This window comes from Sorex fumeus, unplaced genomic scaffold (assembly GCF_029834395.1).
Source record: "Sorex fumeus unplaced genomic scaffold, SorFum_2.1 ptg000003l, whole genome shotgun sequence".
NCBI lineage: Eukaryota > Metazoa > Chordata > Mammalia > Eulipotyphla > Soricidae > Sorex > Sorex fumeus.
Window position 1 is genome coordinate 49,635,680 of NW_026606060.1, and position 144,179 is coordinate 49,779,858.

Here is a 144,179-nt window from a genome sequence, read left to right on the forward strand (position 1 = left end):
AGGATTTTGATTGGAGTTTTGTAGTTATTTGCTCCTTTTTTCATACTGAAATATATTTTTCATTTTTTGACTTTTGACACTGGAAAACATAAATTTTCCTTTTAATAAGCTTGACCATGTCTATACTAAACAAGACCAGGAATATGTCAGGAACATTTCCCCCAAGAGACGAAGGCGGGTTTTGGTGGTATGTGTTTTTGAGATCTTCTGGAGACACTGAAGAGGGAGTGGGGGAGGAGAACAACTTGTTGTTAGACACTTATTGGCTTTAACATTATACTCAAACATTCCATAAGCCTAGATTCCTAGATTTGTGACTGTTCTGCATTACTCTGTAAATTTGCCAGTGCTCTCTCTAAGAAAGAAGGCATTGTGCTCTAAAAAAAGACAACTGTGATGGGCTAACCCTGTTTTGTTAAAAAAAAATAGGAGTTCAGCCTTAAGCACTAGAATAGTGTTCTTTGAAAGGTAGAAATGGACTGGGAAGATATAAACAGGGTTGGATAAGGGACATGGCATTGCCCAGGGTAGAGAAAAAGATCAGGACCTGTGTGCAATGTGAGTCGATAATGCCAACGCTCTTTATTGAAATGGTGATGATGGGGAGGAAGGTTGACAATAGCCTGAATCATCACCCCACAGGACAGAAGAGAGGGCAGGAAAAGTGAGAGGCTAGAGGTAGGGAGATGGGCTGAAACAGGAATAGGGAGTGGACGAGAGGATATAGCATCATGTGCGGGCAGCAGGCAGAGGCCCTCAGGACCAATTGCCAGAGCCAATCCCAGGTTGTTTAGTGCAGAGACAGGAAAAAGGACATCCTCTCCAAGGACCTAGGTTATGGCTGGAGGGAGAAGATAGATAACAGGAAAGAACTGTGTTTTACTGGGGACCCACCAAGCAAGGCCTGCTCTTGGGTTCCTCCTCTTTCCCCCCAACTCTAACCCTTCTCATGGGACAATAGGTTAATCTGAGACTGGGAGGTGGAAGTGGAACAAGCTCTCTAGAAGGAGACAACTCGTATCTCCTAGCCAGGAGCTATCTAGAAAAGACTGGCATGCTGATCAGGCCAGTAGGGGCATGTCATACCAGGAAGTTTGTCTTGTACTTTCAAAGATTTCTGTTAACAAATAAGGGCGGCACGGAGTAGGAGGCATGGAAGTTAAGCTGAGCTTACCAGCAGCAGAACCCTCAATTTCAACTCTAGAAGCTGAGGCCCAGATATTGCCTCCCTGTGGTAATGTTTTGACCCAAAGATGTTGATGTCTGAAGAAGATGACTTTGGAAGTAGAGTCTAATGAGTGTGGTCAGGAGAAGGGGCGAGAGAGGTTGTTGGTGCTGGACAAATAAATGCACATCCTACCTTTGTCCTTCCTCTAAACCTCAGGCCAGGTGAGTAATGGGGAATTCTGGTGGATCAATTCATCATACTAAGTAGTTAGCTTTAGCATGCTGGTGTGAAAATATTATTTTCTGAAGCATTATTTGTTTAGGCTAGGCCAGGGGGCTACCCATGGTCCAGAGCAGATATAGAAAGAGTTGCAAAGACAACCACTGCTAGATAAGGCTACATAATTCCTTGCCAATTCGATGTCATGTCATTGAAGAGTGCATGCAACCTTTATTGCGGGGAAATACATTATGTACATATATAATACAAATATAGGTTTCCTTGTCATCTTAGTTTACATAACTTTGGTCAATGGGATATACTGGTGGGAAACTGGAGGGCAGGAGAAAAGGAAGAACAAGGGCATTTTTTCCCCAAATTGTATCACACTGAGATACACAGTTGCAAAGTTGTTCATGATTAGGTTCCAGTCATAGAATGTTCTAACACCCATCCCTTCACCAGTGTACATTCCCCAGTATCAATGTCCTCTGTTTCCCTCCTGATGCCCCACCTGTCTCTATGGAAGGCACTTTTCTTTTTCTTCTTCTCTCTCTCTTTTTTTCTCTCACTCTCTCTCTGATTTTGGGCACTACGGTTTGAAATTCAGAGGTGATAATGTATATCTGTAGGATAGCATTGGGTTTGTCCTTTCTGCCTTGCCGCAGGGAATTTAGTTTACCTTAAAGCAATGTCCTTTCTGTATGGACACAGGAGAACAGATAATATTATGCTTTGTAACTTGGGGGTTGATTGAGTCCAATAATATTTACTCTTGGGCATCTGCTTTCTCGACTCAGTTGCTCTTAGTTCCTAGCACTCCTAAATCAGGGTCCCGACGAGGGACTGAATGGACCCAGGGCATGCTGTGAGCTTCCCTGGCATTGAAATAGGTCAGGCCAAAGTACCACAATACTCAACTATAAGTTGAGAGCCTGGTCATAGACAAATGTTGTCATGATCCAAAAGTAATGACGAGACTAGGACCCTTCTGGGTTTAGGAAGACTAACCTCCACTACCCAGCCACCACCATGCTTCAGGCCGCTTTCAGGACTGTGGCTGTGCAACATATCATAAGACACTTAATACCCATATTACATTATTATCGCACCATATTTGATGGGGTTCAAATATGGTTTGAATCATGGGAACACCTGCAAAGGTGATTAGAGGCCATCCTAAAAGCCTCTATCCCTCTCAGAGAGCCCAGCAAGCTACTGACAATATCCCACCCACATGGCAGAGCCTGGCAAGCTATCTGTGGTGTATTTGATATGCCAAAAACAGTAAATACAATGGGTCTCATTCCCCTGACCCTGAAAGAGCTCCCAATATGGCAGCATTAAGAAGAATGAGCAAGGAGAGGCTGATAAAATCTCAGGGCTGAACTAGGCTGACAAAATGAAGAAGGATTAAAATGACTGTCTGGACTTTCAACTCATGTATGCTGGCATCGGATGCAACCATTGAGGACCTGATGGTGCAAGAGTAGAAGATCAAGTACAACATCATTGGTCTGACCGAAATGAGAAGGCATCGATCACAACATGCCATTTTCGACACTGGAGAACAACTATTCCTCAGAACAGGTAACAAAAGAAGTGTCGGTGGTGTCAGTGTCTTTGTCAACACAAACTTGACCATGAGCATTGATTCATTCGAATGCCTAACAACTGGAATTGGACAATTACACTAGAATAGATGTGGCTCACTGCCAACAGTTTCTATCTTCATCGTCTATGCACCAACATTCAATTACGGTGAAGAAGAAATTGAGAAGTTTTACATGGAGCTGGAGAAGTTCTATAAAGAAAACCACACCTTCTACAAGATCATTGTTGGTGATTTTAATGCCAAGATAGGATCAAAAAGATCGCCCAAAGAACTCCACATTGGGACCCAGGGCCTAGAATGGAATGAACAGGGTGAGAGACTGTCTGAGTTCATCATGTCGACCAAGACCATCCATGGTAACTCACAGTTCCAGAAGGCCGAATCTAAATGTTGCATGTGGGAGTCTCCTGTGGACAGTTCCACAACGAAATTGACCACATCATATTCAATCGACAGTTTTGCCTGATTGATGTTCCTGTTGTCCCCAAAATTCCATTTGGGATCAGACCACTGTCTCCTTCACGCAAAATTCTACTTCACAGAACAGGGAGAAAGGGCTGCAAAATTTAAGAAGAGAACTCCCAGAATGACCACCAACTGGGAGCTCTTTGGCACTATTGTGGCAACATGGGAAGATGCCCTCATTGACAACATTGATGAAGAATATGATCGACTAGTTCAGCACCTCCATGATTGTGCGAGGAACCCCGAGAGAGAGAAAGCCACAAATAGATGTTTGTCTTCAGAAGTTCTCAAGTTCATTCACCAATGTGGCTTGGTGCAAGTCTCAGGAAACCACAAGCTAATGTCTGAGTTCGCAAAGCAGTGCATAGAAGTGATAAAGGAATTCCTCAAAGAGAGAAGAGCAGCAATGCTGGCTGATATGGCAGAAGCTGGGAAAAGCATTCACAAAGCCTGTCTGTCCTTCACCAACTACTTTCAACACTCAGTTCTTGTACAAAGTGATCATTTCTAACTATCATTGTCAGACTGATCAACCAGGGTATCTTTTGTCTGTTTTTCTTTCAGATAAACCTCCTAGTACCTGTGGCTTTGGGTAGTGGAATTAAAAAAAAAATTTTTTTTTATTAGTGAAACACCATGAGCTACAGTTGTAGACTTACAAATTTTTATGCTTGGGTTTCTGTTGTACAATGATCGAGTACCCATGCCTCCACCAGTGCCAATTTTCCACCACCACTGATCCCAGTACCCCTCCCACCCCCCTTATCCCCCCGTCCCACCCTGCCTCTGTGGCATGACACTCCCTTTTGTTCTCTCTCTCCTTTTGGTTGCTGTGGCCTGCAAAAGAGACATCAAGTGGCAACATGTTCTGTCTAGAGTCTAGTCTCAGCATGCTTCTCCCATCCTGGGGGGATCCTTCCAATACCCCTCCCCCATTTGGTACTCCCTTCTACATCTGGGCTGCCTTTACCCCTAGAGTGTGAAGCTGGCCTCCAAGCCATGGAGTAAACCTCCTGATATTTATCTCAGCTATTCTTGGGTGTTAGTCTCCTATTTTGTTACTTTATGTTCCCTAGATAAATGCAATCTTTCTATGTCTATCCCTCTTTTTCTGACTCATTTCACTTAGCATGATACTTTCCATGTAGTACCACTTGTATGTAAATTTCATGACTTCATCCTTTCTGACAGCTACATAGTATTCCACTGTGTAGATGTACGAAAGCTTCTTTAACCAGTCATTAAAGAAACCAGTCATGTTCTAGGGCACTCAGGTTTTTTCCAGATTCTAGCTATTTTAAACAGTGCTGCAATGAACAGACAATTACAGATGCCGCTTCGACTGTACTTTTTTGCCCCTCCTCCCAGAAGTGGAATTGCTGGGTCAAATGGGAGCTCAATTTCTAGTTTTTTGAGAATAGTCCATACTGTTTTCCAAAAGGGCTGAACCAGTTGGCATTCCCACCAGCAGTGAAGGAGGGTCCCTTTCTCGCCACATCCGCGACAGTACTGGTTGCTTTTGTTCTTTTGGATGTGGGCCAGTCTCTGTGATGTGAAATGATATCTCATTGTTGTTTTGATCTGCATCTCCTTGATGATTAATGATGTAGAGCATTTTCTCATGTGTCTTTTAGCCATTCGGATTTCATCTTTGAAGAACTTTCTGTTCATTTCGTTGCCCCATTTTCTGATAGAGTTGAATGTTTTCTTCTTGTGGAGTGCAACCAGTACTTTGTATAGCCTTGATATCAACCCCTTGTCAGATGTGTATTTGGCGAATTTCCTTTCCCATTCTGTGGACTGTCTTTGTATTTTGGTCACTGTTTCTTTTGAGGTACAGAAGCTTCTTAGCTTAAGATAGTCCCATTTGTCTATCTCTGTTTTCACTTGCTTAGCCATTTAACCTCTACTGGTCTTATTTGCTGCCCTATTTTATTCTAAAAAGTACTAAACTGTTTTACCCAGGAGACTATTCAGACATTGGGGCTTTTCTTAGGAGGACTATTTTCCATTCTTCAATACTTGGAGGAGAAATGATTCTGTTAGAGTTAAAAAGAGACAACTTCTTTGCAATTCCAGGCTCACTTGACTATGTTAAAAATCCTGATTATTGAATGTTTCTGAAACACATTATGATACACAATGAAGTGAGAAAGGACTAGGAATGATATCTGGGGAAACCTCCTAGTACTTCCTTGCCCCGTAAAGTTAAGAACATTTACAAGATAAATAATCATCTACAAGGAGGAATCACTGAAAGCTCGTGTCCTTCAGGAATGATTTAGGTTACTGCTTGGTTGGAAGACTGATCATTTGAAGACGAAGGAAAGGTAAAATAAGATGAGTACTTGAGGATAGAAACAACAAATATTCACTCACCGGAGGTCATGGTTTGAAAGTAGACTGGAAAAGAACAGTAAAGCTCTATTGATTTAACTAAAGATCATAAAGAAAACTCTCCAGAGGTTCTCTTTTGCAATCAGAAGAAAAGCCAAACTTTTTTTCTGGTTAAAAAAAAAAAACAAAGATTTAAACTGATGATTCTTAATTCTCACCTCATTTCTTTTTACTCACTGTTGCATGCCATGTTAAACCCTTTAATACATTCTAGCCTCAAAGATATTTTCTAGCTGTTCTCAACCTGAAATGCTTTTCCTCAGATAGTTACAGCCTAATCACTTGTAACATTTGTTTCTCTGTCCAAATATCAGTGGTATTTTCCTTGCTTGCCCAATATCAAGAGTATTAGTATAATCAATACCACATTATTCTCCCTAGTTTTTTGTTTTCTACCCGACACCTGTGATGCTCAGGGGTTACTCTTTTTTTTTTTCATAATCCCCCTCTTGTTCAGTTATTTTTAAGGTTTTTTTGGTGGGGTCACACCCAGTGGTTCTCAGGACTTACTCCTGGCTCAGCACTCAGGTATTATTCCTGGCAGGGCCCGAGGACCATATGGATTGCTGGAGATTGATCAGAAGTTGGCCGCCTGCAAAGCAAGTGTCAAGGGTTGCGCTTGGCTCTGCCACTCAAGGATCATTCCTGGTGAAGCTCAGGAGGCCATATGGGATACTGGGAATCAAACCAAGGTTAACTGTGTGCAATACAAGTGACTTTGCCATTGTTCTATCTCTCTGGCCCTCATTCTCCCTCTTTTTACCACCAGAGAACTAATAACTATTGTATGTTATACATAAGACACATATATGTTCATTGCTGTCCCTCTTCAATGGAATATAATTTAGATAGAATAGAGACTTTTGTTGGTCCATTTTTATATCTGTAGAGTCTAGAAGAATACAAGTGCTCAAAAATTGCTGACTTATATTAAAGGCATATTAAAAATGGGATTATTCCTTTGTTATTCCTCAAATATTAAATTTAACTATCTCAGCAGACAAACTGAACTTCTCCAACTACTGAAAACAAATCTTGTTCTCTTATAAACTGCTAAATCTTATACCTGGTTCATGACAAAAAATTTACACTGTAAGATCTCTGAGTTTAATTATATGCTACATATGTGTCTGACTACAGTTATATTTTTCTACTTTGGGTGCTATTAGCAAAATTAATTTGTGAATGAGTTTTAATTTGCAAGCAGTTATAAAATTTTTTATGAAGCTCAGAAAATAATAGAACCCAACTCAAATGGTTTTCCAAGTTAAAATAATCTGTGATCATTTATTTTTTAAATTTTATTGAATCACTGTGAGATAGTTACGAGCTTTCATGTTTGGGTTACAATCACACAATGATCAAACACCCATCCCTCCACCAGTGCATGTTCCCCACCACCAATATCCCCATTATACTCTCCCTTTCACACCCTCCCCCTGCCTCCATGGCAGACAAAACTCCCCATACTCACTCTCTACTTTTGGGCATTATGGTTTGCAATTCAGACACTGAGAGGTTATCATGTTTGGTCCTTTATCTACTTTCAGCACACATCTCCCATCCTGACCGGTTCCTCAAGCCATCATTTTCTTAGTGATGTGATCATTTTTGGTGAGTAAAAGTTAGCTTATTTTTGCTGAGTTCATTTTGTTTTAATTTTTTTTCATTCAGAAACTTTATGTATGATATATTTATTCAAATGAGTCTATTAATCAAAATAAGACAACATTGTCTAACCTGGGCCTGGCAGTTTAATATCAGAGCCTTGATGTGATGCTGCTCAAATCCTATGTGGCAGGGGACCACAGGCCATCCTGGCAGTGTTTAAAGGCCCATGAAGTTCCAGTGGACCAAACAAGGGCCCCAAAGCTGTGCCCCTGACCTTGGTGCTATTCTCTGATAGACTTTTTCTAATAGTATACACATTTCTATGGATAATATATATAATTATTGAAAAAAGTTTCTTTTAATAATTCCTCAGTGATTAGAATTTCTAGGTGTCTATTGCTGCCAAATGTTGGTAGCCTCAGAAAGTTGATAATTTGGAACCTCAGTTTTGCTAAGTTAAATCAAGCAATGGAATAATTTATTAGTCATTCATTAAATCACTTGATCACTTGGTCATTTGACTTCCCGTTAATCATCAATTTGCTCGAGTGGTCGCCAGTAATGTCTCCATTTGTCCCTGTCGCGTGCTAGTGTAGCCCAATGGCGTCTGTTCGCTCTGGGAACATGAAGAGCCTCAAACCGATCATTCATGATCTTGATGAAGAAGTCTGACCATCTGGTAGGTGGGCGGCCACGCGGTCTTTTGACATCCTGTGGAATCCAGTCAGTAACAGCTCTAGTCCAGCGGTTGTCTTTAAATCTCATTACGTGACCAGCCCATCTGATTTTTGACACCTTGGCAAACGAGACAGCGTCCCTGATTCTTGATTGTTGACGGATGTCGGAACTCCGGATTCTTTCTCTCATTTGAGTGAAACGTGATATTCCAAGCATAACTCTTTCAGTTCCTTTTTGGGAGACCCGAATAGCATTCTCATCCTGTTTGTGTAGGGCCCAGGTCTCTGAGGCGTATGTTAATGCAGGAAGAAATTGGAATCAAAGAGATGTGCCCAGAGCCGGAGGTTCTTCGTCCTCTTAGCTATTTCTTTGACACATTCATTAAATATCTTGATTATTTCCAAACAAGATAAAATAAAACAATAATTTATGAGCACAGATTTGCCTGGGTTTTGACTTCTTATTACCAGTAAACTTAAGATAGGAGTGTCTATGGAAAACAGGTTTGGGCTGAAGAGATAGTACAAAGGTTAAGACACTTGTCTAGTATATAGCTGTGGCGAAGACCCAGTGCCCGATCCCAGTACTACATATAGTTCCCCAAAGCACAGAGCCACGTATGGCCTCCAAACAAAAATCCACATTTTGTGTCACGAGATATTTATTAAAAGGAAATACATACATTTAAAAGTTATGAAAACTACATGTAGTCTGTCACTTCACAAAATGTGAGTATAATAGATAATACATAATACTTAATTTTTATAGGATATTAGAATTTTAGGTGTCAAGAATTATAACAAATAATCTTGATCACTTGATCACTTGACATCCTGTTACTCATCAATTTGCTCGAGCCAGTGCCAGTAATGTCGCCATTCGTCCCTGTCAAGTGCTTGTGTAGCCCAGTGGTGTCTGCTTGCTCCAGGAACACGAAGAGTCTCAAACCGATTGTTCATTGTCTTGACGAAGAAGTCTGACCATCTTGTAGGTGGGTGGCCATGCAATCTTTTGACATCCCGTGGAATCCAGTCGATAATTGCTCTAGTCCCGAGGTGTCTCCGAATCGCATTATGTGTCCAGCCCATCTGATTTTCGATGCCTTAGCAAACAAAACAGCATCCCTGATTCTTGATCGTTGACAGAGGTTGGAACTAGAGATTCTTTCTCTCGCTTGAGTGAAGTGTGATACTTCAAACATAGCTCTTTCGATTCCTCTTTCAGAGACCCAAATAGCATTCTCATGGTATTTTCGTAGGGCCCAGGTCTCTGAGGCATATGTTAACGCATGAAGAACAGTGGAATCGAAGAAATGTTCCCGGAGCTGGAGGTTCTTGGTCCTCTTAACTATTTCTTTAATGCTCTTAAAGGCATTCCATGCCGCTCTCTTCCTCCTGCCTAACTCAGGTGACAGGTTGTTTGTCATGTTGACTTCTTGACCTAGGTATACATAACTGTTGCATTTGGAGATGTTCATTCCATTGAGAGTGAATGGAAAGTCAGGAACGAGACCGTTTCTCATTGTCTTTGTGAGATTCAGCTGTAGTCCGACCTTTCCACACTCATGGTCGAAGTCAGCCAGCATTTGTGCCACTTGGCTAATGTTTGGTGTTATTAGAACGATGTCATCAGCAAAGCACAGGTGGTGTAGTTGCCGATCGTCTATCTTCACTCCAATTCCTTCCCATTCCAATCTTCGCATGACGTTCTTGTGGGTGACACTGAAGAGTTTTGGGGAAATGGTATCACCCTGTCGAACCCCTCTCTTGACATGTATCACTTCCTGTAGAATGGTGAGATCCTGGTAGTGAATTGGTAATACATCTCACAGAGGATCCTGATGTATTTTGTTTGAACACCCTGTTTGGCTAGGGCTTCAATGACCACTTCAGTCTCCACAGAATCAAAGACCTTCTTTAAATCAATGAAAATTAGATAGAGTGGTATCTTGAACTCCTGAAGTCGCAAAGCAGTGCAGAGAAGCAATAAAGGAAGACTTCAAAGAGAGAAGAGCAGCAGTACTTGCAGATGCGTCAGAAGCCGGGAAAAGTATTTGCAATGCCTGCCTGTCGTTTACCAACTACAAGACCAAGATGACTGCCCTCCTACGTCCTGAAGGATCTATCACATCTCCCAGAAGGGCAATGGAGAAGATTATCCCTGACTTCTACTCAGATATCTTTGATAGCAACATCCACCTGCCCACATACCAAATTCCAAAGGATGGATATGTCATTCCCAACTTACTCCCTTTTGAAATCTGACACGCCATTTCATCGGTAAAGAAGCGAAGAGCACCCGGCCCAGACAAGGTCAGACTTGAACACCTGAAGAACCTGCCGTCAGTACTCATCAATACACTGGCTCGGCTCTTCATACGTTACCTATCTGAATGCAAGACTTTGTACCAATGGAAAACTAGCAGGACCATTTTACTGTACAAGAAGGGAGACATCCATGACATTGGTAACTATTGCCCAATCTGCCTGTTGTCTGTTGTCTACAAGCTGTTCACTCAAGTCATCCTGAATAGGATTGGCAGAACATTAGATGAAGGTGAACCCTTTGAGCAAGCCAGGTTCTGAAAAGAATTCAGCACAATCGACCATATCCACACGATAACCAATAAATAATCTATGAAATGAAAACTTGTGGAAACCAAAAGAAAAACACACATGTATTTAAAGAAAGAGGATGTTTTTAGTAAGAGAGGTAGCTTTGGAATGGAAATCAATGTTGCTGAGATAAAAGAATATAATTTTTGTCTAAAGTGATCAGGTTATTTGAAGCCACAAGACAGTATGAATTAGAGAGAAGGAGAGGTATAGCGAAGAGTTAGGGATTTTTCTAAGAGGAATCAAGAAAAAAGCTTATGTGTGGTCAAGTTGGATAAGAGTAAAATGAATCTTATTATCAAAAGTACACTTGTGTAACTTTAGAATTTGTTTACCATTTTGTTATAAGAATGGATTTTTAAATGGTTATTCTCCTGCTGATAAAAATTGTCAAAGATTTTTATCTTTCCTTTTGACTAACATACCTAGAATGCAATGATCTTATATTAAAAAAATAACTTTCTATGCTTATGGTATTTTTGTTATCAGGACTTTGGTTACTTAAATAAAAGCAGTTTTACTTTTAACAGAGTGATAGCACAGCGGGTAGGGCGTCTGCCTTGCACGCAGCCAACATGGCCAACCTGAGTTCGATTCCTCCGCCCCTCTCGGAGAGCCCGGCAAGCTACCGAGAGTATCTCGTCTGCACGGCAGAGTCTGGCAAGCTCCCCGTGACGTATTCGATATGCCAGACACAGTAACAACAAAGTCTCCAATGGAGACGTTACTGGGCCCGCTTGAGCAAATCGATGATCAACGGGAGGGGCCAATACCTTTTGTTTACAGCTATGTAAGATTTTGTATTTCCTTCGAAATTTCTTGTCACTTTAGCTGAAAAAAAATTAATCATTGCTTCTAAAAGTTCCGTGATCCTATTATTTTCACATTTTGGAAAACTTCCCTAAAATCAAGATCTAAATTGTCATTTTTGACCTTATCTTGAGAGATACCAGGAATTCCTTGATATATATCTAGAAATTTGTTCTGTATCATGATAAAATGTTACATTAGATTTGTTTGGCATGTTGAGTTGCCTGGAAAGCATTGTGAAAATAAATAAACGATAGACACTCATCACCTATGTCCTGGTGTGATTTTTTTTGGGGGGGTCATACCCAGAAATGCACAGGGGTTACTTCTGGCTCTGTACTCAGAAATTACTCTTCACAGTGCTTGGGGGATCATATGGGATGCTGGGAATCGAACATGGGTGGGCCACATGCAAGGCAAGCACCCTACCTGCTGTACTATCGCTTCAGCCCCTGATGTGTTATTGTAATAATTCTAGTTCTCTTAGAATATTTTTCACAGAAATAACCAAACATCCTTGTCTATAATAAGTATCATATCTTTATCAGTGGACATTTAATGGTTTCTATTATTCATAAATAATTATTGAATAACCCTGATTTTTTTTTGCTAATATGTTTTATCTTTAGATGCTCTTGAGAAGGAAGTTGATAACATATATTCTAGAAAACAAGTCTCTGATAACTTTAGTAATATAAAACTAAACCTAATTGAAGACCTTTCCACAACTAATAGCAATTTGGTGAAGTATATCTTTATTTCTTTTTTTCTTTTTTTTGTATTTATTTCTTTTACTGAATCACCATGAGATATTTATAAGCTTTCATTTTGGGTTACAATCACACAATGATCAAACACCCATCTCTTTCACCAGAGCACATTCCCCACTATCAATATCTCCGGAAGTATATTTTCATTAAATTTGATAAAATATACCTTAGCTTAAAAAAAAAGTTTGCTTCCCCCCTCCCCCCGATTCTCTTAGAACCTGGAAAGTCTTAGGAGTATTCTTTTTAAAATATGCATTTATTGCCATAAATTCAGTAAGAATTAATTTTCTCAGGGGCCTGAGAGATAGCGCAGCAGGTAAGATGTGCCTTGCATGCAATGGTCCCAGCAACATTTTTCAGCCTCCCATATGGTTCCCTGAGCCCTGCCTAGAGAAGTGACCTCAAATGCAGAGCCAGGAGTTAGCCCTGAGCAGTGTAACCCCATTACATCAACATTAACATTGTTATGTTAACATCTAATTAGCCCCTCAAAAAGCAGGAATGTATTCTACCTACAACAGGACATTATTATCAAAATTTTATAATTTTGCAATGTTGGGTTTAAGAGGAAAAACTCACCCAAAGTGTTGGTATTGCAAGGCAAATCTGATGGCGTGTCTTTATTTTGGCTTCCTAACCCAAAGAAAGCCTCGAACACTTCTAAAAAAATCTTCAAAAAAACTTCACTGCTATCATAATCAGGTCTAGTTTTGTGCAAACAAATTAATTTTACTATGAAAACGGAATGAGGATAGTAAAAGAGAAAAATTATGTTTGCACCTTTGTAGGTATATTAGTTTCTGATCTAGTTGTCTTTGTGTTTCTGTTATATTTCTGGAAACTGGACTAGGTCCTGAAATATTCTAAGTCCTCAAACATCTGGCTATAAATCTCCAAACTAATGTTTCTAATTTTCTCCTCCTCTTTGACTTAGGCTCACAGAGAACAAAGATTGCCCTTAATCTTCCTGGAAAGAGATATATGGAAGCCAGATTTTAGAGACATGAACCTTGCTTCCTACAGTCTCCAGGAACTTCACACTAGTTGGAAATTTCAAATTAAATGGATTTGGAACTGTTTTCCCCTTTAAGCAAATGACATCTTTCAGGTGGGCAGCTCTCCCAGAACTCCTAAACAAACTTCTTACTTTGGTTCCCTTTATTTTTTCTCTTTCTTTTATTTACTCTGGCATTGACCAGAAAAGATGATGCTGTCACTTACATCTCCCAGGTCATTGTTCACGGAGGTAACTTTTCTGATGGCTAACTTTGTCCATCCAAATTCTAATTTGTCCATGATATTAGAGATTCCTGTCTTTACCTCGCATTTATACCAGTGAATAAGAAAGACCCTGTCAGTATTCATGCAAAACTGGGGATCTGTCTCCTTTGACTGATCCCTACTTCCTTGGTTAGGAGTAAATGTAAATGCATGCATAAGAAACTTAACTCCTAAAGATACTGAAGATGCTCTTGCTAAGAGCGTAACTGCCCAACACAGACCCTCAGCCTCTCCAGACAATGCTAATCTTGATAAATGAAAAGTCTTGATTATTCATTAGCAAAGCAAGAAGGAACAAGAGTCCAGCATCACCTGTTATAGCTGGATTCACACAGAGGGGGCTAACACTCTGCTAAAAATTTCACTGAACAAACCAGTTGGTCAAAAAAGTAACATTTTTTTGTTTGTTTTTTGTTTTAAAATCGGGTCTTCCTTGGAATTGCTTGCTTTCTGATTGGGTTGGGTCTTGGGAATCAGGGCTCTGAAATGCACTTCCAAACATTGAGAACTCTCTTGTTGAATAGAATTATAATAATTCTTCTATTGTATTGTTTCTTTCAAGAGCTGTAAATGCATGCTTGCAGCCACTAACCACTGGAGCACAGGATCCAGAACTGAAACAACAGTAAAGAAGCACAATGAGCAAACAACTTAAAGCCTCTGATTTTGGAAGAGAAGCCCTAAGAAAGTCAGAGCAGCTGAAATGAAGAATCTAGACCTAAAGATATTACAAAAAGAATGACAAACACTGAGAGCACTTTACAGTGTGAGCTCCGAGTGACACAAATGCCTTAAATTTGGATCTCATATTTCTGAATCGAGCTGAAAGCTTTATCAAAATGGAGAAATAATTATAAAAGAGAGTATCGGTTCCAGAATGTAGGTCCTTGGGCTAAGGCCACCAAGGCTTAATGCATAACCTGACTGTGGTTTCAACCTCTCCCTGGAATTAGTCTTAACTTGGTCATAGAGGAATTTTCTGGTCAGCATCAATGAAGTAATGTTTCCTATTTCCCAATGGCATATGAGATAACTGTCACAAGACCCTTTTCTATTCCCTTTGATAAATTACCTAAGTCTGAAAAATTCTCTCCTTCTTTAACTTGCCCTCGTTCTGTCTATAACAACCTTTTGTTTTGCAAAGATTTTTGGAGCTCTCTTCCACAAGCTAGATAGGGTTCTGCCAGATTCATGAACTGTTGAATAAAGCCAATACAATCTTTAAAATTAACTTGGCAGGGTTTTTATTATTTAATAGAATCCTCTTAAGCACTGTTCTCTGCGTCTTTTTCTTTTACTCTTTCTAATCTTCCTAATAAATTATGACTTTGCATATAATACCTTTCAATGAGTTCTGTGACTATTTCTAGTGAATGATCCAACCAGAAAGTGATTTCAGGAGTTCCTCAAATTTTCAGGTAGTGTCAGAAGTGAGGGCAATCTGAAATATTGCACCCTGAGAGACAATACAGTTTTGCTAAGTTATGGTATAGTAATCCACATTTCCTACCTTTCTCAGAACTCAAAATGAGATTGGGGCCAGCATTTTATTTGGAATTTGGGAGAACATGGCTGACTTTTTTTAAAAAATGATTTATATTTTCACCTACCCTGTACTGTCTTTATTTGTATAGCCTTTTCCTGCCTTGGCTCCTATCTCTATAATATCCTGTATGTTGGACACAACTTTGCATAGCTCCAGGCTCCATGACCATAGGATAGATTAAAAGAAGAGCACTAAAATATAACCAGAATTATTTAAAAGTGAGATTTCGTCTCCTGGGACCCTTGGTTGGACCCAGAACACTCTTCCTCAAATTGTCAACCTCTTTATTCCTAGCCTCTCCTTTCCCATCCATTCATTCAACTTCTTCAAGCCTGGACTCAGTGCCACCAGGACAAGTCATTATGTGCCTGAAAGTAATAACTTCTTCGTCCTAAGTATATTTTCTACCCATTCTCAACAGATTCTGAAGCTGCTTAACCAGGTGTTTCATAAACCTGATTCATTAAAAGGATACCTGGGACTTGTCCAATTTAGAGATTTTTTGACCTGTCCTACGGAGAATTTGATTGCACATCTGGATTTTGGTTCTGAAGTTGGTTTTATTTTAATTAAAATAACAAGTACATAAGTTGTTTTGACCACCAGATTCAGGTCCCAGGACTTCTACTTCTATCTTTTAGTTGTCATCCTCTGTAGTCTGTGTGTTTCTATTGTGTGATATCCTGTGCATTGGAAGGGTCATGACCTTTCCCTGATATTAGGTTCGGCAATTCACCTATCATGGTCCCTGTGGCCAATCCCGTCTCTGGCTCTAGGAACTTTCCTGAGTCCTAGCCCAGAGACTGCAGTCTCGTCACACTCTGGTGAATGAATCTGGAATATGATGATCAATTCCACCAGTTCATTTAATTCAGTCAACATTTACTGGTTTGAGTTATGTCCCAGGCACTTTGGTAGGTACTGGAAAGATATAAAAAGGAAAGTACTCTCAGTTTAAAGGGTGTGACAGAAATATAAATAGCCATAATACCGTGTGATGAACACTTTAGCAGGAGAATGTGCAAAGTGCTATGGAAACTCAGATGAGGTGAGTGACTAATTCCTTCTGAGAAGGGTCAGGAAGAGTCATAGAAAATCGTTTACATTTAGAAGGTGATTAAAAGTTCTATCCAAATTCAAGGGGAGAGTGCAAGAAAGCAAAGCTGACACACAGTGAGAAGAGTGGGAGTATTCTCTGTGTTCATGCTACTTGAGGTGGAAAGCCTGGTGGGCCACAAACGAAAATTTTTCCAGGTATGATTGTTCACAAAACTATTGAGAATTCAAATTTTAAGCCCCACTTTATACTTCATGATTTACAATCTCAGGTGTTGAGTCTAAGCAATTTTTATTCTTAGCAAGTGCTCTAGTTGATTCTTAAGCTAATCAAAACAGTGGTTCTCTATCTTAGTGATAAGAGTGGTATAGTCACGGGTGAGATGGGGTTTTACAAAATATTGGTGCCTGAGTCACACTTTCAGAGATTCTTATGTAATGAGGATTTGTGCTTTTAAATGTCCCCTAATGATTCTAATGTGAAGAACCACTGCCTCCAATTTGAGAACCATAGAGCTAGGGCTTCAGGTACTTGGAAAGTTGTATGAGGTATGAAAGAGAGGCATAGGACGTTCATGAAAAGTTTTCCATACCAAGTTGGAGAGTCAGCTTAGAGTCATTAGATGACAGAGTGGTTGGGGGTGTGGCTCCTAGAAGCTCATGTTTCTATTTATGTCTCACTAAACAGTGGTATTAGGAAACAAGACCCAATCTATTTTGCAAACCCTTTGTGTTGGGAGAAGGAATGCTCTCCTGGGAGCTTCTCAGCCTGAAGTAGCTAAGCTGTGTCCTCAAAATAACAGTACTTCTTGGTAACTGAGCATTGAATATTCTTGTTGCTTTCTTCAGAGTTGCAATGGGTATCTATCCTGGGTCTACTGCAAAGACACTTCTGCAATCCAAGTCACTTCTGAATCATGTTAAGCTTCAAAGAGGTTGATTTACAGGGAGATTGCTGGAATTTCACATTAGCAATCTCCATTAGGTTAAAATGTTAGAAGTATAAACTTCAACCAAGTACCTGCTATTTATGAATGAAAGGGAATGTGCTGTGTGGATTCTAATACTTTCAGAGAACAGAAGAGTTTTGAAATAGACCACAATGACATGGAAGAAGTGTTAGGAGATTAAGGAAAAGGTATAAGAAAATAGCCAGTAAGCACACCATACTTAAGTTCTGAGACCTTAGTTGCCAACTTATCAAGAGAGTTTATATACTGCATGAGTATAGATGAGAGGGAGAAGGCAAGGAGGTCTGTGTTCAAAGTCTACTGCAAGAGATATCTGAAGGCCAGTGAGGTCTTATAGTATCCTCAGTGTCTCTTCTATTTTTTCTATATTTCTTCCTCTTCTTTATCCTACAACCCTCATTACATCATACTTAGTGGTTTATCAAAGTCCCAGGAACTACCATAAGACTCTGCTAGGAACTGGAGAGATAGTACAGTGGGTAGGGTGTTTGCCTTATACATGGCTGATTGGGTTTGATCCCCGGCACCCCATATGTACCCTACATCCTGAGCACAGAGGCAGGAGTAAGCCTTGAGCACTACTGGGTGGGACCCACAAACAAAAGCAAACAAAATAAAAAGTCTGCTAGGCTCAAGTCTAATAAGCACATGAGTCACATTTTTTTGTTATGATTTAGAACTGATGGTCATGAGACTTCTTGAGTTTGACTCTTAGAACGGAGAAAAATGTGGGTTATTCCTTGATCCAATCCCATCCATTTGTAGAAAGAACGCACAGGGTCAGAGAAGAGAGGTGGCTGCACAAGAGAGTTTGCACGGCTAGTCTGTGATAGGATTAAGAAAGATCTGTGATTCAATTTTTAAAAAATGAATAAAAATAATTTAAAAAAATCTGTCTTCTAAATTTCTCTGAAATGATCTACTGGGTCTATGACACCACATTGTTGTCACAACAACAAATTTTTGTGATGAGCAGTAAAGTTCACAATCATCATGTTTGTTTAGTTCCTACAGCCACTTTGTAAGAATGCCTCAGTCATTAGTTCCTCATGTTTGCTAAGTTGGCTGGAGAAGAAAAGTACTTGTTTAAAAAAAATGCAACTTTTGGGAGCTAGAGAGGTAGTACAAAAGGTAAAGCCTGCATATAGCTCTTATGGTAAAAGTCCTCTTTCAAATCCCCAACACCACATATGGTCCCCTGAGCTTTGCCAGGGGTCACTCTAAAGCACTGTTGGGTATGGCCAGGAGGTTGAAATAAAATTTATTAAAAATTCATGGAAAAGGATGGTGAAATTTACAATACTGACAATTTTATGTGTATATAATTTAGGTCATCAAGTGGGAATTCCAGTAGTAGATTTGACTACTTTTTATGCCATGTTTTAGAGTCCCAGAAACATTAGCCTGGATTATGGAAAGACCTGCTTGGTTTGATGGTTGAGCTTAGTAAAGAAGATTATGTGGTTATATTTTGGGGTGCTTTGGCCTTTGTTTCACTTCCTCTTAATGTCTTCTGACTTTGTTGGTGTTCTCATACTAGGATGTGGGAAATGAGCTCATTGCTTCTCTCACAAAGTCATGCAATGGGGATTTGGCTATGGATTTATGGAACCTAGGAGCCCAGCATAAATTCTAAACTAGTGTCTGTCACCTAGCAGACACCCAAGATTATTTGTTGAAGCGAGTTAAGATGAAGTCTGTAACACTGCACTAATTACTATGAGGATAGCCTTGAACAAGCTGTTTCCAGTTTCCAAGCTTACTCTTTTCTCCTACAAAATACAGAGACAAGAACCAGACAGCCTCGATGTTCCTTTCCACTAAGAGATTATATATATGTTTTGGCATCTATTTTTCAAAAAATCCCAGAAATTTGGACCTGGAAGTGACTTTGAAGGTCAATTTGCCCAACCCACAGCTTGTTCAAGAAAAAGCCAGACTATTCGAAGAAGTAGATATTTGGCAACTTTGTGGTTTGTGTAATAGAGAAAGTCAGCCAAAAAGAATAATTCAGATTAGAAATCATTTGGGGGCCAGAATAATTTTATTTTGCTCAATAGCATTAAGTTAATGAGAAATTGGAACATCTCTATTTTCTTTGATTTTCATTCTTGCTGCCTCCTGATGTACAACTTATAAACAGTGCAATGAACAGATATCAAATATGCAGCATAATAAATTCTTGTATATGTACACATACATGTAGATTTCCAGGCAACTATCCCTCATCAAGATATAAAACATTTCAATAATTTGAGAAAGCTCCCTCATGCCTTCTTCTAAGAGGGGTATCTTCACCTAAGAACCAGAAATCTAATTTATCACCACAGACTTGCTTTACCCACTACCTGAGTTGTAAATAAATGGAATTACATAATATATAACCTGTTGTGTCTGATTCTTGGTCAAAATTATGCCTGAGGTCCAACTGTGTTGTTGCATTTATCTGTAGCTTTTAAAAAATTTATATGCCTGAATTGTATGACTATATCACATTTTAAAACTAGAATTTGCCAATGTAGAATATTAATTACAACTTAAGAGAAAAAGTCAGAAGCCTTGGATTCCGGTAATAATTTCACCACTAGACAGCTATGTGTTCTTCTCACTGGGCCTATTCTCTTTATTTGTGATTGAAGAGCTTATAATAATAACTAGAAATTTTTCTAACTCCAAGTTCAATACATAGTATTTGAATCACAGACTCTATAAGTAATTGGAAAGTGAGCACATCATTTGTCTGACAGAGAACTGATACCTAGAATGCAGCAGGGGATAGAGAGGCAGTGCAAGAGTTATGCCTTTTTCTTGTACGTGATTGCTTAAACCGTCTGACCCTGGATTGGTCCCTGGCACACATATGGTTCCCTGCCAAAGGTTATTCCATAGAGGAAAGCCAGAAATACCTCCCTAGCATTGCTCAATGTGCTGCCCCGCAACAATAAATGCATATATGATTATTATAAATCTGCCATTAAAAATGAAATACATTCCTGCATGAAATAGGCTGTGTCTCTTATTGTTGTGAGGAAAAAGAAATTATTAGACTGAGAAGTTGTGGGATGCCATGACATTGTTGGATGCTATGAATAAATTTAGACACAAACATTTGGCCACCTTTGTGCTGCAGAAACTTACTTGAAAATAAGATTGAGCTTTTATTTTTTGGACAAGGAAGATGCCACACATCTATGTACACAGTTTTACAATACATCAATGTACACAAAAGAATTCCATAAACTGTAAAGATCTGTGCAAATGAAAGATATTATTCCAGATACAATAGGATGCACCTGACCTCAACTCCCATTCATCCCTGTTGCAGGTGTAACAACCAACAAAGGTATTTTCCTTTGCCATGACCCTGGCAACCCAACATTCAAATAACAGCTGTGACTTTCATGGAAACTTTTGAGTGGCTACACAAGGTGTATGCTGAATGCGTAGCAACAGACAGACTTTCATTTTGGGCCGCCACTTTATTATTTCCTCAGACTTTGAAAAAGGAGAGTTTTAACAGACCTCTTGGAAGTGACCCTTGTTTTTGTCCCCACCTGTTCGCAGTTACTGTCACAGAATGCGTCATCCCTCCCACGCGCACAGTGAGAAAACAACTTGGCCATCCAGAGCAAAAAGTGTGTTTTGCTGTGTCAGGGATATAGGAGTCTGCATATGGTTCATTGTCTATTTTCCAGTGGGGCCCCCTCCCTCATTGGGAGGTACTGGATTTTCCTGGCCAGAGAGCCTGCCTGGGATCCTTATCATTTCAGCAAAATAAGTTAGCAAGAGAGGCCACTACAGAACAGCATTTTGCCAGAATGCTTGTGGTCTCTGCCTTGCCCTTTTAAAAGATTTTGCAACTCTTGTCTGGTCTTGTCTTAGCAGGGTGAGAAATTGTCCCATCAACGTAATCAATCCAGATTGGTCAACCAAAGGGAATTTGCTTGCTCACTCATATTTTCTGCCCAGATCTACTTGGACAAGGATACCTCCATAGCTCTACCCCTGACTGGGGCGAGCATTAGGCATTTTCTTTCTGCATTATGTATTGATGTGCTGTGGACTTTGACTTTAACCAGTATTATTTTCCTTATGATAATAGATTTAGTGGCTCTGTAATAACAAGCAAACACATGCATAGGGACACAGACAATTAATCCAAATACTGTACTTGTAGACTGAAAAGTGTCTCAGAGTTCAGAAAACTTAGATTTTAATTGTGAATTTGTCACAATGCCTGGACGATAAGCCTCAACTTCTCTATTAGCAAAATGGGATTAAACAAACCTTCATTGCTTTGGGGATTCTTGAGGGCAACAGGGAGAACGCACAGCCACCTAGTACCTCATAAACCGAGACAAAGAAAAACTAAGACCTCAAACTCCTTTCTTTCTAGTGCTAAGGAGACCTATGCCCAAGAATTGCATCTGCAGATTTGAGGAAGAGGCAAAACAAATGAAATGAAGGAGACAGAACGTCCATGTGAGTCGGTCAGTTTTGGTTGTTTCTTAAACTGAGTTAAGTATCTGTAGAAGTGAAGATTTATTGCTAAAAAGAAAAAAATTAAATACTGACTTCTCTTTATATTTTCAAAGTTCCTGCCTGTTGCACCCAAATCATCAGTATTGCTTTGAGTAGTAAAGTGAAAAAGGAAGAAGTGAATAAAATAGGTTCGTGGAGCCCAAAAAGAGGCTTATATCAGTGTCATAAGACTTTTAATTGTTCAGACAGAATCAGTTTTGCTGAGGGAGACAGAGCCTTTAGAATTCAAAAGGAAGCTATTTAAGGAAGTAGTCTGTCAGCTAGCACATAAAATCAGGTGACAACAGGTAGAGGGGAGAGCCAGGTTATCAGGTTCTACACTTTGGTAAATGGGTGATGGTCCCAAGATGGTCTGACTCTCTATCTCTAACAGGGCAGAGAGAGGTGATGAGCAGTGGATTGAGTTGAGTAGATCAAACTGATGGGACCAGATGGAAGGGCAAATCTGAGCCAGAGGTAATTCTGCCCTGCCACATGTTATATGGCCACCCACTACCAGAAGTAATATGGGAACACTTTTATCTGCTTTCTTGGTGAGGTCCTTCAGCAAAGAGCTCACTACTGGTTTGTCCCCTATGAACGGTCAACAGAAGTAAAACCCTATCACACCCTATCACTTGGGGAAGTTTTCTTCAGAACTCCAAATGAGTCACTCCTGTGACCATTTCTATTTGATATGGTCAAGAACACTACTAAATATCACAAGACACAGTTATGGTCCCCAGAAACTAGAGATTAGGGTGGTGAAGATGCCCTGAGTATTTTTCTTGGAGTATTCCAGTCACCTTCATTCTAAGATATAATTTTAATTTTATGAGGTGATAGGGAAAGTGGGTAAGAGTGTAAATTCTAGGGCCAGGCTGACTAAATGCTTTCTATCCTGTATCTATCTTCTAATTTGCTGAGAAAATTGAAGATTTATAAAAATCCTCATGCCATGCTTTCTTTCTGGAAGCGTGCGGCCACAAATGTGGCCGCACAACATCTTATTATCTCGTTGTTACATTGGACAACCTGGCAGGCTAACAAATGTATCCTGCCCACATTGCAGAGTCTGGCAAACTCCCCATGGGGTACCCAATATACCAAATCCCAGCAACAATGATGGGTCTCATTCTCCTACCCCTGAAAGAGCCTTGAATATAGCACTTTTAAAAATCTCAGGGCTAGGATGAAGGAGACGTTATTGGTGCCTGCTCGAGGCAATAGATGAACAACAGGATGATAATGATTGTGATCATGATGCTTTTTTCATCTGCCAGATGGCATAATGGTATCTACCCCAGAGGCTAGCCATCAATTAGGGATTTATTTGTGAAAGATTTAGATCAAAATCTCACACATAAGTTCAATAATTGTTATCACCATTCTTACTGTCTGTGTTTAGTCACACCAAAGCAAATTGGTGTGGGGTGTGTGTGTGGGGGAGGGGTGTCTATTCATGTTGATGTAGAAAAAACTGATAGACTCTGACAGGTATTCACAATAACCAAGAGGGATTTAAATTTTAACTTTCTCAAGTGTGTGGGATTATTAGTTTAATTTCACATGTACTCATTTGTATAATCACTCTAGAATAATTCTTTTTCACATCACTGAAACCTCAATTCGTCTATTTTAATAGTTCTTTTTCCTTGATCTGATTTGGGGACCTGGGCCAACTTCTTGAGTGTATTTTCTACTGCTGGCAATTCTGAGCCCTGAAGAAGGCCATAAAATGCATGGTATATGGGTTTAATAATATCAGGGGAAATTTTCAGTTAATCCCTTGGACTGTGGGCATATTCAGGATCCAAAGGCCAGACCAAAACGGCACGAAAAGAAACAGAGAACTGGTGATTATCTGATGAATTTGGGTCATGTGAAAAGCCAAACCAAATTACTTTAGCCAAGGAAAAAATTATTTTTTCTCTTCACATGAATTAGTAGTTTTGGTCAAATTTTGCTGGGGTCCCCCTTCCCCTCTTGCTTTAATCTACCAGGTATTTCCTAGAAACTATCATGTTGTGGGAAAAATACAAAGGCAATGGTTTTGAGGGAAAGGACAGTTATCCACTGATGCAGTATTATTTGGGGGGGATTTCTGGTCTTTTAAAAAATTTACTTTACATTTTTTTCTTTGATTTTTATTAAAAACACTGATTTACACTGTGATTTACAAAATTGTTCATTACACAGTTATTTCAAGCATTTAATGTTCCAACACCACCAGTGTGACCTTCCCTCCAGATTTCTGGTCTTATTTCCAATGTATGGAAAATTGAAGCAAGCTTAGATGGTACTTAGATGATACAGCTGTCATAAATCCAATAAGCTCTTAGAGTTTCTGATATTCAACAAAATCTTAAAGCTTCCATTAATTTGTGAAATAAATGTTTTGCAATGGATGCTTCTTTGTGTCTCTTTTAGTTATAAATTGTATTTTGTTACAAATATGTATTTCTAAGAAAATAAAGGGAAAACACTTTTAATTTTTCAGTTTGGGGTCATTTATTATATTTTTAGTAGAGGACTTCACTGTATTCCCCACCTAGGAAATCTTAATGGAAATTGTGTGCTTCAACCTACAGTCTATAAAATCTCATTAAATTGTGCAATGCAAATTTGCCACATTGTCACCTACCTGACCTTTTACTACCTTGCAACCCAGAGTGAAGTGACATTATCCCAACTCAGATGGAATGCCCACATATTTTACTGTGCTCTCACTAAGAAAACTCTCTAAGTCAAAATTTCAGCTAATCTAAGTCAGTTTTTAAGCAAAGTGCATAACCAGAAATTGGCACAAACACTTGTGTATCATCCTTTCCATATTCAAAAGCTGTCTGAGACTCATTTGATTAAGCATAAAAATAACTCTGCAAATGCCATTAGAAAGACTGATGAACATTCCATGTCTGGTCCCTTGCATTTGTATTCTAGGCTTGAATTATTAAGTCATTGCTAAATAGTTTCTCTTGTAAGAACCTGATCATGCTCTCTTGAGTCTGAAAGAATTATTTTCATATTGAAGTGAGAAGGTTTAATTTTTCTATTTCCATTCAAAGGAAACAGCTGGTAAGTTCAGGAAGGCCAGCACAGTTTATTTGGCTACCTAATCTCCACTTGCTTCTTTGGTTAATAGAGCATCTTTATTCCAAACAGGGCTGTGCCAAATATCCTCAATAAACTGAGTTGTGATTAGAAAAGGATAAATGACACTTTATTTCATATGCGGCTCCTTCCAAGCTTCCATACTCCTCTTTAAGCTTTCCTCTTACACAACTTTTCCTTGGCCTTGGGCATTTCTTCTCTCTGGCAGCTCTTCAACTTGGAAGGTGCAAAATGTTTGTCAAGTCTTATCAATTATACTGAAGGCATCCTATTCTCATCCCTAGCTTGGGCTCAATTGTTGTCCATTTATTTATCCACTCAATAAACACTAATTCTTGCAAATGAAAAGGTCCTATATGTTTTAGAGTCACACAGTTATTTCATAATTTACCTGGTTCAAAAATGGGAATCCTCTTTCACAGTTTCATATTTGTATCTCTGTTAGAAGATGATTTCCAAGTCAAAAAAGACCAAAACACATGTAACTTCTGGTAGAGTGGGCTCTAAATATGGACACATATTGACTACTGAAGTTTTATTTGAGAAGCTGATTAAAAATAAAGATTTTGTAGTATTCATTTCCAGTAGCCTTGAACCAGTTTGGATATAGCTCTTGGGATTCTTATGTGTGGCTATATTTGTCCTTCTCTACAAATTTATTAAGCTATTTGTTGCTAGTTGAGCCTTCTGTGTTATTGTTTTTGTTTGTTGAGTTTATTGGCTTCTATGTTACTTTCCCATCTAATTTGTTGTGCTCCTCCTGGAATCTTGGTACTGAGGAATTAGTACTGTGTCTGGAGACTTCAGGATCTATAGTGTGGGTCAGTGAGTTGACAAGGGGTCCTCTGTGGGAGGTGGTCACGGATTGTGGGGCTTCTGGAAATACAGAGAATGAGGGGAGGCTGCCCACCTTGACTCCAAGAAGACACCAGAGTTCTCAGTCTGGGAACCGGGATACCTGAAGTTACTCACAGTTTGGCATCTGCGCAGAACATGTAAGAAGAGGTGGGATTGAACCCCTCAGTAGCAGCAGCTGTGGAGGTAGGTGCAGCTGCTGGTGCTTCTTCAGGGTGGGTACATGGCCCACCTGTCTCCCGAGGATGCTCCAGAGTTTTTAGCCACAGTAAACCTTTATTAAGGGTTTATTATGTGTCAGAGACTTCTGTAAGCAGCTGGGAATTTTCGTGAGACCAACTGACGTCACTATCTGTGCAAGACAAATGAGAAGTGTGACGGGGCAAATTCCTTAAAACATCAGACACAATTTGCTGCTTAAAAGGTCAAAACAAATATTGTGGCTTCAGGCATGAGATCCCCATCTTCAACGTGGAGGTAATCACGATGTATGATTATAAATGATAGATAGGAATAGTTTCTGCCAACCCAAGTTGGATTCCCCCACCCCTCTTGGCAAGCTCCCGAGAGTATCTTGCCCAGACAGCAAAGCCTGGCAAGCTACCCATGATGTATACACAGTAACAATAAGTCTCACAATGGAGACATTACTGGGCCCGCTCGAGCAAATCAATGAGCAATGGGAGGGCAGTGCTACAGGAACAGTTTACACAGCGGAGTGTTGCTGTTCTACATAAACAGAATAAGAGAATGAGATGCCATCCTCTTCTGTTGCCTTTATGAGCAACGCAAGCTGATTGAATTGAGGAGCACAGCAACCATCTACAGGGCAGAGTGGGTCAACGGTTGCTCCATGGGCCTCACCGCAGGCTGGTGCTTTAAAAAAAATTTTTTTTTAAATTAGGGCAAGCCATGTTCCACAGCAGGGAACTTTTGGCAGAGCTCCCACTGTTTACCATAAATTTTGAATAAACAAGAGCTGTTCAGGGAATTCCATAAGGACTTAAAAATTTCTTTGGGAGGAAGAATATTGGAAATTACAAATATTTTAATAAATCTTATTATGGCATTTTGTGAACATCTTAAGATAACAAGTGATTGTCACTGCTAGTCTATTTCAAGGGATTCTGTTCTAGATATTCTCTGAAAAGTGTAGATCCTGTATTAATAGCTCCTACAGGTGTATGTTTAGCATACGAAGTAGAGGAATTTAGAGTGGTCTCAAACACAAGATTGATTGCTGTTTCTGTTGCTTGTATTAAAAGCTAGATTTTCTTAGGCCTTTCCAAAGGAATTCCCTTAGAGGGTGACCCATAGACTAGAAAGTGAATTTTGTCTTTTAGAACTAATGGATTGTTGTTTGTATCATCCTTATGAATCTTTGCTTCTGTATGTGCAGAACATGGGCCAAGAGGATGTGTTGCTTCTCCTTGCATGGATGATAGTGAGTGATGCCACAGGATGAGTCTTCACCTACTTGTTGTCGTTCATGAATTCACCTTACACGATAATTTTAGCTGACCTACATGTAGCCCTGTGTGGTATAGCAGAAGGATGCCAGGTTGTGATTCACTGAGCTTTCTGTGAATATGGAAAAATTTTGGAAATAATCAACACCATTTTAAAACTATATGAACAGTGGAAGAACTTTGATGAGAGAAAAGAGATGGCAACTATTCTAAGTAAGAAGCCAAAACCAAAACCTCCTCCAAATAGGAATTCCCTGAGCGATTCTCCACTAGTGGCAGAGTCTGAAGCTGCAAGATGATGATGGGCAAGATAAGGCAATAATCCCATTTCCACAGTTACTGGTATTCTTATTTTTAGTCATTTTAATTTTATTTTAAATATGTGGCATTTTCCAGAAAGTCACCACACTTATGACTTAGAATGGCTTGCTTTTTTTCACTTATGGTTTTATTATGCCTTTGAACAGTTTTTACTCTTTTTATTTAGTAAAATACTTCTTGATTTTCATGAATACTAGCCATAAGATTTTGTTTAAGATTTGATTTTATGGAAAATTTGCCCAGAATTTCTAATCTATGTTGAGTGATACCTGTAACAGCAATGAAATGTCATGCCCTTACTTAAATTTGTTGAATCTGTTTGGACATTGACTTTCAGAATGCTTGTGTTAGGGCACTAGGTTACATAAGAGTAAAAAAATAAAACAAAATAAAAATTTTGAAGTGTTTTAAATGGAATCACCATGAGATACATAGTTACAAAGTTGTTCATGCTTGATTTCAGTCATACAATGTTCCAACACCCATCTCTTCACCAGTGTAAATTTCCCACCACAAAAGTCCTGAGTTCCTTCCCTTCACCCCATTCCCCGTCATCTGACTCTATGGCAGGCACTTTTGTTTTTTCTCTCTCCTCTTCGTTCTCTCTCTTTCCTTTTTTAGCAATATAGTTTGCAATACAGGTATTGAAAGGCTATGTTTGTCTCTTTACATCCTTTCAGCATTCAATTCTTGTACAGAGTGATCATTTCCAAATATCATTGTCATAGTGGTCTCTTCTCTATTCTAACTCTTCCTTCTCCTCCCCCCACCACACACAGCACTTATGGCAAGCTTCCAACTGTGGACCAGTCTTGCTGGTTCCTGTTTCTACTGTCCGTGGATATTAGTATCATATTATTTTTTCATAACACACACATGAGTGCGATCATATTATGGAGATGTTTAGACATGACTATGCACTAAAAGAACTTTTATTCATCATTGGAAAATAGGTAGTGCTCCCTCAGTAAATCTACTATGTTCACTTCATTACTTTAAAAGGAATCTATCAGACTGTTCATGAGCTGGGGGAGAAGGCAGTTGGAATAGAGAAGGGATCACTAAGTCATTGATGGTTGGAGGGATTGCTCAGGATGGGAGATGTGTGCTGAAAGTAGATAAAGGATCAAACATGATGGCCTCTCAGTATCTGTACTGCAAACCATAATGCCCAAAAGTAGAGAGAGAGTAAGAAGGAAATTGTCTGCCACAGAGGGACCAGGAGGGGTGGGTTGGCAGGGGGTGGGGGAATACGGGGAACATTGGTGGTAGAAAATGTACACTGGAGGAGGGATTGGTGTTCAATTGTTGTATTACTGAAATTCAAACAGCTTTGTAACTGTATCTCACGGTGATTCAATCATAAATAAATAAATAAATAATAAAAGGGATCGGGTCTGGAATGATAGTACAATGGGGAGGGTGTTTGCCTTGCATGCAGCCAACCCAGGTTCAATTCCCAGCATCCCATATGGTCCCCTGAGCACCACTAGGAGTAATTTCTGAGTGCAGAGCCAGGAGTAACCACTGTGCATCACCGGGTGTGACCCCAAAAGCAAAATAAATAAAAATAAAAGGGATCTATCAAGATTGATATATTATGTCCTGCTGCATGCATCATTCTTTGATTCTGGCATTAGTGTATTTGGTTAGGCAGACTGCTAGAGTAGCAGTGTGTAGATCAGTCTGGAATGAGTTGGATGCAGAGATCTTACCAAATTGTTGTTTGAGAGATGTCAGGATAGTTGTATGAGAATAGAAGGGAGGAAGGAAAGAGAGACAAGGCTACAGAGGAAGTCATGGAAGACTTGGCAAAGGATGAGCTGTGAGGAAAGATAAAGATGTCTCACTTCCCAACTCTGGAAAGTTGGAACAGAGTCATGTCCAAAGTAGAAGAGCCAAACTGTAGAGCAGCCCTGGGAGGAGAAAGGGAACATTCAGTGTGAGTTCACCAGGTTTCAGTATTGGCAACTCTAGAAATTAGGTTTTAGATAGAACCATGCCTGATAGGTAGGAAATGCTCAGTGTCTGTTGAGTAGATTTTCTGGGTCAGCACTGTCCATTATAAATAGAATGAGGATCAATTTTTAAACCACTAACAGTTTAAAAACTATCTAGTAGTCATGCTAAAATGTAAACTGAAACATGGAATTAATTTTAATAATATGTTTTACTTAATACCAAAATATTATCTTTTCAGCATGTAGTCAATATTTAGTCAATATTTAAGTATTATATTCTATTTTTGTGTGCTAAATCTTCAAGATTCACTATTTTCTACCCATATCACATCCCACTTTGGACCAGATATATCAAAACTTCAGGGCCCCTGTACTGGTGGAGGTGAATATAGGAGACAGTGAATTACAATGACTATGCTTTATCTATCTATCTATTTATTTATTTATTTATTTATTTTAAAGACTATAGAAGAGAGATCAGTCTGACCTCTGCATGAAGTAGAGGAGCAGATGATAAGATGGACTTTATAAAGAGGTATTGTTAGAGGAGAGAAAAAGAAACCCAAAACTATTCATTTTGTATTTCTGCAGACAACCGGGCCCAGGAAAAATATGACTTAATAGCAGTGAATCTATTTATGTCTTTTCATATTGGTCTGCTATTTTCCATTTTCCAAGGATCTTGAGTATATATTTGTTTATTTTCCATCCCTTCTTTCAATAATGTGTGTATTTTGCGTTTTTATGACTATATTTCTCAAAAAAGTATTTTCCCCACATTAGGATCTGATAAATTCCTGGGAATAAAAGTCAAGTGCCTGTTTTCAGAGAATCTATAATATGATTGATAGGCAAATATTTCATGAAGGAAAAGTTAAGTAAATCACAAGTAGAGGATTATATGCTTAATGAATGGTTTTGCTATTGTGAGGTACAGGAGTCCAAAGGAGAGAAAGATCCATAGGGTTTGAAATTGCCCTGAATGACAGAATTAGAACATAGGATATATCTTAATTATGATGATGGAAAGGAAGAATTTATGAAGAGGTAGGGATGCATAGGAATAGTTTAAATATAACAGATATGGGGGAAATATAAGGTAACAAATTGGAGCAGTAGCCACTGAGTAGTCACTGAAGTTTCTGAGGTTTGCTAAAAGGAGTTTTGTAATCATCAAAATAAATGAATTGAAGAGAGAAAATCTGGTAGAGAGTTGATGCAATCGTTAAGGACGTAATGACAAATCCTTTGGGTATAGGCAGGAAGAGAGATATGAGAGAAATTTGGATAAAGGTCACAAGATATTTTGTTTGAGCTAAATATGCACTTGATGGTCAAACGTGTTGCTAAGAAAAGCTCCACAAGTTTTGAACTTGGTTGAACGAGTGATGGTGTCATAAACTGAAAATTTTTCGGGGTCTGAGAGAAGATAATGTGTTGCAGTCAAAGTGATGGAATATACGCAAAATGGAAATTTCCAGGAAGTCTTCAGATGACTAAGGGATTTGAAGAATGTAGTCACTTTGTGCTCCTTCTGCCTATATAGAAAGTGTTTACTTTACGTGTTTCCTGTGGTTCTGTTGATTACATTTTTGCATGTGGTTTGAAGATCCTTCGGCTTCAAACCTGTATTTGAGGCATGGTTAAATTAGAGTGCCAATGAGTCCAATACAATGAGTTTGATCCCCAGAAGGGCCAGTTATTTTAATGGAAAGGAAAATGGTATTTCATTATTCATAAATGTCACCCCTAATCCTATCTTTCTCTATACTATGCAGCACTGTTCTTTAGAGGAGAAAGTATAGGCAACTATCTACAATTTATTAAAACTACTAGAATAATGTTAAAGTGTCTTTTTCTTTGTCCACATACTTTCCTCTGATTCGGGGACTTTCAGAGACAATTTTGACTAGAGGCATATGGATTTCATATTTGTTTTTCTACATTCATTTTATTCTCAAGTAAAAGGTCTCACGAGAACCCAGGAATGTATGGTTCTTCAGTGGAATTGCCTTGCTGGAAGTGTCAAAGTAGTAACAGTCTGACTCAAAGAAGCAGCTTAATTAAATTGTACAAATAAAGCCTGGAGAACATGAATGTAGCGAAAGACTCACTAGGCCAATAGTTCAATGACAGATTTTTCCTCAGCTTATTACACTCCTTTAACTTACTCATATCATTACTGGAAAATATAAGTTTCCACAAGATTCTTACAAAGTGATTGTATAAAGATATGGCAGAGAATGTGCTGTGTTTAAAAAAGTAGCTGTATCCCATAGATCAGGCTTAGGACAAGACCGCAGAAGGTGTCTTCCACAAAAGGACACACTGCCAACATTGCTGGGATAGCATCTGTTTCTGTAGATACTGTACTTTCAGAAATCAATCCTAGAAATTCTCAAATTGCTTTTCCAGTTGACTGATATACCCTTGGATCCTGCAGGAGCAACCCCAAAGAGTATTTGGAATAACGTTGCACACATACTGAAAGATTCAAAATAAATCCTCATGGCTTAAGAAAGGACTTGGAAAATAGGTTCACTTTTCTTTCAGGGAATCGGTGTTTGCCACATCAGGGATATTTCTATTATTTAACATTATGGAAAAAATTGAAGTCTGAGGAGTAAGAGACCAGGCCATCAAATATCATTTAATAGATTTCTAAGAATAGCATGATGGTAGAGAAGAATATGGGTTGGAACAAACATGCTTAAAAGGAAAAGGCAGAATGACTAAAGTTCTATGTTGATGAGTGCGCTAAAAAGGTTGAAAACAATGATTTGTGTTTAGCTTGTGTGTCTGACAATGTGATGAGTTTCCCATAAAGCTTAATTTATTAAATTTAAGAAACGGTTCTTTATTATGAGATTATATTCATGACATGCCATTATAATAAATTCCCTTTTAATGTTATAATGATGCTGATGGATTTATATTTAATGTCCTAATTTTAGCATAAGAAAAATTTTGTTACCCTATGTAGTTTACCCACAGCTTCTTCTTTTATTTTTGGAAATGTCTTTCTGTTTAAGAAGCTTGGAAGTTTCGAATTATTGCATGATAATACGTGACCTTTAGATAATCATAGATAGTGGGCTATTCTTCTTCTTCTTCTTCTTCTTCTTCTTCTTCTTCTTCTTCTTCTTCTTCTTCTTCTTCTTCTTCTTCTTCTTCTTCTTCTCTTATTACTCCTGTTTTGCAAAAAAGGAAGCCCAGACTCAAAAGAATGTTAAGTTTGCCTCAAATACCCAGCTAGAAGGGTCAGAGCCACAAAACAAATTCACATCTGCTTAATTTCTAAGCTTTTGTTTATGTCCATGGTTATTTATATGTGTATTAGTTAATGGGGCAAAAATATTTCATGGATATTTTTAGATAATTAATTTTCTATTACAGCTTAGATCACATGGTCATAGTTATGTTAACACTTATGGTCTTGATGTACCAAGTTACTGGATCTTCGCTACCACCAAAGTGTCCAATGACCCTCCACCACTGTTCCTATGTTCCCTGCCACCTTCCTAGAAGTTTCACACAGAGGACACTGAACATGGGTAGGAAAGAGAAGAGGAGTAAAATAAAAGAGGTGATTGAACGTAGAGATGAAGAACCTCAGAAAGTCAACCCATCTTTAGAGCAGGTTGACACAGAGAACAGGTGGTATTCCTATCTGAGAAAAACCGTTTGGTCCAAATTAGATCTATTTGGGTAATGAGCTAAGAATGGAAGGCAGGAAGCATGGAGGGATGAACTGCAATATACCATATAAAGCACTGTAGCACTGTAGCACTGTCCTCCCGTTGTTCATCAATTTGCTCTAGTGGGCACCAGTGATTTCTCCATGGTGAGACTTGTTATTACTGTTTTTGGCATATTGAATATGCCATGGGGAGCTTGCCAGGCTTTGCCATGCGGGCAGGATACTCTCGGTAGCTTGCCGGGCTCTCCAAGAGGGACGAAGGAATCAAACCCTGGTGGGCCATGTGCAAGGCAAATGCCCTACCCGAGAGAAAGGGATGATGCTGTGACTGTTTTCCCCAACTTTTGTCAGTGCTACATCTTCTTCGCCAGACTTATGCAGAAATCAACGCGCATAGGTGCTTTGAAATGCTGACCCTGGTGAGAGAGTCAGTGAAGAGAAGCTAGGGAAATGACTATGAGAGCAAACAGGAGAACAAACAGGGTATTCTAACAGAAAAATGCATTACATTTTGACTTTTCTTTTTCCTTTTTTGGGTCACTCCCAGTGAAGCTCATGGGTAACTCCTGGTTGTGCACTCAGGAATTACTCCTGGTGGTGCTCAGGAGACCATATAGGATGCCAAATATCAAACCCAGGTCGGCCTGGTGCAAGGCAAACGCCATACCTGCTGCACTATTTCTCCAGACCCAACACTGTGACTTCCATTGCAGCAGTGTGATCTAGTGATAACAGGAGAGATTTTTTAATATTAGCATACCTGAAAACTTTATGGACTGGAGGGATAGCACAGCAGGTCGGGCATTTTCCTTTCATGCAGCTAACATGGCTGGCCCAAGTTCGATTCCTCTGCCCCTCTTGGTGAGCTCGGCAAGCAGTGACAGTAAAAATTTTATTTGGTTATAGGAGGAAGATCAGCATGTCCCCAATTCCAGAGAAAGGAAAAAGAAAAAGGAAATAAAAGAATTTTGGTCTAGGGGTTATTTGACCTTTGAACATTTTAGGTTCTATATGTGGTTGAAATAATAGCTCTGACTCAAAAATGACTGGGGACCAAAACATTTTAGGTATTAGACTGTGCTGGGCTCTTTTACTGCTTTACCATGCTTTCTAGGAGCAATCACTTTTTTTTAATCTGTGTTTCTGTCTCTCTTTTATTCTCTCTCTCTCTCTCTCTCTCTCTCTCTCTCTCTCTCTCTCTCTTTCTCTATTCCTTTCAAGATTTTGAGCTGGGAAAGAGAGTTCCATGTATGTGAAATGAAATGATGAATTCAGCAACAGAACTTGTATAGAGAAATTAGAAATTTGTCAGGGGCAGATGTTATGATTTTCTCCAGATTTCCATTTGGAAGGAGAGTCTCTCCACTGTACCCTCTGAAGGAGGCTGGAAACTAAGTCACTGAGCTAAATAAGAAAAGTAAGCTCAGAAAACTATAGGGCACTCACTCAATTTTGGACTTTCTTGGTAATAGTCATTAAAGAGGGAAGACTCCCAGCCACATTTTTTACCTTGCTTGAAGTCCAAGGTTAAATTTTACTTCTGATGTATTGCTGCAATTGTCTCAGATTCAATTTACATCTGTTTTTGTTTTTAGTGACTCTTCTATTCTTTCAAAATCATCACATCCCATCACAAGGAGAAGGAAAGGACATTCAGAAACCAGATGTTATATTAACCATAACCATTATCCTTTATTGGATCCCAAAGAGGTTTCATCTCTATCTGTGAGTAGGTGAGAACGATACCAACTTTCAGCTGAGCTTTCTACTTTTTGAAGTTTCACGGAGGACAAGGGCTCAGGATCTGCCAACCCCAGAGATTCTGTAACAGGGAACTTCACAGTCATTGTGGATAGTCAGTTGGTTGAACCTTATTAGGTCATTATTTTATAATAAACCCTTCAATGGACTGCTTTAAAATTCATAGATGATACTAACATAAGTAGTTTAAACTAAGGTCAAAATGATGCCTGAACTTTGATATCAAGGAAAATTAGGAGGGAAATAGTTTATAATAAAATAGCATGTGATATGAGAGAGAAATGCTCAGGCATTTCTACAACTCTATTTAAAAAATGAATGAAGCGGTCATATGTTTATATGTCTGAGGGGAACTGTGAATGTGATAGCTGTCAGACCATTGATGGAAGTACAAGCAGCAGAATTTTCATTACATTTTGTAATGTTTTCTCTAAGCCAGTAGAGAAGTTTCAAACAACAAAAAGTACAAGACTACAACCTTTCTCCTCATTTCCATAATTGCTATCCTCCCAAGTTCAACTTACATTAGTATCATACAAAGATATTTTAAGTTTATAAATGAAGTGGAAACATGTTCTAGGATTCTATAAATAGGTTTATCACTTACATTAAATGTCTGGAATCCTGCCCTTTGCCCTACATATATCTACAATATCATTATCCATCATCATAATCTAAATGTAACCTATGGATTAAAAAATGCTATCTATGGCCAGTGCTGTAGCCAGCAGGAACCCTGGTGTGGGCTGATTGATGCTGCTCTGAAGGGCTGGGAATATAGAAATGTGGATTGCGTGAAATGTAGGTCTGTGAACTTACATTTTTGTTTCTAGAAGCCCCAATGCAACCAGATCCCTTGAGATCACACTGGTTTTGACAATTTGTCAAGATGAAAACAGGTGGATTGTTGCCAAAGCTCTTGGTGAGATTTTTAATAATCAACTTCTAAAGTTACTTCGATGGAAGTGTTTTATTTCTGGGTTAGATCTACATTTCGATATGGGTGTCTACTGAACTTGCAGTCTAATGGGTGCTACATTCACAATAAGAACCACATCACACCAGCAAAGCAATATGAATGAAGAGAAGTATGAGTAGTGATAATAGGTATGAAGTATTTTGTGCTTTTTTTCTTAGGATCAGGGGTGCACAACAAGTGATACTCAGTGGTTACTCTTTTGAAAACAAGAGGCATGGTTGAAAATCCAGTCAGAGACCTTGGGAATTGGGGGAAAATGTTTGTTTATCTTACTTTATGATTTATCATTCTTATAAATAGATTTGTTTAAGGTATGATTTGCTTTAGTATGTCAAAGAAAATTTAAACAAAAGTATATTTGTCAATATGGAGAGAGTTTTTGGTGTGTCTGGATTGAGGCTAAATGGGGAATTAAAAAAAAAAACACAAGTTTTGACCTCCTCACACTCAGGTTCAAAGCTGCCTTTGCCAGTCTTTTGGTAATCCTTCAGTAGGTTAAATGTCTCTGAGCCCGTAGTCCTTCCTTTCTAAAATAAGATTCATGACACTGCTTGACTGATGGGGTTTTTACAAATACTGATGAGGCTATACAGGTAGGCCACTGCATTTGGATTTGGTGTAGTGACTGATCTTTGCAAATGCAAGTGTTTGGTAAATATGCCATTGTAATGGTGTAAACTTTGTACAATTACAAAGTTTTATCACCAATAAAGATCTGATAAGAAGGAACAATATTTATGTCTTTATGTAAAAGAGGTTGTGATATGAACTCAAAGATCTTGAAGGCAGAATTTCTTTTAGAGATAGAATTTTTCTTTTCTTTAAAAGAAAGGCACTTTGGGGACATATGCAGTACTGAAAGGTGAGCCCAAGTCCTTCCTACTTCCTGCCCTGGGCAAAGTTTTAAATGGAGCAAGACTGTTCGGCAAGGCAAGAGAATTTCCTAGCAAGTTCTTTCTAGGGGAAAGATGGAAGGAATAGATAGGAAAGAGTTCCTATCTCACTAAAAGACAAGGAGGCAGGGAAACCGCCAGAAGTTTCCTGGTGAGTTTTTTAAAGTCCTGTGGTTTGACAGCTGATTTCTGCCCAGGGCTTCTAGTGCCTTCCAACTCACCCTCCATTCATCTCACCCTCCACAAAACCCGCAATAGATAGCTAAGGAGGAATGGAGGGAGAAAAGTGTTGTCCATGTTGAAGAGAAGCTATAGGGGTAGAAGATCAAGGCCACAGAAGGAATTGTGTAAATCACCAACCACTGATGATGACCTGAGAAATGTTAGTTCTAGGGAAACCTCCTCCCCCCATCTCTTTCCCTAAAACCTACTCTTTGAGGAAGTGAGGTGAGGAGTGGTAGTGAGCAGCATGTGGACAAGTAGCATTTAGTGTTATTATGATTTCCTAAAAATTTATTATGACCCCCTCATTTAAAAATAAACAAACAATAACAATTGGATAGCTTTTCAAGAAGTTTAGGCAGTATTTTAAAACAAGGAAAAGAAATGCTTTTAAAAGCAAGTCAGAAATGACTGATCTTTTCACCTTATACTTCTAGGAAAACTTATGTGAATTAGACTTGCACAGTATACTTTTGGTAAATAATTGCAAACTAACTGAAATAAAAACTCCAGGCCATACTGAAATAAAAACTCCAGGCCAAGAGACCACTTTCTTTTAAAATCTCTTGATGTGGGAGGGCATTAAATGCCACTTGTATGTTATATGTCTTACCTGAGACAATCTTCCCCAAAGCTTCATATCCTGGATTATAACTTTCTGTTGGCTACAGTGAGTGAAGTGTTACTTAATTATGCTTTATTTTTAACTCATATGTGGTCCAATCCATACATCTCTTACAGATTTGTACAACTTCTTTGAAACATTTATTTTTCAATATAATCTGTAGGCTCTATAAGTTAGATCCACTTTGGTGTATGACTAGTTTTTTTTTCTGTGTAAATTTTCATGTATACTTCTTGGCAATGACCTTAAAGCTATATAGAATTCTTAAGAAATGACACATTACACCATTGTCCAAAAGAACAAATTAACCAAACATGATTATTTTTAATGTAATTACTAAAGAAAGATATATCATTTTATTATGACATTCTAGCCATACATTTTCAAAATATGCTTATTAAACAGTAAATGTAAGATAATGATTCAGTTAGTTACAGTTTTAGAAATTATTAGGAATAATATTCCTCTGCCATAAATGAATAATAGTTTCAAATACAATCAGAGTTAATTTAATAAAAAATTGGCTTTGGAACTAAGAGATAGTATATGACCAATCATTATTTTCTGGTTTCAGAATAGCAGGGAAAATTAATTCAGTGTCTGCAAGTTTATTGATCACCCTTGGCCTATGAACGTGATAAAAACAAATGAAGCAAAATCCATGATGTCATCCCAGTTCTCCGAGTTCATTTACTCTCTTAGCAAAAAGAGATCTGCCATGGCCTTTACGCCTTTATGTAAACTGAATAGAAGCTGCAGAATGAGAGTTTTTGATGTTTTGAATAGACATTTTAATGATACACAGACACAGATCAGAGATGTGATAGACGGAGGTTTCAGAGTCCCCCCTGCAGTGTGTTTAGCAGCAGGTACAAGATAAATATCCAGATCAAATCAGATTAAGGGATTAACAAAAGTGACTGCTATGGGTGGGGAAGTGAGTGCTTGCAAGGGATTTTAGCACTCAACTTTCATTTTTCCTACATGTACATCAGTGCTTTTTGGGTGAAAGAAAATGAATAATCTTTCCATTTTAGGGTATAGTAGGCCTGAGAGAGATTTTCAAAAGGAGAAGGATCTTGAAAGGTTGTTTTGAAAGTGACAGGTGATTCAGTGAACGTTCTCCATCAGGCTTCATTTAAACTTTGTGTTTCTGTCTAAATTAAACTTTTTCTTTGAAGACAGTATCAATGACATTAGATAATGGGGAAAAGGAGGGACCAGTTTAAGATCACTGTGGCATCACCAATGAACAGTGAACATGTGAGCTGTATATTTTTATCAGAGTGTGAGCTGTATGTTTTTAAAGAGGCCCCTTTTGATTTCAGTTTCAAATTGGTCAGCTCTATGTAAAAAATTTGAGGCATATAATACATGAATAAAGGCTGGAAGGAATAAAGACAGTTTCAAAAGTCCCCTATGCCACCATATTAACTAAGAGACTTTTTTTAAAAAAAGAATTCTTCCAGATAGGACTTGGCTATTTAAATGGATACCTTTATCCTGTACCATACGCACTTAAAGCTTCAGTCTTCACATCTCTTTTTATTTTTAAATATATATCACACACAAAAAAGATATTTATGTGTCTTTCTAATACCTAACAGGAAAGACTTTTAGAATATTAAAATAGCAAGAAGCAATAATGTACTACAGGATTAAACACTAGCATGGAAAACAAACAAACAAATCCCAAACAAAGAATCAACAAAATTTTCCTCTTCATTTTGTCCCCTCAGATTCTGACTTTTTTGATGACTGTAGGAGAGGGACAGAAAGAGTCACAAGTGTATTTTAAATCAAGGAAATTATTCCATAGTGAATAAATTTGATTTACTTTTTGAAAACACTGGTGGAAAAGCTCAGGTAATTTAGGTGGGAACAGAGCTGAGGAGGATGTGCTCTAATAAATTAGTACACTCTTTTAAGATGAAAACTAGCAAAAATGCTTTAAATAGTCAGATTATAGCATTAATAAGTCAAACATACATTTCTATCTAGCCTATAGTTTTAAAGAGTCTATGTGGGTTTAACTTATCATTCCTTATTCCAATATAAAAAAAAAACCAGTCAGGTTTGAACACTAAGATATTCATAAAGACTGTAAAAAGTAAAAAAAAACGCCCCCCCAATAAAAAATGAAACAGAAAAGTCTTCACAGATTGTTAGCCAACAATTTCTTTCAACAATTTCTCATAAATTCTTCTCTTTCCTTATCAATGGGTAACTGCGATCTCAGAGGGAAACACTTCCCAGCATTTCCCAGTGAGACTAGTGATTGCTTTTTTTTCTGGGAACAACTGTTCTTTGAGATGTTTACATGAAAGGAGAACATCTTCTATAAACTAGCAAATGCCAAAGAATTAGTCAATGAGGATGTGGCAGAAGCTGGTTTTGTCTGTTTGCAGGTGAAATTATCTATTGTTTCTTTTTTTTAATTTTCTCCACTTGCTAACTATCTGTCTTAGAGCAGAGAATACAAAAATCAACAAGAAACCTAATCATCTTTTTCTGTTCACTGTTTGCCTTTAAGGTCATTTTCTTTCTTTTTTTTTTCCATTTATACTCCATGCTCTTGATCAAGGTGCTCAATTGGATAATAGATTGCTAAATTTGACATGTTTTGGAGCCAACAAAATAACGGAGACTTCTAATTTTAAAAATTGTCTGTCTTTTACCCCGACACCCCCAAACTCACAATTTGGTGAATAGTGTTGCCACTTGTGAGTGACAAAATGTTGAAAGGTGGTGGTGGCTAGACTTAATGATATTTTATTAAGCCATATATTTATAGAATTGTTGTTTTTCATACTTTAAAAAAATATGTCTATGCTTTCTTTTTTTTCAATTTTCCTTTTTTTCTCTTTTTTTCTTTTTTTCTTTTTTTTTTAGTCAAGTACTTTCTTAAAGAAACAATAGCACCACATTGGCATAACTGGCCAAACAATAAATGGGAAAGCAAAATGTGCTACATCTTTCATTTTCAATATCCTCCCAAGTGCATAAACTAGGATCAGAAATCCTGGAGCCACCACAGTGCATGGGATAATTTCATCAATACAAACTTTGACATTCCAAAGAGGGAAGGATTCTCAAGGGAAGTCAGGTTTTTCTTCTGCTTCATTTTTTTTTTAAAATTAAGATATATCGAGGAAGTGATTTATTCTAAGACTTCATTGGACTGTTCGGATGAGTACTTCTGTGAGTGCAAGTGTGGAAGTAAGTGCACGTGTGTGTGTGTGTGTGTATGCGGAGGGCAGGCATTGTGACAGTTTTCTTTATCAATAGAAGAGTGGTTTATAATAGATGTTTTAACATTTTTATGGGAGTCTCCCTATACAAAACTGTTCAGATATAATTGTTACATAATTTGGGGGAGTGAGAACAGAAATCTAAAGTAGGGAGTCAATATCATTAATTTAATGGGGACTAAGACTAGAAATGGAAATCTCAACCTTACCAGCATTTTCAGCTTTTTCTATCAACATTTTTTAAAAAATGCAGCATTTAAAAAATCTAAAGCAATATAATTCCAAAGCAAAGCTTATAAAGTTGTTTAAGCTATAAAATTTTAGGTGCTCCAGCCCACCAATCCTGGATTATCCTGCTGTGGTAATGTTAGGAGCAAGCAAGTGACAGTTACAGTTTGCCACACATTAGCTTCTTTGAGCTTTTTAAAAATAAGATAGTGGCTTAGTATAATCAGTACGTTTTTCATTAGTTGACTTTTTATTCAGTCGGAGAGGATCACGTTTTAAGAAAAGTTAAGAAAGATAATTCAGCTTAACACATTTTAGCTTTCTTACTGGGACATTTTTGGCTGTGAATAGAATCACTAAATGAAAAAAATAAGTCAAAAACACCTTAGAATTACTTTCTCTAACTACAGAAACCCACAAGTATCCTTGATTGCCTGTGAAGTGTTGCTGGGAGTTTGTTATTTTAAAAGGCTGAGACAAGACATCACACAGTGAGGTCCAGCATATCCTTGGACTAAACCCCTCTCTCTGGAAAACAAGTGAAGGGCAAACATTACAAGGTTTCTCTTACTTCTGTTGGCAGTGGCCAGAACACTGTATAGGGAACTTGGCAGTAATAGGGTTAACATGCTTGCTGGCTGAGCAGGGGCCCCACTAAATGAGCTCTTCATTTTGCAGTATGCAGAGAGCCAGAAAGTTTCTTTCCTTTCCTTTTTCTGGCCTCTGAACCTTGAGGTGAGCCAGTGGGATGAAAACTAAAGATGTTGATTTTGTTTTCCATATACACTTTCCAAGAATGAAAGGGATAAAATGTGCATGAGGTAATCAACCCCAGGGGAGGTATTTTTTTTTAAAAAAACAGAAAAGTTCTAAGATTGATAAAAAAGATCTGAATGACAGATGATTCATTGTTCTAATGAGAAAATCTTGATCCATAGACACTTGGGTGGCCGCGATGGGCCAATCTTCATCATTGGATTTTGGATATCAATTTTTCTTTGAGTGAATAAAAAAATACCCACAGAAGGCCAAGGAGCCCCTCTTGTAAGGACACAGGAGGGGAAATTTCTAGTTGTGGAGGAAAATTTTGTCTTTCAACTAGCAACTGTAGTCAAGCATATTTTAACAACTACAATACTATGTGCATATATATGTATATATATATATATATATATAAGAGAAAATTTTATTAAAGAAACTGAATTTTTACTAGATATTTGTTTAACATTTAAAATATTGGGACTTTTTCCACTTGACCTAAGAGAAATGGTGACTGCATTTCAAAATGAATAGTGTATCACTTATAATTGAAAAAGGATTACTAATTTACAACTGCCAAGAAGAGTCTAAGCGAGTGATAGCGTCAGCAGTTAGTTAATCACCCTTTTGCTGGTAGAAATCTTTTTGCTTTTCTCTTTTTTCTTTTCCCATTTCTCTCTCTCTACTTTGTACTCCTAAATCCGAATGCAGAGTTCAAAATCAAATTGTGAATCAGTTTTCTAGTTTATTTTGAAAGTGTATTAAGTGAGGTGTGAGCTATTGTCATTTAACAACTGGTCACCTGTGTTGACAAAAAGGCCAAGTCAGGGACTTTCAGCTATGCAATTTCCCAGGAACCTGTCAGTGGATTATTTGTAGAATTCCTTGCATCCCAACAACTCAATTACTCTGACCTTGCACTCTCTAAGCAACCCAGGGTAAACATCTGGAACTTTATATTCTTCATCCTCACACCACCCTGGTGAGGTAGGAAGATGGCATATTGCCCCTATTTTGCAGAAGAGAAAACTGAGGCACAGAGAGGTGAAATAACTTGTCCAAGGTCACACAGAAGTGTGTCTGTGGCAGAATCAGCAGATTTGTTTCTCCAGGGAGAGAAAGAAACCAGAAGTATTAAAATTCCTGGCATTCTGCTTTTTCTACTCCTCTCTGGACTCGCCCATAAATTCATATCCATGATCTTTGTGCCTTACATTTTCCTAAGAAGGCATAATTGGAAAAATTGATCTTCTTTCCCCATTGAGCGGATTCTCAGTCCCCTTCCCCTCTGTGGCATCTTTGGCTCCAGGATTCCCCTTTGCTTTTGCTTTCTCCTTTTACCATTTTGGCCAGACTCTTTCGTATAACAAACTACAAAATAGCACCATTGTACTAAAAAACAGAGTTTTGCATACGGCTGATATATCCTGTATTATTGATATGCTAAATTTACATAGTGCTTTATATGGAAAAACATAAAGAGAAAGAAAACTTACTAATTATGTTGCATAAAAACATATTGGATGGAACAATGGAAAGTTTAAGACTTTTATATGCTTAAAACACATGCCTAAAAATGATTGGCCTCAAAGTTGCTACCACTTACATTTTTTTTTAAAGAGGTGGAAAAATAAAGCTTTGAGTTGAAAATAAATGCATCCAATTTATATTTGGTACAAATGTCACAGATAGAGTCTTGTGGGTCATAGACTGGTGTAATAATATTTGATTGCTTGTTGCTGCTATGGAGGAGGCCAAGTTAGGCAAATAAAAAGGCAATGAGAGGGAAGGGAGATACACAAACAAGATTATTAGACATTGTAAAACAAATAGGTTGTGGTTGTGTAGAAAGAAGTGCAAATAAAAAAATTAATAAACCACTTATACAAGGCTGCTGAATGAGTGGCTCCAATAGCCAAGATTCAGAGACAAATTTAGTGCAATTGGATCTATACAACACCCATGCTTTGTGGCTCTTGAGAGGCAGGGTCTAAAATATATATATGTGTGTGTATATATGTATATATGTATATATTTTAAGTATGTATATACATATATATTTCTCTATTGAACATTATTGATAAAGGATCAATAGCAATCTACCAACTCCAAGACCATTTTTGCAAGGTGCAAAGCTTTTAACAATCACTCCTAAAGACAATGTTGGAATGTTTACTTGCGTATTTCATTGGGGGAAATGCCCATCTTTTGCATTGTTATTATCAAACTTTTTTTTTTGGTAGGTCTTCTGGTGTTCAACAGACAATTGTGCAGAACAAAAGATCCTGCCGGTGTTATATCATTCTTCACTCTTCAGGACTTCCTACATTCTGTAATTCTTGTTTCCTGCACTTCCTCTACTTGCGTTCTTCAAATGTACTTCCTAAAAAGAAAGAAGAAGATGTAACATCAACTTGATGAAGTTTTCTTACCTACCCATTGATTGATAACATTGACTCCCACCTTCCATCTCTAAAGTCTTACTCGTCTTTCCTGAGAATGACATACATGTATGTATGTATGTATGGGTGTATGGGTCTTAAGTTTTCACTCTAGCTAATCCTCACTCAAGCTACTTTAGTGTAATCCCTGGTGACATGGCAACCACAACTACTGTAATAGCACACCAAAATGTGTTTCTATCCCTCTATTGCTATTACAGATTCGCTGATTGGAAAGAGATCATAATAAATTTAATCTCTGGTCTAAAGGATCTTTTCCTAATGAGAAAGAAAAATCACTTTCTAGAATCATATTGTTGTTTAATTGTAGCTTGTTCTGTTTTATTTTTTGTTAAAAAAGGATTTTCTCTTTTTTGCATTTTTGTCCATTTTTCCTTCGGCAAGTGAAATATATTTAAAAGTTGAAGATTAGAAAGTGTTCTAATTGATGTAGAATTTGCAAAATCACAAATATTGTGAGCTTGTCTCAAACCCCAACTCCCTAATTTCCTAGCTATGTAAATTTGTACAAATGAAATCTCAATTTTGGGGGGTCACACCCGGCGATGCTCAGGGGTTACTCCTACTTCTGAACTCAGGAATCACTCCTGGCAGTGCTCAGGGAACCATATGGGATGCTGGGAATCAAACCTGGGTCAGTCGCATGCTAGGCAAATGCCCTACTGCTGTGCCATCCCTCCAGCCCCCAGAAATCTCAATTTTTTTATCCTAAACTAGAATGATGATGGTTTCTACCTTGCAGGATTTAGGATTGAAGAATTAGCACAAAATTCCACTTTCTATAAATCTAGAACATGGGAAACACTATATAATTATTAGCTACCAACATATTATTACAGAATTACTCTCCCCCCCTTCTCTATCCTTCTATTTTTTCTTGCTTCTTTGCATTTCATATCTATTTGAAACCAGCTATTTCAGGAAAAAATTCTTAGAATCTTTGCTTTGGTTCTATTATTCACTCATTAACAAGAAATGATTAGTTTATAGTTTGCTGCAGGTTGACTTTAGGTTGGCTGAAGCGATAGCACAGTGGTAGGGCATTTGCCTTATGTGCAGCCAGCCCGGCTGCGCTGGGTTCGATTCTTCCACCCCTCTTGGAAAGCCCGGCAAACTACCGAGAGTACCGCAATCGCACGGCAAAGCCTGGCAAGCTACCTGTGACATTACTGGGCCCACTCAAGCAAATCAATGAACAAATCAATGAACAACAGGAGGACAGTGTGACAACAAGAAATGTGGTTACCCAAGGAATATTGAGTCTTTCTCAGAATGGAAGTTCTGTGATAGCAGGGTAGAAATGCTAAATAATTTCTTTCTTATTTTTTTTCTGCTGTGAGAGCCCTCTCCACTGACTGTACAAGAATAGTATAGCAGCTCCACAAATAATTATAGAATGAATGAAAAGGAAAAATGGATGAATGAGTATAAATATGGACCTCTGAAAAGAGGTGAAAAGTTCTATTTCCCTAATATTATTATATGCTCATTAAATATACACAGCAAAGCTTATTTAGACAAATTGAAAGTGAAATAAGTCAAGGAGGAAATGGCATTTACATTTATATACTTAAATTTGCTCGAGCGGGCCCAGTAACGTCTCCATTGGAGACTTTGTTGTTACTGTGTCTGGCATATCGAATACTCTCTGTAGCTTGCCGGGAGTGATAGCACAGCGGTAGGGCGTTTGCCTTACAAGCGGCCAACATGGCTGACCCGAGTTCGATTCCTCCGCCCCTCTCGGAGAGCCCGGCAAGCTACCGAGAGTATTCGATATGCCAGACACAGTAACAACAAAGTCTCCAATGGAGACGTTACTGGGCCCGCTCGAGCAAATCGACGATCAACGGGAGGGCCTTTACTTACTTTTACTTTACTTATACTTAAATTGCTTCTTCTCTTGTTTCTACCTCTAGCAGGACGCCTTCTACTGGGGACATAGTGGACAAATATTGGTATAAAACGAGCCTCAAAGAGCCGTAGTGCTTCTTATCCTCATATGTTTCCATCCAGATTCAAAATAAGAGTTCTCATTATGGTGACTGGAATCTCCAAAGTCTACCTCCTTGCTAAGGTAAATACCTCCTTGCCCACTCACTTAGAGCTTAGATATCTGTAAGGGATCTTAGGTAACCTCCAAACTTGAGACCTGAAGAGTAAACTGGGGTAGAAGCAGTTTCCAATTCCTAAAAATTGTAGATATTGGCAAGGCCCTTAGGGATTTGGGATTTTTTTTTTTTAACATATGCTTTTCAGCTCTACCTGGAACATTTAGGTTACCACCACATCCTTCATAAAATCTAGTCTGCACTTTGTAATCCTGCACAACCTGGGTAGAAAGAAACTGTTCATTAAAATAGCTGGCATAATTTCCACTCCAGAAAGCCGGAAATGTTAGGTAGATGATACCTAAAATTCCCCCAAAGAACCTACCTAAAATTCCCCAATGGTCATACATTTGCTAAGTCTACTTCTCTTTGTGCTGTACAAAGCATCTACTGTTGACCAACAAATAAACTTGCATTCCTTTGGTCATGTGGCCACACCCAGAGGTGCTGTGGATAGCAGGTGGTATTCCCAGTTCTGTGCCTGAGGTCTTTGAAGACAGTGCTTGGGGGCCATTTACTTTTGGGGATGAGTGTCTTGCATGCAAAGCAAATGCTCAGCCCCTTGAGCTATCTCTCCAGCCTTCTATTTGCATTCCTCATCATTTATCTTATTCTGCCTTGTTAAAGTAATTTTCCTAAAATGTGGAATGAGACCTTTGAAACTACAGGGGAAAACTGCTAACAACCCAAATTCCTTAAAACTTCCTGTTGAATTCTGGATGGGTCCTCATCTCAAATATCTATTTTGGAGGATATAACCTGTTTTCAAATAACTAACTAATGAACGAGTACAAAAACATATTGCAAATTTTAACTCTTTTGTTTGTTTGCTTAAGAGCTGAGAAAAAATAAAATTAAGAATCTACATAATTCCCAGAGGAAGGACACTCAGTTAAGAATGAAATGGCAACTTCTTTTCTTAAAAGCCAGATAAAAATCTCCTCTCTTAACAATTTTTAATCCCAAATTTCCAGAAGAAAAATTTCTGGTATATTCAATATTTTCTCCTTCAAATTAATGACCGCTTTACAAAAAGGGTTGAGTCAATTGAGTTGGGTCTTATCCTTTATCCTAACAGAGATTTCCTTTTCTCTTTTTTTTTTTTTTGGTGGGGAAGTATTGGGCCACACCTGGCAGTGCCACACCTGGCAGTGCTCAGGGTTTACTCCTGGTTCTGTGCTCAGGAGTCACTCCTGGTGGTGCCCAGGATGAAACCCAGGTCAGCAGAAACAAAATAGACAAACATGCTATACTATCTCTCTGGCTGGAGATTCTTTTTCTTTACTCTGAAAGAAAAGATTTAGAATATAAATTTGGGGCAGAGGCATCCTCTGGTCTTCCGCCTCACCCCCGGCCCCCGGGTCTGTGGTGGCAAAGTCATGGGCAGAGTCTAGCCCCTTCCTGCGGTTCCCATACACACACACACACACACACACACACACACACACACACACACACACACGCTGAAGGCGGAGGCCATTCAAACCCAGCTGCAATGTCAATGTTGTCTGGTTCCCATTTGGCTTCCTTCCCAGGCTTTCACATGAGACTTCTTTGTTGCAGACAATGACAGTGACAAAACAAAAGCACTCTGGGATTTCGTCTCAGTTGCATCTGTTGCTCTGCTCATAGTCTTAATTTAATTACTCTGGCTACCAGTGACAATGGGCGGCAAGTGAAGACATGTTAGAACCAGCCAGCGGGGCTGGCACTCACCTTCCATGCACTTCTTAAAGAGTTATGAAACTGCCCCACATTTAGCTAAGCAAAAAATTTTCACTTCAACAGCTTGTCCAAGACAAACAAGCCAGCTGAAACTGTTTCTAGTATGCAACTAGACATATTTTGAAAAGCAAAACAGTAGTGAGTAAATACTGTTTCCAATTGACATGGGGGAAGGTAAGATTATTTGAAAACAATAACCATTTGGTTCTCACTCTAGTTCAGGGAGGCTGACTGAGGAAATGTATACCTTTGAAAGGTTAGCCAGCTCTTCTGGTAATATGTGTAAGAGGGACCTCATTTGTGATATGCTTTATTACACACTGTGTGACTTATCTGTAGAGATTTAAGAAGTGGGAGAATGTTTTGAAAGGGTCAATCACATTCCCCCATGATGCCCTCTCATTTTTATTCCAAGGGAAAGCTATCCACAGACTTTGAGATTAAGATCATGGACTGTTAATGACATTGACAATAATAATAATAATTAATAATAATAATCTTGATTAACATTAGCACATCATAAGTTTTTCCCCACCACTTAATGAAGTGATATTATTTGTAGACATTCACAATCTAGGCTCACCGAGAATCGGTGGCTTCCTTGATGTTACATGGAACAAATACATAGATCAGGGATTAATCGCATTTATTTATTTATTTATTTATTTATTTTTGCTTTTTTTTGCTTTTTGGGTCATACCCGGCAATACACAGCAGTTACTCCTGGCTCATGTACTCAGGAATTATTCCTCGCGGTGCTCAGAAGACCATATGGGATGCTGGGAATTGAAGCCAGGTCGGCAGCGTGCAAGACAAATGCCCTATCCACTGTGCTATCACTCCAACCCCCAGGGATTAATCATAAAGAAATTTATTATTTTAATAAGATATCCATATCACCTGAGATTTTCATATTTATTATATGCTGATAAAACTGTAACTAGTGCCTCAAGGTCTAAATCTCTTTTCAATAGTGGTAAATGATAATGCAATGAGCTCTTCATGATCTCAGAGCATAAAAAATATTGGTTAACAGGGTAAGTAAAAGTCTACACTGGAAATGGATGCCTTCCCTCAACAAAAGGGTTACTTGAGTTCCACTGTGTGGTTAGCAATAGAAACCTAGCAGCACAGTCCTTAACTAATGAAAGCTAATCTGGTGGATATTCTAAACCCTCTTTCTTCTTTATGAGATTTGGCTAGAAGGTCAGAATGTAGAAGAAGGCTGATAATAAGCTCTTTACATTTCAGGGAGGAAACAGTAGACTTTTCAATGGACCATGTTTCCATCCCCACCCATTCCAAACAGATTAAGTATTGTATGACAAAAAGTCTAAGAAAGGTTTGGTACTCTATACAAATTCTGGGAAAATACTGTCCTGTTGGGATATTAGCAACCCAGTGCACAGCACAAAGTTCAAACTCTGCATGGATTTTCTGCAAAAGGCAAAATGAAGGCAAGATATATGAAGTATAAATCTTATTTATTAGGGTTTTACCTGTTGGAAAGGATAGACTATTGGTTACCTTACTTCTTTGCTAGAAGATGAATGAGATTATGGAGATGGAGTCAGCTGTCTCAGTCTTAAGTTTGATAAAGGTGCCATCTCTTTGCTTCAGGGAATCACAAGTTCAAATTTTAGTTTTGTTGGGCAAGTCTCTTATCACTAGGAGCCAAGAAAAGTGCCACACAGTCTAATCCATGCTTTAACATGTGACTTACAAAAACAGAGGATGAGGTACATGTGTGGAGAGAGTGATGCTATGGAGGAGTGACCTTCTCTTGAACAAAGAGAGAGGGATGTTGCTTGGATATCATGTTGGTCTGATTAACCTCATGCTTTTGGCTGGAGATCACTTTATGCTTTCTTCTGTGGTTATCTGAGGAATGGTCATAATTTCCTAATCAGACCCTTTCCTCTCTGACTATCATTATTTGTCCTAGGCCCCTCCCATAAGCCCAAGATTGAGTCTGGTGTGGATACTGAGGCAGAGTCCTCCTAGGAAGCACGGGACTCTGTTATTAACCAGTGTTGGCTCTAGAGCTTCTCAGCAACTTTGCTAAACTTTTCTTAACTATCATTCTAGCACATTCCCATCCAATCATCTCTCCCTCTCTCCTTCCTATTCTTTACATTTACTTTGCACCCTGACAAGCTTGCCCGGGTCCCCTACCCTCTACTAGATTTTTTCACTCAGGCATTTACCCTGAGAAAATCCTTGCTCCTTTAAGCCAGCTTGACTCTTTCTTGGTTAATGTGGGATTATGCACCTGGATTAGATCCCAGCTCTCCACATTGTAACTGTGGGGCCTTTGTCAATCATGGTACTGCTCTCTCCTTGTTAGTTTCCTCTTCAGTAGAACAAACAAGGGGTCAGGGCACCTACTTCATAATATTATGGTTGCATCTAGTCATCCTCATATATTTACCTGGCATTGAACAATATTATCTATCTACCTATCTATCTCTGTGTGCAGAGTATCTATTTCTTGGTTTGGATCCAGTTTGCAAACTTGATTGTTAGCAAAGTCAGTTTGTCTTGGCTTCTGTGCTATCAGAGCCCCCTCTGGGCCTGTCTTTGTTGGAGGGTAGATGTACTGTTTGTTTCCTTACTGCAGGGTAAATTCCATGAGGGCAAGTAGCAGGATTCCTGTACCTCTGTCTCCTCCCCAGATGCTAGATGGTTTGAGAAAAGTAGCAAATGATGAAATGCTTGTTACAGCATAGTTTGGTGGCATAGAGAGTCTAGTTCCACAGCCAACCTTGTATGACTCCTATTTTCTGCTCTGGTCTGTACAAGGACAAAGAACCTAGAAGTCCTCTTTTGATGAAATTTAAAATTGATGGACCATGGTACAATAAATTTTAAGAAATACAGGAGAAAAGGCACTGTACATGATTCACAAATTGAAGCCCATGTTGAGTTTGGATTCCAGTCTCACTATTTCTTTAAATAATACCTTGGAATGTCAGTTAGTCATTTTCAGCACAATGTGGGGTACAATTTGCTCGAGCGGGCCCAGTAACGTCTCCATTGGAGACATTGTTGTTACTGTGTCTGGCATATCGAATACTCTCGGTAGCTTGCCGGGCTCTCCGAGAGGGGCGGAGGAATCGAACTCGGGTCGGCCATGTTGGCTGCGTGCAAGGCAGACGCCCTACCCGCTGTGCTGGAGATAATTAAGAATATTTACAGGTAAAAGGTAAAGCTCTTTATATCCTTTTCATATGTAATGTGCCTAAAAAACACCAGCTATGAAGTGTCCCCTGCCACCCCCACCCCCAGTATTTTTTATAGTTTCAGATAACGAAACACATCTCATGCTGCTGGAGACCGAGTACCTATCTTCTGGGAGCACAGTACTCCCTTAAATGTTGAGTTTTTAGATGCATCACTCTCCCTTTTCCACCTTTGTGACTGGTGTGTCTCCAGGAATCACAGGAATTAGGAACTTGGGTCTGTTCCATGATTATTTTAAGATTATCCTGATTTAGCAACTTTCTCACTCTTCAAAGGATATCATCAAACTATTTCAAATTGTTTTGTCTATAATATAAGATATCACTGACTAAAATGGCTTAAAAATCTTGGAAAAAAAAGAAAATAAAAAAATACTGAAGGGTATTTTCCCTCACTGGTAAGAGGTATTTATGTTTTCTCTCATAGTCTAGAATGAGGTTGAAAATCCTTCAGGGTTCTCAGCTGCTTAGACCAGTTACAAGAGTAGCTTATTATGTTTTATTTTTCTAAGTAAAAAATTATGTTTTATTTTTCAAGTAAAAAAATGGTTTATGCACACTAGGTGCTCCAGAGGGAATGATTTTGAAATTGTCAAAATGTGCAAATGTTGTGGTGTTTTTAAAAAACAAAACACCAAATTCTAGCAGTTTCACTGATACATGCTAAAGATTCAGCACATTCTTACCTAAAAAACTGGATTTTTTTCCCTTTCTTAAACTTCCAAAATGCCATTATTTTATCTTATGGACCACTTATGTAGGGGTGCTTTAGTTGGTGTGGGTAGTAACTTCTTTGCATTCTTCTGGAAATTTGAGAAGCCCAGAGTTGGTACCTTTTGGTGTCATTTCAGTGAAATAGTGATGAGTTCACAGGATTAGAAGGAAAGGGTGTTTCCCTTCTCTACTCGCTCTTTGTGTGTGACATATCTGGGCAGAACATTGAAATGCTGTGTTCTGAATTTTCCTCCTCACCAAACTGAGAGGAATTTTGGAAGTTTGAAAGACTCTGATGAACTTTTAGGATGAACAAAATAACACTATGACAAGTGAAAGTGATTTGTGTCTACTTGAGGTTGATGTGAGCCTTCAGCATATTAAAGTAAAAGTGCAGGGTACCAGCCAGTGCTTTTCCAAGACAGAAAATGGCATGAGGACAACTCATGCGTGTATACAGTGTTTAAAATTCAAAACTGTTGCTGGGTGCCAAAAGCACTTCTACAAACCATATCCTAGTATTCTTTTGAAAAGAAAACAAATATTATTTACAGAAAGAAAAACTAGGACCCGATACTAGCCCAGGTAAGTAAATATTGACCGAATCATCAGTATCATCATCTTCACCAACATCAGCAGCAGCAATATCATCAGCAGCAGCAATATCACCATCATCACCTTCATCACCACCATCGCCATCATCATCATCTCTTACTGACTGATTCATTTACATTTTTCATTTCTTCTGGTCCTGCCTTGCCTCATGAACTAATCCAGCACTCTCTACTGACACACAATATAAATATTGATGAACACTGCTTCCCAAGTCTATAATTGTTAATTGATTAGAAAAAATTACTCAACCCCTGTAATGGTCTTATTTCTAATCATTTGGAATTTTTTGTTTTGCCATAATTGTTATCTATAGCTGTAAAAATAGCAAGTCTTATTTTCACAGATGGCAGGGCTGGTTGATCTTTGATTATTTAACCCTACATAGATGGTCAGACAAAAAGCTCCACGAGAATGTTTATATAGTTTAACACAGAATTTTGGGGGGGGGGGGGAAGTGGCATAAAAAGCCCAGCTTGGAAGCACGGATCACTTGGTCATTTTGGGTTTGATGCAAAATTCTGTAATTTCTCATTGGGAGTGATGGAGCTTTGTTACTAGAAAGGAGTTACCACTCTACTAATTATTTCATAGATTTTATTTCTAGAGCATCTTGTTACAAAATTCTGACTGCAAGTTAGAGGAGCAAGGAGGAGAGTGTAAATCATTGCTTCCCTTTGTCCCCATAGTTATAGTGGCATGGACCTGTTTAAATAAATATATGTTTCTTTGCCAACAGAACAAAAGCCTATGCCAGAGTAAGGAGAAAAAGCTAGAAGATGATGGTTAAGAAAGGGATAAGTGGTAGAAAAGGCACTTGATAGTCTTTACTAACAATTCTAATTTCTAGTAGATATAGGGACAGAGGATACTGATTGGAACATGGGATTGTTGTACTAAATTTTGACTGTGTTGTTTAAGAATTTACATGGATGTTTCTAAATTGGCACTTTGTAAAAATAACTGATTTCTGGTTGGAAGTGGTTGAGATACTCTGGAAAGAAAACTGATTCTCTCTCTATTCCTTCAGTTAATGATCTCTTCATTTTTTGGTATAGTATTCTAGTTAGGTTTAGAACCTAGGTCTCTAAGAAAACAAAGCAGTTATGAAGTTTTTCTCTATTATTTTACAGAAGAAACTTTTTACCTATAATTTTGGAAAATCATTTACCCCAAACCCTCAGTGTATATGATGATGCTGGCACACAAAACTACATATAACAACACATGCATGCACACACATCCACAAACACAGAAAAAACAAAGGAAATAGAAGAATCCTCTTTTTCCTAAAACTATTTGCTAGGGTTATAAAAAGTAAATAACTACATAAACATTTAAAATTGGTGTCTTTTTAAAAAAAAATTATAAATTAAAAGGATGTACCTTTTTAGTTTATTTCAAACTTCCACTTTTCCCAAAGAGTTAGTTTATGACCAATGGATCTTTAAAATCAGTTAATAAACTAAAGATGAAAAATTTCCATAATAGTTTCTAGCTCTTGTTATTTATGTTGCAACAGTTCACGGGAGCTGTCAAGTGTTCCTACAATTGCACTGTCCTCCCGTTGTTCATCAATTTGCTCGAGCGGGCTCAGTAACGTCTCCATCATGATACTTGTTGTTACTGTGTTTGGCACATCGAATACATCACGGGTAGCTTGCCGGCTTTGCCGTGCGGGCGAGATACTCTCAGTAGCTTGACGGGCTCTCTGAGAGGGGTGGAGGAATCGAACTTGGGCTGGTCATGTTGGCTGTGTGCAAGGCAAATACCTTACCTGCTATGCTATTGCTCCAACCGTTTCTACAATAGTCAGAAATTTTAGCTCTGTTCTACTACTACCAGATTTGGAATCCTGAGCCCCTTGTCTCTCTACTGCTCTCATATCCATGTTTTTATTCTCAAGTCTACACATAATTTTTGTTTAGAATTAACCTCTTTTGGATGCTGAATGAAAATAATGGAACATTTTCTAAAGGCAAGAAAGAAGAACCCAGATAAGTGGGCATTGAGGAGAGGAGCCTTTAATAATGTTTTTGAGGGTGTAGGTGCTGACTTTTGACCTTGTAGTTTTAGAAGTTTAATAAGCTCTGAAGAACCTCAGTAACTTCAATAAAAGTCGATTTGTCTTGCTTTGGTCACTAAATACTGAATCTGATTTTCAAAGGCATCAGTAGTTGGACTTTGTATTATTAAGATGAACATATATCTTGAGCAACTCTGTAATGAGTATTCAAATCTTTATAAAACCCATTTTACTTTAAAAATATTTATCTTTCATTATTACAATAATTTTAGACTTATCAAGTGTACTCTGGGATTAAGAATCAGCTAGTCATTATTGGGTAAATATATATATATATATATACATATATATATATTTAATCCTATTTCTTTTCTATTGGCAAGTGACCAGAATAGAGCCCATCTTCCCCCAGTGAATGATAAAGAACTTAAGAAAAAAGTAAATTTATTGCTTAAATAAATATTGTTCCTTGTTAGTGACTGGTGGGAGGAAGGTGATCAGGGGATGGAGGAAAGAGAAGGGGAGAAATTCTTTGGGAGTTCATTTCTTTGCCTTCTTTTCTACCCTTGCATCCTAGCAGTATGCTTATTGGAAGCTGTTTGAGGTTTTGTTTGTTTTTGGGAGATGTTTGACAGATCTAATGCTTGTGAAAGGCACCAAATCGGCAGTCCTAGAAACTCAAATGTCCCGGAAGCTGTGTGAGCCCGGAAATATCCCACATTTCTATTTATTTTGGCAGTTTTACTTATAACTAGCAAGAGCTGGAGTTCATGCTACAATTAAATTTTCCCCAGGCACCGTGAAATGAAAACACATATTACATTTGATTTTAAGTGGTTGAAAAAAATGGTGGTTTTCCCAAAAAGTTCATTCTATGACCGAAAATTGACAGTTAATCGTTCTTCACTTGGGAGAGCAGAGCTACTAGTTAAGTTGGAATTCTTCATAAAAATGGCCTTCTCTGGGCTGGAAGAGGTTTTAGTCAATGACTGAGTTATCTTTGCTTGTCAAACGCTTGAAATTTTAGCACCACATTGTCAAAAAAGTGTTGAAAAGTTTGGACTTGAAGGTTTTGCTAATATTGAGATCCACTTCCACTTGAGAGACCTATTTTTTATCAGATGGCTCTAATTTTCATAACTGTGAAATAACAGTAGCTGAAACTTTCATAGTGCTTACTATGTGCCAGCCACCATCTTAAGCATTCTGATGTGCTTAAAATGTACATGTGTACATGTGTACTACATATGTACACATGGATGCTCACCCCCATGATCTCAATAAATCTTCATAATTATATGAGGTCAGTTCAGTTATCATCCTTATTTGGCACATGAGGAAACTGAGGCATGGGTACATTTTATTATCTGTTCAAGATCATACAATGAGTAAATTTAAAAGCACAGAATTTGAACCCAGCTTTCCAACTCTAGATTCTGTACCTTTAATTCCTAAGTCTTAGAAGAACCCTTTCTATATCCTTCAAGCCAATTATAGAAGTTTGCACATTGTAGTTGCTCTTTAAAAATACTTCCATCACTTCAGTATCTCACCCTGATTCCCTACATATTTTCAATAGTCTGACATCATATTAAAGTAGTAGAATTTAAATGATTATTACTCTGCCCACATTAAGGTAGCACTGATGATACTAACAGGGATGTAATTTTCACTATAAAGTAGTTAGTCTGTTGCCATTCTTAGTAGTAGGTCCTGGAATCATTTTAATTTAGGTAAGAAAAGTAAATTCTAAATATGTCAGACACCTGAGAGCATAATTCCTGTGACTTCCCTGTTTCACTCTGTACTAGCTTCACTGTCCTATACAAGAATAAAAGTCCTTTCATCTCAATAGTAATACTTTATAATCGTACCACTGTTCACTTATCTATATCATTTATTTGTTCCTTCTCCCTCTATCTTTCTTTCCTTTCATACCCTTTCTTCATTGATTCCTGTCTCTCTATTCCTTTTGCCATCTAGCATTATGCCATGTATCATTAAGTGATTTGTACTGATATTAAGGAATAGAAGGAAAACTTGTTCTATTTTACTCGTATTATTCAGGAGTAAATTCCTCCTATTTATATATATTATTCACAAATCACATGCTGCCATATATCATGCTTGGTTTACAACTGATAATGGCCACTCAAAAAATATGTATATTTTTATCCAGTCTGTGACCTAAGCATTCTTCAGCCATAAAATACTATTGCCTTTTTTTTTTAAAAAGTCTTAGCTCTTTTCCTTGAATGACGTATATTATTTGATATGATTAAATATGTGCTTCAAATCCTTGACATATAAGGTATTTAGTTAGTAATTACTCAAATTTAAAATTACAAAAGATGGAAAGAGAGGATGCTCAAAGGTACTTTTCCATAGAACATGAACTGTTCAGTCTTCTATTAGATTTAGGTACTTTGAAGAGCCATCCATATAATGCAAACACTTTTTGGGTGGTGGTTCAAGCCCAAAGCTGCTCCTAAAGAATAGTTATCTTAGCAGAAGATGTCAGTGTCTCCTGAGTAATCTCAGTTGGGTTTGGTCACTAACTAGCCTGATTTTTTGGTCTGCTCCTATAAAACAGCATCCACTTGCAACTAAGCCAGTAGTAGTGTGACTTCTGTCTTGGGCTCTGACATGCTTCTTTGTGGAACTTTTCTTCAAACTTGAGCCAGGAACATCTTAGATTAAATTAGGCGATATGATCTGGGACTTCAGTGAACCATGAAGCTAGGATGATCTTGAAGTAAAAAGCATGGTAGACTTGGATGCAGTAGAAAGGAAGATTTTTGGGACTTTTACCATCCTCAAAGTAGGGTATTAGGAGATGCTTTATGTCTTGGTTTTATAATCTTACCCCCACCTGTAATCATTCAAATGGCAGAGCATTTCTCTCTTTCACTCATTTTGCTCTTTTAATTCCATAATTTTGATGATCTTTAGACTTTTAGCTTCATTATCTGTATAAGATGCTACTTCTGTTCATTAAATCAAAGTAGCTAAAGGAGATCTCTAAGACCCAAATTCTGTGATTTTATTTTTCTTTACTTTCAAAGAATGTAAATCCAGTTCTTACTTATATCCTGTAAGACACACCCTTTTGTTTCTCTGTCTTTGACTCTCCCTCTCTCCCCCTTATACATATCCTTCCTTCTAAAGGAAGAAAAATATTAAATTTGTGGGGGTTTTCATGTGGCCATTATCTATCTGTCCTTTTCTTTTAGAATTCTTTTTTTAGTCCAGGTTAATTCTATGCTGTTCTCTGCTGAGCGGGAGGAGGGAAGCTTAGAATTCAAGCATATATTTATCCATTTCTGAATTTTAGTATTTTTATTAAAATTCAGGGATTCAACCAAATGGCTTCTGAGAGAATAGTTTGATTATTTTTCATAGCTCTAACATAACATACTTACAAAATTCACACTGAGCAAGTACTCATAAAATATCAGATCTAAAGATCAATATTTGGATAAGTGAGAGAGGGAGAGATGGAAACTGAGAAACAAAGAAAATGTGTCTTACAGAGATTGAAATAAACACCAGAATTTTGGGGCTGAAATATTTCCCTCTAGTGACTTTGAGGTAGGAAATAGGGTCCTTATCTGGATAATTAAGTTGAAATGAGGTGATTCCTTGGGATGTCTTAGAAGGACATTCACTATGACTGTATGGCTGATGTCTTTACACAAAAAAGGAAATTTGACAAAGGGTCTGTATAGACGATGTGAAAAACACAGGTAAGAGAAAACTAATAATTATAAATTAAGAGACTCGAAAGGAACCTCTTTTTCCTGCAACAGCATAGTCTTAAATTTCCAAAAGTGTACAAAAATAAGTTTCTGATGTTGAAGCACCCTAGTCAATGGTTATTTTATGGCAGCCTTGGAAAATTAATGAAAATTTTACATCTGACTCCAAAGTATAAACATATAAAATTTTAAACTAGCTCTTCTCATAGATGTCACAGACCCCAAGACCTCTGGGCAAATATTGGATGACCTTTGACCTGAACCTGAACTTGATTAAGACATGCAGCTTTCTGTGACACTGCAGGAAAGGAAATCTGGGAACTTCTTTGATGCAATTCAGTCTTGCTGAGAATTTGGGCCTAACATTTAACTTGACGTGTATTGATATGGATGATTTGTCAATAAATAGTCATACAAAATTTCATAAGGCGCACTCTTATTTAATTGCTTTTGAAGGGAGGGAAATGTTGTCTCTTGCTTGCCCCTTTTAACATTTTAATTAATTTATTTCTTTCGGGCCGCCATCTTTCTTGGACTTTACTTCTCCATTTTCATCATGCTTATTAGTCATCTCTCACAATGGATGACTTCTCTTGGTTACATGCATTATCTAGTGACTTCTAGATTCACCAGGCCTAATTTGTCTTCAAGTCCTCTAAATACTTCCCACTTCTTTTTATCGCTGTCTGCTCTTCTCTCATCGTCCTTGCCTCTTTCTGCTTAGTCCTTCTCTCCTCCATTTTCCTGCTTTTGCCTCTGTGTTCACAATGTCTAGCTCCTCTGCTCTTTCTTCTGTCCTTTGATCTGCTGACTTACTTCTGCCCCTCCTTTTGTTCCCCTCCTGGGCGTTTCTTTGGCCCACCTTTCCTTCTCCTTTGGGACTTCATTTTCTTGTTGATAGATGGGGACGAAGACTGTAAACATCACAAAAACAATGGCATTGAGAACAGGTGGTTCCCTCCATGTCCGGGGACAGAGCCTTTGCGTCAGCCCAGAATGCCCGGATTCCATCAGACGCAGAAGACAGGATTGGTGCTGAAGAGGTGTTTAGACCCTCAACGATAAGACCCAACCTCCCAGCACTCTAGAACTCCTCTTGGAACCCCTCCCCACTCCCCAACAAGAAATGGAAAAGCATTGGGTCACCTGGGAAGAGGAAGAAGAAACCTGCCTTCTGTGATCCCTTGAGTATGTTTCTCAGCCACATTGGAAGCACCATCTCTGTGCTACTTGCTCCTTTGGTTGCCCTTTTGCCTGTGTATACTCTGTCCACCAGCCTGAAGTCTATCCCTTTCCATCAGTCAATGTGTTTCCCTAGGGTATCCCCCATCCCTAAGACCTCTTCCCGCCTCAGCTGTCTTTCAGGACTAGGAAGGAGCAGAGATAGCACTGACATTGTGAGCATCTTAGTCTCTTATCTCGTGATTTCCACACAATGTTACTTAGTCTCTAAACATGAAAACCACAGGTTGTGGTTTCATCTTCCTGTCAACAGAGTCCATGAGGAAACAGGAATGAGTGAGGGCTTTTATCTTTCCTCACTTAGTCTTCCTGGCCTCATCTTTTCTCCTTTATCTTCCCTTTTGTTCTCATGCTTTCTACTCATTAATGGCAATTTGGGTAATAGTATTTTTTTCACTCACTCATTCATTCATTCGTTGAAAATTGGAAAAGTGATCACTGTGCAATAGATGATTTAGGTACTTTAGATGGCAGAGATAGTACCTTTTTGTGTATTTCAACTTTAGTTCATAGAAAGGCAGCTATGCAAATTCTGACAGAAATTTCAAGGTGCTCTAAGAGCCAAAAAGAAATTTCTACATTTAATGCTTTTTGCCTTTAATAATGTGTGTTACTTCACATGAATTTCAAACAGTTCCATTTTAGAGTACTTTTTTTCCCCTTGCATTTTGCAGAATTCAAGACAGGAAAGGTTATAGACATTGTTGTTAATTACACTTAGGACAGACATTAACACTTGTCCAACAGTTGCATCCTATGGGCATGCAAAAAGCATTGTATATGTGCCATTTTAATAATGAAAATGACCAGATGTAATAACTATAATAATTATCTCAAGTTTTCCTTGATGAAGCTAAGGCTTGGACAACTCTATTTGGTCAAGGATACTCAACTGGTGATTAGCAGGGATAGAATTTTAGTTTTGTTTGATACCAAAACTCATGTTTCCGCTCTCTTCTCCACCACCTACTTGTTACCAGATCATTCAAGGGGACCGTGGAACTGACTAAAGGGATGGGCATATATGCTGAGAATGGTATCTTTATCTATAAAGATACTGGAGGCATAACTTGTTTCTCCCAACTGACCACACGCGCCCCCGCACCCATCTAGGGAGAGGGAAACACAGATCCCTCCCAGGCTGACTTACCTTTTGAGCTTTGGGCATGTCAGTGTGGCGTTGAGCTCGGACGGAGCGGGCTGCCTTGGCAGGCTTCAGGGGTGCACAGTACATCTCCAGCCGTCTCAGGTCACAGCTCCGGAAGCAGCACTCGTCCACGATGCCCGTCTGAGGTGCCCTCCGACTGCTGGAGCCGTACCCCGTGGGCTTGTCTGACAAATCAAATGCACAGCACCCGTCTTTAGAGTAAAATCTGCAAACTTCCGATTCCCCGCAGCCCCTGAAGACTCTCTTTAAACATTGAAGATCTTATTTAAACATTGGTTCTCACACCTAGTCAACTCACATATCGTCTTATATTCCGACTTCTTGAAGTTTTTCCCGGACTTCCTGACTCCCACAGATCCTTCTGGACTCCAAGATATCTCCTGGAGCCTCTACCACACTCCTTATCACTAATTCTTCACCACACATCTTATTTGTGTTGATTCCTAAGTTCGAGAATCTGTCTATGCACAGTGGAAGCCTTTCTGACATGTTAGCTTAACTGGAAAGTTGCTAAGAATATTAAGAAAGAAGGCCATATTTTATATATTTTTAAATATTTCTAGCAAATCTACAACGTTTGAATATGCAAGACGGCTCAGGTCTCGCTCTTTTATGTGACTGCTTCTGTTATGGCATCAAACTGAGCATTACAGAAGATTGAAGTTTGAAAATGATTTGTCACTGAACTCGTGTGAAAACTGAGACTTAGTTGGGAATGACTTGCTCAAGGTCACTTGCATAGTAGGTGATGGAGTCAGAATGCAAGCTCAGGTATACTTCCTGAAAAGCCTAAGTGTCTCAAAGAGCCCCAGAACTGTTGGACAGTTCGGACATACCATTTCTGCTTTCTGCATTTATGTTTGTTTGAGATTTACATGAGATCATTATGAAAAGTGCTTAGGATAGAGATCTTATTTAAACATTGGTTCACTTTCTCTGACCAATCTTTTCTGGGCTCTTATGTGTACCATTACAGAGGCACCCAAAAGCCTTGGAACTTGGAACTGATGACAATGCCAATATGATAGGGGGTCTCCCTCCTTTTACCTCTGAGAAGCCAGAATAATCAACTCTATTTTCAGATAGAATAGCTATTAGACTAAAACAGAATGAACTGAATGTCCATCTTTCATATGATTCTAATTTCTCAGGGGGAATGCCATGAATCAAACTTCTTTTGATATTTACAAATCAATTTACTTGGCAAGTAGATTTTTGGTTTGGTTTGGTTTAGTTTTGATTTGGACACATTTTCTCTGGCTCTAGCATTAAAAGAGAAGGCCAAAAAAAAGTTGACATAAATTGAAACTTAAAATGTACTGGAACTCTTTGTATACTTTTTGTTATAGTGAATTTTTTTTTTAAAACCCAACCTTACTTATGGCACCATATATGAAACTAACAACAGTGAAATTCTATGACTCAGACAAAAACAGGAGAGGGCAGAATCTCAGTTTTCACTCATCCCCTTTATTTCCTAGGGAGGTGGGGAAAGGGACTGGATCTTCTCCACTGATTTCCAGAATTTATGGGAGGAAATCTGTGAACCACTAATCCAGAAGAATTTGAATAGTCAAATCACTATATGTCATCTTAATCCCTATCACAGAGATAACATATTTTAAATGAAAATCATACACTGGCATAATAATGGCACCGTGTTTCAGAATGATGTTTACTAGTCAAATTTCCCATGTACATTTTCAATTTCCTAATTGTAAGAGATCAGACCCATGGTAATGGTCTGCTACCAAACTAGCTTGGCAACCTCACAGCTCAAACAGCCAACTGCTCATGGCATCCTCTAAGAATCCAAATGTTTTCCGGATGCTTGGCACAGGAATAGGGAGGATGCATCCTTTTCATAAGGTTAATTGATTGTCATTCTTGGAACTGCTGGGAGTCATAACTCAGAGATGTTTCATTTCTGGTCTCTCTGGGTAGGTTTGCTATTTCTCTGGGAAAATCGTGTTAGCTTCTCATCTTCTCATGGTGGAGGGGGTTGGGAGGGACCAGACAGCTGGTCCTGATCCATTCCTCTGCAGTACTCCCACTTGGTATTAGAGGATTTAAGAGAACAGATGACTTGCCTTCTCACCAGCAAGCTTTGACTGGGCCATTAAATGATGCAAACAGTGTTTTTTTAAATGTATTTTCTTAAAATTCTTCCTGGGACTATAATAAGAGACAAAATGGGCTGACACGATTCTTGTAACTCACAGGGATTTCTTCATACCTTTGGCTAAGAGATGTTTCAAGAGACTGAAAGGATCAGCCAAGTCAAGAGAGTTCATTTACCTTGGTTTCCTCTTGTGGAGGTGAGAGACGAATAAAACTGGATGCTCCTACTATACACCACATTTAATGATTGCTCTTGGTTGATACTACAGATTTTTTAAGAGATATAATTAAGGTTAGTTTTTTGACTCGGGAATAATAATTTGGTATTTGAAGGTGGGGTGGTAGGAATAGTTCCAGAAATGTTCAAACTTGACTAACTCTAAAACAACTGTTTAAAAATTCATATTATGGATTTAAGATAGAGATTATTATCTTGGCAATTTCAGGACCAATTTAGCATGTTTGTTGCATATGTCTCTAAAGTAATGGTCCTTTCGAGATCCTTTAGATGCTGAAGCTTCTTGTCTGCTATGAGAAAATATCAAATTCCCTCTTAGGATGAAAGAAAATGGATATATTGCCTGTACTCTTCTTAGGAATTATCAATAGCCACGAAGCTCATAAAAAAGTTCTAACTTTGGGGTTGGAGCAATAGGACAGCAGGTAGGGCATTTGCCTTGCATGCAGCCAACCTGGGTTTGATTCCCAGCATCCCATATGAGCACTGCCAGAGGTAATTCCTGAGTGCAGAGCCAGGAGTAACCCCTGTGCATCGCCAGGTATTACCCAAAAAGTCCCCCCCACAAAAATGTTATAACTTTTCTTGTGGAATTAAATGTAATTGTTAATACAATATTAGCAGTATATAGAATAGGCCTGGAGTCACATTTCCTTCAAGAGAAAGCTTCAAATATTTTATAACTTAGAAAATTAAAAAATTGTCACTTAAGTTTCCTGAGATTCTCAAAACATTCAATATACTTATTCAATACCATAACAAAATACAGGTGACAGGAAAAATTTTGCAGTTAGGCATAGTTTCAGAGTTCTCTGGTATTAGTATTATGAAGTGTCACTATATTCACACAACTATCAGAATGAACAGGCTGGTGTAACATTCCACAGAATTTTTCTTGCTGACAAAGTCTTGAAATTGAAAATTTTAAATTCATTTTGTCAGTAGTTATTCTGTAGAGTATGTAGACCAAAGATTGTTTCGTATACATGTTGGCTACCCCTTAACTTAGACCTTGATTCCTCTATGAACAGAGAATGCAGGGTCATAATACATTGCTTTATCTTGAAAGTTGGCCAACAGATGGAATTCCAATGGTTAAACAGTTGGCATCTGTACTGACAGCACTTTCCTTTAAATAATGCATACCCAGTAGAGTAATTCAATAATCTTCAGGGCAAACTTGCTAGGTTTGAGGTAGAATTGTGGCATCATCAAAACCACACCAATTAGCTGAGTCTCGTGTTTTTGCATGGATGCAGTAACTCATTCCCTTTTGTTTCTTTTTGAAGGGGAAGGTGTAATGCTGAGATTGAAGTTGGTTCATCACTTCAAAGAGCTGAGAGCTCAGATTGTTTATCACTGTAAAAAATGGTAAATTGTATTTTACTGAAGAATCTATGGTAAGTCCTTTAGTAAAAAGCAGTATAAAACAAATTATTATGTGCTTTCTAAGGACAGGTTTGCAGAGTGGTTGGGAAAATGCAAACAATGGTAGAGAGAAGATCTCTTAGGTGGTAGGATTGGTGTTGGAACACCCAAAGCCCATCATGGGCTGTTTAAATAAAATATTTAAAACAATGGTATTGCCTCTGCTGGTGCTGGTGCTAAGATTATCTATCCTTTCCCTAGATTTCTGGGAATGCAGTTGGGACATTGTACTGAACTTTCATTCCTTTGAAACTTCCCTCTTGTTTTAAATATCATTAAAAAGAGGAAATATTGATTTTAGGAGTCAGTATTTAAATAATGAAATATGTAAACATTTCTCAATTTGAGAAATACCCAGTTCTAAAGAGATATTTTGTATTTGATGATCTGCAGCTTCTGAGGAATGCTATTGTTCTCTAGAAATTAATAACAGGGTGAAAATCTGAACTTGACTACATTTTTAAAGAAAAAGGAAGCAATACTATTGATATTGGATTTAGAAGGCTATTTCTAGAAAATTTACAATTATGCTTTATAAAAGAATAAATTTAGGTTATTAGCTAAAAGAACTAAGTTGCATTTAACATTGATAAATTGAAGATTGATGACACAATTAAACTCTACAATTTAGATCTATAGATTTTTAAGATCTATATAAATTTCTTATACCTGCTTTATCAAAAACACCAGAGATGTTGACAACTTAGGGTAACTTGAAATGATAATTTCTTAGGGCAGCTTTGCTTATTAATAAAAATTCATTCAGTTAACATAATTTTGCATGGGATACTAGTAGGAAAAGAATGTGAGTAATCTTAAAATTATCATTTAACATTCAAATCTTATTTGTGAAAAATTGAGGATCATGCTTCAATCTTTAAGAGATGGAAACTGTAAAAAGATCAATTATCCTGTGCCACAATATAGGTAAAGGTAAAGGCCCTCCCGTTGATCGTCGATTTGCTCGAGCGGGCCCAGTAACGTCTCCATTGGAGACTTTGTTGTTACTGTGTCTGGCATATCGAATACTCTCGGTAGCTTGCCGGGCTCTAATATGTAAATATTTGCTGTTTTCCTGAATCCTGTGGACTTAGATTTACTTGAAAACCCTTTGATGACTCAGTGTTTTCCCTTTTAAAAAAAGTTCCTGTGAAGGTTGGAGAGGAAGCTCAGAGGGCATGAGTTGCATGCAGGAGATCCATGTTCAATTCTTGGCACCAACTCATGCCCTAAGCACTGCTGGGAGTAACCCCTGAGCACTATATTAGGAGTAGCTTGCACACACTACTGGTGTGCCTCCCCCTCAAAACACCAAACCATAAAGAATAACCCTTTTGCAAATTAATGACACTTGCATTAAAATAAGTACTGAGGTCTGTGGTTTATATAGCGATGTGCTTAGTAAGCCTATGGAAAGAAGCTTTCATTACTGTAAACTAACTTCATCACCAGGCCTTAGGTGACATGGGCACATTCTCAAATACCTATTAGAGTACTAAGTGGTTTATCACAACTATCAAAATTATTGTCAAACATTTGAAATTGGGATTATTTTGAAAAAGGTTTTTCAAAGATTTATTGCTGGCTTACTATGGTACTGATGAAGATTATATAGTTCTGCTTTTCTGCATAAAAATCTTCCCAAGTAGAATCTATGACCTTTGGCACCAGTAAAAGCAAACTCTGAGAAAATGTCCTCTTTTCTATGAACTGCATGTTGAAAACATTTCTTGAAAATCTATCAAATTTAGGCATTGATTTCACTTTGGCCCATGTTAATTTTTAATTGCCAGTGTTTGCTGCTCCCACTACATCTCAACTGGACAAGGTCATCTTTTCTAGGAATCATGGCCCTATTTGACCTAACACCACCCCTTGATACTCAGCAACTCTTTTCTCAGCTACTAAATTCCTGCAACCCCCAAGGCCAAAGTCTTCCAGTTACCTAATCATGCCAATGTTTGTGTATCTCTGGATTTTAAAGAAATGGCCCTCTTCGGCTGGTCCTTTCTCCAAACAGTTCTATACTCTGGAACTGCCAACTTAAGGGCAAGTGCAAACATTGTACTAGTTTGTACCTTCATCTCCAAGTTAAAGTGCTGGATCCAAAGGCAAGAATGCTAGAGAATCAGAGCATAAACATTATCATTTTAGGACTCTTTGGAGAAATGGGCTGACAGAGTGGGAAGCAACGTGGTGTATGACTTTAGCCTGATACAATGCCCCGGAGGACCAGCATCTTGCCAGGACAGCACAATTTACTAGCTTAAGTTTGATTCCAGGGCTTGGAAACAATAGATGTGGCCAACAACATTATACTTTGGCAAGAGAAATGCTTTGTTGGACAGAAATGTGGTCCTAAGAGAACGGTTTGGTTTATCAATGTCTAAGGTAAAAGCTAATCAAGTGCTAGGAGACCATTTTTATGTTTAAGATATTTCAGTTGGGCCTGCTATATCATTTAGCTACCATTTTCCACTTACATAGCTTGATTATTTGGAGCATATCATAGGATTTGAGAATCATTTGCTTGTGAAATGCCATAACAATAAAGGGCTTATTCATATTAGATTTAGAATATGTTGAGTGGCTGGAAAGCACAGAGTTTAGGGTCAGATATACCTAGGTTCCACTTCTTATTCATTGTTCACCTTCAACAAGACATCAAATTTCCTAAGACTTATATAATTGTCTGTAAAACAAACATAACAAGGGTAGACCCCTAGAATGTTGTGAACATTAAGCGAGAATGTACATAGATTGTTTTGTATAGTGCCTGGTATGCTGTAAACTAGTGCTAGTTATCCTAATAATTATTATGGAGTCAGGTTGGTTAACATAAAGAGGGAGCAGATATTCTCTTACTTTCTCTAAAAAATTTGTTCTTGGCACTAGAGAGTTCAGAGGGCTAGAATGGATGCCTGGTACACACAGAGCTTTGAGTTTAATCCCTGGCAATATATGATCTCCTGAGTGCCATATACAGCGCTAGAGTACCCCAATTCAGCTGAGGAGGCCTCTCAAAACCAACAAAACAAGCAAAAAGAAACAAATAAAAGATATATAAAAATCATCTTTTCCACTGTTTGGTTGTAAAAGATAGTGTTCTATGTGAAGGAGAACTATTTTTCAATTAAAATTAATGAACAACAGTTCCTTTGAATGGCTATCTCACTTTGGGTTGTATAGACATCCCTGAACAGTTTTAATCTAGAATAGATGCTCTATGACATCAACTCTACCAATCAAGTTAAACAAAGGGATATTATAGCAACTTAATGTGACCTCTTGTGAACTTGAATTTCTCTCAAAGACTTTTTTGAACTAAATTAATTGTTCAGTGTTAATAGCCATCTATTTAATGCAAAACAATGTTACCAGGCAGGGGATGGGTTTGGGTAATATATATATTTAGAAGATGAGTCCTAATAATTTTCAATCTCCATTCCCCTCTCTCTCCACTTTATTCCTCGCCCCTTTATTTTCTTCCTGATCTGCTTTTCTGCTATTTATCTCTCAAAACTATGAATAGAACTCCCATATGATCTAGTGATACCATTTCTTTCCATCTATCCCCAACACAAAAATATTAATTCAAAAGAATAAATGCACACCTATATTGAGGCACTTACTACAATAGCTAAGATACAGAATTCAAATACCCAACTATGAATGAATTAATCAGGCAGTTGTGGTATATATACATAATGGAGTACTATGCAGATCTAAGAAAGAACAAAATCATGCAATATACTATACCTTGGATGGAACTAGAAGATAGCATGCTGAGTGAAGTCAGTCAGAGGGAAAGGGATAGACACAGACTGATGTTGTTTATAGGTGGAACTTAAAGATAGATAGCAAGAAAGCAACAAAGAGCCAAAGGCAACCCTACAGGAGAACTGATCCACACAACTGAGTTTGGGGAGGTGGTGAGAGGGAAAGATATTAGGGTCCTTATGTGGGGAGAGGTAGGTGTGTGCTGATATTAGAATTATGTACATGGGAAGCTATCATTAACAATATTGTAAATCACAGAACTTCAATCCATTTTTAAAAAGTAAAAAAAAAATAGAACTTTGTTTTGTTCACTAATGAATGTCAGGTAAAACCTAATATTATGTGAAGTTCACAACAGGCTAGGAATTAGTATTTAGTCCCCTCCCTGAAATGAGTGAAATGTGAGGACTTTCTTTCCTGCCAACCAAAAGCAGTCTTAAGTATACAAGGTTACCAGAGCTACTTAATCTCCACTCCATGTTGGGGGAGTGCTGAACATAACCACTAGAATACCAGAGAGACCATCTACACCTGAATGAGACAAAAAGCAGATAACAAGAGAAATTCAAAGGCAGGATGTGGAAGAATCATGCATAAGCACCTCAGTTATCTAAGTTTTTGCAGAAACACTGTGATTAGAATTGTAAAATGAGTCTGGCTCCAACCTGGAAATTGTAGCCATTCCACCAACATTATCTTCTCTACTTACACTGCAATTGTTAATTTGCCCTTTCAGAGGTGGGAAGAGAGCCCTTGTAGACAAAACATGAGGCTCTTGTGAAGAGAGAGGAACGCCCCTCTCTGTGGTACAACAGAAAGATGAATCAGCCAAAGGGGCATTCAAACACTTTGCTCTTTATTTTTAGTTTCACTCTAAAGTCTATCATTTCTCTTTTCTTTACAACTTGGCACCTGCCTTGCATTCTCAGGAGTCCTGCTCCCTGTCAGTCTTCTCACTTAGATCTCTGTTTTGCTCAGGGCACATCTGGAGATTTTCCCAAGGGTGGGTGTTACATGGCCAGGATGGCAAGTGAAGGGATAATATCTGCCAGGCCATTTTGGCACGTCTGAAAGAAGAGTGTCAGGAGCAGAGGCCCTGTAAGGAGAGGCACCGGGTCTGTGTGAAGGGGTAGGCCATTGGTACCCAGACTTTGTAGCAGCACACAGCCCTGGACAGGACTGCAGAGAAGACACAGCCCGCCTCAGTGACGAATTAAACATGGATAGAGAAGGGCAGGAGGGAGAAGGTGTAGGAGGTTGTTATAGGATCTAAAAAATTGCCTCGAACACCGAAAGCGCCAGCTGGATTCTGTGTGATGTTCCTTTCATGCCTGTGTCAAGAGCATTGCTTCTGAAATAAAAGGTCTTGGAAAGTGTATCTAGAGCACCTCAAACAGTGCCAGATGCAGAGAGGAAAGAAAAAAACAGGCAGTATGGTATATGAGAAACAACATTGGATTCCTGCCCTGGATCCTTGGTGCAAACACGCAGGTCTCCAAAACTCTCTGAGACTCAGTTTTTTTGATCTTGGCAGAAAAATACTGGATTATGTCTGGCACGTTTTCCAAAAAATCTGAATCTGAGGATTATCTGGACGGTTATCCTACCCATTTCTTAATCAATAACATATTAATAGCATATCAGTGCTTCACCCTAGTAACAAGGAAACAGATGATGAATGAAATTTGACAAGATATTCAGGAGTTTCCCTCTTCATCAGGTTTAATTTTGAATGAAAACAAGATTTATTGGCTGGATTTAAGGAAAGCAGGGACCGGTGTTGGATTTTGTAGGGGAAGAAGGGGAAAATGTCCAGTATGGAAGAGGGTTTCAGTAAAGAAAAGGGACAAGACCATTTATTGGAATTATAGAAGCCAATTCAAGGTTGGACATAGGTATAAATTAGAAGGAAATGAAAGATAAGAAAGATTCTGGAGCTGTTCCAAAGGTAGAAAGAATCAAACTACATTTTGAAAACTAGGATCTTAAAGGCTTTGGGAAAGAGGGGTGGCCTTTCGCATCCAAAAGAACAAAAACAACCAGTGTTGGCATGGATGTGAGGAGAAAGGGACTCTCCTTCACTGCTGGTGGGAATGCTGACTGGTTCAGCCCTTTTGGAAAAAGGTATGGATATTTCTCAAAAAATTAGAAATTTAGTTCCCATTTGACCCAGAAATACCACTTCTGGGAATATATCCCGGAGATGAAAAATATGTAGTAGAAATGACATCTGCACTTATATGTTCATTGTAGCACTGTTTAGAATAGCCAGAACTTGGAAAAAACCTAAGTGGTCGAGAACAGATGACTGGTTGAAGAGGCTTTGGTACATTTACACAATGGAATACTATGCAGCTCTTAGAAAAGATGAAGTTGTGAAATTTACATATTAGCGGATCAGCATCAAGAGTATCATGTTAAGTGAAATGAGTCAGAAAGAGAGGGACAGACATAGAAGGATTGCACTCTTTTGTGGAATATAAAGTAACAGAATTGGAGACTAACACCCAAGGATAGTAGAGATAAGGACCAGGAGGATTGCTCCACAGCTTGGAAGCTGGCCTCACATGCTGGGGGAAAAGATAGCTCAGATAGAGAAGGAACCACCAAGCAAAGGATGCTTGGAGAGCCCACTTGGGATGGGAGATGTGTACTGATGTCTAAAGTAGACTATAGATCAAACATGGTGGCCATTTAATACCTGTATTGCAAACCACAACACCCAAAGGGAGAGAGAGAGCAAAAGGGAATGCGCCTGCCACAGAGTTGGGGGTGAGGGTGGGGAATGGGGTGGGAGTTGTAGGAGGGATACTGGCAACATTAGTGGTGGAGAATGGGCAGTGGTGGAGGAATGGGCACTCAATCATTGTATGAATGAAATGTAAGCACAAAAGTTTATAAGTCTGCAACTGTACCTCACAGTGACACATTAAAACATAAATAAATTAATTAATTAAAAATAAGAGAGAGGGGTGGCCTTCATGCCTTCACATATGTGGATCTTAGGAAATGAAAATTAGTGTAAGAAAAGTTTTTGTGGAAACTTCAGGATCATTGCCATTTACCATTACTTGTTAAAAATTGTATCTTCAAGGTGAATAAGTGATTAGCCTTAGGAGTGTTAATATGGTTGATCCAAATGCTGAACTCTAGCACTTAATAGGGAGACCTATATTTCATTTCACTAATTTCTTTCAGTTATGATAGTAATCTGTGAATTCTCTGTACAATATCCACAGATGCCTGAGAAAATTCCAGGGATATAGATTCCTAATTTCACTGAAAAATTCTTGCAACAATTTGCATCATTTTGTCTCTAATTATATAAAGGTTTTCAAGGGAAGTCCTCATTGGTGCCATTTGGTGTCCAGAATTTTCCAGAGAACAAAATTAGAAGATGATGAGATGATGATTAGAAAACAGGGGTTTTCTAATGCTATCCTCCCTCCATCTACTTTTATTTTTAAAATAAACTAATGTTAGGGTCATTAGAATTGAAAAGCATACACAAAGGAGGGAAAGTGGGGAAAACGGTGTTAGAAAATGGACATTGTGAAGGGATGGGTGTTGGAGCATTGTATGACAGAAACCCAATCATAAAAAGATTTGTAACTGTGTATCTCACTGTTATTCAATTAAAAAATAATAATAAATAAACCCTGCAAAGAAGTTTTTAAGTAAGCTGCAGTATATTATTCATTAAAATACCAATCAGGTAAGCAGAATAAGGTCAACTGATTAATTTAGAGAGTGATTATAATATTTCTGGAAATTTTCATTAAAAACCAAACTCATCAGACCATCATTTAGTTCTTTGTATGGAATGTTTACATTATAATTTTCTCTACTTTACCTTAGGATGTGATTACTTAAATATGAACAAAAGACCTTAAGTGCTTTCTTCAGATTACTGAATTTTAGAATTTTATACATCTCCCAACATTCTAGCAAACTGAAAGTCAACTTAGTCAAACTCAAGGGTTTCTTAGTCATCCAGCAATCAGTCACTGAGCCTGTTAGCACTTAGCCATCCAACTGCTTCCAAGTGACCTCCCTTTTCAAACAATATTTTTCTGAATTGAAGAGACAGACTATGAATCTATGAATAGGGAGAGATAAAGAGATAGAGAAAGTTGAATCCTGTTCTCATCTTTATTCTGTCGGGGTCTGAGAGCTTGCTTGTATCTCCAAACCTCATGAAGTGCTTTTTAAGCAAATATTATCAGTCAAGAAGATTCTCTAGTTCTCTTATTCATTTTACTAAATTCAACAAAGAAAAATATATTTCAGCTTGTGATATTGGCTGGGGAAAACAAACTCATTTTTCTTTTTTCTCACATACTAAAATACACCACGAATGACCTCATTGATTGCTCTGGGACCTCCTTCTGAAGCAACAGCCTTTTGGCCTTCTAGCCAGTCCCTTACTTCTGTGAATTTACTTTCTGAGAACGACATAGTGGCCCCAGAAGTCATTTTCCAATTTACCACACAGTCTGCCCATGGTTGCAGAATTTGTTGGCCTCATAAGGAGGAAGCAACGTGAGGACTAATGTGTCCTGCAGCTGGGAAAGTTCCTTTAGGGCCAGTCTCACTACTTGGGAGACATTTTATTTTCCTCAACATTTGTCTTTAGCCTGTTCACATTGGCCCAGACCTGGGTTTTTGAAGGCTGCCTGAAGACATTGTTCAAATTAAAACTCAGGTAAGCAGCTATGTCCAAAGCATTGGGAAATGAGGATTGAAGTTCAGGGGTCAAATGTTCTCTTTGGACCAACGTTCTTGTAGCTGTGTAGCCTCAGTTCTCTCTTAAGAGCCTTCTAGCAAGTATCTGCTTCCTGTGATCTCAAAGAATATGCTCACACAGGAGAAAGGAGATTATTACATTCATTAATTTCTTGATGGGTTGAAGTTCATAATCTCCACTACATCAATGACATGGCTCATGTTTATATGAGAAATAGCATATACAGATCAGTGGGAAGATCAGGAGAAAAGACCCTCAAGGTCTCATAGAATCTTCTGTATAAGTGTGAGATGAAAAAGTGAAGCATTTGGGCTCTGAGTAGGGGTTCTGGTACTGAGTGTGGAGTGAGAAACACACATCTTCATTTTTGGACAGTGAATTCAAGTCATTGACAATAACTTTTACAGAAAAAATGAAAAGAAAAAAAGGAGTTGTTGGCTTACTAACATTTCAATTTGCTTCTAAGGACTTTATCATTTACTTGTTTTTCTTCTCCAGTAACTTCTTTTCTTCCTCCATTAGCTTCTGGTTCAACAAGTTGCTCTTTTAAAGGTCATCTATAACGTATGAGTCTTTTCCCATCGTCTCAATGAACCCAAACTCTTACGGTCCACTGAGATCTGCTCTCGGCAGGCATTTCCCGCAGTTAGACTATGAACTGTCATAAATTCTTTGCATTTTTTCAGAACGCCTATGCCTTCTTTTGCCACATCTTTTTTCCCCTGGTACTCAACAGGCCACAAATCACCCCAGATTCCTCTTTTCAGGCTGTTGCTGTCTTAACTCTCTCCTTATAAACCAAATTCCTATTTTGTGCTTGGCGGTTGCTCTTGGCCTCCCAACTTTCTCAACTCCCCCATCTGGGTTAGTCATTGGTGTCATTGCCACCAGTGTCTTTCTCCTGCTATTTCGTCTGGCCTAAAATGATGCTTTGGTTCAAATGTCAGAGTTACCATGCAGACCATATTACCTGATTCGATACTTAGCTCTAAACATGATTTAAATATAGTAGACAACGCTTTTATAGGGAAAGATCAATTGACAAGATTCAAACAAGTGTAAAGAATACTCATAATCAAATGAGATAGAACGTTCTCTATTAAACAAAATTTGCTTCTGAGATTGGAAGGTGACATTTCATTCTTCTGTTTATTATATATTTAAACTATTTCTTTCATACGTAGAATAAGTTTTTGCAGCAATGTATTACCACTAGCTTGCCTTTGTTGGAGAGTTTCTTTTAAGCTATTATAGTAAAAATTATTTTATTTTTTTACTTATCCCATTTACATACTACTGCAACTACATGGGGTAAGCACTATTACCATACCCATCTTTCATATGCACAAATTGGGACTTAGCAAAATAAGTACAAAGAATTAAATTACAGAAAAACCACTAATATTCATAATCAGGCCACCTCAACTATAGACACCTAGAAAATGGAACATTTTCTAGGCAATGACACCATTACTAGCATTTTCAAAAGATATGGAGGATATGGGTGAGGTCATCTAAAAATCAACCCATCAAATTAACTTTTGGATTTGAGCCCAGGCAGAAGACTATCTTATTCTAAGCACATTCTGAAAAGGATACAAGGGATGTCATGCTAGGTTTTACCTTAAGAAAGAACTTTGTGTGATCCTTGAGTTTGGGATAAGGCTGGGGATTGGATGTTCACATTTCACTCAGTACACTCTGAGTCTTTCCAGATTCAAGAGGGATAGTAAGCTCTATTATGCAGCCAGACCATATTATTCCCAATCCCCTTGAATTGTACAGTCTTAAAAATTTAGCAGAAATAGAAATTAAGATTTTTTTACCCATAATCTTGGAATCCAAACAAATCACATTATCTTCATTTTCTCAATTTTTCCTAGTTCACATCTAGATATGCTCATCAATTTGATATACCCATGATTAAATTCTATTGTTTTCTATTTACTCAACATTGACTTGTGAACATTTTCCATATTGCTAGACAATCTTCATAGTTATAAGATAAAGATACAGAATATTTTGAGTTGAAGTGTCAATATTTATTTCTTTGATCATTTTTCCTGTTACTGAAAGTTAGACTACTTCTAGCTTTTTCATTAGTTTAACAAATTTCTATTCATTATAGATTATTTATAAGAATAAATTCTCATGAACAAAATGATTGAGTCAAAGGGTATTATCAGACAATCTCTTATTTTGGTGAAAGCTCAGAAGGACCAGAGAGACTAAAAGACCAGAGCAGAGGATTTATATCCAGAGTTCCTCCCAGGGTTAAAAAAGAGACAGCCAAGGTAGTGTACAAACAAGATTCTTACCTGCCTTCCATGAATTAGAATTCAAGAGCCCATTTCTGTTTTCAATTACTAGGGCAGTTTTCTCTAAAGGAAACATGGGGTGTGACCAAGACTTGGGTTTGGCATGAAAGATTTCCAAAGTAAAAAAAAAATGGGAAATAGATGGCAAGAGACCCTGGTTCTCAATGTCCAAGATCACCAAGTACCTATGAGGTTTCTTCTCTTAGGTTGGAGAGGGGCATTTCCAGGAATAGTGCCACCCAGTCTGCACCACATTCTACTGATGGAGGGGTGACTCTATGTCCTGAACACCAAAGGTTCTGTTTCCACATGCCTTCAGAAGCTCAGCCCTCAGTGGAGTACCTGGCACCTGTCTAGAGTTTCTCAACCTTCTTCCATGGTGTAATAGCCCTAAGAGTCTGCCTTTTCCTTCCACTCCAAAACAGGTCAACTATATCCAGCCCTGCTTCTACTACATTATTTCTTCCTGCTTACAATCATTTGGTCACAAATGTCTGTAGAGTATTTGCTCTGTTCTTCATACTGCTCTCAGAAATGAGGATAGGGAGAGAACCAAATAGATTTAAAATGGGCCAGCAGGTCACCTCCCCTTTAGAACCTTTTCCACTGTGACAGTCTCCATGGAAACTGTAGGGCAGGGAAGCTGGGTTCAACAGTTCCAGGACAAGCAGCCAGAGCACCTGAAGTCTGAACCTAGTAGGAGAAATTTCCAGCAGGACCCCATGGGAATTCTTGGCTAATGATTTCATGCCTATGAAGCTCTTGACAGGTGTAAAATTTTGTGCATTACAAGCTATTACTTAACTGCACAATAACCTTTATGTGTTTTTATATGGATTACCTCTTTCCTCAATATATTTTAAACATTTTAAGGACAGAAACTGGAAATAATTCATACAAAAAGAAGAAGCAGACAGATGATGTTGACCAATTTGTTGAGGGGAAATGGTTTCAATAAATGTGTTGAAGTTTGTTTTAAAAAATCCTGTTAAAATTACTATTTTTCAGAGATACATTTGCACTTTTTTCAAAAAAGTTTTATTAAAATTACTATCTTCCAAAAAAAAAAGGGGCAGAAACTATGTCATATTTCCATGTCCAGAAGCACCATATTGGGCACTTCTTAGGCCCATCATAGATACTACTTGATAGATTAGTAAGTGAAATACACAAATCATACACAGAGAGGCACAGTATGGAAATATTTTCATACTGGAAAAAGAACGTCAACATCAGAGCCAGTCTTTGTGTCTTAGTTCCTCTCCTTAAATGGTATTGCCTAACTAATTGTTGCCTAATTAGTAGTTACCTCTACTGAGTTGTGATGACTTCAGGTACCCAAAGGACATGCAACAGGGTGAGTGGTACAGAGCAAGCTCTCCCAAAATGTCACATACCATCATCCACCTTAGCATCACCATTAATAAATTCATTGTGAAGCTGAGCAGAGAAATGTTCAGAGCACAGGCTCCAGAGACAATCTCTCTACCCTCAGATGCTGAATGACTCAATCATTCCTTACTTTGTGGCTGGGGGGAGGGGGTATAACAACCTCTCAGTTCTCTGATCTGGGGCAAGCAAACAGAGTAGATCCTCCAGAGTGCATGTGATGGTTGCTTTAGGAAACACTCACTAAATATTAATTACAATTATCCAGCGAAGAGTCGATGAGTGGGCATTAAGCACCAGACTTAGGATTTGGAATACAGATGAGGATAAAGGAGATGCATTATCTCCTCTCCAATTTCCCATTCACCCTTTGCAGTTCCTAATGCAGGTTGGTACTGTTAATCCAGGGAACACATTTCACCAATTGATGAGTACCTGACAGTTCATGATCACTCAGACACTGCTCCACATCTTGCTACAGCTCCACAAGGCAGGTGGAATCATTCCCATTTTAGAGATCATCATACAGAAATTTCAAGTGATTTAGGCGTCTGAAGGTTCCTGATGTCAGACTTTTCTACTTCTTTGCACTTTTCTATCTGCTTCCTTGTTAGACTTTTTAAAAAATCTACTTTCGTGTATTCCCAACCTCATGATGGGATCCATTGTAGATTCATCCACTGATGGTATTTCTTGAAGCAGTCCATGCCTGACATCACTCATAGGCCTACTGGGGGAATACAGGTGTGTTTGGTGACACAACAATGAAGACCACTGTTGGTTCTCAAATTTGATCCCAGATCTGTGTTACTGGGAGAGAGCTGCTAAAATGCTTCACTACCCTCATTCCTAGCCCAGCTTGTTTCAGTAGGTCTGAGACAGTTCTGGAAGAACAGCTTTTCCAGCAAGTTTTTCCAGATGATGGGGATGCTTAGATTGCCAATGTGTGCAGTTTATATATGATCAAGTAGGAGAACATTTGCGAGGTATAAAGGGCCAAGAAAAGTCCCGGGACCATCCTCTTAGGTCTAAAATACTCCAGAAAGACTTCACATCTCTTTTGCTAATTGCCTAATAAAGATCTCCATCTGTTAGCAGAGTGCTTTTTATTACAGAAAGGAAAAAAAAACTCATAACCCTTCAAAGTAAGAAATTACACTGAAACCAAAAAATGACATCTCCATGTTTTCCCTTTCTTTTTGTTTTTAATGCACACATTTTATGGCATACTGCATTCCACAGAGCACCTGAATTCTATATGCCCGGTCACAGGGAAGGAAATCAGAGCCTGAAAAAAAATGCTCCAGTCAAAGGAAAAAACCAGAAAGCTTGGTGTCCTCAGATATTGTGAGCTGTGTTTGCTGGAGACCAAGGTCAGCGCATTCCTGGTCTTTCAAAACTCTCTGATGAGCAGCAAAGCCCTTCTGCTCAATTCTGAAAACCAGATCAGAAGACAGACTTCCTGAAGATTCAAATCTACCTTTTCTCTGCCTTCTCCCTTCTTGTTCACCTCCAAGGGGTGCAGGAGAGATGGGGTGGCATTGGGGCACCTTCCCAGGGCCTCATCACTGAAACACCCTCTCACAGATCACTCAACACTCATTGCAAAAGGGAGTGAAAGAAAATACATCCCTGATGGTGGCCTAGAGAACCAAGGTGGTTCTAGAAACAGAAAGAAATTCAAATCTTCAGAAAGAAAAGGCCTAATTTGTTCTTTGTGATTCAGGCTCCATGGAACCAGTCTATTTCTCAAGCAAGTGTCAAGATCAAGTCTGCTGGGGAAACAGGGTTAATTAATCTAACTGCTTTTACACCAAAGTGTCAGGAAGAGGGCAAATGATGCTCTATTTCTTTTCTGAGCCCTTCTCATGAGCATGTGTGAGGCAACCCAAAGTTTTAAATCAAATAGTGCCCCGCAGGCAGGAAATCCATATTGGGAACTGGGAGGGAAGCTGGGGCGTCTAGGGGCTTGGTAATTATAACCTTCCTCTAGGTCCCTGTTTCCATCTCTCTTTAAAGAATAAGAGGGTTTTTTTTCTTTTCTTTCTTTTTTTTTAATGATTCCCTTTCTAGTCACTTCCTCTCCATTGCCTGGCTGGGTCACTTCAGTGCAAGCCTTTTTCACAGATCTATTTCTGGAAAAATATCAGAGGGAAAATGACCTCATTCACTAATTGGAAAGCCAACTGGGTTTCCCCAGGGTTGGCTGGTACTTCTATGTTGAAGGGGTCTCCTCTCTCTCTCTCTCTGAGTGTAGAACAGGCACAGGGATATGGACGAGCAGCTCTATGTCCTAAGTAACCTACCAAGGCTGCAGAAACTTGGGTAGAAGATCGTTGGTTGTGTCCCAAGAAATCCACAGGCAACTCAAAATGCACACACCCAGAAGTCATGATGGTATGAGAGAGAAACTTATTAGAACTTGATCTCTGCATAGGTTCTTAGACATCTTCTAGTGCACGGATGAGTTTTGGTAAGAGGCATGTAAACCCTCTATAAGACATGTTGTTTTCTTTTTTAGTTTGTGGATTTTCCTGGAAGGAGGAAATTTAGACATTCAAAAGGTTCTCTAAATCTTTTTGCTTCATGACCTGGCAACTAGAAGGCACTGGAGCAGGACAGGTCCAGGAAGGCAGGGAAATATCTCTGGCTTCCCTAACTCTTCTGAGACACATACAGGGTAGGTATATGCCTTGTTAAATCTTGGGATTTGGAATTATATCCCAAGTACAAATTCAATGTCAAAAGACATCAAAGGATACAAGTTATATACTCAGTTTGGCATTGGCCAAAGAGTTCTCTTCACAGGTCCCATGCAGAAAACTGCGCTTTCCATTAAATCTCACCCACTCTTCAACATTGCAAAAAGTTCTTCAGGAAACAAATCTACTTAATGGTTCTGTTCTCCCCACACGTAATGGATCACTGGTGCTCCAGCTTTCCAGGAAGGTCTAGGAACTTCTTGAGAAAAGAAGGGAGGAGCATCCTGAAACACCTTTTGCCTATCACTTCTTTTGATCAAGACCAGGAATGAATCCTTGAAAAATAGTTAACTAGTTAAGAAACCTGAACGATTGGCATTAACCACTCAGCAAAATTTAGTTCGAGAGGAAGGAAAGTTTGTTAAAGGGGAATGCTTCAGAATAGCATGGGACTAAGATGCAAAATCCTTTGCATCTCCTCCTAGTGGGAGTGTCTTCTCTCATCAAGATAGCCCCATCTCTTGTGTCTATCATTTCATTTCTTGCAGAACCTTTTCTAGGTTTGATAAGCTAGCGTTTATTTCGGGGTTGACTTGCTCTTGGTTTCCCTCCTGTTGCCTCATTGGAATGTGAGATTCACCAAGAAAAGAGTTGAATTTGTCCTGATCATTGCTGTACCCACAACAACTCCATAGGTTTGCAGAGGATGCCTAAGAAATAAATTTTCTACAGATTCTATAGACACATAATTGAATGAGTAGAGGAACTGATTTTTTTTCATGTCTCTATAAATTTGTTTGTTGAATAAATAAATTAATGGAAAGGGGGTAATCTGCATTGTTTATCGTGCTCAAAGCATTCTTGTCGGTACTGGGAGAAATAAATGGCTTGAGTTTTGGTTTTGGATCACACCTGGCAGTGCTGAGGGCATACTCCTGGCACTATGTTCAGGAATTATTCCTTGCAGTGGTTGGGGAACAAAAATGCAATTGCCAGGGACTGAACACCAGTCAGCCGTATGCAAGGCACACACAGTACTTGCTGTACTCTGACCCTAAAAATGAGTGCTATTAAGGCCCGTCTTTGATGGATATAAATTGATATTCCTTCCTGAATAATAACTCATTGACTAGAATGTTTTTCACATTGCTTAAAGTCAGGAAAATTGGCGTTCAATACTAGAAGTGAAGATAAGAACTTAAAATGACCTTTAATGATTTAGAATGGTGAGTGGTGGTGGTGGGTGTCAGAACATTCAGAGCAAGATGTTTTGAATGGACAAAGATGGACTCCATCTAGCAGAGACTAGTAAGATAGCAAAATATCTGTGGGGTCCTGAGTGTGTGAGAAAGTGAGAATGTACCACAACAAAATAGTAATAGACAGCAGGCATATGCTGAGAATTATGAAATGAAAGCCTGGAGAGTAATCCTTCTACAAAACTTGGCATTGCTGAGGTTTTAATTAGAGTGGGAACTCAGATTTCATCTTCGTATTTTAAGACTCATTTGGAGGCGCTGGAAAGGATCCAGATAGGAGTAAAAAAATTAACTGGGAGGAAAATAAAGTTAAGATTGAACCCAAAAAAAGAAAACGCAAAGAGGTGACTTAATCAGCATTGCCAAGTATGAGAAAGGTTATTATTACACATGGAGCCTTCTTACCCATCTCCACAGAGGGCTAGACAATAGTAAATAGACTTGTGTAATACTAAAGGTGTTTCTATTAGAACCGGGGGAAGAATTTCCCGATTGTAAGGGGACACGTGGACTCAGGGCACTGTGGGAAGCTGCCCTGGAGATCTTTAAATGTAGGATGACAACCATCTGTTTTGGAAGACAGAGGCAGGGGACTGGACCTGAGGACCTCTTGGCATGCCTTCCATCTTTGATTCTGTGTTCAGAATCATAGCCAGTAAGCACCCCCATTCTACAGTAATACTCCATTCCCGTCATAAGACAGACCCCACACTGTCAAGACCTAAATCACCTCCCCTGGGAGGAGCTCGGCTGTTCTTCTCTGAATGGGAAGGAAACTGATAGTGTTGCTTCAGCTGCTTCCCTTCAGCAGGCCCCACGGAGAGAGGCCAGCTTTTGTCCTGATGGGCCTTCTCCAGAACTAGGCTGGGCCTGTGCTCCATCTTGTGTGGGACTGAAGATGCAGATGGAGCTGAAGACAGCAGATACCTCTGAGAATCAAGGAACACCACACCTCAGACATTTGAGAGTTCCTTCAAAGAGATGCCATTACTACTCAGATGAGGAAATTAGACCTTATTGATCTTGTTTGAAGACCACACCTTGGCTGTGTTTAGGGGTCACTCCTGGTGGTTCCAGGGATAAACCCTGGGTTGGCTGCATGCAAAACCAGCATTTTATCCATTGAGTCTCACTCTAATCCAGAAATTTGATCTTGAAAGAACTGATTTTCCTGGTCAGGCATCTAGCTTTTTCTGCATGGGGGAAAAAAATCTAGACCTTTTATCTCCTTATTTTACACTGTTTGCTTGTTACTTGGGTTTGCACTTTACCTTGGGGGAACATATTTTTTTGTAGCTAGATTACATAACCACATATAGTTGATATCTAAATTGCAAGTGAATAAATGAGCAAAGAAAGAAGAATAAAAATTCTCCTAGAGGACTACAGATGACCAACAACATTATTAAGTTTGCGTGAGGAAGTGTAGATCACCTATACTTGTTAGTAGGTCAATTCTTATAATTAAATTGTGGATTTGGATCGGGAACATTTTATTTATTATTATAGCTGTAATGTATTATGATTCAGTGGTTCTGAATTTTAGTTATAATAAATAGGATTTCTGTTGTTAGTCTAAAGCAGTGTTTCTCGTTCTTTTATGGCATTGGCCCCCTTCAAACCTTGTTTTGCTTCTCTTCCCAAGCTCCTGTCCTACCAGTTGGCCTCTTGGTCTCATGCTGTGCCCTCCCCACTGAGACAGTTTTCACTATGGTCTTCTTGCAATATCCTGGGAAACCATAGAGGATCATATGACCACTGGCTAAGAAACACTAGTCAAAATAAAAGTGTGTGTATGAATGATTATTTGTCATGTAGTTGGATCTGATGTTGCTCAGTTCAAAATGAGTTTTTTTAAATTTAAATATAACTTAAACTTTTAATGCTGTATTTCATTTATCACCTGTATAAGGAAACTTCCAATCCAAATCCTCTGGGTTGCTCTCTCTCTGAACTCTGGAACAGCAGCACTAATGAACATCTGGAATTGTTTTCTGAAACACCATTATGATACAGTAACTCTAAAAGTTAATGCCCTTCCTATTGATAATTAACCAATGTTAAACACTCCTCTGAACTTGCTTGCATCTACACCATTGTCCATTTGCTTCCTCAGACAACTCTTTACTCCCTTTCCGCGTTATCCAGGCAGACAACATGGCCCATTGCCTTCCCTTGTCATAGCTCTCCAATGTAGTCTCCATCCTGGTATTCATTCCTACCACTCCTGAAAAATTTTATCACTCATGACTCTCCTGCTTCTAGAACTTTCCAACCTTAGTCTATATGTTAGCTGAGCTAAAGCAAAGAGGGAAAGTGAAGAAGGATGATAGTTTCAAGAGTCAAGAGTGACAATTAGGGATGGGAAATAATTGGAAAGTGCAATAGAGTAGACTAAAGTAGGAAAGGCTTAGCATCCCAAATCGTCATAACCCTTGGGAAGTTCATATGCTTCCCATGACTACGGAAGAGTTTCTAAGTCATGTTATGTAGAAAATGGATCAATTCATGCAAAGGATATAGCTATACCTGGGGACATTTGTTTTACACATGTTCTATTTCATTAACTTATTTAGATCAGTTTCTTTCAAGCTTTTTTTTTGTTTATTTATCCTTCTGATTTTAATTACTTCTTGGGTCCTCCTTCTCTCTAGATTGGCCCCCTAGTCCTATGGCAGTACTCCCAATGACACTATTTTCTCCTGTAATATCCTTGGAATATTCATACACCTCTGATTAAGAAATTCTGCTGTAGACTGATAAGAAGGGAAAATTTAAAGGAATGCTTTTTTTGCACTCTGGAAATCCCATTACCTCAGCCTCTATCAGAGTTGTCTCTTTTTGAGCTCTGTGTTGATACTAATTGTCATCTTTTACACCACAAAGAAGTTTATTAATTTTTTCTCTCATCCAGCACCATTCAACCAAGAGCGAAAGGAAAGGGCAGTTAAGGATAAAGATATTCTTCTGATCAGCCTCTTATTTGCTCTAACACATCTGGCTAATAGATAGGGTGTGAAATTGCTCAAGAAAAAAGACCGCCAGGAGCTTTGATTATGTTTTCTGCCCATATTGGTCTCCAACCTGGAGCAGAGCCAGTTTTACATGCAGGCAGAATGATAACAATAATAAATGTTGACTGAGTGTCTACTATAAGCCAGACTCTGTGCTTAGCACTATCAATTATCTCACATCATCATACAGGAACCTAAGCTAGAGCTATTATTCCCATTGTTGAAATGTTCCATTTTGAACTACATGCTCTTTGAAATAGTTCTGAAAATACATGGCTTATTAGGTAATGCTGGGTAATAGTGACAGAATTGGCAGCTGATGTGGCTGACAGGTAAACCTTTGATTTTTAGTACATAGGTGAGTACCTGCATTACATAATAAAAAGTTCTGGGTTGGTCCTTCTGCCAGCAATTTCTAGTCATTGCCCAATATTAATTTTCCCTATTTTTATATAATGAAAACAATAATTTTCAATGTTTTTTTCCAAGTAGAATAGTGCTTTACATAATAAATCAGATTATATATCCCAGCCTCTGTTGCAGTTATGTGTAGCCATTTGCTCAAGTTCTAATCAATGGAATGTAAATTAAAATTAAAATATTGCATGACGGTTTCTAAAAAATTCCTTAAAAGACAAGCAGCTTCTCTTTTGCTTGAATATTTATTTATTTATTTATTTATTTACAGGATCCTGGACACTGCAATAACAACAACACTTTCTACTGGTTGGAATGTTGCTTTAAGATGCCTCAGCAGCCATCTTGGGCCTCACAGATGAGTGTCATAAAGTAATAATGGTGAAGCAGAAAGCTAAGAGGATCCTGGATCACTGAAAATTTTGTGGGGCAATTGCTCTGTTCAATAGATAAATCAGTAACCAGAACTATGAATCTTGGGACTTGTACATGAGAAACAAAGTAACTTCCGTGTAGGTTAAACCAACGTAATCCTGGAAGTCATATTACTTGACAAAATCTTATTGATAACCATGTTTGAAATGAACAAAGTTCATTTGAGGCTGCTGGCTCATTACCAGTGCCTTAAAAGTCCCCATTACAATTTTGGTCCATTGGATTAGGATATATTTATACTGAGTTTCTGGGAAGGAATGTAATAGATCACCCAGGGTGCATAAATGGTGCAAGGGAAGAAACAAATAGTCAAATTTGTGGTGCCTATGGTAGGACTGGGTAGCTACTACAGCAGGGAAAGAGTAAAACGAAAAGGGGTGAAATATGAAAGGGGCTAACTTCACATTTTTCTACTTAACAGTTTAGATCAGAGGCTGTTCTCTTCTAGGAAATTTATCCCAATTTGTGATTACACAGAGCAAAAGTTCAGGTTACATCAGTATTGAATTAACAGGAATGATGACACCTTTGTATCAGCAATTCTAGACAGAAACAAGAGAGTGAGGGTCAATCAAATAAAGCCTTCCTTCTCCAAAACTTCCTACAAGAGGAGCACTCTTCATTTTTGTATGTAATCACTTATAAATTCATTAAACAAATGTATTTACTATCTATATATGTCAGGCACATTTTTCTATCAATCAAGTAGTAAGAAATATGAAGTCAATTAAAATGTAGGCTGAGAAAACAATTTCTAACCTGGGTAGTCTGCTGCTGTACAAAGTAGCAATTGAATTCGTAAGTTAGTTTAAAAAGCAAACAAGTAGCTGAAGAGGTAGGCCAACTGATAGAATGTTTTGCATGCAGGAGGCCTGGATTTTATCCCTGGCACTACAAGGTCCCCTGAGCACCACCATTAAGAATTGATCCAAGAATAGTCACCTAGCACCACAGATGTTATCCACTAATCAAATTCTGCTCTTTGCTGCTATGGATAATAACAATAAGCAAACAAAACTACTAGTTACTTAGAGATGAAGGTAGCTAGCTAAGGCACCATCATAAGGATGATAAAGTATGTGAAAATGGTTGTGTAAGGCAAAGTCTTAGCCTTATAGGGGTTTATGACCTCGCAAGGATAAGATATATTCATTAGTAACCATATAAAAGCAGAATAAAGTATCAGAATATGTACAAGTTGCACTGTAGCATTGTCCTCCTGTTGTTCATCAATTTGGTCAAGTGGGCACCAGTAACATCTCCATTGTGAGACTTGTTTACTGTTTTTGGCATATCGAATATGCCACAGAGAGCTTGCTAGGCTTTGCCGCGCGGGCAGGATACTGTCAGTAGCTTGCAGGGCTCTCTGAGAGGGACAGAGGAATCGAACCTGACAATCAAGTTTTATAGAAGAAGCCCTGCTAGGCGAGGGTTCCCTGTGTCAACTAGGGATGACCTCCACTTGTGAAAGGGATGACTATCTTGTGGATGGTTCTAATAGCCCACTGCTATGATTTTCTCTTTGTGGAACAAAAAAAAGTTATAATAGTCAGTTGCCTGTCATGCATGGACTGATTATGGGTCACTAGTAGAAAAGCTAAAATCACTATTCTACAATATTGGTTATAACTGCTGGACCATGGACTAGAGCTCATTGGCAGATGTAGAAAGGTTACATAATTCCAAGCTAGAATTTTCCTGATACTATTATCCCTACCAGTAGGATGTACTGGTAGGAATATTAACAAAATAAATGCTTTCTGAACAGAGGGTTTTGATGAGTTGCAAGGCTGCTTCCAACCTTTAATTCCATGATGAATCTGACTTATTGATAGAATCTTTTTACCTTCTGGACTGCCTAGATTTTCCTAGTTTGGGCATGTCCTCTTGGAAGAAGTGAAACACAAATATGAATAACACAGGGTTCTCTAAAGACACAACCTCTTGGATTCGCCACTTCCACTCTTGTTTCTTGAACAGATAGAGAATGTCTCTAAAAGTGAGTGTTCAATTAGGTTGTCCCTAGAGTTCCAAGATGCACACTTAAAAGGTGTATCTGTAAAGTACATCTGAACTGAAAATGTATTGAGAATATATCTATTTTGTGGGGGGTAGGTTTTCACACAGTAGATTCCTTGAAAAGGAAGCATTTCTTTGCAGGGCTTCATATGACCCTTCGACATTCTTTCTTTTCCTCAATTCTATGCTTGTCTTGCCTAGTTCACTCATTTACTTCTTAAAGCAAAAAAACTCTTTAGTTTTACAGAATTTCACCAAAAAATTGCTCATGACAGAGTAAGAGTAGCATGAAGAGATAAGACACCGTTTTGGCTATAACAAAACAGTATCAGCCTTTTGGATTGATTTTTGACTTTCTTTGTGAAACTTCTGCTGATCTTAGCTGTTTTTAGCCAATGAAAACAGTCTCCAGGCAATGCTTCACTTGAAGACCAATGAGCTCCTGGTAGCTCTAGAACTAAAATAAACCTGGTAAAATATTGATTTTATGAACTCAGTTTTTATTCATAATCCATACTAAATTTGAAAGCTAAGTGAACTTGGAAATTATGGTTATTACTGTGTTGGAAGATATGACATATTTGCTTTTAAATTTATGGTGTGTTGAAGTTCAGTTGCTAGTTCAAATGTAACTTCTTAAGATATACAGTGCTTATCATTTTTTTACTTCTATATGTATCTAGTTTTTATTTGTTATTTCTAACCCAAATTTCAATAGTGATTTGGGTAGAGTTTAGGATCAAGATCTTCGGTCATTTCTCTACTAACCACAGTATTTGAAATCTAGAAATGTCAAGTTACAGCATTTCAGCCTTGAATGAGACTTCAGATTATTTTGTTATAGGAGGTTAATCTGAGAGTGTCAGAAGAGAATAAAACAATTTTAGAAAATTAGAAAGGCTACTAGTGAGAAAATAAGCAAATGTCAAAACATATATTCTAGTATCATATTAAATTATTTATTGTAGTTTTATATCTAGAATTAGATCAGTGACTCCCCACACTTAGCCCAGCTTTTCTATTCTCAGGATTCTTTTTTTCCTCAGAATTCTTTCAGGCAAACACATTACTTCCCAAATAAGAGATGAGTTCTTTAATGGAAGTGATAAGATTCTATGATTATCTTTATGGTCTCAAACTTCAAGGAATAGAATCTTTGGTTTTCCTTGTAATAGAACACTTGAGTAATTCTCAAATATAAACAACTTAAGGATGATTTACTGTTTTCTACTATTGTCTATTTTGTTTGTCTACAAAGAATACTATATTTATGGGAAATGGGCACTTTAGATGCTTGAAAGCAGGTGCTGAGTGATAGGTCCATGGTTTTTGTTTTTCCACAGTACCTAAGGAAATTCAAGCATTCTCAGGATGAGTCTCCAGAGTATCCTGCATGTCTCAGGGAAAAAATATGGTGGAACAGTGAGTCTCTCTCTAGCTGAATGTCAACAAACCTGATAATTTTAGTTGCATCCTTTTGTTTGTTGGGACATTAAGAGGAAACACCAAGAGCCCAAGCAGAATTCAACAATAAGTCTTCTTGACCTAAGGAATTTAAAATACATAGATAGACAACAATGCATGTGATAGACTCACTAATAATAAAAATGTGAAAAGAAGAAGACAGGAACCGGAAAGTAATATATACTAATAGTTGAGAAGAAAAAAAGTCTGGAGAATATACTCTATTGTTCTTTTTCCAGAAACTTCCCAAGCACAAGGATCTCATTTCTTGGCCTCCCTTGGCACTAGGCATCTAAAACATTCTGGATGAATAAATTCCAGGTACTTAAAGCAGGAACCTTGTCAGTTTGGTTTAGTATGATAGCCCTAATATCTGCTATAGTTCCCTGCATATATTAGATACTTGGTAAATATCTGCACACTTTACTGTATCACTGTATCACTGTCATCCTGTTGTTCATCAATTTCCTCGAGCAGGCATCAGTAATGTCTCCATTTGTCCTAGCCCTGAGATTTTAGCAAGTGCCACATTGGAGGCTCTTTCAGGGTCAGGGGAATTAGACCCATCATTGTTATTGGGTTTTGGCATATTGAATATGCCACGGGGAGCTTGCCAGACTCTGTCATGCAGGCAGGATACTCTCGGTAGCCTGCCGGGTTCTCCAAGAAAGAGAACTAGACAATAAGAGGTCTTATTTATAGACTTATAATCACTTATATGCACTTAACTTTGCAGGTTTATTATGTTCAATTCATTTAAGGTTGAACTTGAAAATTAAACAACCATAGGCCATTCCATAATACATTCTTGACATCCTTCCATAAGGCATAGTTCTGCACTTACTATTTTTCATTCACTCTATGAGCTTTATAATAGTTAATGACAAATATTGAAAGCCTGTGAGGCACTGTCCTCCCATTGTTCATTAATTTACTCAAGCGGGCATCAGTAACATCTCACAACAAATTGTGAGACTTGTTGTTACTGTGTTTGGCATATCAAATATGTCACGGGTAGCTTGCCAGGCTTTGCCGTGCGGGCGAGATACTCTCGGTAGCTTGCCGGGCTCTCCGAGAGGGACGGAGGAATTGAACTCGGCTTGGCCCTGTTGGCTGCGTGCAAGGCAAACACCCTACCCACTGTGCTATCGCTCCGCCAGTATTGAAAGCATATTTTTGGAAAAAAGATGAGAGATAAGATATTTGCTTCTTATTGGCAAAGAAGATCCTTTGTAGAAGATAGAACTCTTTAGACCAAAAATGAGTTGGGTTAAGGAATGGGTTTGGAATTTTCTAGAGCAATGTGACCCTCAGAAATATCTCAGCAGCAAAGCAATTTAAGGACACCACAGGTCCTAAAAAGAAAACAGCACCTGCTTTGCTGAGCAGTCTAGTTTGGAAATTGCTGGGTTAGCAACACGTTGCACCCTGTGAAAACTTGTGACTTCAATGTGAAAAAAAAAGTTTTAATTAAGTTGAGTGTTTTTGAGTCTCCAATAGGATTTGGTTTGGGGGGTTGAGAAGCTGAGGGAACTTTGTTTTGATAAAGGGAGTCTTCTCAGAAATCAAGAACATCACAGTCCTTGCTGAGATGCTGCATTCATGCATGGCTATTATTCTGCCTTAACAAGCCCTATTACCAGTAACCTGGTTTCACAGCTAGAAAAGGCTAAACCTGGAAAGGTGGTCTTGGTTGTGGACTGGGGCACAGTTTGTCCACACTGTGCATTTACATACTATATTTAATGAGTTGTGGATTCTCAGAAGTGGGGAGTTCCCTGTGGCACTCAAAATTACTTACTTTTCTTCTGTTTTTTATTTGCTTGAGTTTGGGATGATGATCTTAGAGAGGTATGATAGGCTATGAGGACATGTCCTTCAGGTCTCAACCTGAATTGAATGAAAACTCCAACATTCCATTCAATTCACACAATGTTAACTAAATATTTTCTACAATGAAAAGTGCTATTTCCGGTTCTGAGATTTAAAGGGAAGGATGAGATCAGTTCTCATCTGAAAAAGTTCTCACAGATGAACACAATTTTAAAAGCAAGATGGGAAAAATTCCTGTAAGTGTAAATAAAGATAAAATCTGAAATAGGGAAAGAAATTCTCTCTGTCTCTGTCTGTCTCTGTCTCTGACCCTCCTCCACCCCCCACTTCTCATGCCAGGAATTGAACCCAGGGCCTCAAGGCAAGTGCTGTCCCACTTATCTACATCCCCAATCCTGGGGAAAAAAATTTTGCTGACGTATTTGAAGACTTGATGTACTTGTATTCACTGAAAAAGATGTAGATGAGCTTGATCTCAGAGAGTAGCCACTATTTATGCAGCTAGGGAAAAGATGTGAAAGGAAAAACAAAGCATGAAGGCATGCCAGGAGTAGTATATGCACTAAAGATCACCAGTGTCTATGGATCACGAACCTTGGGCTCTTTTGCTTGAGTTGAAACCTTGGTTTTGTCCTAAGAAACGCTTAGGACAAAATAAGCATGTTATACATAAGTGTGCTATGCATAAGCGTGTTATGCATACTTCCCTATGCCTCAGAGTTCTTACTCATAAAAGAGGATAATGAGTACCTACCCATCAGGTTTGTTGAGAGGATTAATTCTTAACTAATTAATTAAAAATTAGTTAACAAAAATTATTCTAAATATTCATGTAGAATAGTGCTCTGCATATAATAAGAGCCCAGAATGTGCTAACACTATTCTTTAACACATTTGATGGTCTAATTTTTTTTGAGTTTGCTTTTTACCTACTAGTTGATTACCTAAATGATTGACTGAATGCCTATATCCGGCCATTCATGTGCTTTTCTGTGAATTTTATTTCTCTGCCGGCTGGGACTTTTCTTTCTCTATCTAAATCATAACCATCTTAAACACCTATCTTAAAAAGCAGATGTGACTTCCAAACAAACCTATGTCCTCTCATAATACTTCCAGGCATTAAGGCAAATTTTTGGAAGCTCTTTTTCTGAAACATGCTATTCACTGAGGCAACTGTCAACCTTCTGGAGTGATTCATGATGTCTTAGGAATGTTGGGGTTTTCCCTTTATTCTTCATAGAGGCAATACACTAGGAAGGAGGGAAGATTTGTTCTTATGCTATTCCTAGATTCCCCTTAAAGAACATCTGCTAGACAAATTACTTAAAGGTGATCACCTGTGTGTGCCAGTAATTTCCTTGAGGCCAGGACCATCTAAGTCAGGTCTCAAGAGATGTCAGAGACCTGTATACAAAGTTCACTGACCAGACTATTTAATAAAAAAACAAAAAAGGGCTCATGCTCAACTTTGGATAAAGCCAGAGAATTGATGCATTTGGATGAAAGATCCCCCTGAAGAGGTCAATTAAATCAGAGGCTAACATTGCATGCAGAGTTGGAATATTGGCCACAACTCCAAACACATGATGGGGAATGCCGGGACTAGCGGGAAAAGGTCTTTCTTATTTCTGTTTACCTTTCAGTCTGAGGACAAATTGATGATCTCAGCCGCATGTTTCCACATCCCACTATGTCAGAGTCCACCAGTAACACAGCTTGGTAGAGAAGATCAGAACTCGAGAAGTATAGCTCAAAGCTTCTTTCCTGTTCAACTCTGTCAATCTTGGAAAATCTTGGCTGGGAGTGTAGGGGGAGAGAACAAGAGGGAGGGAGGACATGGCCCCAGTCACCTACCCTACCATTTCTGGGTTTTGATTAAAGAGGAAAACATTGCTCTGACATTCTCAATTTGCAAGATCCAAATGTACTTTGACTCTTTGAAGAACCAAGGACTCAGGTTTCACAGAAATGATCCTGCTCAGAACTTCTGACTCCAAAACCAAAGCTTCACAGTAGTTGAATACACAGCAAGTGCAGTTAGCAAAGTGACATTGCAATGGCTGTGAGTTGCACAATAGCATGATGTCAGCTTTCAGATGGAGCTGGGCTATTGAGCAATGCCACTTGGAAGAGAGAGGTCACACACAGAAACCTGTCCAGCGGTTCTAAGAATTTTATATCTTTAAAAATATTCAATATATTTCTTTATGTGTTTAGACTCAGACTTTCCAAATCCCTGATTAGTGTTTTCCAGAACATTGGGTCAAGCAGTGAATTTCCAGTTGACAAGCTACGTTCACTTAAAAAATATTCCATCGTGAAATCAAAATATGACATTCAAAAGTGTGTGTGTGTAAGTGTGTGTATGTGTGTGTGTGTTCTCAGAAGGGCCTTGTTCAGTCAATATGCCCTCTCCTCTCAACCACTTCCACAGTCTCTTTCTTAATATTAAATATTAAATCTGGGGTGGTTGGGACCAAGAACTTCCAGGAGACAGATAAAATTGTTCATTTTCTCATTCATGCATTCCTTTGCATTCTATCATGTCTGGTTAAAGTATGAGGTGATTTGCTGTTTCTTCCCCAAACAGCCACCCCTGGATGAACCTAGCAGACAGCTTGGATGGGAAGCTGTAGTTTTTTGCCCTAACCCTGGGAAGAGATGAATCACGGGCATAAGCAGAAGATGAGGAGTTGACTGGTCAGAACTAAAGTGTCTGAATCCCTGTGGGTAATGCTCCCTCCAAAATGAAAAAGAAAATGGCTGTTTATTTGAGAAGTGCTCAGGCAACAGCTTAAGGGACAAAAATCTTCCTCTACAGATCTTTTACTTTATTTCTGTGGCAATTATGCTCCTTATGGGCATTATTTTTGCTAAGAACCTACAAGGACATAGTAATTTGATAGAAAATCTCCTTTTTTTTTTGTAACAGAGAACTTTCATAAAAGGACCTCATTACTATCTTGTGAGTATCTGAGGAGAAAGTCTTGCCCCTTTTGGAAACCTAACACTGATTCACTGATATTCAAGTTATTTATTATTTCCATTTAAAAGATGGTGTGAGTGTGTGTGTGTGTTTGTGTGAATGTGTATGCAAGATAGAGTGTTATGTCTACAAATTAAAGAGCAATTCATTGAAATTATTAAGAATGGACAAATATATTTCAGAGACTCCAAATTAAATCAAACTAAATTAGAATCTCAAATGAGAAGAGTCTTCATTTAGGGACAATGCAAGAAAATATCTCAGAGAGAAAAAAGTATCTGATCTAACTGTTAGTATGTAACAATATTTTGTCAGGATTTTCCCCTCATTTCTGTTCAACTACAGATTTTCTGATAACATTAATCTTCTAATCAAAAGGGGGGCAAATCTATTTATAATCGACATAAATGACATTCCTATTTATAGTTCTCTTTGGTGTTCCATGTTTCTCTGTGGGAAATTTTACCTGAAATAAAAGTCAATTTTTCCAAAGCAATTGTGTTCTAGGAACAACCTTGATCATTCCTGTTGCCCCAGAGATGTACTTAATTAACCTTTTATCTTTACATGGGATGTGGGATCCACTGACCAATAATATAGCTAATCCTACTTTTGTCCTTCTTATTTCAGTCCACAGAAAACATATGGGACCTCTCAAAAGAAAGCAGTCCCTAAGCTTTAGAGAAGTAGTTTTCAAACTTTTAACCTCTGCAGACTGTGAGGACTGATGGTTGAAAACCACTGCTCTAAAGGAATAGGCATGAAAGTCATTTGGCTAGCCTACTTGTGACTTCAGAATGTTTCCTAGCCTAGCTTCCCTCCAATTCTAACAGTGCTTCATTCAAATGATTTCTAGAAATCCACAGCTGTCAATGATTCCTTGAAAGTTCTGTGTTGATACCACAGCTATTATCTCATGTGATATTCACAATTCCTTTATAGGAAAGCTAAGGAAGGGTGAAGATATCTGATTTACAGGCAAGACAATTATCTCAGCATCCAATCTATAATTAGCAAAGGCTAGTCTACCTAGCAGTTTAGGTTACCTCACTATTCAGAGTGCCCGTTGACACTTTATGTTATCTCTTTGATAGCAAAATGAATATTATCCTAACATAACAAGACAGTCACTCAGTTGGATTTCTGTTTAACTCAGAAAATTTACTGTTTCGAAGAATTCTGTTCATTTGATGATCTGTCAGATCCTATCTGGATCTGGAGAAACAGAGTAGGAGGGGAACCTTATAACTCCAGGTAGAATTTAGAGGCATCATTGAACTTGAGTTGGGAAGATTGACAATGAGAAATTTGTTATGTGCTTCCATCAACTCAGTCAAAGCAGCTGTTCACACATTATTTCTTTCCTCCTCAGAGAACAAAGCATATTCGTATCTCTTACCCAGATTCAGATAGATATACATGCAGGTAACAAATTTTATCTTAACTTTAACATTGATGCCAGAACATACCACAGTAGCTCACACTTGATTGTAGTTTAATTAACACAAATTGGATGCTGCTGGTGTCAAATTGCAATGCTACACACGAAAGAAAACTTCACAAGACTATCTGAAGTATGAGACTAATAAAAATTTCCTTACATTAGTTTGGAAATTTAATAAACTAGTTTTGAGATCAATTATGTTGAAAGCATTTTTAAAAAGTCATTTTTATGTTATTATTTTTAATACTGTCAGTTTAAATAATTCCTATTGATGGGTAATGTTGTTCATTTTTTTCTTTTCTTTTCTTTGTTTTATTCAGCACTGTCCAGAGCTTACCCCTGGTTCTGTTTTCAAATACTACTCCTAATAATGTTCAGGGGGACAATATGCCATGCTGGGGATGAAACCTGGCTGCATGCAAGGCAAAAACTTACCTTCTGTAATATTTTTTCATCCCAAGAGTTGCATTTTTTTAACCAGGTTGAAAGTAACTATTAGAAGGCTTTTATGTCACACTTTAAAACATGGAAGGTGCTCATTATTATTCACTGAATTTTGATTCTTGTCACTATTTGATGCACTTGTTAATCACCCTGCTTCCCGGATGAATAAGAATGAGTACGAATACTTGTTTGGGACATTTAGTAATCTTAGAAAAGCAGACTTTGAATGTAATGAGTTGTGTGATTTCTATTTCTTTTCCCCCTCATGATATTTGCACTGTACCTGGAACTGACTCAATTCAATTCTTTGTTTCAGCTGGGTCCCAACATTAGATGAACTCCCATAATTCTAACACAAGTCGAGTACACTAAAAGGTTTGCTGACCCTCCTTGTGAGAGATGCAATAGAAATTTAACCTGAAGATCACAAAACAGATTCTAACAAAAAGGATCTGATTTGTTTACTTAAATTCCCTCAGCCATTTCTTTAAGTTAGAGCATTTCTCACTCCCTACTTGAAAATAGCTAAAAATCCACAGGGGCTTTCTCACTCAGCCATGTCTACATTTCAAATGACTTACTGCCTTCTTATGGGCACACAAGACTGATCTAGGTCTAGAAAACCAAAGAAAAATAAATAAGTTAATTAATTCCATACAGACATTGACTGCACTGTGTATAAGGAAGTATGTGGAATTTGAAGGAAGTTAATCAAACAGCCTTTACCTTTGAGAAGCTTATATCCTTAACCAGAGGATATAAAATATAAATGCTGTCTCACACACAAAAACATAATATAGAATATATTATAAGTGCCATTGACTAATATTTTTGCTATCGGATGAAGGAGTTGGAAGCCTGGCAAGTTGATAGATGATTTTATAGAGAACTACCTGAATTTACCTGAACTGTGTCTTAAAGCTACCTTGCTCTGTTTGAGGAGCTGACATATGAAAGAAGAACAGAAGGAAAGTCCAGAAAGGTAAAAAATGCAGTAGTGAGTCACTCATGTTGAAAATTGAAATTTATGTCAGGGACCAAAAAAAAAAAAAAATAAAACCTGAACAAATCAGGAAAGGGATGAAGTGAGCTATACTGTCAGGGTATTTGAGAATGGTGATGATTAGAGTATAAGGCAGAAAACGTGTCACTATAGAGGGAAGAATTGTTTAGTAATTATTGGCTGATAACTTAGAGTTTTATAAAAGCATTGTCATTGTGAAACAAAATACTTCTGAAGATGGGATACAACTACTGACAGTTTGTGAACTTTGCTGTAGAGAAATATTAAGAAATAGAATTGGAAAGTTAGATAAAAACCTTATATAAAATGCCTTAGCATCCAATTGGGGAGTTTGGACTTAAATTTACTTAGCCATAGATGATCACTGGGAATTGTTTTAAAAAGGGATAAAATGATTGGAACTGTGCTTTAGAAAAATTAATCTCATGGGTGGGATAGTTGGTGTCAAATAATATTGGACACAGAATGATTATTAGAAGGCTGTTGCAATAGTTTTGGTGCGTGATGAAGAGGACCTGAAGAGTGATGGGAAGTGAAGGAGGGACACATGGATAATCTCCCAGTGAATTGGTTACAGCTGTTTTGTGTCTTGGTACAGAGAGAGGCAGAGAGAGAGGCAGAGAGACAGAGAGACAGACAGAGAAAAAGAGAGAAAAAGAGAGAGAGAGAAGCAAACCAACCAACAAACCTTCAGTGCTATAAGTTGCTTTGACTCAGATAGATTTTGATAGTCTCTACTGTTCTGAGCACACTGAGTTATTGTGTAATGTATTCATTGCATTTTCCTGGAACCTGGCCTTTCCTACTTCATCAGGTCACAAGCCAACCACTCTACTTGTTCTTAAAGAAATAATCTTTTGGTGATCTCTCAATGCTCAATTTTTAAGATTCAAGTTCTTCTTAAATGTGTATCATGTTTTAAAGTCTTACCTGGACTATGTTTTAATGCTACCTTGCAATGTTTGAGAGGGGATATGGATTTCCTTAAATTAAGGGATATATCTCATTCATAGGAATTGACTGTACTAGTTCAAAGACAATAAATGAGAGAGAAAGGAGTATGATTGATGGCCCCCGAGAATTTTCATTTGTGGGACAGATGTGGCCTGGGTCAATGCATATTGAGGCCCAGTGGATGAATAAAGCAAGTCCTCATAACTCTGCAGTAGGGAAACTGGCAGATTCCACCCAAAAGTCTCTAGCACTGAACTGGTCCAACAGATGTGCAGTTCCAATAAGAGAGAGGGAACCACAATTTTAAAGAGAAGCTGTCAATATTTGTTTTATTTAAAAATCCCTTGATTTTTCTAATTCCAAAATTAGAAAAATATATGTTGAGTGGATCAAACCAAACATGTCTATTAGCTAGTGGTAGTAGCTCCAGAATATTTTGTGAAATTAGCTTCGCAGTATTAACTCCATTTCTAACAACATTAGTGCTTGGCTAGCTAGGGAAACTCAAACAGTGCAAGTGGAATAATAAAGGGTTAATCTGACTCAAGTTCGAAATTATACGATTGATATTTAGTGAGCTTTGCAAGAGTGTAAGGTCTTTTAGGAAGTATGGCTTTATCCTCTCTTGAGTATTATTTAGCACAGAGCCGGTACCCAGTTTAATGCTCTTCTAATTAAATTGGTTAGCACTTTATTTTTGCTTTCAGATACTTTACCAAAGAACTATACAAAAGTAATAAAAAAGAATGCTAATAATAAAAATACAATAGTCTTTATTTCCAGTTGGATTTCTTTAAGGGCTTTTTCTATAAAACAATAGTAAATGCTAATTTGGAAAAAAGTTATCTATAATTTTCTTTTAGTGGGTAGAGGCATGAAAAGCCAGAGTAACTTTTGTATCAAAATATTGTGGCTTAAGTATAAACACATTAAAATATATACTTGTGGGCTAAGTCCATCACCACCTATTTCTAGAGAACAGAGTATTATCAAGCTGAGGTGTGTGGAAACTCTATGGGCATGTATGTGAAATCTGTCCCCCTCTGGAAAGTTGTGAAAGAAAATGATAATAATCCTGTTTCAGAAGTAGAGTGTACTGGTTCATTTTAATATTACTGTTGCAGTGGAAACAGATTTGAAGAACCATGACACTAATTATCAAATTGAGCAAGTATTTAGTGGTAGAATGCTGAGCAAAACCTAGATTTCCTAATAGCCCAATTAAAACCCTCCCCTTTACTCTAGTGTTATTTAAGACATTGTAAACTGTTCCTGTCTCACTTTTTACTTTCCCTGCTGTGAGATAACATATTCCTGAAGAAGCAAAGTCCTTTAGATACCTCAGCCTTCATTAATGACTTGAGATGGGTATATTGAAGGCTTTTACCTGGAGAGCAAGTTGTCTCTTTGAAAAGCACTTTTAAACATTCCCCTTCCAATAAGTGACAGAAACCCACTTTTCTCAACTTAAAAAAAGCACTCCTTCAAAGTCCCAGTAGAAGTTCCTAAAGGTACCAACAACTCAGAATAATAATAATAATAATAATAATAATTAATATTAGGACCTGGGTGAATACAACAAAAGAAGCAATTTGATATTAATAAAGCACACATTTATCTACTCAATGCAATCAGAATTTTTTAAAGTAGTCTTGCTTGGCTGTTCTATTAAAAACTTAACTATTGAAAAAGAAGCTGGCAAGATCTAAGGACTGGACCTAAGTTCCTGGCCCCAGTGATTGGTCTGGAAATTGCAGCCACAGCAAGCAGGAGTTCCAATAACCAGTTCACAGGTCAGGTCATGGAGTTATCCCCGGAGAAGTTCTACACTTCCTATAAGAACAAGCTCAACCAACCAAAGAATTGGGACTTGATAAATTGAAGTAATATATATATATATTGTTAATGAACACAGACAGGTTTGGTCTCAACAACACTTTTCAAATCTTCAGTGAAAGCTTATCTCTAGTTTGCATTCTCTTTCTTAACCATTAAGAGTTACTAATTCATATGAACTCATTATTTTCTGTAAATCTGGTTTCTCCTAATGGTAAACTTCTCTCTCCCTTATTATTACTGTAATTTTTAAAAATTGTGGCACAGAAATTGTTTATATTGAGCATAAATATAGCACTTATTGAATGACTTTAATTCACTAAGAGACCAACTAGCTCCTACTTCTTCTTGAATCAAGGAGATTTTGTGTGTCATTAGCTTACATATCATGGTGTTTTTGTTCAATATTATTAATCCCTCTTCTGCTTCTCTGGTAAAAAAAGATCATTAAAATTTCTATGATTCAGGATTACAGATCACCTCTCTTAATTATAAATTGAGTATGTCGTTTGAGTATGTCATTGATTATTTCAGACCCTAGCTGCAAATATTTGTTCCATAGGAGGATACAAGAAAAGAAGAAATCTTCAGTGCATATCTATACCTATTTGAGAGTGGAATTATAAGGTGAATGCAATCAGATGGCAGTCAATACTATGCCAAAAGTATAATCATCCATTTACTAGAGACTATTTTCAATGGTTGACAAACTCAGTGAAGTGACTGGATCCATAAGAAGGAATGTGCTGAAAATGATTACAATATGCTTCTATTTATTCACTCAATAACCATTAATTGAGGTTATAGAGTCAAAAACAGTGAGAAAATGAACCATAGTAGATATTAGTTGTAGCTAAAATTTGTTATATGTTTCAGAACTAATAAAGCATTCATACAGAACAAATATTTGGCAGGATGGCAGCTGATGAAACCAGGAAAAATTAAACAAATTATCAATTTCTCACTCCTAAATTACGCCCCAGAATAAATTATATCCATTTTCAGTAGCTTTGCTTTCAAATTTCTTCATTCCATGAATCACCACTACTTTCTGCCAAACTAAATATGTCTGTGAATGACTGGAAACTTTGGTGGAAAGAAATATTAAACTCAAAATACGTAGGAAAACTTAAGCTTCTTCATGGAAGACCTTCATGGATGACTTGTGTGTGGAAATATGTGGAAACAGAAATAATGCATTGACAATACCTTTTGTTTAGGACATTTTCTGAGTTAAGCAATACACAATGCATAAACTTGAAAATATTACACAACTTAAAATTGTCTTCAAAAAAGCAATAGACAAGCTTTTGATTCATCCAACCACTAAGATGTAGGAAGAGCCACAGAACTACTCAGGCCTATCATACTTGGGATAAGGAAACTTCATATGGATGGCTGAAATTGCAAAGAATGGTTAAAGGGGTGCCTTTTTAAAGTCTGATTTAATGAGCTACTAGAATATAATCTGGCAGTTCACTCTGAGTTATGGACTGGGCTGAGGTTATAAAAGTTCAGTTTAAAGCATTCAGTTGCATGAAGAGCCCTGTTATGAGAGTGAGGTGATGGGATGGTCACCAGCATGTCTAGTGATTTCAAATACATTATATTTTTTCTGTACCTCACTTCCTTCATTTGTTAAGGCAGAGTAATTGGACCCATTATACTTGGGCAAATAGATACTGCCTACAGCATGCTTTGAGGCTTCGTACATACCTTGGAGCATAACTGCCAAGATTAAATTTGTTCCACACTTTCCTAAATGGTGTTCTAAGCTTATCACCACTCCTTTTAGTGTAAATGTCTCTGATGAAAAAAGAGAGAGAGATGAACTGGAGTGATAGCACAGCAGGTATGGCATTTGCCTTGCACACGGCTCACCCGGGTTCAATTCCCAGCATCAGCATTCCACATGGTCCCCCTGAGCACAGCCAGGAGTAGTTTCTGAGTGCAGAGCCAGAAGTAACCCTTGTGCATCACCGGGTATGAACCAAAAATCAAAAAATATATATAAATAAATAAAAAAGAAAAAGGAAAAAAAAGGAAAAAGAGAGAGAAATTGACTGCAGGTTTTGTCATCAAAACCATTTCCATAGGTGGAATCTTTGTAAGGACTCTGATGACAGCCTTCAAAAATTCTCCTTTGACTAGAATTAACTTAATATTGAGATAAAATTTTTCCCTTGGTAACAGTGAAGAGGGTTCCCAAGAAGTGAAATCTTAAATATACTTATTTCTTCTTCCTTCTCAACATTTAATCTAATACCTGAGTTTGAAGGCAGAAGAAGCAGTGGTAAATGGAAAGTCAGGGGTCACATTCTAATGATTAATGAAAAAAATAGCTTTGCCATGACTTTTTCAACATTAACTAATTCAATGAGTTTAATTCATAGTCCACTATTGGGATGTTGTGGAGGACATAAAAATGCTTTCTAAACTTATTCTTTTTTATTTTTATGAAAGAGTTCAAATTGGAGAAGAGAAAATTTATAGCAGCAGTAACCAATGTTTGATTGTGTGGCTCAGAGATGTCTCTGTTATGTCAAATTTTGTGTCTGGTTGCTGTTGTATGTGAAACCTCTGGGATATGAGAGTCATGTGGTCACTAGTCTATAATTGATGAAACAGTTTTTGTTTCGCTAAGGCCATTTTAAAACAAAACAAAAATCAAATCAATAAAAAGTCAGACTGGAAGTAGTTTAGATAGGCAGTTTGAACTTTCAAGTGTCAAAAGACATTTTTTTCCTGATTAGTGAGTTATATTCATCTACTAAACTCTTCTTTTTGAGCTAAGCCATTTCTGACTTAGTCTGAAAGTTTTTCCTAAGCTGATTTGGGAGAATAAAAATCTTTTGCCTATGTATGATATCTTAGTCTACCTTGCCACTTTGTAGAAACTCCTTAAGAAAGCTCAGTGTGGTAAAATGATAGGTCCAGCTGTTTTTCTGTTTCCTCTGATGAGAAAATAAATAGCAATATGGAGGGAGCATTCTAAAGATTTCTTTTATAACTCTTAGGTAGCCAAAATTCAAGGTGAATCATGAATAGTAGACCCCAACATGCTTTTCTTTTTTTATTTGTAAGGTTGAGAAAAAATACTGCCAACTTCACTTTACTATATTATAATTGAACTCACAGATCAATGTCATTAATGAATAAAGTTGAACCACTGAACTAATTTGTGGGTCGTGATAAGAGGGACAAGACAAAATAAACCATTCAATCCATTACTAATAATGTATTTTGTGCTTCCCACAATACTTCTAAAGTGATCCTCAAAATAAGAGTGAGAGATGATAGTCTCTTCCCATTTTTACCAGTGAGAAATAGGAATATAAGACCCAAGGGTAGCAAGTGATTTCTCCAAGGCCACAGAGCTGTAAAGAGAGCTGGGTGAGACCCAGAGTGAAACATCCAATTTCCAAAGTAATCACCATTGATCTTCCATTAGGCCTTAAGCACAAGGGGCTTGTTTCTGGGCAATAAAAAGACTGATGATCTACAAAATGAAAAGACACACGAAGAAAAGAGTACATTTGTGCCCAAGACCTCTGAAACAGGTTTTTTCACTTGTGAAGAACTGAGATATTATTTATTGTATGGTCATAAAAGGAGGCCCTACAAATACTGAGGTTGAAGGCAACTGATCTCTTTTTTGTTTGCACTGAGTAGTGACAATCACACTTCCAGTATAACAATCTTGTGCTACCCCATTTATGCTTTTCTGTACTGCTGTTACTAAAATAAATGCTATTCCCATAGCTATAAGATGAAAAGGATTTACCCCAAATAGCTTTTTAATATGACCTCTAGGAAAAACATTTTATTTTCAGAAAATAGTTTTCAAAACTACACTGTCATTGCAGTGATCATAGATTCCTGATTATCGATGGACTGATGAATAGTTCATGTATTGCTTTCATTCATGGCTCCCCATTTATTTAATCACTTTTGTAGTCTTAAATTGATCAATTCTCAACTACTAAGGTGAACTTTTGTTATCACTACCTCAGGTGATATCTAGCAATGCCTGAGAGTTCTTTACTCTCATGTAGAAGAAGACAAAGGCCCGAAAGTAAAGGCCCTCCCGTTGTTCATTGATTTGCTCGAGTGGGCCCAGTAACGTCTCCATTGTATACTTTGTTGTTACTGTGTTTGGCATATCGAATACGTCACGGGGAACTTGCCAGGCTCTGCCTTGCCGGCGAGATACTCTCAGTAGCTTGCCGGGCTCTCCGAGAGGGGCGGAGGAATCGAACTCGGGTCGGCCATGTTGGCTGTGTGCAAGGCAAACGCCCTACTGCTGTGCTAATTTCTGGTATTCAGAAAATAAAAGCCAAGAATGCAACAAAAACATTCTATAATGCACAGAAGAACCTCCACCCCCAGTAATACGTTGCCTGCCATGAAAGGTCAACGGTGCTGAGGTTGAGAGACACTGATGCTAGTGGCATTGCTGGCAGAAGTTTAGTTTTGGGGAGAGGGAAATGTGAGAATGAAGGATTTAAAAGCAGATCACTTGGTCTCACACAAGGGCTGCTGACAAGAAGAAAGGAGAATAGAAGAGACTGACAGTGTCCCAAAAGCCGTTTAATTCAAAACTCTAACTCTTGGTGCTCCTTCCCCCAGTTTCACATATCATCAGGATTTGGCTGGATAAGAGTTGGCTCAGTGCAGACTTTCTTAATCATTTGCCTCTGATGAAAGACCCATTTCATCAGGGCAAATGGCACAGAGGTATTGCTATCTTCCCAGCCGTATTCACTGAATTGAATCTATAATAAATACATTTTCAAAGTTTAATCCCCCAACCCCCCCAATAGCTTTTCTAGACCCTTAAACATATCACAGAAGAAAGAAGAAAATCCAATGAGATCCATAGAATATTTGGTTCGAATCTGCAAAAACTAGCAAATCAGGCATAAATTTCTTTTGACTGGGTGGCATGAGAGAAGCCCCCAGAACCAAAGTGGACTCAACAATTAGTCAGATTATTTCTAGTTTTCCAGGAACACAACATTGCTATGTCATTCCAAAGCAGTTCTTACCCAAATTGACATTGGAGAGGGTGGTCAAAGAAATAGGATAATATAATATATGATAATAGTCTAAATGATGGACTTCAGCAGACTGGGAATATGCGAAGCACAACTGATGACTGAGTATTTTGTAGAAAGCATGCAAGAAAGGACTTCATACAAATTTCTATAGCAAAGGAACAAAAGTGTCAAAACTTCCATCTCAGGTGAGTTTATTGAATTAAAGAGCCACCAAGATCTATGTGCTTCTAGGTAAACTTAACTGGAGGTCATTCGGGTCATTTAAAGTTATGGGGTAACATTGACATGGACATGTCTCATTGCTGCTCAGGACAGCAGGTTTCAAGAGACCCAGAAACTGATATCAACAGCATCACCTTTTCTCTCTGTCTCTCACTAGCACTGTGATCTGGGACATGTTCCTTCTAAGTTTCAGTCCTGGGGTCCAACTAGATTATTTTCCAAAGACTTCCTAATTGGAAACATCCTCAAATTTACTTCCTTTGAAAACTCAGGTATCTTACCCAGGGGATCATGGGAACCAGGTAGTCTTAAGCAGGTTCTTAGGTGTCTTCCTGAGGGTTTCACATGGTTTCTCCCCTTGTCTGCTCCCGCCCTGTCCTCTTGTCCCTTTCCTTGCCTGGCATGAAAATGCTTATCCCTGGAGAAAGCCTGAACATTTAATGCAAAAAAAAAATCTTTCGATCTAAAAGACTGTGTGGTCTCTGCTGGTTGCACAATTTCTCTTTGTGTCTGTGCTGATCAAATATTGCAAAGCCATTAATTACCTTAGGAAAGACGTAGAGAGACCACGTGCAAAAGTCCTGGCTAATTGCAGAAAGCAATGTGCCAGCAATAAAGTAACTGGAGGATTTTTCTGAATATTTGAAGGTTCAGTGAAAAAGCAAGAGAGAGGGTCAGCCATTGCCAAGAATGAAAAGCCAGAACTTGCCAAGTGCTTCTTTAAGTGACTTTAGCCAATGTGAGACTAAACAATGCATTAAATAGACATACAACTTAGTGCAGTTAAGGAATGGCATGTCAAATAACAGCTCTTTACTATATTTTAAACACAATCTTGTGTGTAGATAGAGACCAACAAAATGCTGTGCTGTCATCTCCTTAGTCTAACAGCTAATAAGGCCTGCGGATTTGAACTTTGAAGGCAACCAAAGTAATTCTTTGTGATGTAAGAGCTTGTAGATGTTTCACACAGAGGTGCAAGATGGAACTCTGGTAGGGCAGCAACTCAAACAAAACAAAAACAACAACAACAAAAAAATCACAGCCTTTTTTTTTTTTTTACAAACATGGTTGTCAAAGCTGTCTGGCTAAATAAATAAGAAGGGAAGTCCATGGTCACAAGCAATGATAACTTTCCGTGGGAGAAACCCTGTGCTGGATTCAGTGTCTAATTCTTTAGAATGAGCTGTAAAATGGGAAGGAAGACCCTTAAAATAAAATTGGATCCTCACAGGATGAGGGCCTGAAAAATCTTGTTATGGTACATGATTTTCAATACTCTGAAATTCCCAATCTGTGAGTTGTGACCCTAAATCATGAAAAATTAGTTAAACATTAATTTATGACTTACTATCAGTGTACATTTTTTAATTTGTATGCCTATATCTGGGGTTGCATTAAAATTTATTGGGTAATGAGATTAATACCCAAGAATAGCTGAGAGCAACACCAGGAGAATTACTCCATAACTTAGAGGCCAGCTGGGTATTCTAGGGGAAAGGACAATTCAGATAGAAAGGGGAACACCAAGTGGAGGGTGTTTGGAGGATCCTCCCAGGAGGGGAGATGCAGGTTGAAAGTAGACTGGACTGAACATGTTCGCCACTCAATGCCTCTTTGGCTGATCACAGCGCCCAGGAGGAGAGAGAGAACAGGGGGGAATGCCCTGCCACAGTGGCAGGGGGGGGATGGGGGGATGGGAGGATGGGGGGGAGGGATATTATCCTGGTGGTGGAAAATGGGCACTGGTGGAGGGATGGGTATTTGATCGTGGTATGACCGAGATCCAAGCACAAAAATTTGTAAATCTACAACTGTACCTCATGGTGTTTCACTAATAAAAAAGAAAAAAAAATTTATTGGGTAAAGATGGGTCATGAAGTGGAAAAAGTTTCTGAAGCCCTGCTCTAGACAAAATCGGTGACAACCCTGAGTGTTGGAAGAAGATTGCAAATCTCTCTGAGCTACAAAATGTCTACCCTACTTGTTGCTGAAGATAAGAGACTTTCCAAACCAATTATTTTCAGCTAAGTGATTGAAAGTTTCCCCATAGAAGTGGGGGTGCTTCATTAGTTACTGCTCCCTTCATGGCTAAGCTGGGACTTCTCTTCCTGCTTGGCTTACTATTTGGCTTATGGTACTTTTTGACCACTCTATCTCTTTCTCTCTCATAGACCCTTTTGCAAGATCCTGGGCCCAAACTTCTTTCCCTTCCTCAGTAGGTCTTTGAGAAAAATCAACACTAGTTCTAGTTGCTCTAAGAAATGAAGCATGGTGGTTTGCTGATGGAGAAAGAACAAAACTTAAAGTTGGCCAAAGAAGGGAGTGGGTAAGTTTCATTGTTCTATCTGAATGGGGTTCAAGAAACTGTCCACAAAGGTTCTAAATAATGGGTGAATCAAGAATACTGTCCTTATAAACCCTAAGGAAATCTGATTATTACTTGTGGACTTTTTCTAGGAGGTAAAATACAAGGGTATTACATGGATCTCTCTCTCTCTCTCTCTCTCTCTCTCTCTATTTCTCTCTCTCTCTTATCTCTCTTATCTCCTTTCAAAGAAGTGTTCAGAATTAAATGTGTCACCCAGAGATTCCGGATACTTATCTCAGAAGATGGGAATTGAGGAAGCATCTCACTATATTACCACTCTTTGAGCCTCTAGACAAATGAACATGCTTCTTAGAGCTAGAGTTTGATTCTAGATCCTAGAACCAGGCACATGATCTCATGGTCTCACATGTCACATTTGTCCAAATCTTTGTCCTCTGAGATTAGATAAAAGACAAAGTAAGAGAGCTGACACAACTGGACTTAGAAGAAATAAAAATATAACACAAAGTTAAGATGTCGTATTACGGATACTAGTACTTGACAGCTACTACTATTAACAAATTTTATCAGCTCTCTCTGGGGAAAGAAAATGAGTATATCATTAGTTACTCTATTCAGATAACCTTTACTATAAACTCTTCATCAGATCCCAGAAGAGATTGTTAAGTACAGAAGCTAACCTATATATGAAGTTCTATGCTAGGCAGCATCCCAAATGATCATGTTCTAACATAGCAACTCATTTATTCATACCACCAGTCTCTAAGGAAAGTGCCATTTTTACATGAATAAATTGAGGAACCAAGAGGATAACTAACTTGCCCAAGGCCACCCACCAAGTAAGTTCCAGAGCTGGGATTTAAAAGCCGGATTCTTAGCAATAGAGAACATGCTCTTGGTCTAAACTTTTTGCGCTCGTTTTTATTTTTAATAATTATTTATCAGGAGGAGGTCAACTTGAAATATTCAAATGTTAGAAAAATTCAAATTATTTTCTAATTGTGCACAAAGACCATTATGTTCTTAGCACAGACTGGTTTGTGCTTTGGTGGCACAGACTGGTTCTCTTGGGCATGATTAAGAGTAGTAGCAAGCATTTAGGGTCAGCACAAGAACTCTTTGTTTTTCTTTAAGAATATCTGTGGCCTATTAATTTAGTGGTGCTAATGAGACCAGGATCATAAGGTCAAATCCCACATGTACTAATTCATTTCAAAGGAAAAGTTTTCCCATAGCCATTGACGGCACCCTTAATTTCCACCAGCTGTCACACAAGTACATGGTTGGCGGTCTACAGGATATCAAGCCAAGAAAGGCAAATGACCCAAGTCAAATCTAACCCCACTCAGAGCAATGCAAATTGTGGATGAGTGAAACTTTAAGTGTTCTGAAATATAACTTTTATTTGATGGGAAAGGCAGTATAAGTTGGAAGGTGAAAGGTTTTTGTCTTGGTTTAGAAATCAAAAGACTTTTACTTGGCCCTCTAATTAAATAATGGAAATCCCAAAATTGACATATTCACTTGTTCCCAATTTCAAGAGATAAGGCAAATATAAAGAGGTGAAGTATCGGTAGGTCCTTCTCAGCAAAGAAAAATAGCAACCTGTTTTCAGGAGTTATGTATGTCTTTGGTTGGATGACCTGCTTGTATTTGGTCATGGTTGAGCTTCTATTCTATCCCAAAGGGGGCTTGGAACCCAACTCAAAACAAAACAAAACAAAGATGCTTTCTTCTCTTTCTTTAAATAGATGGAATGTCCCATTTTGGGGAATGAAGAGAAGCTATGTAAAGAAGATAAAAAGATTTAAACTTCCTTTGGTAACTACTTTAATCCAATGTTCTTTGTACTTGAATAGCACAAAATCCTTGTTAATTATAACACAGACTATGAGTCTATAAAAGTTAGAAGAGGTCATTTACTTTAACAAAATTCCCTTGTTTTATAGACAAGGACACTTTAGCCCAGGGAATTTAAATGCCAGCTCAAATTGTACAGCTAGTGAATGACAGTGTGGAAATTGTTTTCTGATAATTTTCAAATAAAAGAGTTTGCAATAACATAATAACTTAGATATAGGAAAGTTGTTGCAATCACTAGCAATGGAATTTATTGGAATGTTCGACTTAAACTCTTTACAAAACAATATGCCTCGACACATGGAGTATGCCATTTTTTTTGGTAAATACCAGGCCTGCCTTTAATAACTATGCATTGGATCTATGTTTTACAAAAGCTATAAATTCAGAATAGCCCAAAGGGTATCCAACTTTCTTCTTTAATTGATTTACTTCTCTCTTTTCCCAGACCTCCTAGGTAAAGCATATACAGTTTATTTAAGGGAACTTTTATAGACTCTTAAAACTAAAAAGAACCCTAGAAATTCACTTTCTTTGGGTAGCTCTAAATTGAAACCATCCCAAACGGTTGATTTTCCATCAACTTTTAAAGAATCTCTAAGGAGAGAAACTCCACAAGCTCTAAAGCACATGTTAAAATGTTTAATCACTATGGTTGTCAAAAATTGGGTCTTTAGCAAGCTTAGCTTCTATTTCACTTCAAACTCTTCTCATATTGCTTGTTTCACTGAAAATAAGTTTTATCTCACAGCGATTCAATAAAAATAAATAAATAAATAAAATAACCCTCTAATAGGGTTACTTCAGTTTGGTAAAAGATTTTTCCAAATTTACCTGCCACCTCTACTAGGCTGCCATTTTCCTTGCAGGAAGAAATATGTTCAAACCAGGTTTTATTGATTCTGTCACTCCAAGGCATAGGGCAGAATTAGTGATTAGCTCTTCATTGAAATGTCATTTCATTAAATACCTGTGGAAGCACCATTAATTACAGAAAGACTGTTCTATTTACCATGGAAAGATGTTCACAAAACATTTGAGAAGTTTTCTTTCACTGTGCTCTTGTAGAAATTGAAGAGAAATAAAAACCTGTGATAACATTGGGTCATTCAATGAAAAATGAACATTACATAAATTTCATTCTGAAGATTTCCATTAGAGATTGTTGTATTGGACAACTCTACTGTCCCTAAGAAGGTTGAGAAAATATTTTCTTGTCAAGCACTTTTGTACAGACAAAAATATAGGTCTGGAGACTTTTTTTTTCTTCCAGATGCCAAGATTTCAGACTAAGGCAAAAACTGCTTACTACTACTTAAAAAAAAATTCTAAGTTTTCAAAGTAGATATGAAGTGTTTTAAAATATAAAAGGCAAATCACAAACTTTGAAAATAAAAGTAAAAACAATAATGAAGCAATTGACAGGGGATAGAGGTGGGTAAGACTCCTTTTCTCTAATAAAAGTTCCAAAGACTTTCAATGCCAAAAGCTGACATCTCCACGCACAGTGAATCTCAGGAGACAGAAAGGAACCTCAATAAAATTCGTTGACAACAGTTAATGCCTATAAAAATAATAGGTTTAGACACAAAACAGATCATCTTTGTAGCCTGGGGAAGACAAAAATGCAGCTTCTGGGTCTTTATTAGTATTTATTATATTCAGTTTAAAAAAACAGTTTTATCAAAGAGCTGAGGGAATGTGAGAAGAATTGCACAAAAGTACTTGATAAACCCAATACTGAGTGGTTCTAAAGACTAAGGTTCCAAACAAGTAATTATATCTTATTCAAATGGTTTCCATTCTATTTAATCTCATCAACCATCAAATATGAGCTGTTACTATATCAGCCCAGCCTAGGACTGAATACTATGATTCACTGGTACATAAATATGGTTTTTGACTGACTATTGTTAGGATGGATGCTGGTAAGTAATTTTAAAAATGGGATGAAATATTAAGGAAATAAAAAAAATGACTATAACCTATTCTCCCATCCCATAATTATTTTGTTTTGTTTTGTTTGGGGGCTACAGTGGGCAATACCCAGGGCTTTCTCCTAGCTCTGCACTCAGGGATCACTCCTGGCAGTGCCTTGGGGACAATCTGTCATGCCGGGGATGGATGCAAGCGCCTTAACTACTGTACACTGGTCCCTCTCCCATTATTAAAGGTAAAGATAAAGGCCCTCCCGTTGTTCGTCGATTTGCTCGAGCGGGCCCAGTAACATCTCCATTGGAGACTTTGTTGTTACTGTGTTTGGCATATCGAATATTGCACCAGGAGCTTGCCAGGCTCTGCCGTGCGGGCGAGATACTCTCAGTAGCTTGCCAGGCACTCTGAGAGGGGCAGAGGAATCGAACTCGGGTCGGCCATGTTGGCTGTGTGCAAGGCAAATGCCCTACAGCTGTGCTATCGCTCCAGCCCTGAAGGCGCCCGATCTCGTCTGATCTCCCATTATTACTTTTTAAAAATCTTATGATACTTGATAATGAAATTTTTAATCTTCCAACTAAATTTTGAGTTCTTTGGAGGCAAAAATCAATCCCTCATTCACTTCTAGATATTTCATTCATGCATAGAGTCAGACACACAGCAGCTTTTTCATTAATCTTTCAAATGAAAGAGTTTTAAAAGAGCTAGAAATTTGGGGGAGGGGGCAAAAAGGATTGTTTAGTTGGCTATAAAATGAACGAGAATACCGATGCGTATGAAGGTCTATGCCACATTAAGAACAAATAAGTCACAGAATTAGGCAGAATTTATAAAACATAGATCTCAATAACAAACAATATAATAATGCATTTTAAAAAGGCCATTTTCTATTTGAAGTCACTATCTGCACATCCAGAGTTGCCTTATATAACATTATACTTTCAAGATATTAAAGTAGGATACACAGTTTGCTAGAATTAGAGTAACAGAATGAAATAATCCTTTAGTGCCCTGAAATTGGTTTTCATTATATTTGATATGCATATTTCTAAGTGTCTAGAACCACATATACTTACCTGGTACTGAATCATTCTTTTTGTTTTAAATTTAAATTTAAAATATTGGGGGGGGGGAGTTGGGCCACACCTGGTGGGGTTTAGGGGCTATTCCTAGCTCTGTGCTCAGGCGTGACCCCTAGCGGTACTCAGGGAGATCAGCGCTGCAGATCTAACCAGGACTGATCTCATACAAAGCAAGCAAGCATCTTCACCTCTGTGTTAACTCTTTTGAACCATGGGACTAAACCATTCTTTCCATTCTCATTTTGCATCTCGTTTTCATATATGATGAGATATAAAAGCCCAGGAACAGAAGGGCCCTGTATCTTGACACTGTGCATGTAGTATGCCTTGTCACATCATAACATGTTACATTAAACAAGACAATTCAGCTTGGTACATAGTAGAAGACATGGCAAGCTTGTCAATCACTTAATGAAATGGATCAAAGAAGTCATATAAATGGGTTTTTAAGGATAAAAATTCTTTTGGACTCTTTTTTCTTTCTTAAAAAGTGTTTTCCACATATCCATTTTCTCAATCAGTATCAACAAAATAAAGAATACTGACAAGTCATTTCTGGGTGAGACTGATGTAACACATTCACCACCCATGGAATATTTTAAAGGTAAAAAAAGACTTCTATCTGAAAAGCACTCACCCCATGTCCTCCCTCATTTGCATTGCAACTGAGAATGGCACAGGATTACCTCAGCTGGAATCAGAAGGGGAAACTGCCCACTCAAATCTTAGAAAGTGTGGATGGTTCTCTGTCACTAGTTATTTAAAAAGCTATTTCCTCAATTCCTGTCTTCCTGTCTTTGCATTCTCATTCAGCAAAGACCACCCCCTCACACCCTCACCCCCCCACCCCTGTCCCCAGTCACTCACTCTCTCTCTCTCTCACACACACACACACAAAACACACACACACAAACACACACACACACACAGACCAAGTTCCCTGGGAGAAAGAGAAAAGATACTTGAAGTGTGTGAGTCATTGAGAAGCTATTCAAGGCTGAGTGGGTAACAGGTAAGCTGTCTGCACTTGAACAATGTGAACCTCTAAGAATGATTCATGCTCACCGAAGTCCTGAGCATCAGTTTCCTGGAACTCTCAGAAATTCCAAAGAATTCTACAGAATGAGCATCCGGTTTTCAATTTGTCTCTCTCCTGTAATACCTTTGAGGAGATAGAAAACTCTGAGGTGGATGCTTTAAGTGATCATTTCCCCTGGGCAATATTGGCTTTTACTTGTGCTCATTATTTGCAAGCCTCCACTCTGTCTACATTTTTATTGACTGGAGACTTTTTAATCACCAGAGACCTACTTAGAGGGTAAGTGACCCTGCATTTGTCAGAAACCCTCTTCCAGATGGAGGTATCACAGGAAAGCCTCAGAGGAGGAAAGCAATAACAACAAAAAAATCAAGGTCGATTAGCATAGAGGGCATTTTAGTAAGGCATTGCAGTTTAGAGAAAGCCTGAGTAGGTGACTCTGAAAGGAGTTCCTGGTGAGTTCATACTTTAGGGACATCAGAAATAATAATCCCTTCATTCTTTTCCCAAGTTCATATCAGACCTTACTCTTATGCTCCAAATCGCCTATGCTTAAAACCAGCCTTATAGATCTCCATGAGTATATATGAACCTAGGTACCCTCCCTCTGACCCCTCCCCCCGAAAAAGCCCATTTGCCCCCTGCTGTAATTTTGTCCTGTCCTTTCAGTGGAAAGGAATGGAACAGGGCAGGGTGGATCAAGCAAAATTGTGGTGAGGAAACTCAGCAGGAAGGACTTCAAAAACAAAGTGCTAAGGAGGAAGGTTCTATCCTAAATCCTTCAAGCCTGCCAAACCCCATCTGAAACCATCCAGCTCCTGGAAGGTGGGAAAGTTCAGCCGAGAAGGACAGCTGCCAGGCAGGCATGAGCCATTATTCAGTTACTCACACTTTGCTCCCCGTGGTTGCAAAGCAACAGAGCTGCAAGGGATAGGGCAACTTACTGAAATAAAAGCCCCTGTCGCCACACACGAACTGAAGAGCATCCACCAGCTCAGCCCCGCAGAGTGTCTCTGGTCCAGCAGAGGCAGAGCTGGTGAAGGTGAGCAAACACAGGATCAGGTAGAAGAGATTCGAGGAGGGCTTGATGTGCATCTTTACCTGCCAAAATAAAAAATAGGAAGAGTTAGCTTTCCCTCAGGGCCTTGCAGGGGGGAGGGGTCTCTGGTACACTCCGTTCCAGCCTTCCATGACTGTCATCAATCAGAGCTCAGCTAGGGGCACAGCAGGTCATAAGGTGTCATAGACTGAGCATATTTTGACCTCAATATAGATGAGGACACTTGAGAAGTCCTTCTCACACTTCTTCTTCATGGGTCCTTATTACAATTCCATGAACCAGACTCACTACAGACATTTGCTTTGGAGGGGGAACAGAGTGACTCTTGTGGAACCACACAGAGAACCTGGAAAACTTTTGGAATGATCACGGGTGCTCAGGCCAGAACTGGGACCCAAAGTATCCTATTCATTCACATTTTCTAAAGATTGGCCATGCCCAGATGACGTATACATTCATTATTGACCAGAATATCAAATGAACCAGGACATCATTCTTCATTTACCGATGAAAGGGCTAAAATAGGGATTGTGAAAATACTCCATGGCACTCCAGATTTGTTTTTTAATTCATGAGGATGAAATAGACAGAAGAACAAAGGGGACAAAAACGCAGAGAAAGAAAAAAACAGTTAACAAAAACACAAGTAGGAGCAAAAAAATGAAGAACATAAAACTAAACCCAGCAATTGGGCTATGTGAAGGTTTAGGAATGGAATGGGATCTGCTAAGCAGACACGATTCTTTATGCACTCTAAAATCTCTCAGAGTAAGCCATTCCGATCAACAGGTGATGAGAGTGCCTCCTGTGAACTGAATTCAAAGCCCACAGAAATACCTGCCCCCCACCCTCCCAGTCACAGGAATCCTAATTTTATCTTACAGAGAGACTTATTTATTTTAAGAACAGCCAAATAAACTCCTACCACTACCACTGCTTAACGGGCCCAGGGGTCTCCAAGGTTTCAAGTCCTTATCCTAGTACAACAGAAACAACGCTTAGAGGATATTTCTTTCTATGGTGCTTCTTCCAGGAAGCCTCCCAAGATGAGACACTCCACTAGCTCAGATGCATTGACTTTTAGCAGCATTACATCACTGGTAGGATGCAAAGCAAAGCACTATATTAAAAGGATAACAGAGTAATGCTAGAAAGCTGTCATAAAAAAAAAGAGGCTTTAGGGAACCTCCCTGTAGTGGCAGCTTCATTCAACCCATCACTTTTGGAGAAACATATTTGGTAATTTGTTTTCTGACTCTCCTCCTTCCTAACTCTGTAAACTTTCAGCATCATGGCTCAGCATCCATGGCCAAGTTGACTGCATCATGCTCATTAAGATTTCCGTGTCTGTGGTTAGACTTCCACTCAGACATTGGGAAAAAAAAAAAAGATCCTAGCCCCCTAGCTTTTGTTAGCACAACATAAATACTATTTAATGCTTGTAAAACAGTCAAGGATAACAAGGCCCTCTGTTTTCAAATCATCATAAATAATAGGCATAAAATAGGAATAGTGATGACAGTGCCCCTGAGCATTTCTTCCTCTTACCCAGTTGAACCTCCACATAGAATCCCTCCTTTTTTCCTGAGTCAAAGCCACTAGGAATGCTCCCTGCTTTTTAGCAAGTTATCACCCAGAGCTTATATTCTCTAGTCATAAAAGGTGTGTTTGCTTAAATGCCACACCAACCACACACCTTTAGAAAAAGTGGTGGGGGGTTCCAATAGAAACCTCAGCAAAATTCCACTTCATTTTTCTTCTTTCAAGAGAAAAAACAATTGATTTTTCTGACCATATCTCCATGTTCTGGCAATGAGCCAGGGTTAAGATATACAGTATTCTAGTAATTCCTTCTCCACCCCTCCCTTCTTCATTGAGTTTAGAGTAACACTGGTTAAGCACCTGCCATTGTAGATGCTCTCAAGTTCTTCCGTTCTAGAGAAATCCAGGGTAAGAGCTACTTATTCACTTTAGTGATTGAGCTCTTCATTAAATCTCTATGCTGGATTTTAATAGTTTTGTCTAATGTTACACATTTAAACCCAGCAATATGAATCTCTAGCATTTAAAATTTTAAGATTGATTTTTAATAGATTTTTTTCTTTTCTCGTTTTTTTCTCTCGTGTCCCTGTTTTATTCCTCCCACCCCCAGTTATATTGTCAGATAAGTATCAGCTCTTATAGTTCTAGGACAAATAAGACCTCCAGTGCCTTTTTTTCTTCAGTTCAGAGAATAGTTCAGTACACCAGAAAATCGATCACATTATGTTCCCGAAAAGAAAACAATAATGAACTTGTTGAGGAGTTGAAAGTCTAAAACAAGTGGCCCCATATGTTCATCATTTCCAGGGCCTCTTATTTTGCAGGACACAGAAGAAATTAAGGCAGCAAGGGTAAGGGTATAATAGGAAGAAAGGAAGAAAGAGCCAGAATGAGCTAAAAATAAAAAAAATTCGAGCATTCGTCCTCTAAAAAATCATACAGGAATCCAAAATCACAAAGACCTGTCTTTTTGATCACAAATAAGTGAAGAACAACTGAATCCAGATGTCTGAGCTATATTACAAATGCCCAGCAAAAACTGAGGGCAATAATCACTGAAAAAGAAAATACTCACTTTAGGTGTACCCATTTGGGGGTTTCCCGGATCTTTAACAACGGGTCGGGGTGGGTAGGATGAGGCTGTGTGAACAGCAAACGGAGGACTTAAAAACATGTGCTGCTTTGTGGGTGGAGTTTGTTTAAGCATCTAGTTACACGTGGACACCCAGCAGGTGTGCCGTAGGCTTGTCACTGGCTTTTGTACATTCAGACAATGAACAAATTGCACAGCTGGTATTTGAGTCCATCTTCCTCCCCACCCACCCCCCCCACCCCCCCCATTCACCCCCCCCAAGTTTAGCCCCCCCTCCCCACCAGTCTTGAATTCCCCACTGAACTTAGTGTGATCATCAGGAGCCAAGACCCAAGCTCCAATCCTTCTCCTTCCTTTCTTCCCTCTGCCTCAAGCCTTGGGAAATACTAGGAGATTCAGAGCTCAATCAGTTCATGAGGTATTTCTGTATTTCTGTATTTCTCTCCCTAGAATCCCATTGGAAAGACCACACAGCTCCTCCAAACTATTTTCTGCTCTGAGCACAGGCTTGAGCGGCAACAAAGTAAGCTTTCCTAAAAAGTTCAGCACATAGCTTGAAAAGTTCCTCTGGGGACCTTTTCAAACTTCTAATTAGTTGCAAAGATCACAGTCAACAGTCTCTAAGGATCATCTAAACAGGGAAACAAAAATTCCAGTTGCTATACCATAGTAACATAAACAAACACATATAAGCATATATATACATATATGCATACGCAGACCCTATACATATTCTCATATATACATAGATGTGCACACATGTCCATGTGTGTCATTTGAAGTGTGGATATCCCTAGGCACAGATACACCCACTCATTGAGATCCACACACATTGACTTCATTTCTTTGAAAAGCAAGGTCGCCAGCACTCTGCCTTGGCATCTCAGAGGCAGCAGAATCAGGTGTCTCACAAGGCTGATTCCGTAACTCCCAAACCACTTACTTATCTAGGAAAAGTGCTAGCAGTGGAGTGCTTGAAAGCAGAGAAAAGAATGTTGCCCTCAGTGGCAGTGAAGTTACTGAACTGAGCCCTCAGGCGACTGCACGGAGGAGTCAGTGACAGTGGCTTGAAAGTGCTTGCAAATTGGAAAAACACACGTTTCGAAAGATATCATTTTGCTGAGAATGGAAACTTGAACAAGAGCCAGAGATGGGGAACAAGAAGCCGGTCCATTGACAGAGGCAGCCAAATTCACCTAAAGAGACTTTACAACCCCAAGCATAAAAAAAAAAAAAGTCAGAGCTTTACAGCACCAGCCTCGGAGTCCAAACTTCGCTGGAAAAAGCCTTCTTCCAAAGAGAAAAGTTGGACAAGCAGTTGCTAGAAAGTTTCCGCTTTCAATCTACAGTATGCATTTGTTTAAATTAGCCGAATATGCAAGGTCAGCAAGAGTTGTCAACGCGTTCTTTTTCAACAGAGCAAATTAAACTTCACTTTAACTTTCACTCTCCGGGCTTAAGTGCAAACAGTTCCGGGACCTGAACTCCAAAGATCATATTTAAAAGCTTTAAATAACATCCCAAATGTAACTCTTTGTATGTGGCATGCCTTATAATAAAAGTCCTGACAAGTTACACACACACACATACACACACACATACACACACACACAGAGAGAGAGAGAGAGAGAGAGAGAGAGAGAGACATGATTTTAAAAATAAAACATCTGCACCTGCAAAAAAAAAATGCTTCTATCCAGGTTCTCTAGCCCTTAACCATAGACAGGATTTAAAGGAATCTTCTATAATGACCCCTGAAGCTTGCAGAAGTGGAGGGTTTAGCATAAGTACCTTGCAATAGTTTTCACTCATACAGATATCTATGCAAAGGCATTCATCTCCCGGAGCTATTTCTTCAGATCCCACAAAATTGCATATTCAGCAATTTATAAATAACTCCCAGTTCTTAAACAATGAACATTTTAAAGTGAATAACATTCCTAGGCAGAAGCAAACAATACACAATTTAAATAAAATTCCCCAATGACTTAAAAGAGTAAAAAATATTTACCTTCCAGAAATCACAAAAGCAGCACTTAAATAATTGGGTTGGAAGACTGCTGATTTTTCCCATTGCTTCTGAAGTGCAAAGTCTGGAAATGAATTGGTTAGCAGGAATAATGAGGCAAAAAGAAATCCAGAGAGATGGGAGATGTGGAGAGCAATGTCACATTTCAATTTTGAGGACTTTATTCCATTGCGCAGGCTCTATCTGCTCTGAATTTAGCAGTGACAGTGAGATTTAGCAAACAGAAGAGGGATTTAGAGAAAATCCTCACATTTATCTACAAAACACAGACACTGTAGACAGGAAACAGCTGGGGGAACATTTGCCTTCTCTCTCTCTCCCTCTTCTGGCAAAGTTATCGAGTAAGGACTTTTTTGGGCACGGTGACAAATAACATCATACCTTTGCATTTTAAAACTAGAGCACAGAAGCATTTTTTTCCCTTAAAAGAATGTGTGTTAGTGACAGGCTTAGCAGACATTAAAATACTGATACTGCCAGAGAATATAAGAATCTGTTCTCTGATTAACTTTCTCCTGACCAGCACACACACACACACACACACACACACACACACACACACACACACACACACATCTGCCCACACACCTTACTAGCATTAAAGGAGTTTATTGGGGGGGCTCTCGGGCAGCAGATTTTACATCGCAGGGGAAAAACAGGATTTTAAGAAGGAAAAAGTAGAAAAGAAAAGACCCAACTCCAGTAAACCTTAGGATTTTAACCCTGTGATTTCTGGAGCGAATTAGATGGGAAGACGGAGCTGGAATGACCCCTTGTCCTATTTGCCAAGTGAGGGGATTGCTTTCGTTTCTTTGAACCCACAGAGGAGCAGGTAACATGCACTGACTCCTCTTCGGACACTGGCACATGCTTATTCTGTCCACATTTACTTAGCCTAAAGCCAACCGAAAAAATAAAATGAAATCTTTTTCTTCCTTCCTAGAGCAGGCTGCCTTTCACCCCCAGACCCCACAGGGGAAGGCCATCAGAGGGGCAAATTATTTCCCCATTGTTCATATTTTTCTGCATAACTTGAACCTGTGTGTGTGTGTGTGTGTGTGTAAGCACGCACATTTCCCTCCTCCACTTTGTGTGTATTTTAAATAACACCAGCTGGCTGGCAATACCTTCTCCAGCATTATGATGTCACTCCAATCCCTTAACTGGGTGAGTGGCCGGCAGTGTCGCCCAAACCAGCTGCTTTGCTATCTATAATGGATACTTGCGTTTGCTTTGAGACTCCAGTGGCGATCTTCTGTTGAAAGAGTTGGGACAGAGTTCTCTTAGGCTTTGCGAGGAGGTGAATGAGAAAGTGGATTAGGAAATAAGATTGCCAAAGTCCGCCTCAGACCTACCATGTCTCTCCAGGCATACTTCCCCCTCCCCACCCGGGATCTTTATGCTGTCCTGGGGCCAGAAAGTTGTTTGCTGAGGTGAGAGTTCTCCTGGGGAAAACGGGGCTTGCTCTGGAAGGGGGCTGGGCTCAAGTCTTCTGGGTGGCTCAGGACTCCCAGCAATGTGGATTTTCCAGAAAGAAAAGTTAGGACTCTGGAATGAGGCTCTTTGCAGGGGTGGGGTGGGGGGGGGCACCCTCCTCAGCCTGGTTTCCTGAGGATCTGCTAGGTTGCCCCACTCCCCGCAGCTCTCCCCCACCCCAGCTGCCCTCCTGGGACTATCAGCAGAGTGACAGAGACACGGTCTCTGTCACTGCCGTGGGGGAGGGAGTCGTGCTCTTTCTAAAACATGAGCAGTGCAGTGCACCCTGGGAGGGCAGGACAGATTGGGAAAGGCAGGGAAGCGAAACGCTTGGAATTCCAGACCCCGGGAGTGGGCCGGATAGATCAGTGCTGATTTCGGGTTGCAGAGGCAGGGCCTGGGACGGGCAAGTTGTCATGCAGGTGATGGAAAACTATACAAACATGCCTCAGCTGCCGGTGGCCAGGTTGGTCTCTGCAGGTGTGGGGGTGCTTGCTGGTTTGCAACAATATCCCCAGGCTTCCTGTAAGAAATTCTTCTTTACAGAGCAGGTTTACCCTCCCTCCTTCCCCCAGATATGTGTGTGTTGTGTGTGTGTGTGTTTGATATGTGTGGGTTGTGTGTGGAGGGGTGTGGGTGTGCATGTGTGTGGGGTGTGTGTGTGTATATGTGTGTGGGGTGTGTGTAGGCTGTGTGTGGGTGTGTGTGGGGGCATGTGTTTGGTGTCTGTGTTTGTGTTTGTGGTGTGGGTGTTGTGTTATGTGTGTGTTGTGTGTGTCTGGTGTGTGTGGGGTGTGTTTGGTGTCTGTGTTTGTGTGATGTGTGGTATGTGTGTGGTGTGTGTGTGGTTTGGTGTGTGGGGTGTGTGTAGTGTGTGTGTGGGGTATGTTTGGTGTCTGTGTGTGTTTGTGTGTGTGGTATGCTTGTGTGTAATGTATGTGTGATATGAGTGAGGTGTGATGTGTGTGTGTGTGCTTGTGTGTGTTCTGTGTGTGTGTGTGTGTGTGTGTATGGTATAGTGTATGTGCGTGTGTTTTATTTTGGCCTGGCACTTTTGTGGATCCCGTCCCTGGTACAAAGTCCAGCTTTCTGAGTGGACGTTGCCGCGTGGAGCGTGGTGGAAGAGAATGCTGCCCCCATCTCTGGACGGGGGGGCTCTCACCCCTTTTGTTCCACCTCGAGCCCCCTTCTTGGGGGAAGGCCACATGGCTCTGCAGGTCACAGGAGCAAGTGTCAGGGGTCACCCAGATGTCCCAGAAGCACCCGGCATTTCCTCACAGCCCAAGTTGTGGGGTGCTCTCTTGGCCCTCCCTAGAGCAGCTAAGAGAAGGCATTCGTCTCCCCGGGATGTCGCGTGTGGGGCTGAAGTAGGGGGAAGGCAGAGCCCACACTCTCCCCTCAGACGCTGCTCCAGCGAGAGCCACACACTGACTCACACAGGCTCTTGGTTTTATAACCCCAATTACCCTTAAAGGATAATTGGGTTTTAATTTATGTCCCAGTTTTTATGTCACAATCAAAGAAAACTGATATTTCAGTGAGTCGTAATTCTCATCAGCTGTGCTGTGGAAACATTCTGATGAGAGCTCGAGGGCTCCAGTAGGGAAGGCAATTTCCTGAAGCGGTTATTGTATATTTCTGTGTGGGGAACGGTCTGGTCTGCATTTCTGGGCAGGGACAGTCAGCCCCAAAGTGGGGCAATCCTTTGGGGAGGAATGGGCTCCTTTCCTTGATTCATTTCAGACATCAAATGGAAATGATCGGGCCACACTCAATCTCACGCATGATGCCTTTTGAATGATGACTGGGGTAGGGAGGTCGGGGGTGGGGTCCACAGCTGCTGCAGAGCGAAAGAAATGAGCACACCTATTATTACTAGAGAGTCCAAGGAAGGAGTGAATTGAATCTCTGGTCATACAGTCCCCGGGGCGAGAAAACAGGGTCATTCTGAAATGACTGAATGATGATGTCTTCCCCTGCCTGGAACAATCTAACAGTTCTGAGATGGGGATTGTAGGCCCCCAAAATAGCTACCTGCAAGGCTGTGCTCATCATGAGAACATCCACTCCTGGAAATTCAGAGATTCGCAGTTTCACCTTTTGCATGTGCAATGACTACAGCATATAAATAACTCTCCCCTAAAGCCTTCCTCTTGAGTAGCATACTTGCATAAATCTACAGCCTCAGAAGACTTCTGACACCTTCCTTAAAAAAAAAAAAGGATATATGTTCATCTCCTTAAGCAGCAGGTCAATTGAGACTCACAAAGGGATGCTGAGGCTCACAGGAACTTGGTTCCACTCATTTTCCCAGGTTTCTCTCTGTCAATTGCGGAGGTCCATCTCAGTTGGAACTTCCTGCCCCCATGCCACGGGGCATATTTACCATGATTTGCGGGAAGCCCAGGGAAGGCACAAAAAATAGATATTTACATATAAGGGGATTTTGGAACTCAATAAAAGGCAAGTTCCACAAGTTGAGGGCAACCCCTAAGACTAAGAGCTTTGGAAATGTTGTTTAGAGGTGTCCTCTCTAGATCATGATTTACCCAAAGGATAGGTCTCTTGGTGAAGTCTCTGATATGTGAGATAAAAAAAAGTGTGTCCACTTAGGATATAAGATGAGATGAAAAAGTCCATCCTCAAAAATTCACACGGGGTCGTGGGAGATAGTTCAAAAGCTCCATGACAATCCCTGCCAGTGCTCTGAGCATCACTGAAGTGGTTCTGGTGGCACCCGGCACTAACATGGACCTGAGCACTGAGAGGCCCAGCCTGGCTGCCTGAGGATGGCCAGGAGTGGCTTCTGGACACCCTGAGTGTTGTCCCAGCCGCCCCCAACTCCTCCAAACCCAACATGTTCTTGAAGTGGGACTAAGGTAAACTCCAAAAGATCAGCTGGAGGGAACTGATTTCTCAGAAAGACTTTTGAGTTCAAAGAATCTGCCCTAAACACTTCAAGGGGCCTTTTCCCCACAGCCAGGGAAAACTTGAACAGAGAGAAGTGATCCTCTCACCAAAGAAATCAATGCTTTCTTTTCAACATCAAACTTGGATCTTATTTCTTCTAAAACGTCAAAAGGGCAAATGCTGAAAACAGAAACTGTTGTGGTTTAGGGGAGCAAAAGAATTCCTCGGAATGGCAGATGAGGAGTCATTGAATAGGATGGGGATGGCTCGGTGTGGGGAGGGAACGTGGGGGCTCACCACACTTGCTCCCACTTAAACAGAAAACGGGAAAGGAGACGTCCCAAATTTCAGGGCCAGTACCCACAGACACACTTGCTCTAGGAATCAAAAAATGTGCGCGCCCTCTAGTGGGCTTTCGAGAAACTGCACCATATTTTCCAGTTTCGATGAGGAATGGGCATTTTGAAAAGTTCTGGATTCAAATAATGTTGAAGCTGCATTTAACGTTTCGTTGTGAAACTCCTTCAGAAATAAATCAAGAGGACTTTAGATTCATTAAAGGTTTTAAAATGGGCGGGAGAAAAGAAACCTTTCTGAGGATTCAGATGTTTCGTGATTGTAACTGCATTTAATGACAATCTGTGGATGAATGCTGATAAAGGTAAAATACTGCACATGAGAAAGAAAACAAGCTCTCCAAGCACAAAATGGTCAACCTCTTCATTTTAGAAACAAGGAAAAAGAGGGAGGGCTTGGGTGTGGAGAGAAAGGAGACATATTTAGGGAACTAAAGTGCTGGGAGAAAAAACTAAGGAAGGCGGTTGTTCCTCATTCTTTCCTCCAAGTCCTTGTTCAGGACGGAGGGCTGCACTTCTGAAAGACGAAGGAAGATAAGATATTAAGGATCGCCCAAGCTGCAAAGGGACTCTGTTGTAAATTCTCTTCCCACCTGGAACTTCCCAAAAAAGAAGAGCATTTTAGTGGCTGCCAGAACCTCTTGAATACTTGCTAATCTCCCTTTCCAACAACAATGCAAGAGCAGAACCTTAAATTCAAAGTGTTTGGGGTCTGTTTCTCAGAACTTGCGCAGGCTTTTAATAGTTTGAATTCTGAAAAATGAATTGAGTTTTTGTGGTATATGTTTGTTTTTCAAAAATGCCTTCTGTTTAGGGCAGGGGAAGCAAGATACTTTTAAAATAGATAAATAAAAGCCTAGTTTTAAAATAGATGTGTATCACAATCTAAAATACTCTCAATCAAAGTCAATAATATCTCTGGTGATCGACAGTTTTGACCCCCCCAAGAGAAAAATGTTGTAATTGGTTTGTAAGTGTGATGTGAAACACGTGCCCTAGGTTAGGGGAAAATGAGAGTCACTGTGATAAATAAAGCAGGGAATGAAGAGCTGGTGTTTAATTCAATACATTTATGCAACATGTAAGTGTATTGATTATGCTGCTTGATAATTTCAATACTCTTTGGCTTTATATTCATTTTTCATTCCTAAGTTTCATCAGGTGAAAAGATGTTGAAAAAGTTTGGCAGGGTAAAATAGCATTTGAGTTAGGATGTGAATTTAGTTCCATTATGGAAATTCCATCCTCCCCTATCTCCCTCCAGCCCCCCCAAAGCTATAAAGCCTATATGGGGCAGAGGGAGATAGAATTGTGATCCTCTTAGTGGGTGTTGTGAAAGATGAAGCTGAGGTTGTGCTTTCAAAGTCTGCCTTGTGGAAACCCTTTATTTCCCTCCGCTCTCTGACAGTAACCTTCACGTAGTTGCCAGATTGGGAATCGGTCTTCATTCCCTCAGGAGTCCTGGGTAAACGAAGATCTGTATATATAACCGAGTGGGTGATTCGTTCTAAGGATGGCAGCGTGCCTCCAGGTAAATACGCACCCACAGGCCCGGTTACATTAGAACCAGGTCAATCAGAGCAGACCTGGGTAAGAAGAACCGAGGTGTAGAGTAATCACTCAGTGGTCCTGCCAGAGATTCCATTTGAGAGTTTTCACAGTAGTGTTTGTGTTCCCAGTAAGTAGATTTTAATGGAAAATGAAATGATTACACCTGATGCAGATTTTCCATATTCAGGGTTGAAGAAGAACAAAAGAAGGAAAGAAAGAAGGAAGGAAGGAAGGAAGGAAGGAAGGAAGGAAGGAAGGAAGGGGACAAGAGGATGGAAGGAAGGAAGGAAAGAAGGAAGGAAGGAAGGAAAGAAAAAAGGATGGAAGGAAGGAAGGAAAAAAGGAAAAAAGGAAGGAAGGAAGGAAGGAAGGAAGGAAGGAAGGAAGGAAGGAAAATGCTCTTGTTTCTGAGCCTTGAACTACCCAGGAGCACTGGTTCATCAGAGCACTGCACTCTTCCTCAGGTCAGCTGGTACACAGTGGTCAGAAGCATTGTTCCAGTTATGCCTGACTGGGTGAAGGGAACATTTTAGATTGCTGTTAGGGGTCCCTGCATAAGCAGAAGCTTTAGTAATCAATGGAAGGGGAGACACTGAGGCTAGGGGTGTCTTTGGGAATGATCCCCTTAGTAATTGTCGGCCTTTGGAGGCTATCGCTCCTCCCCTGCTCTGCACAGATGCCTAGAGTTATGGTGCTCCGTGGATGTCTTCTAGATGATCACATATACAACTCAGCTCTCTTACAAGCCCGTGGTGCAGTCTCAGCTTCTTTAATCTTTATTAGTTTTTTGAGGGAGTCTCCCAAGCAATGATCAAGGTGCCAGGGGTCTCTTGTGACTGTAGTCAGTCAACTTGGTTGGATGGTTTAAAACTCAGGTCCCACAGAGAAGTACTCTTTGGGGCCCTAGAGCTAGAGGCTGCCAAGGCTGTACAGGGTGATGCTAGAGTAGGGGTAGGGAGCAGACACCAGTGCTTGGGGTGTAACTCAGAACCTCCTGCAAGGCAAGTGGTCTGGCTCACTGTGTCATCACTCTGGCCCCCTGCTTCTTTTAGGGTTCAGTATTTAAAACCAGGTGTATTAGAGTTCATAAAGAAATAGGAGCAACAGTATCTATCTGCCCATCCATCCATCCATCCATCCATCCATCCATCCATCCATCCATCCATCCTTATATGTCTATCATCTATTATCTACCTATTGTAGGTAGAGAGATAACAGTTGGGGGTGGACTTCCTGCAATATTTATTGGGAAAAACACTGTCAGAAACCTAAGCAACCCCAAAGATATGAGAGGCCTTTGAGACAAAGACCCAGCTCAGGAGGTCATTGAAGCCTTTGAAACACAGAATTCCATTACTAAGACACCCACCCTCCTTCTGCACCCTCCCACCTCCCCATCTCTCTGCCTACAGCTAATGTCTAATTTCTCTCTTGAAATTGCCTCACATGACTGTGTGGGTTTAGCAAGTTCAAAATCTGTAGAGGAGCTTGAGACCCAGGGGAGAAATGTAGTTTGGTAAGGAAGCACGTTACCCTCTTTGGGGAGGCCAATTTTTTCAGGCTTCAACTGATTCAATGAGAACCATCCACTTTATTTGCCTTATTCATATCTACTGACTTAAATATTAATTTCATCTAAAATTACTTTCATTAACAAATCTAGAATGATGTTTGAATGATATTTGGGGACTGTGTTGCTGCCAGGCTTCTTTATTATGTTGCCTCTAAGAAAACAAAATCAGCTGCCAAAACTTCAAAAGAGACACTCTGCAGAAAAGCCTGCCATGGACGAGAAGTCACACGTACCCTCCTCTGAGAATAGTTAGAGGAGAAACTAGATTCTCTGGGGCATGGTTTTTGTGAAACAGTAGATGTGGGTCTCAGCATAGAGTTGTGCTAGTCATCCTCTATTCACCAAATTTCATTCTGATCTAGACAACTTTGTTCTGATGACACGAAGGGCCTTAATATTTTCCCTTGAAGAACTGTTTTTGCTCGACTTCTTTGGGTCTTAGAAACTAAGGCCAACTCTCTCTTTGACGGGGCCAAGACTTCTTAAGGACAAGCACCTCCCCTGAGTCTATCTTAGAAGATACTCAGCACGATGTTCTCTTCCTGCTCAGTAACTCGCAAGTGGAGCTTCTGGTGGATTAGGGAGAGTTTCTTATGTCTGGCTCACTTTCCTGCAGTTCAAGGCAGGATTGTTCCACCAGATTGTATGATTTCTGAATACTAGGCTGGACTTTGGCTTCCAATCATTCATTGTGCTCTGCATCTCCTCTTTTTCCCTCTTTCCTTGGCTAATGTATACTAGCTGAATTAGTTCCCTTTAATCAACTGGTCTCTGGCTTTACACCCCAATTCTTCCCAAGGAAAATGGTGACTTCAGATTTGGAACTTGCTGACATGTGAACCCCGCCAACCCAGATGGCAGGCTGCTTCCAGGCCTGGGTTCCCGTCCAGGTAGTAATCCCACATTTGAGCCTGGCTAGCTTCACTGCAAGGTGCCAAGGTTGTTAAACTCACTCCACTGCTTTGGAAAGCAACAGGCTTCCAGAGGCAAATGCAGCATTTGCAAAAGTTGGGAGAGAAGTTTGGCCTGTGGAGGGAGGGCTATCTGGGGCAAATCTTCCAACATCTGGATTTTTATGACCCACTCACTTTTGTGGACTTTGCAGATTCATGCATATCCCCATGTTTAGAAGCCACAGACAATTCCCCAGGTGTTGTCTCTCTGGCCAGCCTCAGGCTCTGTTGGGTGATCCGTTTCTGATCAATTCTAAGGATTCAACCTAAAATCTTAGACCCCCAGGGAATGAAGGGAATCTATGCAGTGGGAGAGAAGAAGAGACAGCAAATGCCCAAAATTGTCAAGACTAATCAAACAGCAGCCATTGTAGGCATTTAGCACCACAGATACCCTTGTACTTTTGCAGTTTACAAATAATAGTAGCTTGGGCTGTCCATTGAAATGGCTTGGAAAATGCCAGTGGCAACCCTGTAGGGAGAACATCAAGTGCTGTACAGTATTACTCTGCCCACGAGATGTGTGTGTATGCGCATGTGTCTGTGTGTGTGTCTGTGTGTCTGTGTGTGTGTGTGTGTGTCTGTCTGTCTCTCCCCTCCCCTTCGAAAAGCAAAAATCCATTTCTGAAATGAATGACTGGAAGAGGCACCTGGTCAGTTGGTTCTGTTCAACCTCACACTGTGAAGCCGGGATCACCCCAATCTACAAAAAAACTTCATTCTCTTGGAATTCCTAAAACTAGGTTGCCCAGAGAATAAGTTTACATAGCTCAGTGTCAAGCAATTTGGTTAAGTCCAGAAAATGGGCAGGAAATGCCAGGGTTGGGCTGACGTGGGTGCCTTGAGCTACAGCATCACTTTGAATGGGGCTCTTATTTACTTTCTTAAATAAATATCATGTGGCAAAATCATGCCTTATACAAACCAGCTGAAGTGTGTGATGTAACCATGTTAACACGTTTTTATAGTCCTGGAAGAACGCAAGGGGATTGGGTCTATCAGTAATCATGTAAAGAAGCTGAGTATACATTCCAGATGTTCATTATGCCCCAATCACTTGCTGGGAGCAAAGTGGAGGTTTTCTCTCTGCCCAGGAAGTCTGATTTTAGTAATTGAGACAGAGAGGCACTTGAAATTTGATATGTTTGGAATTATAATTCTAAATCCCCCCCTCCAGTTCCAGTTAAGTAAGTATATGTGTGCAAAGAAAGGGAGAAAAGGGAAAGAAAAACAAACATGTATAAAGCAGTGGGAAGAGAAACAAGAGAAAGAAAAGAAAGAGCGAGCAAAGGCAAATCTCCATGACATTCCTATCTGAGAGAATTTCTTCACAGTTTTCTGTTCCCCCGACCTCACCCCCACACTCCCTCTCCCCCTTGTCAATCCCCATCACCTCCCCCAACCCTGCTACAGCCCTACACATACATAGTCATCTGGACAAATCCAGAGACCAGAGAACCAGGGAAGTCAGTGCAATCATAGATCGACTTAACTCTCACTAATGCCCTGGTCTTTTACAATCACACTCTTCAGTAACCTGTGTGATCAGAGGAAGATACACTTGTTCTATTGTGTGGCTTGCATTGCAAAGTCCCCTCAAAAAGGGGCTAGTTCTAAGCCTCTCTGAGTTCTCTTAAAACTGTTTAGACTTTTAGACTGCAGCTGTCAGCTTCCTGGAGTTCTTTATCATGAAGAATAATGTATTGACTCATACCAGCTTTCTGGTTGGAGTTATTGTAGAATCAACACGACAGCCTAAGACTTTTATAAACCATCCTAGCCTGGGCTGATCTGAAAAGATAGAGGTATCTTGTATTACGTAATCTCACTCATCCCTCTGGCCAACCTGAATGACTTACTGCAATCTGAACATGCTTTGCCCTCTTTGTAGCTTTAACTGCTGGAGCATCTTCACAGCCCAGTTCAATCCTAGTTCTTCTGGATGAAGATTCTGGTGCATTTCCCCCCTTCATCCTTCAACCGTCTCATCTGTATCTCCACTCCTGTGTTATCTGGAAGGAATAGCTCCTCTCTCTGATCTCCACATGACTTTTTATTCATGCCTTCTCCTCACATATGAATTCATGCTTCTATGTAGACATTTATTCACATATTTATTCATAAAATAGTTATTGAGCATAAAAGGAAGCCTACTTAAAACTAGGTATAGCATGAAGAATAAGACTAAGTATTATCTTCTCCTCTCATGGAGCCTGTCTAGTTCAGTAACATAAATGGTAATTAAATAATCATCCTAATTAATATACATGCATAAACTGAGCTCTGTATTGTATAGAAAATTACTATTTTTCTTGTGATTCGGGTTTGTGTGTCTGAGTTTAAAGAGTGTAGTAAAATCACACGAGAGAATGAGAAAAGAGGGTCCTTTCCAGGCAGAGGGGTTAGTTATGTCTGGGCCTAGATGGAAGGTCTTATTTATTAGTTCTCTTTGTCTCCTTGCAACTCTAAGCAGAACTCGAAGAACGGAATACTTGCATGCAACGAAATAGCATGGTTGATGAGCAGGTTTTTGAATTATTCATTCATTTGTGTGTTATTGACTTGCTCATTAGACACTGAACCTTCCTACGTGCCATATATCATTCCAGCTTCTGGGATACAGTGGTGAACAAGGAAAAGTCACTGTATTTAAGGGACTTACATTCTTGTGAGCAAAATGCAAGTATAATGTGTTTATGTGCTCATGTGTGTATATTTAGAAAGTACAAAAAATAAAGAAGTGTTATTAAAATAATTTTTAAGAGAGCTCAGCTCAGTGGAGAAAATAAAAGAAAATAAGTGGACTTGGAACAGCCAAATAGTTCTCAGAAGTGGGGTTAACTCAGTGGAAATTGATACACTGTCTCTGGCCAAAGAGGATTTTGCATGAGGAAGAAGAATATGTCTAGGTGGGTGCTTTTCTTTTGAAGATCAGCACTGTGTTGGTAGAGTTCTCCAAAATGCCTATTTACATATGCATAGAAATTCACTATCCATATTGTCACTGTCACTGTCCTCCAATTGCTCATGGATTTGCTCCAGCGGGCCACATTAGCACTGTCCTCCCATTGTTCATCAATTAGCTCGAGGGGGCCCAGTAATGTCTCCATTGTGAGACTTGTTACTGTTTATGGCATATCGACTACACCACGGGGAGCTTGCCAAGCTTTGCTGTGTGGGTGAGATACTCTCGGTAGCTTGCTGGGCTCTCCAAGAGGGGCAGAAGAATCGAACCTGGGTCGGCTGGGCCAGCCACGTGCAAGGCAAATGACCTACCATTGTGCTATCACTCCAGCCACTCACAATTTAAATAAAAAAATTATTTAAACTGTTTTGATAGAAAACTTTTAAAACTATTCAACACCATATTTAGTTGGAATAGAGGTTTAGAATTGCCAGTCTGATAATTAAGTGTGAAAAAAGGTGATAACCTCTGATTTTAGAATACACTCAAAATACTACAAGAAAATAAGGCTTACTATTTCTAACTAAATATTATTTTAGACAGTACTTAAGAAAATCTTGTTGAAAAAAATGAGATCCAGTTATTAAGCCAGTTAGTAAGACAATTCCTGAAGAATTAAATCAATTAAGTATTAAAAAGTTAATTTATGTATTTATCCCTTATAAAACTGTTATTGAGCATAATAGACTATGTGGTGTGGACTGGAAACATCACCTATCTTCTTCTTGTTTTATTTTGCCTCATGCCTCCACTAATAAATTATGGCACTCACTCAGTTTTGAAAAGAGGTCCTTCCTTCTAGCTCACAAAGGAAAAGTGTCGGTTGTGGGTTTTAAATGAACAACATGAACCCAGAGTAATTTGTTTTTAATGAAGGTAGAAAATGTGCTGGGCTTGCTCTCAAGACTGATACATTATAGTTGATACATTATAAAGGTTAGAAATATGAGGATCTCGATGTAATTCTTTTAAAATATGTAAAAATTACCTGTTGTAGTCATTGTGGTTTTAAGAAGCAATAATAAAAACTAAAATTTCAAGTTGCCTCCAACCTCTTAGCTGGCAGGATAAGTTCAGTACTACAAAGGGAATCAAATGTTCCCCTCATTCAAAATTGGAGTTTCAATAAATTGAAACCACAGAGGTAGAAAACAAGTCTCCAAATGTACTTGAGAAATGAACAAGCAATGGAACTAAAAATAGACCTCAGTAAACTCATCTATATATTACGGGAAAGGCTTTTACTGTATGTGCCATGGGTCAGTTAGACTTTCATCATACTTATCCAGCAATACTATAATGAAAACATGAACATCTTCCAAAGGGACCTGGACAGTCTGAAGACAGTGTAAATACTTCACATGACTCCAGTGGGGACACTGATTCCTTAGATGGTGCCCTCCTCAATAAGAACCCCTACTCCCCTGCCCCAAGGGGAAAAATATCCGAACATCGAAAAGGTCCCAGAGCTGTATGGCATTTTGCTGGTGAGCTCTACTACATCTAGGTTGGTTTCTAATTCAAGACCACAGTAACACAGTGCCTCAACTTTCTGGGGACTGTGGAAGTCTCCAACCTTATTGCCTTCCTGTGGCCTCAGTCCTATTATTTGCCCCATCCACAGTCTCCTGCCCTGTTCTTCTCTTATTTACTCAGTTTCCACATGTGATTCCTTGAAATTTCCTGGAGGACTATAGTGAGGGGTCATCTGGCCCCCCGTTGAGAAATGCCAGCCTAGTGGAATATTGTTTGTGATTATAGAAATGCTGTGTGCTTAGATTCATGGCACTATAGGGGTATCACTGTATCACTGTCATCCCGTTGTTCATTGATTTCCTTGAGCAGGCACCAGTAACATTTCCATTTGTCCTAGCCCTGAGGTTTTAGCAAGTGCCATATTGGAAGCGCTTTCAGGGTCAGGGGAATGAGACTTATCTTTGTTACTGGGTTTTGGCATATTGAATACGCCATGGGGAGCTTGCCAGACTCTGCCGTGCGGGCAGGATACTCTTGGGAGCCTGCTGGGTTCTCCAAGAGCAAGAACTAGACAATAAGAACTAGACAATAACTGCCCCCATGCCTGGCTATTTTCACCGGGGTTTCTTGGGGGGGGCGGGTTGAGTTTCCCTCCCTGCCGGAGTAGAGCCCCAGCAGCTGAAGACCTTCAAAATCCAGCCATAGTTATGCTTAAGACCACTCTCTACATGGCAGAGGAACCCAGGTGTGCGGGACCCAGGGCTGAGATCTTCAAGCTTGCTCAGATCGGGACTGGGCTTTCTCCACCCAGATCACCCATCTTTCAGTAGCTAGGCAGTTACACCCACCAACTGCCCCTGGCGCTGTGTAATCCCATCAACAGCCAAGACCCAGAGACTATAAAACCAAGCTCCTGGAAGAGAACAATGCAGAATGACTATAGGGGTACAAAGAAAACACATTGTCCATAAGGAGCCAGCTTTCTTAACAAAGGACACTAAATATAAATACAAAGAAGGTCCTAATACCATGAAGTATTAAGTCGAATGCTCAGTCAGTTTTTTAAAAATGTGAATATTGTAATGTGTTGGCTGTTATGGTGGGAAGACAGGGAAGATGGGGACTTGACACCACTGATGACAGTTTCCACATCTGTTAACTTAACTCCTATGTAGATGATTATTTCAGATCTTTCCCAAATCTCTCTCCTCTCTCTCTCTCTCTCTCCCTCTCTCTCTCTCTCTCTCTCTCACACACACACACACAGTAAGGTAGTTTTCATTTAAACTTCCTTAGAAAGATGTGATGAGAGAGGAAGAGAGGAAGTATGTGTTCAAGAGAAAACATGGCTTCTCCAAGTGGAAAGCCAAGAGACATAGAGACAAGTGACTTACATGTTAAGGGAGAACACAATCTTGAAAAATCTCTTCTAAATTCTCTTAACATGTACACCACCGTCATCACTCTTAGTTAAAGATCTTATCCCCTGTATTATTAAAGGTATAAAATCAAAGTGTCTTTCTACATACTGCTTCCACTGTACATTCCTACCAACCATTTATTGTATCATATATGTACATATATAATATATATTTTTTCTGTTAGTGGCCAAATGTTTGCATTCTCTTTGATATTTAAGAATCCCATTTCAGAAATTCTTTTCTTCTGTTTCATATATATTAGCATATAAATGCGTTGACTTTTCTCCCACTTTGATTCTACTTTTCCCTCTCACTGCCACCTCATTTCTCTTCTCCCTTTTACTATACACATCATCTTACTTAACTTATCCCTAGTTAATTAAAAAAAATACTGTCATGGGCTGGAGGGATAGCACAGTGGTAGAGCGTTTGCCTTACAAGCGGCCAACATGGCCGACCTGAGTTCGATTCCTCCACCCCTCTCGGAGAGCCCGGCAAGCTACCGAGAGTATCTCGCCCGCACGGCAGAGCCTGGCAAGCTACCTGTGACGTATTCGATATGCCAAACACAGTAACAACAAGACTCACGATGGAGACGTTACTGTGCCCGCTTGAGCAAATCGATGAACAACAGGAGGACCCTGACCGAACTGTCATGGTATCCGAGAAACTCTAGTTCTCAGTAGCAAGAACTTCTAAAGGTCTGATTACAATGGGAAAGAAATAAAGTACTTTTTTCTTAGAAAAATAAGAACAGCTTTCTTAAAAGTAGGTAAAGTAAAGAGAATATTGGAATTAAAACTTGCGCACTGTTGTATAACTTCATTGCCTTATTGTATGACTTCATAGCATTGTTGTATGACTTCATTGTTGCATGACTTCATCTGCAAGTGGATTAGTGTACTGAGCCTCAGTTTAGTTGTATAGCTCTAACTTCTTGGAATTAATGGAAGTTTAGAACACTGAATGTAACTCATTGGCCAACTGGGTCCTTCCCATATATATCTGAATTAAAAGTGATAATTTTATTCGATTAGAGGGGCATAATTTGTCTTACAGAACTATTGCAAAATTATATTTTTGGGAGAGCACAAGGCAGAGTCTCCTACCCTGTGCCTGACTATCCTCCCCAGGGCCCAACAGCTGAAGACCTCCAGGCTCCAGCCAAGGCCATACTGAGGCCACTCTCCACACGCTTGGATAAGCCTCAGGCATAACAGAACTGGCAGAGGAACCGAGGTGTGTAGGACCCGGGGCTGAGATCTCCAAGCCTGCACGGTTTGGGACTGGACCTGTCAGTAGCTAGACAGTTACACCCTCCAACTACCATGTAACCCCAACAACGGCCAGGATCCAGAGATTATCACAACAAGCTCCCAGGAGTGCGTGGCCACATTTGCGGCCACGCGACTATTTATTCACTTTTCTCTAAGTTTTCAGGGTACCTTTAAATATCCCACCCACACGGCAGAGCCTGGCAAGCTACCCGTGGTCTATGCCAAATAGACCAAATTGATATGCCAAATCCAGTAATAAATGGATCTCATTCCCCTAACCCTGAATATGGCAGAGTCGAGAAGGATATGGAAGGAAAGGCTGATAAAATACCAAGGCAGAAATAGGCTGCCAAAACGAAGAAAAACAAAAATGATTTTCTGTACTTTTAATGCTCGTATGCTGGCATCTGCTGCATCCATTGAAGACCTTATGGTACAAGCGCGAAAGATCAAGTATGACATCATTGGTCTGACCGAAACAAGAAGACATCAATCACATCATGCCGTTTTCGACACTGAAGAAGAACTATTCCTTGGAACATGTGATAAAAGAGGGGTCGGTGGTGTCGGTATCCTTGTCAACACAAACTTAGCCACGAGCATTGATTCATTCGAATGCCTAACAACCTGAATTGGACGATTACACTTGAATAGATGTGGCTCACTACCGGCAGTTTCTATCTTTGTTGTCTATGCACCAACATCCAGTTATAGTGAAAGAGAAACTGAGAAGTTCTACATGGAGCTGGAGAAGTTCTATAAAGAAGATCACACCTTCTACAAGATCATTGTTGGTGATTTTAATGCCAAGATAGGACCAAGAAGATCAGTCAATGAACTCCACATAGGGACCCATGGCCTAGAATGGAACGAACAGGGTGAGAGACTGTCTTAGTTCATCATATCAACCAAAACCTTCCATGGTAACTCACAGTTCCAGAAGGTCGAATATAAATGTTGGACATGGGAGCCTCCCAGTGGATGGTTCCACAATGAAATAGACCACATCATATTCAATCGGCGGTTTTGCCTAACCGATGTTGCTGTTGTCCCAAAATTCCAAACGGGATCAGACCACCGTCTTCTTCGTGTAAAATTCTACCTCACAGAACGAGGAGAAAAGAATGAAAGGTTTAAGAAGAGGACTTCCAGAACGACCACCAACTGGGAGCTCTTTGGCTCTGTTGCCGCAACATGGGAAGATGCCATCATTGACAACATTGATGAGGAATACGATCAAATGATTCAGCACCTCCATGATTGTGCGAGGAATGCCAAGAGAGAGATAACCACAAAAAACCGCCTTTCTTCAAACACTCTTGAACTTATTCGCCAACATGACTTGGCACATGCCTCAGGCAACCACAAGCGAACATCCGAACTGGCTAAACAGTGCAGAGAAGCCATCAAGGATGACCTCAAAAACAGGAGAGCAGTAGTACTGGTAGATGCGGCAGAAGCTGGGGAAAGCATTCGTAATGCCTGCCTGTCCTTCACCAACTGCAAAACCAAGATGACTGCCCTCCGACATCATGATGGATCTATCACATCTTCCAGAAGGGCAATGGAGAAGATTATTCATGACTTCTACTCAGATCTCTTTAATAGCCACGTCCACTTGCCCACATACCACATACCACATGATGGATATGTGGTTCCCAATGTTCTCCCTTCCGAAATCCAACATGCCATCTCATAGGTAAAGAAACAAAGAGCAACTGGCCCAGACAAGATCAGACCTGAACACCTGAAGAACTTACCATCAGTACTCATCAATACATTGGCTCGGCTCTTCACACGCTACCTGTCTGAATGCAAGGTTCCATCCCAATGGAAAACCAGCAGGATTGTGCTACTATACAAGAAAGGAGACATCCACGACATTGGCAACTATTGCCCAATCTTCCTATTGTCTGTCGTCTACAAACTGTTCACTCAAGTCATTCTGAATAGGATTAGCAGAACACTAGATGAAGGACAACCATGTGAACAAGCCGGATTCTGAAAAGGATTCAGTACCATCGACCATATCCACACGATTACTAAGCTCATTGAGGTTTCTCGGGAGTTCAAGATGCCGCTCTGTCTAACGTTCATTGATTTAAAGAAGGCCTTTGATTCTGTTGAGATGGAAGTGGTCATGGAAGCCCTAGTCAATCAGGGCGTACAAACTCAATACATCAGGATCCTTTGTGAGCTCTATTGCGGATTCACTGACAAGATCTCACCATTCTACAAAGAAGTAATTATCCATATCAAGAGAGGGGTTCGGCAGGGTGATACCATTTCACCAAAACTCTTCAGTGTCACCCTCGAGAACATCATGCGACGACTGGAATGGGAAAGCATGGGAGTGAAGATAGATGGTCGGCAACTACACCACCTCCGCTTTGCTGATGACCTCGTTCTAATAACACCAAACATCAGCCAAGCAGCACAAATACTGAACGACTTTGACTGTGAATGTGGAAAGGTCGGACTACAGCTGAATCTTAAGAAGACAATGTTTATGAGAAACAGCCTTGTTCCTGACGCTTCATTCGCTCTCAACAGAACCACCATCTCCAAATGCAACAGTTATGTATACCTAGGTCGAGAAATAAACATGATGAATGACCTGGCACCTGAGTTGCGCAGGAGGAAGAGAGTGGCATGGAATGCCTTCAAGAATGTTGAAGAAATAACTAAAAGGACAAAGAACCTCCAGCTACGAGCACATCTCTTTGATTCCACTGTTCTTCCTGCATTAACATATGCCTCAGAGACCTGGACCCTACGAAAACAGGATGAGAACGCTATTCGGGTCTCTCAAAGAGGAATCGAAAGAGCTATGCTTGGAATATCACGATTCACTCAAATGAGAGATAGAATCCGGAGTTCTGATCTTCGTCAATGTTCAAGAATCAGGGATGCTGTCTTATTTGCCAAGACATCAAAAATCAGATGGGCTGGACATGTAATGAGGTTTACAGACAACCGCTGGACTAGAGCCATTACTGATTGGATTCCACGGGACATCAAAAGATCACGTGGACGCCCACCTACAAGATGGTCAGACTTCTTCGTCAAGACCCTGAATGATTGGTTTGAGGCTCTGCATGTTCCTAGAACGAACAGATACCATTGGGCTATGCTAGCACGCAACCGGGATGAATGGAGACGTTACTGGCACCCGCTCGAGTAAATCGATGAATAACGGGGATTAAGTGATTAAGTGATATATAATTAGTTGGAAAAATCACCAAAAAATCTCAAAGTTCAATTGATATATTTCCAAGACAGTTTCTAAAATAGTCAATTCATAGATATCTAGATAAAGAAAAGAAACGAAGGACTTAAAGGACTAGCATTCATGCTTTACATCTAGGAGTTCCAGAAAACATGATCTGTGGCACCTTATGATCTCCCAGATCATTCCTGACACGCTATGATATAATCTGCTGAGAGACCTCCTAGAACTGTTGGGTGTGACCCCCCTCCCAAAAAGACATAATATTCTTGCCTTTATGAGAAGCCAATTAATGTTAGTTTTTTAATTTTATTACTGAGTATTTGGAAACCTGGAAGGCAAATTCAGAAAGCCATGACTTATTTCTATGATTAAATTGTGTTGCTTCACATCCTAGAAGAAACTATAGAAATATAATCTAGCATTTAAAATAATTTTCTATGCATCTTTTTTTTTGCTGAGAGGGAGCAAAAGCACATACCTGCTACCAGTGCTTAACATGTCATGTTTTAAGATAAGAATCACAAGTAGAGTATGGCTAGACTAAAGGATGTCCAGAAATGAAAGGAACCTTGGAAGCCCTCTCCTAATGTCTGTTCATTTGACATATGATTAAAATGTAACAGAAATATATGATGATGGATCATGTATAAAATAATAGTATACAGAGATATCAGTGGGGCAAGAGAACACATAAGAATAAATTTGTGTTTTTGTTACATACGTTCATTGATATGGTGCTTTGTAGAAGAGGCAAATAATAAACAGAATGACTTCTGGGACAGGTTTATGGGCCTCTGTCTGAGCAAATCATTTTTTTCTAGATTTGTGTGCCTCATCAAAAGAGACAATACTAAAATAAGGTTTAGAAACAGTTTTGGGGAGGTTAGTCCAAGTTTCAAGATAGTCCAAGTTGAAGGGTAGAAGCATCAGGATGGAAGAGTAATAACCTGTCCCCTCAAAATAAATGTTACAGAAGTTAAGACCTGGGACTAAATCCAAGAAATATTTCCAACTGGTTTGATGGTCATGAGAAAATTGCTCATTCTCTCTTATTTTTCCTATCTGCAATTCCAGGTTGAGTCATATTGAGATAAAATTTAAATAGCATCATTGATTGTTTATATATGACCTCAGACAACTTATTCCATTCATTATCTGTGAAACTTCCTACCTCTAAAATTGAGATATCAATATCTATCTCACAAATTGAGCAGACAAACAGTGCTAGAAGTGTAGATCTTATTAAAGCATATTTTGATTTGCTCAGTATAAACCACTAAACTTCAAATATTTCCAGTTTGCAATCTATTACATTGTGCTAGGTGTTGTGTTTTGTGAATAGAGTGCTTGATGACCTCTTCTTGGCAGAAAATTTAGGTCATGGTCAAGGTGACCTGTTTCAAACTGGTTTATTTAAGTATTGAGAAATAATACAGCTAACACAAATGATTCCAAAGCCATTAGGAGGTGTCAAGTACTATAACACATATCATCCCTGTCATTAATGACCGTGTGCAACAAATCATTAGCTGCAACAAAGAATTTTGGATTCTGAAATTATATTCAAGACAAATAGTCACGATGATCTTTCTGTCTTATATACTAGTTATAATTCAATGAGACATGAAAGGCTGAAGAGGTGGTATAGGGATTAAGGCACTTGCATTTATATCGTTGACACCAGGCAACGATATAAAATTTATATCCCTGGCACCATATGGTTCACCAAACACTGTTAAAAGTAACCCGTGAACACAGAGCACTGATAGGAATGTTCCCCACAGCCCATGCAATAAAGGAGAAAGACAATCAACAAATAATGTTTTTTCTTTGATTTTGATCAAATCACCAGAATGAGTTGGGACAATTGCTGCTGTCTCTTTGTTCTATCATATCACTCTTTAAATAATTAGTTCGGTGAAGTGAGGAGTTTACAAAAAGATGAATCAGAAGAAAAATGAAGAAGAGTCTCAAAATACCTTTCCTTACTTGATTTAAAGAAAACTCCTCCCTTAAACATATAAACAATCTCTGGAAAGGTTATGTTTCTCATTCAGAACTTAATAGGAATTTCATCGGAATTCATATAAGACTAAAAGATCTTCTAATGCTTTTAGAAAGACCATGTTACTTTTCAACATTTTTCATCTTATAACTGAAAACTATTTTGGAGACTAGGCTCAGAAAGGAGACTACACTCGGAGCTGGCTACTTATGTCTTTGTAAAGAACCAAGAGGACTATTATGTCTTGGATTCCTGTTTACATTCCCGGTCACATTTCATCATGGGAACTCTATTGCTCTACACATTATTTGATAAAATTTGATATCTATTCCTTCCCCTTATTTTTCTATAGTGTCCTCTAGAACTTAAGATGTGCCATAAGTTTTTCTTCCTCTTCAGCCTCCACATCTTGCTGTAACTGAAGCCCATCTTTCTTGAAAATAGCGATTTTTCACGGTCCTGTGGGTATTTCTTTCTCTATTGTTTTCAGATTTCATGCACAACAGGGTTTGAGATGATAAATAGGTATTCTTCTTGTGTGTACTTCCAGATGATTTTTTTGCTCCTTTCCCTAAATCATGTTATTTCCAGCTGTTTTGGAGGTTAAGAGACCAGAAAGCATCTCCTTCTCTAGAATCTCCGTGGTAGGACCCTTTTTATTTTTACTGATCATTTTATCTTCATTATCTGAAAATTTATCATCTAAATCATTGCTTTTCTTTCAACTATTGCTATTGCCAGCATCCTCATCCATATTTGTCCAAAGTATTTTGTTGGAAGATTGGAGAGGACTTTGCAGGAAAGTAATTTACTTCCTCATGAACTTCACTGTCACTTGTCACTGTCCTCTCGTTTTTTCATCAATTTACTCGAGTGGGCACAGTAACGTCTCCATTGTGAGACTTGTTGTTACTGTGTTTGGCATATCGAATACGTCATGGGTAGCTTGCCAGGCTTTGCTGTGCGGGCGAGATACTCTCGGTAGCTTGCCAGGCTCTCCAAGAGGGGTGGAGGAATCGAACCTGGGTCAGCTGGGTTGGACGTGTGCAAGGCAAATGCCCTACCCACTGTGCAGGGCTGGAGCGATAGCACAGTGGGTAGGGCATTTGCCTTGCACATGGCCAACCCAACCAACCAGGGTTCAATTCCTCCTCCCCTCTTGGAGAGCCTGGCAAGCTACTGAGAGTATCTCGCCCGCACAACAAAGCCTGGCAAGCTACCCATGACATATTCGATATGCCAAACACAGTAAAAAGTGTCACAATGGGGATGTTACTGGGCCTGCTCGAGCAAATCGATGAATAATGGGAGGGCAGTGACAGTGATATCAATGAACTTCACCTTCAACAATATTTCTACATCAGATTTCTTATAAATCATCTTGATTTCAGCATTTATATAGAAAATTGATCTTACAACTTTATCTTTGACCTTCTTGACTTTCTTGTATTCATTCAGTCTTTCCCCTTACCCCAGTTCAGCTTTCAACCTCCATGATTTTACTCAGGACACTATAAATTAAATTACCTAAAAAAATGCAAATAATCCACTCTTTCCATTCTATGTTTCTGTCCCACTTCTTTTAGGACTTATTGTAACCATTCTTTATTCCCATTGGAATCTTTTTTTGGGTCACAACCAGCGATGCACAGGGATTACTCCTGGCTTATGCACTCAGGAATTACTCCTGGCAGTTCTTGGGGGATCATATGAAATGCTGAGAATCAAACCCAGGTCGGATGCATGCAAGGTAAACACAGTGTGCTATCTATCCACTGTGCTATTGCTCCAGCCCCTCCCATTGGAATCTTTAATTCTTTGATGCTTCCATATTTACCTCTGGCTGGTGTGTGTGTGTGTGTGTGTGTGTGTGTATGTGTGTGTATATGTGTGTGTGTGTTTCTCTCTTCCTATCATACTTGTCAGAAAAAACCTGAACTCTGAACTTCTATCAATTTTATGCCTGAACCACTGAATTTAACTGAGAGATAATCAGGTTGAGTGACCATGTTTGACCGATTTTTAAATTTTTACCACAAACATAAAGATAACTTTCAGCACTACCTAGATTCATGAACTTTGTATAAATAAAGTGGAGGAAGGTGAAAGGTTAAAAAATAGGTAGAATTTGAATTAGAGATTAATAAAGGAGATAAAGTCATATACTAGAGTAGTGATCATAGTAGTATACAACAGAGAATATGTCCTAGAAACATTTAGGATGCAGAATTGGTATGATTTGAAAGTGGGTGAAAGTGGGCTTGGGAAACTATGTTGAATGTTTCTCATCTCATGAATATTCAAGATGAAATTAATAAATTAAATCAATTAAAATTTAAGATTTTTTCAGACTATTTTTTGGAAGATTGGTAAGAATCTCTTAGGAGAGTATTTTTTCCACATTTAACTTTATTTCCAACAATATTTATACATCAGACTTCTTATAAATCATCATTGGGGCTAGAAAGTTAGCCCAATGGGTTGGAACACATGCTTTGCATGCAGGAGGCCTGGATTCAATTCTAGGCACAGTATGCTCCCTGAGCATCATCAGGAGTGATCGTCAACCAAAAAAAAAAAAGTATCATTTTTTTTGTTTTGTACCTTCTCACTCTTCCTTTTAATTTTTAATTTTACAGCTTCCATTTTTACTATATTTATTATTTATTATCTCCCAAATAATTGGAAAGAAGACACTCCCATTAATTAACATATATATCGGCAAGAAAATTAGTTCAAAGAAAATGAGTAGGAAGTCAAAAGTAGGGAATGCACTAATTTTCAATTGGGGACATTTCAGTTTCACTTCTGAGAGTATGCAACAGACAATTGGATTTAAAGGTTCAATATGTAAACCTGGGGATTGTATGAACTGTATCTATTGTTTTTTCCACTTAGAATTCACAACTTCTATTACTGATATTTTCTAGGAAGTTGCCAGGCCAGACATTATTTATGTCTTCCCTTGCTTAATGCTTATATGTTTGTGTTGTTTATTATTTTTATATTCTTCTGGAATATAAATCCAAATAGGACTTTGTAATTGTTGATCACTCACTTTCAGAACCAAAAAGTGCACGGGGAACATTGTAGGTGAAAATTTTAACCCAGCTGTGTTAAGTTTGACTCATTCCTTTCTCCAGGGATGGTTATGTGACTAAGAATTAAGAAAGTCATCTTATTTTAAAGCCACCTGTCTTGGCAACAGGATTGGTATAGGATGGACACAAAACCAAACAGTGTCCCAGAATTGTGAACATGTACTTTTGGAGTTTCAAATGGTCACAGCAAGGAACTTCAACTGGGAACAAAACCAACTCAGTTGTAAACAGAGCTGATAGACAAAGAGAACAAAGTCAAATCCTAATGCATATTCAAGATCCTGGATCAAGATAAGCATATAACAGGAGACAATAATTTCTATCTTTTGTTCAACTTTGCTCAACTTTGCTTAATTTGTATTGAATTTTCTATGATTACTAAAACCAAAAGACTCCTGTCAAATGCAGATTGTGATGGAACTACTGTGTATACAATATGTTGCATGGCTTAGAACAGAGGGTCGGAGAACAAGCCCATGGAAACAACCACATTATGGATTAATGGACATAACCTGAAGAGAAACAGATTAAATGTGAAAGAACCTACACTATTTAGTTCACAGATATCGAGGGAAGAAAGAAGAAAATGAAACAAGGAAGAGGAAAGATTAGCAGTACTGAACTCCACACGAAACTGTTCGTTGGAGTCCACAGGAGGATTTGCTAAAGCACAGGTGGGAATTTTGCCCCAGAGTATAATTCAGTAAGACTTAATTCAGTATGTCCAATAATTTACGGTTTTCACAAATTTCCAAGTGATCCTAGTAATCTATTTCAAGAAGGACCAACACAGAGAATTTGCATAAGGTGATATTTAAAATGTTTTTTGTTTGTTTTTTGCTTGAAAATGTGAAGAATGTGGACTGTGTCTGTATCTATAAGTGGAAAACACAGAGGAAATGAGGAATGATTGAGAGAAGAAGCAAGGGGTATGGAGAGGAGAGTGCTACATTACTAAACAAAAGAAAGCAGGAGCTGGTAGAATGGGTGACAGGGAAATTCTTTCCTTTGGACCTGGTTACTTTTAGAAGACTAAAAGTACTAGAGAAACCTTGAGAACCTAAAGATACAGGAGGTACAGGAAGTAAGCCCTAGAGAAGTGAGTTGTAGGAAACCAGGGGAAGTTGGTGAGGTCATCAGGTGGAGGGACGGAGGCAGTGGGTTTGTGGTTGATGGTCCCCATGTTGGGTTTGCCCAGGTTCCCCTTTAAAATTAAAAACATGTTTATGTGTTTAGAGGATACATTCCCAAACTTATTTGGCCTACTGTCTCTTGTCCATGTTCCTCTGTAAATTGACCTTCCATAAAGGAACAGAAAGAAAGCACCTCCCAACTGCCAAAATGGCGAACTCTGCTCCTCTGTATCTTTCCAGCTATCACCTAGGGGAGGGGCGACATCACCCACCTTGGAGAAGCACTGGTTAGAGCAAGAAAAAAAGTAGAAGAGCAGAGGGTTTTAGAGAGAGAGGCAAAAGTGTGAGATAACAGTTGTGAACACTGGGAGAACATCATCTAGCACAAATTTTCCTTAAAGCTTCATTGACCCAGCTGGGGTAGAATACCATGATAATAGAATGGAAGGGTCACCTCTCAGCAAAGCCCACTGCCCTGGTGTAGGAGTAGAGAAAGCAGACTGGGATTTCACAGTGTTAAGGAAGACTGACCTTCCTCAAAAACAGCAAGACCTCCATTAATTAGCACTTTTGGAATAAAACTCTTTATTATGAAAAGGGGACATCTGAATAACAAAAACACATCCATAAATCAAGAGCAGAACAGTTGTAGTCTTATGACAAAGTGGCTCAGCAGGTTTTTTTTTTTTAACCCTGGACCAGACTCCAGTGTAGATCAACATG

The 144,179-nt window shown here is 39.0% G+C and overlaps 1 protein-coding gene and 1 pseudogene across 5 annotated transcripts; one reads left to right on the plus strand and one right to left on the minus strand.

Annotated features, from left to right (window-relative positions):
- Positions 1-16,172: 16,172 nt before the first annotated feature.
- On the plus strand, positions 16,173-27,460 carry LOC130028687 (cyclin-C-like; annotated as a pseudogene).
- An 11,194-nt stretch (positions 27,461-38,654) lies between these two features.
- Positions 38,655-118,320, minus strand: IGF1 (insulin like growth factor 1). Of its 5 annotated transcripts, none has more exons than XM_056117565.1 (5): positions 118,010-118,320; positions 113,248-113,404; positions 60,901-61,082; positions 59,371-59,422; positions 38,655-44,244 (listed from the first exon to the last, which is right to left on the minus strand). In XM_056117565.1, exons 1-5 carry the CDS (start codon positions 118,070-118,072, stop codon positions 44,219-44,221), a joined length of 480 nt encoding a protein of 159 aa, XP_055973540.1. In that variant the 5' UTR covers positions 118,073-118,320; the 3' UTR covers positions 38,655-44,218. The 5 variants fall into 5 exon arrangements, with proteins under 5 accessions (XP_055973540.1, XP_055973566.1, XP_055973549.1 ...); XM_056117591.1 differs by lacking the exon at positions 118,010-118,320 and adding an exon at positions 115,981-116,041; XM_056117574.1 differs by lacking the exon at positions 59,371-59,422.
- Between the last annotated feature and the right edge of the window lie 25,859 nt (positions 118,321-144,179).

Excerpts from the sequence above, each read along its gene's own strand:
- IGF1 (XM_056117560.1), bottom strand. The coding sequence starts at position 118,072 with ATGGGAAAAATCAGCAGTCTTCCAACCCAATTATTTAAGTGCTGCTTT. Across the intron at positions 113,405-118,009 it reads GCTTTTGTGATTTCTGGAAG|GTAAAGATGCACATCAAGCC; the intron begins GTAAATATTTTT and ends TTATTTTGGCAG. Across the intron at positions 59,423-60,900 it reads ACATGCCCAAAGCTCAAAAG|TCTTCGTCCCCATCTATCAA; the intron begins GTAAGTCAGCCT and ends TGATGTTTACAG.